The following is a 144,179-nucleotide window of genomic DNA, read 5'->3' as shown; positions in this document are numbered from 1 at the left end:
CTTTAATCCATTTTGAGCTTATTTTTGTGTATGGTGTTAGGGAGTGTTCTAATCTCATACTTTTACATGTACCTGTCCAGTTTTCCCAGCACTACTTATTGAAGATACTGTCTTTTCTCCACTGTATATTCTGGCCTCCTTTAACAAAGATAAGGTGACCATATGTGCATGGGTCTATCTCTGGGTTTTCTATCCTGTTCCATTGATCTATCTTTCTGTTTTTGTGCCAGTACCATACTGTCTTGATTACTGTAGTTTTGTAGTATAGTCTGAAGTCAGGGAGCCTGATTCTTCCAGCTCCATTTTCTGTTCTCAGGATTGCTTTGGATATTCGGGGTCTTTTGTGTTTCCATACAAATTGTGAATTTTTTTGTTCTAGTTCTGTGAAAAATGCCAGTGGTAGTTTGATAAGGATTGCATTTAATCTGTAGATTGCTTTTGGGTAGTAGAGCCATTTTCACAATGTTGATTATTCCAATCCAAAATTATGGTATATCTCTCCATCTATTTGTATCATCTTTAATTTCTTTCATCAGTGTCTTATAATTTTCTGCATACAGGTCTTTTGTCTCTTTAGGTAGGTTTATTCCGAGATATTTTATTCTTTTTGCTACAGTGGTATATGGGAGTGTTTTCTTGATTTCACTTTCAGATTTTTCATCATTAGTGTATAGGAATGCCAGAGATTTCTGTGCATTAATTTTGTATCCTGCTACTTTACCAAATTCATTGATTAGCTCTAGTAGTTTTCTGGTAACATCTTTAGGATTCTCTATGTATAGTATCATGTCATCTGCAAAGAGGGACAGCTTTACTTCTTCTTTTCCAATTTGGATTCCTTTTCTTTCCTTTTCTTCTCTGATTTCTGTAGCTAAAATTTCCAAAACTATGTTGAATAAGAGTGGTGAGAGTGGGCAACCTTGTCTTGTTCCTGATCTTACTGGAAATGCTTTCAGTTTTTCACCATTGAGGACAATGTTGGCTGTGGATTTGTCATATATGGCCTTTATTATGTTGAGGAAAGTTCCCTCTATGCCTACCTTCTGAAGGGTTTTTATCATAAGTGGGTGTTGAATTTTGTTGAAAGTTTTCTCTGCATCTATTGAGATGACCATATGGTTTTTCTCCTTCAATTTGTTAATATGGTGTATCACATTGATTGATTTGTGTATACTGAAGAATCCTTACATTCCTGGAATAAAGCCCACTTCAGCTTGGTGTATAATCCTTTTAATGTGCTGTTGGATTATGTTTGCTAGTATTTTGTTGAGGGTTTTTGCATCTATGTTCATCAGTGATATTGGCCTGTAGTTTTCTTTCTTTGTGACACCCTTGACTGGTTTTCATATCACGGTGATGATGGCCTCGTAGAATGAGTTTGGGAGTATGCCTCCTTCTGCTATATTTTGGAAGAGTTTGAGAAGGATAGGTGTTAGCTCTTCTCTAAATGTTTTATAGAATTCGCCTGTGAAGCCATCTGGTCCTGGGCTTTTGTTTGTTGGAAGATTTTTAGTCACAGTTTCAATTTCAGTGCTTGTGATTGGTCTGTTCATATTTTCTCTTTCTTCCTGATTCTGTCTTGGCAGGTTGTGCCTTTCTAAGAATTTGTCCATTTCTTCCAGGTTGTCCATTTAATTGGCATAGAGTTTCTCTCATGATCTTTTGTATTTCTGCAGTGTCAGTTGTTACTTCTCCTTTTTCATTTCTAATTCTATTGATTTGAGTCTTCTCCCTTTTTTTCTTGATGAGTTTGGCTAATGGTTTATCAATTTTGTTTATCTTCTCAAAGAACCAACTTTTAGTTTTATTGATCTTTGCTATCTTTTCCTTTATTTCTTTTTCATTTATTTCTGATCTGATTTTTATGATTTCTTTCGTTAACTCTGGGTCTTTTATGTTCTTCTTTCTCTAATTGCTTTAGGTGCAAGATTAGATTGTTTATTCGAGAGGTTTCTTGTTTCTTAAGGTAGGATTGTATTGCTATAAACTTCCCTCTTAGAAATGCTTTTGCGGCATCCCATAGATTTTGGGTCATCGTGTCTCCATTGTCATTTGTTTGTAGGTATTTTTTTATTTCCTCTTTGATTTCTTCAGTGATCACTTCGTTATTAAGTAGTGTATTGTTTATTCTCCATGTGTTTGTAGTTTTTACAGATCTTTTCCTGTAATTGATATCTAGTCTCATAGCGTTGTGTTCAGAAAAGATAGTTGATACAATTTCAATTTTCTTAAATTTATCAGGGCTTGATTTGTGACCCAAGATATGATCTGTCCTGGAGAGTGTTCCATGAGCACTTGAGAAAAATGTGTATTCTGTTGTTTTGGGTTGGAATGTTCCATAAATATTAATTAAGTTCATCTTGTTTAATGTATCATTTAATGCTTGTGTTTCCTTATTTATTTTCATTTTGGATGATCCTCCATTGGTGAAAGTGGGGTGTTAAAGTCCCCTAATATGAATGTGTTACTGTCAATTTCCCCTTTTATGGCTGTTAGTATTTGCCTTATGTATTTAGGTGCTCCTATGTTGGGTGCATAAATATTTACAAACGTTATATCTTTTTCTTGGATGGATCCCTTGATCATTATGTAGTGTCCTTCTTTGTCTTTTCTAATAGTCTTTATTTTAAAGTCTATTTTGTCTGATATGAGAATTGCTACTCCAGATTTCTTTTGGTTTCCATTTGCATGGAATATCTTTTTCCATCCCTTTAATTTCAGTCGGTATGTGTCTCTAGGTCTAAAGTGGGTCTCTTGTAGACAGCATATATATGGGTGTTGTTTTTGTATCCATTCAGCCAATCTGTGTCATTTGGTGGGAGCATTTAGTCCATTTACATTTAAGGTAATTATCGATATGTATGTTCCTATTCTCATTTTCTTAATTGTTTTGGGTTCATTATTATAGGTCTTTTCTTTATCTTGTGTTTCTTGCCTAGAAAAGTTGCTTTAGCATTTGTTGTAAAGCTGGTTTGGTGGTGTTGAATTCTCTCAGCTTTTAAGGTTTTAATTTCTCCATCAAATCTGAAAGAGATCCTTGCTGGGTAGAGGAATCTTGGTTGCAGTTTTATCTCCTTCATCACTTTTAATATGTCCTGCCAGTCCCTTCTGGCTTGCAGAGTTTCTGCTGAAAGATCAGCTGTTAATCTTATGGGGATTCCCTTGTGTGTTATTTGTTGTTTTTCCCTTGCTGCTTTTAATATGTTTTCTTTGTATTTAATTTTTGACAGTTTGATTAATATGTCTTGGCACATTTCTCCTTGGAATTATCCTGTATGGGACTCTCTGTGCTTCCTGGGCTTGATTAACTACTTCCTTTCCCATATTAGGGAAGTTTTCAACTATAATCTCTTCAAATAGTTTCTCAGTCTCTTTCTTTTTCTCTTCTTCTTCTGGGACTTCTATAATTCGAATGTTGGTGCATTTAATGTTGTCCCAGAGGTCTCTGAAACTGTCCTCAGTTCTTTTCATTATTTTTTCTTTATTCTGCTCTGCAGTAGTTATTTCCAATATTTTATCTTCCAGGTCACTTATCCGTTCTTCTGCCTCAGTTATTCTGCTATTGATCCCATCTAAAGTATTTTTAATTTCATTTATTGTGCTGTTCATTGTTGCTTGTTTCATCTTTAGTTCTTCTAGGTCCTTGTTAAATGTTTCTTGCATTTTGTCTATTTTATTTCCAGGATTTTGGATCATCTTTACTATCATTATTCTGAATTCTTTTTCAGGTATACTGCCTATGTCCTCTTCATTTGTTAGGTCTGGTGGGTTTTTATCTTGCTCCTTTATCTGCTGTGTGTTTTTCTGTCTTCTCATTTTGCTTACCTTACTGTGTTTGGGGTCTCCTTTTTGCAGGCTGCAGGTTCGTAGTTCCCATTGTTTTTGCTGTCTGTCTCCAGTGGCTAATGTTGGTTCAGTGGGTTGTGTAGGCTTCTTGGTGGAGGGGACTAGTGCTTGTGTTCTGGTGGATGAGGCTGGATCTTGTGTTTCTGGTGGGCATGTCCACATCTGGTGGTGTGTTTTGGGGTGTCTGTGGACTTATTATGATTTTAGGCAGCCTCTTTCCTAATGGGTGGGGTTGTGTTCCTGTCTTGAAAGTTGTTTGACATAGGGTATCCAGCACTGTAGCTTGCTGGTCGTTGAGCGAAGCTGGGTGTTGGTGTTGAGATGGAGATCTCTGGGAGATTTTTGCCATTTGATATTATGTGGAGCTGGGAGGTCTCTTGTGGACTAGTGCTTGAAGTTGGCTGTCCCACCTGAGAGGCACAGCACTGACTCCTGGCTGCAGAACCAAGAGCCTTTCATCTACACAGCTCAAAAAAAAAGGGGAAAAATTAGAAAGAAAGAAAGAAAGACAGGAAGGAAGGAAGAAAGAAAGGAGGGAGGGAGGGAGGGAAGGAGGAAGGAAGGAAGGAGGGAAGGAAAGAAAGAAAGAAGATAAAATAAAATAGAGATAAAATAAAGTTATTAAAATAAAAAATAATTATTAAGAAAAAAAATTAAAGAAAAAAGAAATGGACGGATAGACCCTCTAGGACAAATGGTGGAAGCAAAGCTATACAGACAAAATCTCATACTGAAGCATACACATACACACAAATAGAGGAAAAGGGGAAAAAATCATAAATCTTGGTCTCAAAGTCTACCTCCTCAATTTGGGATGATTCATTGTCTATTCATATATTCCCCAAATGCAGGGTACATCAAGTTGATTGTGGAGCTTTAATCCGCTGCTTCTGAGGCTGCTGGGAGAGATTTCCCTTGCTCTTCTTTGTTCTCACTGCTCCGGGGGCTCAGCTTTGGATTTGGCCCCACCTCTGCGTGTAGGTCACCGGAGGGCATCTGTTCTTCGCTCAGACAGGACGGAGTTAAAGGAGCCACTGATTCGGGGACTCTGGCTCACTCAGGCCGGGGAGAGGGAGGGGTACGGAGTGCGTTGTGAGCCTGCGGCGGCAGAGGCCGGCATGACGTTGCACCAGCCTGAGGCGCGCCGTGTGTTCTCCTGGCGAAGTTGTCCCTGGATCCCGGGACCCTCGCAGTGGCAAGCTGCACAGGCTCCCGGGAGGGGCGGTGTGGAGAGTGACCTGTGCTTGCACACAGGCTTCTTGGTGGCGGCAGCAGCAGCCTTAGTGTCTCATACCCGTCTCTGTGGTCCGCGCTTTTAGCCACGGCTCATGCCCATCTCTGTAGCTCCTTTAAGCAGCGCTCTTTTTCTGACGCACAGGCTCAGCGGCCATGGCTCACGGGCCCAGCCGCTCCGCGGCATGTGGGATCTTCCCGGACGGGGACACGAACCCGTGTCCCCTCCATCGGCAGGTGGACTCTCAACCACTGCGTCACCAGGGAATCCTTAAGCAGTGCTCTTAATCCCCTCTCCTCGTGCACCAGGAAGCAAAGAGGGAAGAAAAAGTCTCTTGCCTCTTCGGCAGGTCCAGAGTTTTCCCAGGACTCCCTCCCGGCTAGCCGTGGTGCACTAATCCCCTGCAGGCTGTGTTCATGCCGCCAACCCCCGTCCTCTCCCTGCACTCCGACCGAAGGCCGAGCCTCAGCTCGCAGCTCCGCCCGCCCCGGCGGGGGAGCAGACAAGCCCCTCGGGCTGGTGAGTTCCGGTCGGCACCAATCCTCTGTGCGGGAATCTCCCCGCTTTGCCCTCCGCACCCCTGTTGCTGTGCTCTCCTCCGCGGCCCCGAAGCTTCCCCCCTCCGCCACCCGCAGTCTCCACCCACGAAGGGGCTTCCTAGTGTGTCTAAATACAACTCTTCTGCTAGAAATTAGTTGTTGAAGTTCTAACATGTACCAGGTAGTGTATGGTAGTTATTGTAGATTATATCTTAATAGGTTTAATTATTTTCTATACCAATCAATGTTATATGTATTTTTACATCATCTCCTTCAATACTAACATTACTTGAATAAATGGGGGCCTTTCAAGTGACTTGGATTATTAATCGGAGTCTTTGCTCATTGTTTACAAGTATGCTTACCTTTAATTTTACAGGCATTTAAAACTGAAAAAAAAATGTCATAGTATCATTTCTCTATCAATGACAGTTTTAAAAGGATGTGAATATTTGGATTATTATTATTGATAATATGGATATGTTCTATGTAATATTGGAAGTAATTTGTATTTAATTCATAACTATATTTATTCGTCATTCAAAAACGAAAACTCAGTGGCTATCAAATTGCTTAATAGAACTCAAAATGAGTGTAAGACATAGTCCTTATGATGAAAGAGGCTAGGCAAAAGTAAAGAGAAATGGAAAGATGATATAGAAAGGATCATGTAAAAATTGGCATATAAACAGAACATTTCTGTCTCCACTGGGCGGTTTCAGCTCCCTTCTTCATTTAAACTTGCTTCTCATAAATCCTCACCCTCTTTCCTGCCATGAGTTAGGAATTACTTGGTTTAACAATCTTCCATCTGGATGTACTGGCATTTTGAGGAGGAGTTCCTCTTAGTCATCCCTTTAAAGATAACTTTATGCATGACAAAATTCATTTTTCTCTTTATCCATTTAATTCCACAAGACGTTTATCCACTTACCCATTATTTAAATCTACTTTCAAACAGGATTTGAGGAAGGATTACTTCAAAGAATGCTTTTTGAGACATTTAAAAATGCTAATTGATGACATGAGTATTTGCCTAGCTAGGCTGGTTCTTTGGCTTTGGAGAACATTCTGTTCCCAGGAGGTAATTTCAATATATAGCAAGTGCTTAAGAAAAAAGCGTGCGGGGGTGGGGGGTGGGGGACATTCAGAAAATTGCTAACCTTTTCTAACTTCCAGTCAACCATGGAATTTTGTGGCAAGATTCTAAGAGTTACAAACTGGATTTTGTTCTCATCCTTCACAATCTGAGGAATTTGAGTTTGTTAGAAGTTCACATCCAGGCAAAAGAAGCCTCGCTCTGAGCTCTGACCTCATAATAAATTGACAGCCTGAAACATAGCCATTAGTGCATCACTATAGTGTAGAGGCTTTTCCAAGGGGCACAAGTTCAAAGTCACGGTATCCCCACCTCCAAAATTACCCTGCCCCACTCACAGCCTGTGTGGGGCTGGATTTATTTAGTCCTTATTTTGTCACAACATGAGGAAAGAAAGCTTAAGAACTAGATATGTGGGTAAGAAACGATGAAGAAAGACTCTTGAAGGAAAAGACCTATAAAGTAGTCGCTTCTACTTGAGCTATATCATCCACCACTTTAATAATAAGTTCTCCCCTTAATGGGCTTAATGAGCTTAATATGCATCCCAAAATTTCTGATTTCAGATCCTAGGCTAATGGTAAAGAAATTGCATTGATTTTGGTAACTTTGATGTATCCTTCGCCATTCTTTTGCCATCATATATGCCCCTGGATCTTCAAAGGGACTGTAACTAAATCCTTTCTATACAAACATGCCCCACGTGTAGTTTGTAATGTTTCATAGTTTGGAAATAAAGAAAGTCCCATAAGAACTCTGTGTCTGCACAAAAGAGCTACATTTCCCATTTTATGAAATTTTCTATGTCTACCTAATCCATTGATTGATTGTTTTCACACACAAACAAGAATAGTTTCAGGCACTTGCAGCATGTTAACTCCTGAACCCCTTTTGTCAACAGTTCTGTTCCCTTTCCTTTTTGGTTTATATGACAAGTTTGTGCTGTATGCATGTGTTGCTGTTCTTATGTCTGTTGTTCTGTGTATGAGAGAGAGATTTTTGTGTTGAGAGTGGAGTATTCTAAGCCTGTAAAAAAAAAGTTTTAGTTACTACACACATCCATTAAAACAAAAAAAAAGATGTTATTTTCTGTGATGAAATCTGCATTTACAGAAAGATGGTGCTGAACACACTCCCTGCTATGTGTAGTAAGTAAAACTATCCATTCTGGTAACAATAATTGTTTTTATGGTCTTTACCTGGAAGTTATTCTATGTTATAACAATTATTTCTTACTGGATCATTGGAAAAAGAATATGTTAACATTTTGAAACCATATCTGGATTTTTGTTTCTATTGGGAAAAATGTACTCAGCGAATAGTGTCACACACACAGACACACACACAAACGAAAATCTGGTGCCACACACCATTTTACTACAGATTCCAACAGTTTTGCCACTCATGGTCAAGAATAAATTCATTTGCCATGAAATAAATAACTATGGGTGAAAACTGAAAGATAAGAACAGGGCATCTAATAAAAAAATATTAAAATATTAATAATTCACATTGTATACATACAGGGTATGAAATAAGTGTACTATAAATCACAGGGTTACAGCTACTAGCAAAAGGTGAAAAAAATTGCAGCAGTAATAATTTTACCTCCCAAAGTATTTCTGCTAAGTCTCTAAGTGCTGATGTACTCCAGTGCCCTGGTCTTTCTTTTCTATCTACACCCTCTCTGGATCTCATCTAGTCGCATGCCTTTGAATGCAATCTGCCAATGAGATCCACATTAATAATAACAATCTGTTCCTTTTGTCTGCACTTTAGAAGTGTACATCACCTTCTTATGTGACATTCTGACAATTCTAACAAGTAGATCAACTTCACCATATCAACCCTCATCCACTTACACTTGCTGTGATATATAGTATCATCTTTTGCCCAGTTGTTTATCCAAACTCTTAGGAGTCAGTCTTCATTCTCAGTTTTAATCTACAGGCAAATCTTCAAGCAATTTTACTAAATCTATCTGCTATCTGTTTACTACTCTCTGCTGTCATTGTTATACTCCAAGTCCAACCTTCTATATTGCATACTTGGACGGCCACCATGGACACTTACTGGACTTCTTGCTCTAAAATCCACTTGTTCAGAAGCAAACAGCATGACCTTCTGAAAATTCAAATTGCTATGCCTAAAACCACCCCATAGCTTTCCATTTCATTTATAATAAAATTTATACCTTTTACAATGACTAAAGTCTCTACAGGATCTGGCCGCTGCATAATTCTCTGGTTACATGTTGTACCAGTTATACTTTGCTCTCTGTAGGAAAGCTCATTGGTTTTCTTTCTAGGTTTGCAAGCACTCCAGGTTGGCTTCTATCTAAGGGTGTTTGAACTGGTTGCTTTCTCTCATGTTCTCCACATGGTTGGTTCCATCCTGATGTTAAAGTTTCTGTTTAAATGTGAGCCTCTCATTATAACCTGCTTTATTTGCATGATTTGAAGGAACTCCAATGGTTACTTTTAAATTCTGTAACCCCTTTTTATTTTTATCATATTGTTTCAGCACTTAAAAGTGTATTATTTATGTACTTATTGATATTCTATCTCCCCCTTGAATGGAATCATATATTGTTTTTTTTCTTTTTCTTTGCAAATCTAATTGTGCTAGAGTCTTTGCAATCTACAAATGTCAGATATGGAGGGTATTTCAAGAATCCATGCCTCGGTTTCCTCACAGAAGATCAGGAAAACACATTTACCTATTTCAGCAGATTGTTGTGTGAATCAAGTCAGGTAATAAAGATGAAAACAATGTTGAATAGAAAAACTGCTACACAATAAAAAATAGTATTATTTCATTAGATATGAACCTGGATAACATCACAGATTGCAAGAAGTCTTTTCCTATTGGAATATTATTAGTAAAATCTGAACTGTAGAATTCTATTATGTGCCCACCATCACTTAATATTTTATCTAAACTGCTACATATATTTCTATATGAAATATTTTTGTTACTCTGATAATCAGTTGACCCCAAGTCAATGCTTAGTATCACCACTCAAAAGATAACCCTTAAAGATGTTGGATTGATTAAAGATATTCCATAATGCATGATAACCCTGAAAAATAAGGCAGGAAAGAGCTTGTTCCTTTGTACTTTCTTCCTCAAATATGTCTTGACAATCAACCTCACACTGATCAGAAATACTCAGCTCCAAAAGAGCACATGGAGACATTACTGTGTCTGAATTCCATCATCTTCATTTACATAAATGGATAAAAACACAAACACAAATAATAAAACTATTGTGTCGGCAGCGGAAAGCTCTGGTGTACTGATTTCTAAAATAAAATCTAGACTGTTAAACTGTCAACTTTTATCAGATGTCTCCGATTCTAGTATAGATTGAATAATTTTGGGATGGGCTGGTTTGGTTCTTCATAGTGATCTTCATAAGTAGGAATTCCAAGAATGTTAAACAGCCGTCATTCATACAGACAAATCTAGAGTCTGTAAAGCTAAAAGATGTCAATGTCAAAAAAAATAGCTACTATTAGCAACAATATGAATACTGAAATGTATTAAATATGCTGAAGAATAAGACACAACGAATACAAATAGTTGCTGATCACTCAGCCTTGTGGCATAAGCAGTCTCAGAGATAGTCTACCTAATGACATCTGTGTACATTGATTAATATGCCCTTGACACATTATTTTGTAAGCACATTAGGTATCTTCTTGTTTAGATTATCTTATCTAACATACTTAGAAGTGGAGTGCCAAAATCTTTCCTTCCGTAGTCTTCATATTAGTTTCCAAAATTACATTAAGATTATTCTGAATTTTTAACTTCCTGCAATTCATTTTTTCTCCACTGCACAAATCACTTTAATATAAAGCTAATAACAAAAGAAAGTTGGCACCACAGTGCAGCTGAACTGAGCCCTTAGTATGTGACAAGTATAAATCAGTGGGGACACTAGGCAGAGCAACATTATAAACAAATATCATGTGCTGACCTTGCATACCCCGATCCTATTTCTGCTACTTCCATCTCCTGTTTGAAAGAATTGAAAATCCTGCAGTTGTGCCAGTATCTATTTTGGTGGTCAGAAAGCAAATGGAATTAACAAAAATGAATAGTGGGTTTTATATTAATGGCTAGATTGTTCAATCTTGCAAGGATTTACTGTGCTTTTTGAACAGCTTTGAATATTTTATTTTGTTTTCATTTTGACAAGTGGGATATAAATTCAGAAACCCTAAATATTAGTAAAGGTTTTATTTGGAAATCCAAAAGTTTAGAGCTGTGGAATATATAGGAAGAAACAAATGCCCAGTGGAAAACTTAATTTTATACTGTGGTAGATTAACTGTAAAAACATCCCCAATTATTCCCCTTCTGGTATCTATACCTCTTGCAAAGAGACTTTTCAAAATTCCTCCCATTAAGCAGTGAGGTCTATTTACCCAGCCCTTTAAAATGCACTGGCCTTGTCACTTGCTTTGTCCAAGATTGCAGCAGATGTGATCTTGTGCTAGTTTCAAGTTGAGGCCTCAACAGGCCTTATATAAGTCTGTTCACTCTTCTGAAACTCTGCCTACTCCATGTGTAAGAGTCCAGATTAGCGTGCTAGAGAATAAGAGATATAGTAGCAGGCAACCTTACTGTCCTAACCAATGTCATCTTAGACCAGCGTGCAGCCAGCCAACCTTCAAGCATGTAATACATCCTAGCCAAGATTAGCAGAGTTGCTCCCCAACCCACAGCTAATTATAGATGCATGAGTGCAGCTAAGATCAGAAATTCCCAATTGACTGAAAATTCATAAGCAAAAATTAATGCTTGGCAGTGAGTTTTATTGTGTAACATTATTATATCAATAGATAATGGATTCATATGAAAATAAAGAAGCAAATTATAGCATCCCTACAGTCTTTTGGCTCTTGTGTGATTCAGGCCCAGAAGTATTTCTGAGAATCAGTTTAAGTAGAGACTAAAAATTAATCTAATTAAGCTGATTAAATTGAAATACCTTCCTATATTGATAAAGATAATTGGAGACTGGTACAGGGTCTGATATAAAGTAAGTATCTTATAAATATCCATTGCATTTATTAACTGATAGCTTCTAAGCAAAGTCTGAATAACCTGAAGTGTATTCAAAGAGCTGGAATTAGCCAAATTCCTATCTAATTTAAGGAAAGAGACATGACAAGTCTGCATTTGCCAAACAGCTACTTTTAGACTACAAAAGGGAATCTCAAGTCCCTAAGAGATGAGGGAAGACAGAGCCTTGGTGCAAAGATGAGCTCTAAACCCAGGACAGCAAACAGCAATATTAGAGGTAGTTATATGAACAGTAGAGTTTCAAACCTAGGGGAAGAGAGAACTGGAGAAAAAAGGAGGGTACACGGAAACAAAGAGGCAAGATTCATGAGTGTCTTTTCCATAGATGAGCTTACATTTACAATTTTCCTTTAGGGTCCAACAATATGTGCTAAGTTTCAGCTCTTGGTTTTATTAAGGAGCAAGATGCAAAACAAACAATCATCGTATTGGATGCAGTGGTATGGTTCACAGATTTCTCTCTTTAAAACTGAAATGCTTAGTTCTCATATGCCCAGAGCTTTGTCTGCTGACAGTCTAAAGTTGAGGCCTTCTCAGGAATTGCCTTCAGCTAAGTGGAGCTGCCTTGCTCTCACTCATCCCAGAGAAAGCACACAGCCATCGACTGGTCAATGCAGGGTACAAAGGTCTGGTCCCTTTGCCTCCATTAAGAATATCTCTGAAAGGTCATCTCAAGGTTTAGAATTCCCTATGGATTAGCAAAGTCTTCTGCTGCAGTTGCATCATAGTTCAACACTCCCTAATCCTACCAACTACACCTCTTTTCAGGTATTGTTTCTAAAAGCACTGCACAATAAGCCAAGTGCATACAAATCTCCACCTCTGTATCTGGTTCCCAAAATAGGAGAAAGACAAACTTCAGTGCCAAGAGTGGACTTAGAAAACAGTCTAAATGGGAATTCTGTAGCTGTGTCATTGGCCAGATGGCTGGTAGTTTGGGTATAGACAACCCCTAGTAGGCAATAGTAGTGTAACTATTAACGTTTTCTTGGTAGAAGAAAATACACTGGTGAGTGCAATATATCATTCATTTTAGAGTTCATTGGAAGTAGTCTTTATAGTGTTCATTGAATTGGTTGGCTTTTGCTGGGGGCTCTCGGTTTTAGAAAATGACAATGAAAGGCTGAGGGTGATTGATCACTAATTTCAGGCTAAGTGTGAAAGTCAGAGAGCATCTTAGCAGCACGGAAAGAGCTTCTCATCTCCTACATCCATAAGGCAAAAAAAAAGTTGAATATCCAGTCTACAACCTGATTATAAAAATATAAGCAGACCTCTAGTGAAGGTTGAAACTTTCAAGATCAGCAAGTCTATTAAGGCATGTCAGCATTCTTATTCAAGGGGAGTGAAATTCTGCAACTTGATATGGGGATATGTGGGCAATGCCTTAAAAATATTGAATCCCAGATTATTCTGAACACTCTGGACCTGTTAAAGTCTAGCTTTAACACTTCCCAGTTAAAGTCTAGCTAACCCCCTTGCAATGGAACACAGCCATGGTCACTTGTTTATATATTGTCTATGGCTTCTTTCATACTACAACAGCAGAGCTGAGTAATTGAGAGAGAAACAGTATGACCCTTAAAGCCTAAAGTATTAGCTATGGGGTGCTTTAAGAAAAAGTCTGCCCACCCTTGATCTAGGGGACTTTGACATCCTCCTATACAATGAGGAATAATGAAGTCCAAGCCCATTAATGGTTCACCCAGTGGTGATTTCCCTGGTCTCAAAATTTGTAATTGAAATTCTCACATTGATAGTTGGCAGAATTCTACAGTGTTATTATATTTTTCCTGTAGGATAAGATCTACTATAGTGAGGGCACTCAAATGGAAACCTTTGAAACTGCCCTACTATCCCTGTCTGGCCAAGAGAGTAAATCAAAACAATATTGCTTCTTAGGGAGAACAGCAAATATCATTCAAGTGTTTTTCCTCAGTAAATCCATACCATCAGCTTATCCTCTACAAAATCTGGAAATATTCTTTAAAATATGAGTGGGCTATTGTAAATTGAAGGTGGTCACCATCCCTATTGCAACTGTGCTGCTGGATATATTTTCTTGGCCAGGGTAGATTTACATGGTCTCAGATATATTGTACCCATGAAGTATAGAGAGTGTTTTCTTTCGATTCCTATCAAGAAATAGAACAAGGCACAGTTACATTCATATGAGATGGGCTACAATATACATTTACAGTTTTCCTTCTTGAGCTCAATTTACAACCCCATCCTCTGTCATAATTGAATCTGAGAGCATTTGAAATGTCAGGACACTCCACTTGATCTACTATATTGGTGGCATCGTGTGAATCAGACTAGATAAGCAAGAAGCAGCAAGTTTATTGGAAGCCATGTTAAGATGCAAGTGCTCCAGAGGGTGGAAAATGTAAACTACGATGATAAAAGATCCTACCATGTCCGTGAATATTTAAGGGACCAGTGATATGGGGGATACTAGAATATACCCATCAAAATAATGGATTAACTACTGTATTTCTAACTTTCCACAATTAAGAAAATTGCCTGTTAGACCCCTTTGGGCTTTGAAGTAACATATTCCACACTTGAAAAAATAATCCAACCTATTTACTAAACAGCATGCAACCTTTCCAGCTTTGAATAGGGCCCAGTGAAAGAAATGGTCACCATCAGGTCCAGGTTATAATGAAAGCAGTCCTGACACTTGAGTCATATGTTGTAGACTTTATACATTAGAGGTATCTTTAGTGGACAGTTTTGTGACAAGTTCTAGTCTCAGAATTACAACAGAGAACACTGGAATTCTGGATCAAACCCACATCATATGAATCTACAGAGTCAAAAAGCAGCTCCTACTATGTCACTGAGCTAGAGACAGAACACCTGATCATGGGATATCAAGTGATCATGTGACCACAACTTCCCATCTTGCACTGAGTATGTTATAGTCACAAAACCAAAAGATCAGAGAGGATGTTAAAATGCAGCTGCACTTTAAGAGGGAAGCAATATATTATATTTGGGATTAGTCTCAGATGGCAAAATTAACGTACATTACAGGTGGCCCAGACTGCCATGTTATTCTTTACTGTTGAAATAGCATCTCTTTTTTGGCTCATGCTTATGGCCATAAAAGAGACCACTCATGACCATCTGACAGAGGAAGTCATGCTTGCTTCCCAGAGGCCTCAGCTTAGTAAGAGGGTTCAAACTTAAAATCAACTGTTATTTTACAGCAACCCCACTCAGAACCAGCCCAGAAAGACAGTGTTGCTGGTAAATTGATCCAATAGGTAGATTTTTTGATGTTGCACCTTATTACTTTGCATGGAAAGAGAAATGATACATGGTAAGAGTTTATACAGGCACACAGGCAATAGCCATTGGCTTGGCTGGTTTGATAGAAGTTTTGAAAGAAAAGTATTTTTTTAAATCTGGGACAAAGTGGTTGGAGGAAGAAGCATGTGATGAACATATAGTCCTTTTTATGACCTTTTAATGCCCATCAGAGAGCATTCACCAAAGAAGAAGTGTGAAACATTGTAGATTTAGTAATAACCCATTGACATCAGCCAGTATCTTTGTTCAGCCATCTCTTTGATGCACAATTGATTTAAGAGCAGAATATCTGTAGCAGCAGAGATGGAGCCATGCATGGGCCCAATAGCATGGAATTCCAGTCAATAATGTTGAGCTGGCTACTTCTTTAGTCAAACATCCAATCTTCTAGCTTCCAAGACCAACTTTAAGTCTGTGATATGGCATTATACTTCAAGGAAACTGACCAGGCGTTTAGAGGTAAATTGTTAACCTTGGACCTCTTCAATTCTAGAAGGGATATGATTCATCTTGACTATATTGGACATATATTCTAGCCAGTGGCTTCTCTCTCCTGATTGCAGGACCTCAGCCAAATATACAAACCAAAGGCTTGCAAAATGTTTGCCCCATCAACATAGGATTCTGTGTAGAACCTCATTGCATAAAGGGATCCATTTTACACAAATTGAGTTAAGGGAGTGGGAACACAACCTTGGAGTTCATTGATCTTATCATATACTGCATTATATGATATGCCAGAAGTTGTCAGCTGATAGAAAAATAGAATGACCTTCTTAAGGCATCATGCTGGAGATACACTCTGCAGGTATGAAGCACCATCTTCCAGAATGAAGTACATACCCTAAAGCAACAGCTATTATATGGTGCCATATCTCCAATGGTAGAGAACATGGGTCTGGAAACCAAAGGGTTGAAGTAGAAGCAGGCTCACTTACCCTTACTCTCAGTGATCCACTTAGGGAAATTGCACTTTAAGTCCCTGTCACTCTATGTTTTAAGAGTCTAGAAGTATGGATCTTCAGTGGGCAAAACAAGAATCCTATTAAATTTTAGACTTGTCTCTTTTTCATTCATAATCCTTGAGCCAAGAAATCTGCAAACTAGTAAAATAATTATCATCTTGGTACAATGAAGTCAGAGAAGAAAATATTTGGCACCCAGGTGATCCACAGGGGCTCCTCTTGTTACTCTTCTGCCCATATTTGATAGTAAATGAAGAATATCAGCAGCTACACTCACAGAAAGGCATGGTAATGTGAGTTGGGAACTTCTTAAGGTTAAGCATCTAGGCAGCCTGATTAGATAAACCATCTATACAAACGGAGGTATTAGATGAGGGTGTGGAAAATCTGGAATGGATAGTAGAGGGAGGGAATGATAAATATCAGTGTCTGATTCTGAGACCAGCTGTTGGAGGTGTCACAATCAGTAAAGGCTCTGAGATTTTATCATACATGCAAGCTCACAAGTCACCTTGATATAGCTTCATGGATGCTGACAGAAGACAAACACTGCTGACCAGAGACAAAATATTTTTTGCTGAAAGAAAAGTCATTACCCAGAGAATCAGCATATTTTTGTCCATTATTTGAGCTGCTGTCTCCACAGAACAAAGTGGAGGGCCAGGCGGCACTTGTAGATGTGGTGGGGCATATGAAGAAGATCCCTGATCTTGTTGGGGCATCTACCTTTTTTATAGTAAGCAGTAAGTAAACCTTATCTTTGCCTCAGAGAGACATCACCTGGTCCTTAAAAGTCCTTTGCTGAAAACCTAACCCTAGGTCTTGCTTAAATGTCACCCTGTCTTGCATTCCTGACATACATGGCAAGATGTATAGTAGCACAAGAGACCCATGCAGTATTGTCCTCCAACAAGGGGCAAGGTTGGTAGTTTGCTCCATTTTCTTTATTTTTATAAATTTCCCTAGGAAAAAGCCAATTGGAATCCTGAGATAGCTCTTCCCAGATGAGCTAAACTTATTATACAAATCAAGTATAACTTGGCAATAGGGTGGACTGAAGTGGGTACTTGAGGTGCCACCCAGATGTCCACTCACTCCACTTGAAGCGTTGCCTAATCATGGTTCATAGATAATTTTATCCCCAGGAATTTCATTTAGTCAAAGAGCTATCTCATCCAAGTTTCTTCCTCTGCCCAATTCTCCTTTCTTTACTTATTTATAGATAATGTTCCTGAGATAGATGTTTCTGAGAGAAGTATTCAATTCCTGCAAATCTCAGTCTCAGAATCTGTTTTCCAAAGAACTCATCTATATTATTTTTACATGTTTTACCTCTACAGGTGTTATAAACTCCTCACAACACACTATTAAATAATTTTGTTTTAAACAAATCAACTTTTAAGGAAACTATTTTTTGCAAGTGAAAAGTCTTTTCTATTTATCCACTTATTTACAATTTCTAGCTCTCTTTTGACTAATTTTTTTTTCAGTCTGAAGAACTTTAAGATTAATCTTCTAGAGGAATTTTCTTGGCAATAGATTGTTTTTTGGTTTTTAATTATTAAAGGATATGTTTGATGGAAATAGAAATTGAGGTCAAGAGTTTGTTTTGTTGTGTTTTCTCTCCTTACTGCACTTGAAAGATTTTGATCAATTCTCTTTTGGTTTATACAGCAGCTGTTTATCTGTGGACTATTATACATAATAAAAATGAAATCTTATCTTGTAAGGATTACTGTACTTTAGGGCCTATTATTGCGTAAATACAAAGAATACAAATAAAAATGGGAAAATGGAGACCATCTAGCTATATAGGAAATCAATGAGTTTGGAAATTAAGGAAAAATTCCCTATGCATCTTTTTTGATTTGATTAGACAAATTCATCTGTAAACCAGTTAGTTTATAAGAAGCTGTATTCTCTTCAGTGAGCATGAAAACTTATGTTTTTTAGTACTAAAAATTCTACTGGTCTCTGAATGTCTGCTTTGTCACTAGCAATTGATTTGACTCAAAGAGGTAAGAAGAAAACTCAAGTTCTTAAAAACTATATCCAATTACACATAATAAGGTGGTGACATTATTCTCAAAGACACTTAGTATTGAAAAATAGCAAAAAAACAAAAACAAACAAAAACAAAAAAGAAAAACACACATTGACCTGCTAAAAACTTAGTCTGATATAAAACATGAGCTGGATAGTAGCAAAATAGATGATACTTTCTTATAAAATTAAACATCCATTCACCACACAACCCAAAAATCCCACTTCTAGGTAGATCTGAAAGAAAAATGAAAACATATTTGTACAAATATCTATACACAGATGTTTATAGCAGTTTTATTCATAATCACCCAAAACTAAACCCAAATGTCTGTCCATCAGCTGGGAAAATGTATACAAATTATGACATATAATGGAATACAAAAATAATGCAACAGCATTGCAGAATTGCAAATCTATTATGCTTATTGAAATAAACTAAATTCAAATGGCTACATACAATATGATTCAATTTATATGACATGCTGGAAAAGGCAAAACTATATGGACAGAAAATGACTGTTAAGCGTTGGATATGAGAGAAAGGATTGACCACAAAGTGGCATGAGAGAATTTTTTAGGGTGAAGGAATTATTCTATATCTTGATTGTGGTGATGATTTCCCAATGGTATACATTTGTCAGAATTCATAGAACTGTATAACTTAAAGAGATGAAATTGACTGTGAGTATATTATATCTCAAAACCTAACTTAAGAAAAAAATAATTCAGTAACTCAAGCAGAACTTAGGACAATTTCTGGCACATAGTAAGCATACAGAAAATACTAGCTGCTATTGTTACTACTGACACCTATTGTTATTATTATTGAAATGACAAAAATATTTTCCAAAAAGTGAATAGCTACAAGTTTTATAATATAGGATGAAAAGGTGATGCAATTTCAATTAATTTCATTATCATATATTGAAACGGTCAAATAAATAGTTCTACAAAAGTGCAGGTAAGCTAAATAGTAAATTTGCATTTAGAAATAAGTCAAGCATTATACACTTTTGCTCTTACAACATCCTATCTAAATTTCTAAATCAGATTAAAAGTGTCCATGTATGCATTTATTCATGCAATATTTGCTGACCATTTACCATGCATCAGTTTTTTGCTATACATTGGGAATATTCTGGTTAAAAAAAATACCACTAATAATTGTTACCCTTGCATAATCTATTTCATTGCATATTCAAATCATGTAATAATAGTAAAATCAAAAATATTTAGGACTGAATAGTAATATATTTGTATAATCTTAAAACAATAATGTTTCTGTGCTACATGGTTGATAGAAGCCAAGTCAAGTAGAGCAATTGATGATGACATATATATGTAACACTATTACATAATTTTAGGGGAAAACTAACAAAAATCGTTTAATGGGGAGTTGTGATATAAAATTATGTTTGAATGAAGGATGGCCCAGCTACTCTTGTTGCATAATAAATTATCTCAAAACCTCTCTGTGTTAAACAGACACACATACAACTATTTCAGTAGTGTTGTAAACTCTGGGGTTCAGGATGGCTTTATCTCAACTCCACAATATCTAGGGCTACAACTGGGAAGACTTGCTAACTGGAGGCTTAAATCATCTGGTAGTGCTTTTACTCATACCACTGGTTGTTGATATTGCTTTTTGGCTGAGTCTAGAGGCTGGGTTGTTGGTTGGACACCTACAAAGTGCCTCTTCAGTTCTAATTAATGTCTAAGAAGGCTCATCTGCACTTCCTCCCAGCATGGTGATGGGGAGCAAATATCCCAAGAGAACAAGGTGAAAATGCATAACATTTTTATAATCAAACTTTGGGAATTTTATGACATCATTTCAGCCATACTGTTGAAACAGCCACAAAGGTCTACACAATTGTTATGTGGAGGGTGAGCAAGGCACATTCTACCACATCACCACATAAATGGAAGGAATATCAGAGACACATTAAGAAGAGCATGAAGGACGAGCCATTTTGGAAAATGCAATCTGCTACAAAAGGTGAAAGCTTGCCATAGAATTACATGAACATTGATATAATTAGCAATTAGCAATTTCCCATTTGGAAATACAATAATTGGCACCAGAGTTAGTGAACATCACATGTTTGGCCTTAAATATTTAGATTCTCAGTGCAATCGGGAATCATAAATTATTTCCCTTCTATAGGAAAGTTTTCTATTGATATTTAGGTCATAAAAGCAAAACTCGTTATTTATAACTAGCCAGAAATGCACTCTTTAGCAGAGATGTATTCACAACATTTATCAAATGTTTATTATGTGCTAAGCATTAGTAATACATCATGTTTTCCATATAAAACTATTATATTAAATACTCTGCCAATTTTAGGATTTTTTTCCTTTCAATGTCATGTATTTTACTTCTACAGAAAATTTTTCTCATCTTACAATTGTTAGTTGGATACTATTGATTACTATTAAGGAAGTTCAACTAAACTAATATGCCTTTTGGGGAATGGGCTGAGATGAAGAACTAAACGCATTTCTTACCATTTTTTTTTTTTTCCCTGACAATGTTGTTCTATGAGATTGAATTTAAAATCACAGGATATCAGTTTGTAATGACCAACAAATACAACCTCCAAAAACCTGAAGTTAAAAACCTCGCACAAGAGTATTATGTATCTCCAGGCATGATATTTTCTGATGTTTAGACAGCACAACTCTTCCCCAGCGTAGGCAAAATTCAACTAATCATGGCAATAACATAGGAATGCCAAAAGCCTTTTTTTGTTTTCCAGTATCCTTTCATGAGGTTGCTATGCATCCAGGCCCTTCCCTCTTTGAAAAGTCTAAGTAGAAGGTGGACTTAGTAAGAATGCTTGCTACTCACCAAATCTATTCTATATTCCAGAATGATGGAAGAGAAAAATATCTCTGACTGACAGAATGCAGATGAAAATAATGTAAGTCATTTCATTAAAGGACCTTCTTCTCTTGTTCAGTGTCCAGATGCAGAGGACTTTAAGACTCCAGAGGACCTTGAAACACTTGGTAACAATGGAGGGTACTAGAAAAAAAGAACCTTGACCCCTGAATCACCACAGGAAGAGCATTACAGAGGTTTTACAATGAATATCTGCATTGAGCTTGATGGAGCAAGGATAAATTTTATCCTCTGCTGAAATCTGGAAGATTGTATTTTACATCAATTAACCTATTCTGGATTTCCCTGGTGGCGCAGTGGTTGAGAGTCAGCCTGCCGATGCAGGGGACACGGGTTTGTGCCCCGGTCCGGGAAGATCCCACATGCCGTGAAGCGGCTGGGCCCGTGAGCCATGGCCGCTGAGCCTGCGCGTCTGGAGCCTGTGCTCCACAACGGGGGAGGCCACAACAGTGAGAAGCCCACGTACCGGAAAAAAATAAAAATTAACCTATCCTTTTCAATACTGATAGTATTGTGGGACAGACAGAGGTAAGGTTTGAGGTTTCCTATATGTAGTTTTAGCACAAGTAGCTGAAGAACAACATCATTAATTACATGTGAGGAAGTGTATGAAAATTTTTTTTTAAATAATAAAAATTGGTAGTGTAGCAGACCTAGTTCTTATACCCATGAGATCCTTTCAGGGCCGCCAGCTCATCTACACAGACATTCTCCAGACCTTGGGCCCTTGCCTGTTTCTTATGGAAGAGGCATAATGATATCTCATGGACTGCCCATGCCCAGATTACTCCATTGTTCTACCACCTCTAGAGATTGGAGCAACCCTCATTCTCTGCACTGACTGAAGAGGAAAACCTGCCCTACCTTTACATTGGCCAGACTGGACCTGGGGAATTTCTGGTTCTTCTTGTTACCCACAGGAGCCAAATTACACAGCCTGGAGGTGTGAGCAAAGCAATGCTTCATGGGGCACACCGTGACCCATGAAAAGCAGGATGTTGGATTTTCTTCTTCAGTAAGATCTTAGAAATGAAAATATGAAAAACAGTTCACTCAGATCAAGCAAATGTTTCCCTATAAAACACCTACATTTTCTTATGTATAAATAGGTTAATTTGGAGAAATGATGCTAACATACAAAATCAATTGCTCAGTAAATAAAGGCTGATTTTCTGGTGAATAAGCACTTTGGAACTTAAAATAATGTAAAAAGTTTTAAGCTGAAGTGGGCAGGTACAGTTTTATACTCTGGTAAATATTTGACTGCTGTGCTTTTAAATGACCATTGTAACTTTGAAACCACATTCTGATTTAACCCTGGAAGGTTTAAAAAACAAATCATGGCCTAGGAAAGTCATAATTATAGAGAAAGTCATAATTATATATAATTATATAGTTGTGTGTTAGGTTAATAAATGGAATGTTAAAAATTTTTGTATTGAACAAGAGTAAAGCATTCTGGATGTATAAATAAAACACAGTTGATTGATGATCAGTGTAGTCATGTATGTGTTCATATATCTTCAACCCCATCAGACCTGATAAATATTCACAAAAAATGTGCCCCAACCTCAGATTAACTTATCTGTTTAGAAGTTTGCTTTCACTATGAGATTGATCATAAGAACTTAGAGACTGTTATTTATACTTTTTTCAAATAGTAACATTATACGATGTATCTGATAAGTAGTAGGGGTCAATAAAAATGAGTGAAACTAATTTCAGAAGAAAGGTAAACATTTGAGGCTGAAAATAAATAACTCAAAAAGGAAGTGTTGTGGGACGTATCTTAAGAAATTTACATTTTCATTAATTCTTCAACATTTAAAAAATTTTATACTATCACGAAACTTTCAGAAAAATTCTGCAAGGATATCACACATTTATAAACATCATATAATGATTCCAGGAAATATTTTTTACTTTTAAAACGTTTTTCATCAGTGTTACATAAACTTTCATGGGAATAGGTTCACTTGAGGATAAAGAATATTGGATTGCCGCAGAGCCATAAATTACGAATTCCAACCAGTTGACAGATTCAGCATAAAAAGAGGAAAATGCAAACTCAAAAGTTTGAAATGTAAATATGTTGCCCAAAATCATTAAAAAATCAGTTTGCATGATACTTTCAAAGCTATTTCTCAAAAAAAAAAAAAATTGTTTAAGTAGACAGTATTGCTTACTTTGAAGCTAGCTCCCAAGAAAAAGGGGCTGCATTTATCCTATTCACCATGAGAATAAAAATACAAATAGGAGATTTATTTCACACATTGCTTAGCATTATCCCAGGTCTGCAGTTATAGTATATCTACTGTGTCATTCTAAACTTTTATATAAATTTATTGCTATAGGAGACCTTTTTACTTAAGACCTTTCTGACTGGTAATCATGCCATTATGGAAGCATTCATCTCTCATAACCATATTAATGGGATTTAATAAGCAAGTCAAGGAGACAGCAGGGGGTCAAAAGAATTGGAATTTTTCTGGCTGTGAGATAATCAGTGAGGCTCTATGAGCTGCTGGGTCTGATGTCATTTTGGAAATATTTTGCTCTGTGCTTGTTATTGAGTAATTTTATAATCTGATTTTAGGAGAAATCACTATGTACTATTTTCACTCATTTATTGTTGCAAGATTTAGTTATAGAGCCCTTGTTTTGTACAATGCCACATGCTAGTAGATTTGTGTGTTTGGTGAGGGGAGAAGAATAAGTTATAAACTGGACATGAAGGAAATTACAACCTCATAGCAGAGATGACACAGGAGTCCAAGTGTAAAGACATTGTAGGGAATGCTAAGAGCATTGATATCACTCAAGGCTTGCACTTGTCTCCTTCCTCTGTACGTTTGTCTCTTTCTTTCTTAGTTCAAGATTCTATCACCTGGATTATATCAGAAGTTTCAGACATGTACATCCCATTTCCACTACAACTTTCTATCTTTCAAGTCTCTGTGTTAATCTACCCCCATTTGAACTCTTTCTCAGCTTCCTTTGAATTTAAATTCCATTGAATCTCTCATTTTTATCTTTACCCAGCTGTACCTTTCCTCTTTATTTTACATCCTACCAAGCTTCATGATTTAGTTTTTCAATGAATTTTGTAGCAGTACTCAATCTCTTTGAATTGTCCTACTCCAACAAGTCTGGCAAAACCCCAACCCAGTTCAGACCAAAATAATCACTTTCACTTTGCTTGCATCTATAAATCTAAATGTTGCATATCTGTACCAGTGTGAGGTTGCCAACTTTAACCTTGATAAAGTTCAGACAGTCTGACAATACTACACTGTCTCTCTGCTTTGTAACCAAGAGCCTCCTCAATTTTATCTTGTTATCCAAAAGTAACACACTCCCTGGAATTGAATTTCCCTTTCTTTTCTCATTCCATTGTATGTCAACCACATCTATCTAATTATCAAAGCCAGAAATTTAGGTGTCACCCATGACTGCATTGTTCCCTTACTTGATAATTCCAATTAATCATGAGGTTAAGTCAATTCTGATATATATGTCCATCTATTTTTCTACAATTCCACTGTTAACTCCTGATCAACTCACCATTGTCTTTTTTATTTTAAATATTTATTTATTTATTTGGTTGCATGGAGTCTTAGCTGCAGCAGGCGGGCTCCTTAGTTGCAGCATGCGAACTCTTAGTTGCAGCATGCATGTGAGATCTGGTGTCACAGTGGATAAGACCACACTCCCAAAGCAGGGGGCCCAGGTTTGATCCCTGGTCGGGGAACTAGATCCCACATGCATACCATTGTCTTTTGAATAGATAATTAGAGCAGACTCTTAACTCACTGCCCTGCTTCCAATTTTGCTTCTTGCCAATACATCCTATACATTGAAGACTGACTTGAAAAATGCAAATTTGATCATTATTCTCTTTTGCTTAAAATACTTCAATAGGTTTCATTTCATTTAGGAAAATGTCACATCTCATGACTTACAGGCATCCTATCTCTTGGTCATACATACTTATCTAGCATCATATCTGTTTACTCTTTCTTTATTGCCATCTATATCTAGCAATACTGAATTTATTTTTGTTGAAGTATAGTTGATTTACAGTATTATATAAGTTTCAGGTGTATAGCATAGTCATTCAGTATTTTCACAGGTTATATTACATGAAAAATTATTACAAGATAATGGCTATAGTTGTCTCTGATGTATTCTCGTTGCTTGTCTGTTTTGTACATAGTAGTTTGTATCTCTTAATGCCTTACCCCCTTCCCTCTTTCCTCTGCTAACCACTGTTTTTTTTTTTTTCTATATCTGTGATTCTGTTTCTGTTTTGCTTTGTATCCATTTGTATTATTTTTTAGATTCCACATATAAGTGATATCATGCAGTATCTCTGTCTCTGTCTAACTTATTTCACTAAGCATAATCTTCTCTAGGTCCATCCACATTGCTGTAAATGGCAAAATTTCATTCTCTTTTATGGCTGAATTACATTCCATTGTATATGTATACCAAATCTTCTTTATCCATTTGTGTGTTGTTGGACACTTGGATTGCTTCCATATCATGACTATAGTGCTGCTATGAGCATTGGGGTGCATGTGACTTTTTGAATTAGTATTTTCTTTTCTTTTTTCTGCATATATATCCAGTAGTGGAATTGCTGGGTCATATGGTAGTTCTATTTTTAATTTTTTGAGGAACTTCCATACTGTTTTCCATCATGACTGCACCAATTTCCATTCCCATCAACAGTGTACAAGGGCTGCCATTTCTCCACATCCTCTCCAACATTTGTTATTCATAGTCTTTTTGATGATAGACATTCTGACAGGTGTGAGGAGATATCTCACTGTGGTTTTGATTTGCATTTCCCTAATGATTAGTGATGTTGAGCATCTTTTCATCCACCTGTTAACCATCTTTGGGAAAATGTATATTTAGTTTTCCTGCCCATTTTTTGATTGGCTTTGTTCTTAACATTAAGTTGTATGAGCTGTTTATATATTTTGGATATTAACCCCCTTATCAGTGACATTATCTGCAAATATTTTCTCCCATTCCATAAGTTGTCTTTTTGTTTTGTCAAATGGTTTCCTTTGCTTTGCAAATGCTTTTAAGTTTAATTAGGTCCCATTCGTTTATTTTTAATTTTATTTCTTTTGCCTTAAGAGAGAGATCCAAAAAATTATTGCTATGATTTATGTCAGAGTATTCTTCTCATGTTCCCTTCTAGGAGTCTTATGGTTTCAGGTCTTATATTTAAGCATTTAATCCATTTTGAGTTTATTTTTGTATATGGTGTCAGGAAATGCTCTACTCTCATTGTTTTGCATGCAGCAGTCCAGTTTTCCCAGCACCATTTTTTGAAAATAATATCTTTTCTCCACTGTATAATCTGCTTCATTGTTGTAGATTAATGACAATAGACGCATTGGTTTATTTCTGTACTATCTATTCTGTTCATTAATTTGTGTCTGTTTTTGTGCCAGTGCCTGATATTTCAGTTTTGTTCTTTTTTCTCAAGATTTTTTTTTTTTTTTGCAATTTGGGGTTTTGTGGTTCCATGTGAATTTTAGAATTATTTGTTTTAGTTCTGTGAAAACTGTCATGGGTATTTCGATACAGGTTGCATTCAATCTGTAGATATCTTTGGGTAGTATGGCCTTTTTAACAGTATTAATTCTTCCAATCCAAGAGCATGGGATATTTTTCCATTTCTTTGAATCATCTTCAATTGTTTTATAGTTTTCAGGGTATACAGCTTTCATCCCCTTTATTCCTAGGTATTTTATTCTTTATAATGCAATTTTAAATGGGTTTTTTTGTTGTTAGTTTTCATTTTGTTTTTACTTTCTTTTTCTGATAACTCTTTATTAGTGTACAGAAAAGCAATAGGTTTTCAAATGGCATGATACTTTATATAGAAAACTCTAAAGTCTCCACCCAAAACCTATTAGAACTATTTTTTAGTTAACTTCTTAGATGTACCTTATTATCTCTTGCATCTGCAATTTTGTTTAGCTTTTTCTTTGGTTAGAAGTGCTCCCCTTTTATTTTTGACTGAATTCTGTTTACCCTTCAGATTCATGAAGGCCTGCTTGAAGTATACTGTCCTCTTTTCCTTATACCAAACATGCTTGATTCTAAATTGTTGCTTAATAACCATATTCTCCACTGGACTATGTGTTCTTTGGAAGCAGAGAGTGTCTTTGTCTTGGCCTCTGTTTTCCAGCATGCACCTAGCACTCATAAGGTGTTTAGTAAATATGATAAAATAATACATGATGAACAAGTTCATAGGAGGGAAATATTATTCAGATGGTATCATGGCTGAAAAAATTGGTTAACAAGTTTCAATGATAATAATAAAATAAAAAGTGTTAGGGCAGAAAATATGAATAGTCCTGTACTTCATTAACGAAATTGAATTTGTTATTATGAAGAAAATGTAAGGCTTAGTTTTACTGGTTTATTCTAACACTGAAGAAATAAAATCAAAATAAACTCAAAATGGATTAAAGACCTAAATGTAAGGCCAGACACTATAAAACTCTTAGAGGAAAACACAGGCAGAACACATTTTGACATAAATCACAGCGAATATTTTTTGACCCACTTCTGAGAGTAAAGAAAATAAAAACAAAAATAAACAAATGGGACCTAATGAAACTTAAAAAAAAACTTTTGCACAGCAAAGGAAACCATAAACAAGATGAAAAGACAACCCTCAGAATGAAAGAAAATATTTGCAAATGAAGCAACTGACAAGGGATTAATCTCCAAAATATACAAACAGCTCATGCAACTCAATATCAAAAAAAACCAAACAACCCAATTAAAAAATGGGTGGAAAACCTAAATAGACTTTTCTCCAAAAAACATATAGAAGGCCAAGAGACACATGAAAAGATGCTCAACATCACTAATTATTAGAGAAATGCAAATCAAAACTACAATGAGGTATCATCTCACACCAGCCAGGATGGCCATCATAAAAAATCTACAAACAATAAATTCTGGAGAGGGTGTGGAGAAAAGGGAACCCTCTTACACTGTTGGTGGGAATGTAAATTGATACAGCCACTATGGAGAACAGTATGGAGGTTTCTTAAAAACTAAAAATAGAACTGCAATATGACCCAGCAATCCCACCCTTGGGCATATACCCAGAGAAAACCATAATTCCAAAAGGTAAGCACACCCCAATGTTCACTGCAACTCTATCTACAATAGATAGGACATGGAAGCAATCTAAATGCCCATCAACAGAAGAACAGAAAAAGAAGATGTGGTACAAATATATAATGGAATATTACTCAGCCATAAAAAAGAAAGCAATTGTGCCATTTGCTGAGTTGTGGATGGACCAAGAGACTGTCATACAGAGTGAAGTAAGTCAGAAGGAGAAAAACAAATATCATATTAGTGCATATATGTGGAATTTAGAAAAATGGTACAGATGAACCGATTTCCAAAGGAGAAATAGAGACACAGGCATAGAGAACACATGTATGGACACCAAGGGCTGACGGGATGGGTGGGATGGATTGGGAGATTGGGATTGACGTATGTACACTACTATGGATGAAGTAGATGGCTTGTGAGAGCCTATTGTATAGCACAGAGGGAAAAAAAGGAACAATCTGTTTGCAGGACATATATTATTAACCGTAAAAAAGCATTCCAATATTTGTTAGGTGCAGACAAATACTGTTTGATTCCACTTATAGGAGGTACTTAGAATAGTCAAATTCATAGAGTCAGAAAGTACATTTGTCGATGCCAGGGACCAGGGGGTGAGAGGGCATGGGGAGGGGGAATGGGGAGTTAGTGTTTAATGGGGACAGAATTTCAGTTTAGGAAGGTGAAAAATTTGGGAGATGGGTGATGGTGAGAGTTGCACAACAATGTGAATGTACTTAGTGCCACTGAACAGTACAGTTAAATATGGTTAAAATAGTGTGTTTTATATTATGTGACTTTTATCACAATTAAAAAAAAATTAAAATCAAAGTTACACTCACTTTTTCAGAAAACAGAGGAAGAAAGCTGATATTTAAATCACTATATGAGTCCAGACAAATACTCATAACAAAAGCTGAAAAAGATCTTGCAAAAAAAAAAACAACAAAAATAAAATTATAGATCATTATTAGCCATGATCAACATTATGGGTTGAATCACCCTCAAAAGGTATGTTGGAGTTGTAATCCATAGTACTTAAATGGACCTCAAAGGCAGTATTCTGAATGAAAAAAAAAAGTCTCAAAATATCACATACTGAATGATTCCATTCATACCACATTCTTGAAATGACAAAATCATAGAAATGAATAATACATTTTTGGTGTCCAAGGGGTAGGGATGTTGGAGGTGGAGGAGAATGGGTGCGTTGATAAAGAGGTAGCACCAGGCAGATCTTTGTGGTATTTTGATTGTTGTGGTTACTACACTAGCATAACATAAATGATAAAATGATGGAACTAAGTACACATTCCGTATTAACATCAATTTTCTGTTTTTGATATTGCATCATAGTTGTGTAAGGTTTAATCTTTGAGAGAAATATGGTGAAAGGTACATGGGACTTCTCTGTACTATCTTTGCAATTTCTTATGATTCTGTAGTTATTTCAAAACTAAAAAGTTAAATGTACTATTTATAGTGAAGAAACAGGTTTTTTAAAAATTTATTGTGGAAGAATACTTTGGAAAAATACAATAAGATTGCTAGAAAACAAATAAAACAAAGATACACAAAATATAAACACATTCATTTTTAGAATCAGGAATATCTTCCAGTTTTATAAATGTAATTGGAACAAATGTAATATATAAAAAAATAAAATAATTTCAAAAATAGTATACTTTGCTTATTAAAAGAATGTGCATAGGCCATTTATATAGAGAATTTTTATTACACTATTTTCTTTCTACAATCACAACTAAACAAAATTTCTAAGTGAAATGTGATTTCATATAATAAACACAAACACACACTTTGAAAATACTCTGTATATAAGTATTTACAGATGTTGGATGTGATAAATGCAAACAATTTTTTTCTTCCTTGTTAACATGGCTAATCTAAATTTTACTGACAACAATGCATGACATGATGACTGTCTGTACTATTTCTAGATTTTGTTTTGATGACACTCACTGTATAGAAGCCAATCTCACAGATGTAAAGGGGGATGGAACAAGAGCCTTTAAAATAAGTTCAGCAAGCTAAGCTTATTTGTTTTTAACTTACATTCAAAAATAAAGCAAGTGATCGCATACTTTCAAAATTTATCTTCAGTGTTTCATCAGTAGCTAGTTCTATCAATGTATACTTCCAATATGTTTGGAGCCTTTGGCAGGCTACGTAGAAGCACTTCTAATGGCTTCTACTTGGCCTTTCCCAACATAAAAGCCTGCACTGCACAGGTCAAAGAACAAATATGTGGGGACTGTGGCAGCTATTAATTATGTCTATTCCAACTATGCATTCGGGAACTGGGGAAATCAAAGAATGGGTTTGGGACTCACTCAACTTACTGTGAGAAGGACCTGAGTAAAACTCCATTGATCATGTGACTTCTGTAAACCCCTACTCTGACTGGCAGATAGTGACATTCTGGGTCTCCTGAAATTGGTGTTAGTTTAGAGTTAGAAGACTCTTAAGTGTCTGATGATTTCCATTTTCCCAATGCAATTGTTACCCTGGTAAAAGGCCAGAGGTCTTTGGAGAAAAGTCTGGAAGAATGATAAATAACATAAATTTTCAGTATTTTAGAGGGATCCTTCCTCAAGAGGACCTGACCTCTTCATTCAAAGAGTTCTGGGTTTATGCATTGGTTCAATTCTGGAAATTGACTGACTCTTGACTCCATTTTTATGATTCAAGTACACTTGACCTAGAACTTTTCTGTTTGTACACATCAAGTAAGAATTTAATAGACTTCCTATTTATGTCACTTCTAGGAACTCCACGATTAACTAACCAATGCCATAAATCTGCATGAGTCAGACTAGTTTGATTGCTGCTTTGACTCTGCTGTCCATTATGATAACCACACCCACCTTGCCTTTGGTGGTGGAATGCTGCCAATTGACCCCTGCCACCTCTGGATCCAATTCCTTTCATTGCTTTTAGCTTTTCCAACTCAGTGGCCACTGTTCCTACTGTAAGGTCTGAACTATAGGGAAGAGTAGATATGGAGTTTTTCAGGGATGCTGGGGCTCCCCTTACAAATTTATTTCTCAAAATATTGGTGAAAGTTATGTCTTCTGGACATGTCTTCATGTGTCTTACGTCTTCAGTGTGAGTAACTAGGTATTAACCTACAAATCCATTCTAATAGTCCATTCTCCCTAAACCTTTCAATCCCTTCCTCTACATGAAACTAAGGCAGGTGGAAAATTTCCACTTCACTAAGGTGGGTCATCTTTTGGTCCATATTTCAACAACTCAATCAAAAACAACTGTTAGAGCCCTTTATAATCCCTCAAACTGCAACATTAAATGCAGAATCTCTGCTTAGTGGACCCATATCAATAAATTTGTCCTGATCCACATTTATGCTCCTCCCCCCCATTATCTAACACCAACTTTAGTATCCATTCCCACCCAAGTTCCCTGGACTTCTGCTTGTATAAGTGAGAAAGGTCAAATAGTTCTTTTGAAGTGTAGCACATCTCCTCATGTGTCACACTTTTTACCTCATCTTTAGGGACCTCTTGGGAGTTGAGTCCTTTTATAGGTACTGAAGCAAAGAGGAGTGGTGGGGTGGATCCTGGAGGAGAATCAGAATTGTCTTACATGACAACTGCCTCAAGGGAGGCCATTGCTGTTTTCTCAGGCAATACAGAGTTAAGCCCTTCAATCTGAAGTAGAAGGGCTGCTACCACTGAGTGTGAATATGCTGCTGCCACTGAAGGTGGGGAGGCCAATCCACTGGAGGTGGGGAGACCTCTGCTACTGGCAAAAGGACTCATCAGAATTTAGAAGTCCAACATCCCCAGCTTCATCTGGTCTTCCCACAAGTCCTCTTCCCAACTTACAGAATCCCACTTATTCCTAATCAAGGTCCTCATTTTAACAGTAGACACCCTGCGAGGCTGGGAGTTCAACATGTAATTCAGCCAATTGCAGGATAAGCTTCTGTATTTGATTTCCTGCAATTTAGTCGCTGTGGCTACAGGAGATAAGGGTCTCCTTCAGAACACACACAGAAGCTCTTAGCTCACTTATACAGCACTTCAGCTGGGAATTCAAATCCCTGAGTTCATGTTTTTCTTTCACCACTTTGTCCAGCAACATTAGGAGCAACCAACCATTTCCTTCATATTCCTTAGTTTTCCAAAAATGTTCCAAAATATCAGATACAGAGTAACCTACCTTCTTGCTTCTGATGAGTGGTTGTTTAAATACCCAATGCAGTATTTTGTGTATCTCTATAAACAGTTCACACCATGTAATATCAGTGCTGTCTTTATTACTGGAAATAAAGCCTTTGGCATCTTTAAAACTAATTAGATTAGAGAGCCAATTCTAGAAACCTCAGAAACAATTCAGCAAACTCATTCTTAAAATCCTTCCCCTCTAAAACCACTCCAGTATCAAAATCCGTATTAGAGTTAGTCAGAGAAACAGAAAAAATAGGATTCATATAGATATATAGAAGGATATTTATAATAAAGTATTGGCTGTCATGATTAAGGAGGCTGAGAGGACCCACAGTCTGCTACCTGCAGGCTGGAGGCCCAGGAAAGCTGGTTTCAGGTTAGAGAACCAGGCAAACCAATGTCAAAGTCCCGGTCCAAGTCCAAATTCCAGAATCAGGAGTGCTGATGTCAAAGGCTAGGAGAAAATGGTTGTTCCCACTCAACCAGAGAGAGTGAAATTACCCTCCTTCCTTCTTTTGTTCTCTTCAGACCCTCAATGGATTAGATGATACCCACCCACATTGGTAAAGGCGACCTTCTTTACTGAGTTGATGAATTCAAATGCTGATCTTTTAGAACCGTCCTCACAGACATTCCCATAAATAACACTTCGCCCACTGTCTGAGCATCCCTTAGCCCAGTCAAGTTGACACATAAAAAACATCACACCTTCAATTATATTTTTGGTGATAAATTTTTGCAAGTGTGAAACAGTAACATTAACATCTACCTAATTCATAATTGTTGTTATTAATTTCATAAAATCTGTAAAAACTAGTTTTTACAAAGCTCCTAAATTTGATTTTTGCCCTCCAATTTTATCTGCCATTGAAAAACATTTCATTCCTACCGTTTCTAGAAGTACTAATATTAAATGTACATAAAGCATCATATAAACAAGTAATCCTGGCTATCATTGGATATGTTTAAAAAGTTGGAACCAAACTGGTTTCTTATTTTACTAAAATATTAAGAGATTTCTTTTTAAGTAATTAAAACATTTAACAGAATTTTTCTTCTACATAACCATCATTCCTCTTCATGTAACCATGTGAATTTATAATCAGCTTCCATATTATCATTTGATTTAAAAAAATATCAAATTCAATTTATTAGTGTTTACTTAATTCACAAACTATTATGCTATTAAGCACTCTATTTAAGCTGACATTTTTTTCAGAGCAAGACTTTTTTGATAAACAAAGCAGTGTGTTGATCTGCATTTTGGTGCAAGCTCAACTTTATATCTAAGAAATTACCCAAATGTTTTCTGTCATAAATATTATACTATCATAACATACTCCTACACAAAACTTAATTTCCAAAATATACTGGTTAACCATTCATAGTTTTATGGTGTTCAGATCTAGTCATTTTAAGTCACTGATGAAGAAAAAAAGTTCCACCCATCAAACTGAAAATGCAGTATGATAATTGTTATGTTAGCAGTATCTGTGCATTAGTCTATTTTCAATTAAAAGCACTCTGTTAGCTTTAATTATTCTATGAGTTGGTCTTCTATATCATCATTCTGTTCCTTAATACACAGTATCATTGGAAAGTGATATTTGATTAAACTCATACCACAGATTCTTCCAAGCAAATATCTTTTTCTCCAAACAAATATCTTTAATAACATATTTTGCTAGAGTCAGCAATTGTATATATGTTTTATTTAGTCTCAGCAACCCAAAATGTTACATTATAAGAAGCCCACATAGCACCAGTATTTATATGTGAAATGTTGAACATCTGTTTCTGTCAGATTTTTAATGCAATAGTCTTTTTTACAAAGAACTCTTGGTTTTGAACATATTTATTTACATACTTCATGTAAATATCACTTAAATTTTGATCCCTTAATTATCCAATATATCTCCACAAATAATACACTGTGGTTTTAGCACATTATCTTCAATTATGGTTTAAAAGAATGATTGCAATATACTATGAATTGTATTTCTAAGTCAAATGAGTATGAACTCTTGGTCTTCAGCTCTTCATAATGACTTCCATCACTTGGCTAATACTGCTGTAGCATTCACAGAATGTATATCTCCTCTTAACAAGCCCAATGCAGTAAATTCTCCCTATGTAAATTTAGGTTGAAAATAAGGCAAATTGAAAATTTTCTTACGATCACTAATATTGTTAAACTATAATTTGAAAGGCAGGTATCAATAAAAATATACATGCTTCTAAAAATAACAAATTATAAAAATATACAAAAACTTACATTTTCTCAAAATTGTACATATACTTGAGTTACAGGGCACAAACTAATCTGAAAATGTCACATGTTGCAATGTGGTCCCACTGCATGTGATTAGAATACAGCTTACACCATATGTGACTCACAACACCCTGTTTTATATGCTGGCCAGAAACATCTCCCTGATTAGAAACTTGAGTGGCTTGGCCACGTCAAATTGCAGCAAACTTTCTGAATGCTTATCCTTATCTCAAGGCTAATCCCTATCTCAATGCTTATCCTTATCTCAGTGTTTATACTTATCTTGCACAAACTAGTACCAAGGAGTTCTCCACTGGCTCCAGTCCACAGGATCACACTTTGAGTACCCAAGTCTAAAAGGCAAAAGATACATCAAAAAATAATAATAATGCTGCAAATATATTATAAGTACAGATCGTGATATGGTTATAATGGAAAAATACAGGGTGATATAAGCAAAGAAAATAGGATGCTATTTACATTAAAGAATCAGGAAAGTCCTTTCAAGAAGTATGAATGGATGAGGGGCACCTCCTGGGTACAAAAAGAGAAAACATCAAATTGCATAGAATCTTGGAACTGAAAAGAGGGCAGAGTGGCCATAGGTTGTGAGATGGCAATGAATCCTAGGAAATGAGCAAAGTGAGGGAGGAAAGCCCAGAGCGCACAGGACACTATAAATTGTATTAATAAGTCTGAATTTTTCCTAAAGGCTATGAAATGCCATTGAAAAGAACAAGATAGGTTGTGGTTGTGGGGAATGATATATATTCAGATTTGCAGCACATGGACCAGCTTTGGAACAACTCTGTTGGAGGAAGCCTGGAATCCAGTATTAGTCTGGGTGTAGAGGGTAGGGTTGAGAAAGAGGCCAAAGATGAGGCATTTTCATCTTTGACAATCTGTTTGCTGTGATTGTGTATCTCACTTATTTTTGTAGCATATTGTAGAAACTCAAAAAACATCTTTTAATGAATTAATAAATGAATTTATTCTGTATGCTGTACAAAAAGTATAACTTCTTTTCTTAATACAAAATTTCCCAGTAGAAATAAGAATATAAGGTATATTGATAATTCATACTGTTCCTGAGAAAGGATAAAAATAACTGTATTTTAAAAATTATAAACCAAAGTTCTTATGGTAATGCTCATCCTCAAGTCACTTTTAAAAATCACTAGCAATGTGACAGCATTATTGTTGATATTTAAAAACTGAGCCAGCTTTTCTAGATATTTGTAGGATGACTTTGTAGATAAAATACAAGAGTAAATATTTGTGCTAGATTGTTTTACTGCACACAGTTTTTCATTCTTCCTTTCCTATAAGGGAATTGTAAATTGATGCTTATTGCCATAGAGTTCAATGGGCCCTTTATGAAAGGACAATGTATTTCCTGGTCTACTGACATTAGACTTGACTGTGTGATATCCCTTGACCAATAGGATATGAATAGGCATGATGTATAATGGACTGGAGAAGAATATTTAAGAGGTACTAATACATTTTGCTAGACCATTTGTTTCTACTTTCTGTCTGGGTCCTGGAATGGAAATTTACAAATAAGGATTGCATGTGACCACACCCTACATGTAACATGAACAAGAAATAAATGTTGTTTTATTGTTGTAAGTCACCGAGATTTTATGGTTGTTTTGTCCCCAAAGCAAATCTGTTAAAACAACCTCTACTGTTACAGCTTGGCTACCTGAATTTACTGTGTATGACAGAGACCCCATCATTATTTGTTCAGTGATGAGTTTTTAATGTTTGGACAATACAAACATAAAATTAGAACTCAATAAATAACTTTGGATGAATTAATGGAATAGTGAAATGAGTGAATTAAGTAAGAAGATGGTCATCTTCATCATTGGCATATTTTGAAAGTCAAGAAGAAATAGAGAAGGAGACCTTCAAGATTGTGAAGGAGTAAGACATGGAGATCACCTTCCTCCCCACAAATATATCAGAAATACATGTACACGTGGAACAACTCCTACAGAACACCTACTGAATGCTAGCAGAAGACCTCAGCACTCACCAGCCCAAGAGGCTTGTCTGCTCACCCGCCAGGGCGGGCGGGGGCTGGGAGCTGAGGCTTGGGCTTCGGTCAGAGCACAGGGAGAGGACTGGGGTGGCTAGTGCACCACAGCTAGCTGGGAGGGAGTCCGGGAAAAGGTCTGGAGCTGCCGAAGAGGGAAGAGACTTTTTCTTGCCTCTTTGTTTCCTGGTGTGCGAGGAGAGGGGATTCAGAGCGCTGCTTAAAGGAGCTCCAGAGACAGGCACGAGCCGCGGCTATCAGCATGGACCCCAGAGACGGGCATGGGACACTAAGGCTGCTGCTGCTGCCACCAAGAAGCCTGTGTGCAAGCACAGGTCACTATCCACACCTCCCCTCCCAGGAGCCTGTGCAGCCCACCACTGCTAGGGTCCCGTGATCCAGGGAAAACTTCCCCGGGAGAAAAAACGGTGTGCCTCAGGCTGGTGCAATGTCATGCTGGGCTCTGCAGCCGCAGGCTCACCCCACATTCTGTACCTCTACCTCTGCCCAGCCTGAGTGAGCCAGAGCCCCCGAATCAGCTACTACTTTAACCCCATCCTGTCTGGGTGGGGAAAAGTCACCGTCAGGCGACCCACACAAGTGGCGGGTCCAAATTCAAAGCTGAACCCCAGGAGCTGTGAGAACAAAGAAGAGAAAGAGAAATTTCTCCCAGAAGCCTCAGGAGCAGTGGATTAAACTTCCACAATCAACTTGATGTACCTTGGAATATCTGAATAGACAACGAATCATCCCTAAATTGAGGCAGTGGACTTTGTGTGATTTTGTAGGTATAGCTTTGTTTTTACCATTTCTCCTAGGGTCCTATCTGCCCGTTTTTATTTTTTGGGTTTTTTTTTAGTATAGTTTTTAACGCTTGTTATCATCGGTGGATTTGTTTTATGATCAGGTTACTCTCTTCTTTCTTTTTTTTTTTAATTACTTTTATTTTTTTTATTATTTATAATATTACTTTAATTTTTTATTTTAATAACTTTCTTTTTTTCTCCCTTTACTTCTGAGCCATGGGGTTAACAGAGTCTTGATGCTCTGGCCAGGTGTCAGGCCTGTGCCTCTGAGGTGGGAAAGCTGAGTTCAAGACATTGGTCTGCCAGAGATTTCCAGGCTCCACATAATATCAAACAGCAAAAGATCTCCCAGAGATCTCCATCTCAATGTTAAGACCCAGCTCCACTCAACAACCAGCAAGCTACAGTGCTGGACACCCTATGACAAATAACTAGCAAGACAGGAACACAACCTTACCCATTACAGAGAGACTGCTTAAAATCATAATAAGGTCACAGAAACCCCAAAAGACAACACCAGACACAGTCCTGCACACCAGAAAGAAAAGATCCAGCCTCATCCACCATAACACAGGCACCAGTCCCCTCCACCAGGAAGTGTAAATACCTGCTGAACCAACCTTAGCCACTGGGGGCAGACACCAGAAACAACGTGAACTACGAACCTGCAGCCTGTGAAAAGGAGACCAAAAACACAATAAGTTAAGCAAAATGGGGAGACAGAGAAACACACAGCAGATGAAGGAACAACGTAAAAACCCACCAGACCAAACAAATGAAGGGGAAATATGCAGGCTACCTGAAAAAGAATTCAGAGTAATAATAGTAAAGATGATCGAAAATCTTGGAAATAGAATAGAGAAAATACACAAAACCTTTAACAAGGACCTAGAAGAACTAAAGAGCAAACAAACGATGAACAACACAATAAACAAAATTAAAAATTCTCTAGAAGGAATCAATAGCAGAATAACTGAGGCAGAAGAATGGATAAGTGACATGGAAGATAAAAGAGTGGAAATAATTACTGCAGAGCAGAATAAAGAAAAAAGAAAGAAAAGTCTTGAAGACAGTCTCAGAGATTTCTGGCACAACATTAAATGCACTAACATTCGAATTATAGGGGTCCCAGAAGAAGAAGAGAAAAAAAAAAAAAAAGAGACTGAGAAAATACTTGAAGAGATTACAGTTGAAAACATCCCTAATATGGGGAATGAAAAGGTCAATCAAGTCCAGGAAGTGCAGAGTCCCACACAGGATAAATCCAAACAGAAACACGCAAAGACACATATTAATCAAACTATCAAAAATTAAATACAATGAAAAAATATTAAAAGCAACAAGGGAAAAACAACAAGTAACATACAAGGGAATCCCCATACGGTCAACAGCTGATCTTTCAGCTGAAACTCTGCAAGACAGAAGGGAGTGGCAGGACAGATTGAACTGATGAAAGGGAAAAACCTACAACCAAGATTACTCTACCCATCAAGGATCTCATTCAGATTCGACAGAGAAATTAAGACATTTACAGGCAAGCAAAAGGTAAGAGAACTCAGCACCACCAAACCAGCTTTACAACAAATGCTAAGAGAATTTCTCTAGGCATGAAACACAAGAGAAGGAAAAGACCTACAATAACAAACCGAAAACAATTAAGAAAATAATAGGAACATACATATCGATAACTACCTTAAATGTAATTGGATTAAAAGTGCCAATCAAAAAACATAGACTGGCTGAATGGATACAAAAACAAGACCCATATATATGCTGTCTACAAGAGACCTACTTCAGACCTAGGGACACATACAGAATGAAAGTGAGGGGATGGAAAAAGATATTCCATGCAAATGGAAATCAAAAGAAAGCTGGAGTAGCAATCCTCAAATCAGACAAAATAGACTTTAAAATAAAGAAGAACACTCCATAATGATCAAGGGACCAATCCAAGAAGAAGACATAACAATTTTAATATTTATGCACCCAACATAGGAGCACCTCAATACATGAGGCAAATGCTAACAGCCATAAAAGCAGAAATCGACAGTAACACAGTAATAGTACGGGAATTTAACACCCCATTTTCACCAATGGACAGATCAACCAAAATGAAAATCAATAAGGAAACACAGCTTTAAATGACACATTAAACAAGATGGACTTAATTGATATTTATAGGGCATTCCATCCAAAAACAACAGAATGCACTTTCTTCCCAAGTGCTCATGGAACACTTTTGAGGATAGATCATATCTTGGGTCACAAATCAAGCCTTGGTAAATTTAAGAAAATTGAAATTGTATCAAGTATCTTTTCCAACCACAAAGCTATGAGACTAGATATCAATTATAGGAAAAAAAATCTGTAAAAAATACAAACACATGGAAGCTAAACAATACACTACTAAATAACCAAAAGACCACTGAAGAATCAAAAAGGAAATCAAAAAATACCTAGAAACAAATGACAATGCAAACACGATGATCCAAAACCTATGGAACACAGCAAAAGCAGTTCTAAGAGGGAAGTTTATAGCAATACAATCCTACCTCAAGAAACAAGAAACATCTCAAATAAACAACCTAACCTTACACAGAAAGCAATTAGTGAAAGAAGAACAAAAAAACCCTAAAGTTAGCAGAAGGAAAGAAATCATAAATATCAAATCAGAAATAAATGAAAAAGAAATGAAGAAAACAATAGCAAAGATCAATAAAATGAAAAGCTGGTTCTTTGAGAAGATAAACACAATTGATAAACCATTAGGCAGAGTCATCAGGAAAAAAAGGGAGAAGACTCAAATCAATAGAATTAGAAATGAGAAAGGAGAAGTAACAACTAACACTGAAGAAATACAAAGGATTATGAGAGATTACTACAAGAAACTAAATGCCAATAAAATGGACAACCTGGATGAAATGGACCAATTCTTAGAAAAGCACAATTTTCTGAGACTGAACAAGGACGAAATAGAAAATATAAACAGACCAATCACAAGCACTGAAATTGGGATTGTGATTAAAAATTTTCCAACAAACAAAAACCCAGGACCAGATGGCTTCATAGACAAATTCTATCAAACATTTACAGAAGAGCTAACACTTATCCTTCACAAACTCTTCCAAAATATAGTGGAGGGAGGAACCCTACCAAACTCATTCTACGAGGCCACCATCACCCTGATACAAAAATCAGCCAAAGATGTCACAAAGAAAGAAAACTACAGGTCAATATCGCTGATGAGCCTATATGCAAAAATCCTCAACAAAATACCAGCAGACAGAATCCAACAGCACATTAAAAGGATCATACACAATGATCAATTGGGGTTTAACCCAGGAATGAAAGGTATCTTCAATATATTAAATCAATCAATGTGACAAACCGTATTAACAAATTGAAGGAGAAAAATAATTTGATCTTCTCAATAGATGCAGATAAAGCTTTTGACAAAATTAAACACCAATTTATGATAAAAACCCTCCAGAAAGTAGGAACAGAGGGAAATTACCTCAACATAATAAGGGCCATATATGACAAACCCACAGCCAACATTGTTCTCAATGGTGAAAAATTGAAACCCTTTCCCCTAAGATCAGGAACAAGACAAGGGTGTCCACTCTCACCACTATTATTCAACATAGTTTTGGAAGTTCTAGCTACAGCAATCAGAGAAGCAAAAGAAATAAAAGGAATCCAAATCAGAAAAGAAGAAGTAAAGCTGACTCTGTTTGCAGATGACATGATACTACACGTAGAGAATCCTAAAGATGCTACCAGAAAACTGCTAGAGCTAATCATTGAATATGGTAAAATAGCAGGATACAAAATTAATGCAAGACATCTCTTTCATTCCTATACACTAATGATGAAAAATCTGAAATAGAAATTAAGGAAAGACTCCCACTTACCATTGCAACAAAAAGAATAAAATACCTAGGAATAAAGCGACCTAAGGAGACAAAAGACCTGTATGCAGAAAACTATAAGACACTGATGAAAGAATTTAAAGATGATACAAACAGATGGGGAGATATACCATGTTCTTGGATTGGAAGAATCAACATTGTGAAAATGACTATACTACTCAAAGCAATCTACAGATTCCATTCCATCCCTATCAAAATACCAATGGCATTTTTCACAGAACTAGAACAAAAAATTGCACAATTTGTATTGAAATACAAAAGACCCCATATAGCCAAAGCAATCTTGAGAAAGAAAAGTGAAGCTGGAGGGATCAGGTTCCCTGACTTCAGACTATACTACAGAGCTACAGTAATCAAGACAGATGGTACTGGAAGAAAAACAGAAATATAGATCAATGGAACAGGATAGAAAGCACAGAGACAAACCCACACACATATGATCACCTTATTTTTGATAAAGGAGACAAGAATACACAATGGAGAAAAGGCAGCCTCTTCAATAGTGGTACTGGGAAAACTGGACAGCCACATGTAAAGTGTGAAATTAGAACACTCCCTAACACCATACACAAAAATAAACTCAAAATGGATTAAAGACCTAAATATAAGGCCAGACACTATAAAACTCTTAGAGGAAAACATGCAGAACACTCTATGACATAAATCACAGCAAGATCCTTTTTGACCCACCTCCTAGAGAAATGGAAATAAAACCAAAAATAAGCAAATGGGACCTAATGAAACTTAAAAACTTTTGCACAGCAAAGGAAACCATAAACAAGACCAAAAGATAACCCTCAGAATGGGAGAAAATATTTGCAAATGAAGCAACTGACAAAGGATTAATCTCCAAAATTTACAAGCAGCTCATGTAGCTCAATAACAAAAAAAAAACAAACAACCCAATCCAAAAATGGGCAGAAGACCTAAATAGACATTTCTCCAAAGAAGATATACAGACTGCCAACACACACATGAAAGAATGCTCAACATCATTAATCATTAGAGAAATACAAATCAAAACTACAATGAGGTATCACTTCACACAGAATGGCAATCATCAAAAAATCTACAAACAATAAATGCTAGAGAGGGTGTGGAGAAAAGGGAAGCCTCTTGCACTGTTGGTGGGAATGTAAATTGATACAACCACTATGGAGAACAGTTTGGAGATTCCTTAAAATACTAAAAATAGAGCTACCATATGACTCAGCAATCCCACTACTGGTCATATACCCTGAGAAAATCATATTTCAAAAAGAGTCATGTACCACCATAGCCAGGAGGACATGGAAAAAGGCTAAGTGACCATTGACAGATGAATGGATAAAGAAGATGTGGCATCACACCACTGTAAAGCAATTATACTCCAATAAAAATGTTTAAAGAAAAAAGATATGGCACATATATATAATGGAATATTTTTCAGCCATAAAAAGAAACAAAATTGAGTTATTTGTAGTAAGGTAAATGGACCTAAAGTCTGTCATACAGAGTGAAGTAAGTCAGAAAGAGAAAAACAAATACCGTATGCTAACACATATATATGCAATCTAAAAAAAAAAAAAGTCGTTCTGAAAAACCTAGGGTCAGGACAGGAATAAAGACCCAGATGTAGAGAATGGACTTGAGGACACGGGGAGTGGGAAGGGTAAGCTAGGACGAAGTGAGAAAGTGGCATGGACATATATACACTACCAAATGTAAAATAGCTAGTGAGAAGCAGCCACATAGCACAGGGATATGAGCTTGGTGCTTTGTGACCACCTAGGGGGGTGGGATAAGGAGGGTGGAAGGAAGAACAAGAGGGAAGAGATATGGGGATACATGTATATGTATATCTGATTTACTTTGTTGTAAAGCAGAAACTAACACACCATCTTAAAGCAATTATACTCCAATAAAGATGTTTATATATATAAAGAAAAAAAGAAGAAATAGAAAAGTTTAGATGTAAAATGGGATCATATCAAGAAAAGCCAGGAATAGCAAATAGGTCATTTTTTATGCGTTAAAATAGAATGAACAATTTGAGAGTTTTAATTATTCCTTAAGTCATTCTAATTTGTCGTTTCCTTCTACTAGCCCCCCACGTGTCCTCCCAACACAAGTATTTAAGGTTTCATCTTGATGTTTCATCAGTTTTCAAATATGCTTACCAATCACATTTTTTGAAACACCTTCTCCCTTCTAAAACGCCACACTCTAGTGGTTTTCTACTTACTTCCCTGCCTTTTACAGACATTAAGTGCTGACATTAGTCACAGCTTCATCCTAAGCCCTCTTTCTTCACACTCCACACTTAACTTGCTGAATTACTTCATCCATAATCACAGCTTCAGTTACTTACCTATTCAAGGATAACTGACACAATTACATCTCTAATATTCACCTCTAAGTGGAACTTTAGCTTTATATGGCCAACCCTGTTTTTAACATACACAACTAGATTTTTCCAAGACAGGGAGCAAGGTCAGAGTTATGGAGTGCTTCTGAAAGGTTTCCTAAAATGAGAACTAAAACCTGCCCATTGAGTTTAGCTACCTAAAATTATCAGGATTTGTTTTGGTGAAATGATAGAGGTAAAATCCAAATAGGATTAAGATGAGGAATTAACAATTGATGAGGAAATTGAGAGAGTTAACATGGACAACCTTGCTGAAGTTTATGATGAGATAAAGAGACAGGTTGTCAGCTTTAGGAGGAAGTGAGTATATTTAGATTCATACAGATTTCACATTTGTTTGATCGGTAACAGAAAGTAAAGCTGTAATATATCTTTTGTAAGAGATAATTATTATGTTAGAGGAATAAATACTATAATATTGGCATGCACTTTGGATATTTTCTTCCCCAAGTTGATACTGAAAACAAGGTCTTCCAATTTATATAAATAAATATTCTATAGACATTCAAGTATTATTTATGGGTTTACCATATGGACTGCCATTCTGTAAGGCAGTTAGACATGCAGCTAGTGCCTCAATTTAAAAAGCATAATTAAAACAGGGGGTATAGTATAATAGTTTATTCCATATATCTCCCATTGTCAGGAAGTAAACACCCAAATTAATACACTTGAGATTTTTTTCTGGGTGTGATGGTTTAATTTATGTGTGTCATCTTGAATTAGGCTGTGGTACCAGTCTAGATGTTGCTGTGAAGTAATTTTTAGAGGTGATTAACATTTAAATCAGTAAACTTTGAGTATGTTGCCCTTCATAATGTGAGTGGACCTCATTCATTCTTTTGAAGGCTTTTAAAAGAAAAAACTGAGGTCCCATGAGAAACTGTAACAGCAACTGTTCCTTGGATTTCCAGTCTATTGGATGGTCTTGCAGATTTCAGATTTGCCAGTCCCCACATTGAGAAGGCCAATTCCTTAAAATAATGTTTAAGAATAAATATAAAATTCCTTAATATACACACATACATCCTATATCTTTTATCCTATTGTTTTTTAGGAGAATCCTGACTAATACAGTAGAATCATCTTGGTTTGCAGATAGAAGTGGGAGGCAATTTGGAAGGGACTTACAGGGCTTTTAAGCCACAGACAATTTTCAATTTTTTAACCTGGGTGGTAGTTACATAGACATTTATTTTACTAATATTCTTTAACATATATTCTTCATATATATTCTTTGTAGTATTCATGTATTTCACAATTGAAAAATAAAATTATAATGAAAATTGCAATTTGAATTTTCAGAATGACTATATAGTATATAATATATAAGCTAATATCTAATTATTTCATTTATGAGATGATATCACTTCTAATTAACCCTGTGTATAAAACAGATGAGGTCCTAAAGAATCTCAGATATGACGTTCTGGTCATGTGTCTCCTACTTTTTTTTTTCTTTTTTTTTTTAATCTAGCAGGACGTTTTAGAGATAATCTTTAAGATACTATGACATATGAAATAAAAATAGCTTGACTTTAAATATTCATCAATGACTTTAAATTGTGACTGAATAGCCTCTTACTATATTATCTTTACCCCTTTTCCATCAAAACATACTTAACTCTGCTTATTAGTTCCTTGAAATCTTGCTTAGAGATAGATGGTAAGGTGTTTTAATTTAATAAACTCTTTTATATGAACTAAACCTTGTTTTTTAGCTTCCAGATACCAGTCTCTTAAGCCAGCTCAAGTGGAGCCCTTAATGCATGTCTAATTCAGACAAGTTGAGAAGCATTGCAATTAACTGGGAAAAGGTCATTTGACATGTTTGTCATTCCTGGTGTCACACCATGTAAGTAGATCCCTCCTACACAGGGCTGGCAAAGAACCTGTTATATAAACACAGAGTTGGCTGGGGCCCTGGTATAAATCTTTCCATCTTTAGCCATGAACTGCCTAATATTATTAAAGAAAAGGAGAAAAATGCGGAATGGATTCCATTCTTATTCTTCATTAACCTCTTTTCCAAAATGAATGAGAAAGCCAATTAATGAGAGCCACACTTATTGAATTTGCACCCCAAAAATGGGTGCAAAGTTTGAGAATTTCTCTCATCTCCTGGAAGTATCTGATTTAGATTTCTTATCTGTAGAGCAGGTGATTTTTAAATGACACTATTCCACCTGCAAATATGGTGATCCATTTGATTCAGTTTGCTTTATAACTACCAGTGACTTTCATTTGCAATAGGAAATTTGTCATATCCAACTCTGATCTTTGAAATGATGTCAAGAACTGATTAAAATTGAAATATTAATGGTTCACTACTACAAATATACATGTACATCTGTAGTTATTCTGCAATAATAGGCAAACTCTTTATATTTTGAGAAAAATATATTTCCACTAAGTAGTCGCATGCTTTGATTCTTTTCTGTGAAATTCAAAATGAGTCAAAAAGATGAAATTGCTGAACATTTGGTTTCTTTCTTTATGGAAGATTTAAGAACTGAGACTGTCTCCCAGTAACAGTTTACATATCACCATTTATAATAAAATGTCAAATTCACTTAAAAGAAAAAAAAAAAGACCTGAGGCTGTATGATGACCAAAACATAACATTCTTGACTTTGTCTAATATGAATGTGGTTTTGAATTCATTAAAATGAATTTCCTTTAGACACTTTACTAATTGGGAGATCTATTTACTAATTGGGCTGTTTGGTCAATGATGAGACATCAAGGAATGGATGAGAGAACTGTTTTCATTTGCTCCAGTGAGAATTCAGCCACATTCTTTGTAAGGGGTTGAGCTGTTTTCCACTTCTATTTTCCAGCTACTCCTCATTGATCTTAGAAAGAAAGACATTTATTAATGACAATATAACTATTTTATAAAAAGTAACATATCTTTCCAGATTGTCATTATTGATTCTGAACATTTTTTTTGGTAAATCTTTGAATATCTTGTATTTTTTTCCCAAAAGCCTATATAGTAGGAAATCAATTCAACCAATTTGAATGAAGTTTTGTTTTTAATTGAGATATAGTTGACATAATATATTCATTTCAGATGTATGATGTAATGTTTTGATATTTGTATGTATTGCAAAATGATCACCATGATAAGTCTGGTTAACATCATTCACCATGTACACTTACAAAAGTTTTTTCTTTCCTGTCATGAGTATTTTTAAAATCTACTCTCTTAGCAACTTTCAAATATGCAGTTTGATATTATTAACTATAGTCACCATGCTGAGCATTACTTCCCCATGACTATTTATTTTATAACTGGAAATCTGGAATAAAAGTAACTTTTTAATCCAGGTATACAATGTGTTTGAATAAGCTGAATCTTCAGTGATTTTTATGTTGAATATTCGGGTGTTTTGTCTGTTTTGCTGAGTTGTTTTTTTTTTTTTTTCTGGTGAGCATTAGAGCTCAGTTGCTCCCTAATTTTTGATCTAGAGGAAATCCAAGGATATCAGGAAAGGGGGTGATGACTGGTAACTTTGTTTCTCAAGTTTAAGTATAATACTAACATGAAGAATAGATAAGATTAGAAGTTTTAGGTCGGTACTTTTCACCAGTCACTGGTCCAAGTACATTATAATTCGAACAACCCTACAAGGTAATTATGATTATTCTCCTAACTTTACAAATGAAGAAACCAAGTCATAGAGAAGTAAAGTAACTTTCATTTTAAAAGCAATGCGCAAGAGCTGGCTTATATAATGGTCCATTTCAAATATTTGAACATTTTAAAGAATAGGAATAACAAAAAAACTTTGCAGGTTATTTATTCAGGAAATAAATGTGTACTTCTCCTACTGTAGCTTAACTGCTGAAGTACCTATAACAAGAGAAAAAAAAATTTTTTTGACACTGAGATAGTTTTATTCTACCTTTGTAATTCCATGTCTAAAATATATTCACTTGTATATAATCAATGATGTGATCTCAAAAAAACATTTCTTATAGTTTCTATTTCCTTCTTAATAAACTGATGTCACTCTGAAGATAAAATTACACATATGAAACAGCTAACACACATCAATGGTAGTTGCTTAATAAATCAATGGTATCCTTCATTATTTTGTCTTTCCTCATTATCTGCAATGTTTCAGACATATCTAGAATTCTCCCTTGTACTTCTCTTATATGTTTAATGAATGAATATTGTCCAAGCCCTCTGCTATACTTCTGGCACCTTTTGTGAGTAACACTGAGGCATACTTGATTGCTGATGGAAGCGTTTAATTGAGTTACTCTAGCTAGGAGACAGACAACTGAACCTAGCCATTCTTTAATAAAAATTGACCCTAAAAGATACATTATTTGGCTCTAAGATTGGGGTAAAACTATAAATCATTGGAGATTTAGAACAGAGAGGTTAAAAGTTAAGTGTGCTAGCATTGACTACTTGGACCACCAATTCTCACCCACATTGCACAGTTTGCATCATTCTCAATTTTCTTATGTGGAAATAATAGGAAAAATTAACCTTATAGGGTTGTCAACAGGATTAACTGTTTTTTTTTTTTTAAAGAAATATTTATCAGCAGCCTTGTATGTGTCAAGCCCATAACAGAAAACAAAACAGATGAAATCCTTTGTTTCTATTTTTCTAGAAGCAAGGGTGTGATAATTAATTGCCTTAATTTTATGTGTCCACTTGGCTAGGCCAAATTGCCTAGATATTTGACCAGACATTATTCTGAATGTTTCTGTAAGGATATATTTGGGTAATAAAGCATTTAAATCAGTGAATTTTGAGTGACACAGATTGCCCTCCATAATCTGGGTGGGTTTCATCTAATCAATTGTAGGCCTTAATAGAGCAAAAGTTAACCTCCTTCTAGCAAGAAGAAATTTTGTCAGCCGACAGTCATTGGACTTGAAGGGCAACATCAACTCTTTCCTGGGTTTCCAGATTATTGGCCTACCCTATAAATTTTGGACTTGCCAGCCTCTGTAATCATATAAACCACCTTAAAATCAATCTCTCTCTCTCTCTCTCTCTCTCTCTTTCACTACCTATCTCTCAATAAAAGAATATAAATAAGGAAATATATGTTATATAATGATTTATAATGATAAATTTTGTGGATTGAAATAAAGCAGGAATAGAAATAAGGTTTTCCAGGAATTGGGATTTCAATTTGAAATAGAGGGTAAAGAGTAGATGACATTTGAGTTAAGATATAAAGGAAAAGATGGAATAAACTTTGCAGATAATGTTAAGAGAGTCCCAGGCTGAGAAAAAGCAAGTTGAAAAGCCCTGAGATAGGAGTAAGTCTGGTATTTTCAAGAAAGAGCCAGGTGGCCGGTGTGTCTAGACAAGAGTGAGAAAGAGGGAGAGTGATAGGAAAATAAATCACAAAGGCAATGAGGGACAAAATCATGGAAAATTATGTCAGAGCTTGTTAGGATTTTAGCTTTTACTCTGAATGAGATGGAAAGACTTTGGAAAGTTTGAGCAGAGGAATGACATGTTCTAACTTGTGTTCTCACAGATTATTCTGGCTATTAGATTGAGGATCACCTAAAGGTGTGTGCCTGTCAAGAATCAATTTCATAATAAGGGATTACTTAGAAGGAATAAGTTTATACAATGTGGGGAGCAACTAAGAATATGTGAAGTTCATAGGGCAGGCAGTAAGGAAGAGAAGACCATGAGAGGTTTACAGCCCATGGGCACAGGCTAAAGCTTGTCCAGAGGCAGTTAGGAAGGGAAGACCTGGAAAGGCTAGAACCCCACAAGTGTGAGCCAGAAATCTTCCACAGGTGGAGTCTTTCTCTCCCACAGAAGACCTAAGCCCTTTTTTAAAGGCTTTCCAAATGATTAAGTTAGATGCTCCAAAGATTATCTTCCCAATTTAAATCAGTTGATTATGGACTTCAATTAATTTGCTAAATATCTTCCCAACATCACCAAGATTAGTGTTTTATTGAATAGCTGGGAAGAACTGTGTTTATGCTATAAGATGCCTGCTGTTTGCCTTTTTTTACTTTCCACCTCCCATAAGAGAATATGTCTTGTAGCCCACGCTCTCCAGAAGCATTCTAGAAAGAGAATTCTAGGGAATACAGTTTAGTCTAACCAAGTTGCTAAATCATAAATACATTGTAGAGAGAAGGAAGAGTAGCAGAGACACCTGTTAGACAATATCACAATAATCAAGACAAGAGATTATGGTGGCAGGATGGAAAAAATTTAGTAGAGAGGGAAGGTTCAGGGATTGACTGAAATAGTTTGATGATCTCAAGGCCCACATGGTGGTGAGGCCAGGAGCAATAGAAGGTACGGATCTTCCCAGGAGCCCAGAGAGTTCTGTTGCCCTATTTCTATTGAACACTTGGAGGCTCGGACAAGGATAGTTATTATTTTTTCTGTTTTCTTATAGCAGAAAGCTTCTGCTATAAGGGGTTTCCTAGCCTCACTGCAACAAAACTTTCAGCATTAATTCCTGGTTCTCAGGAATTTAGGGGGATTAACACAATACCTTTTACATGGTTAGTTCTCAGTAAATACCAGTTATCATTACTGCCTTCAAGTCATCAAATGGTTATACTCAGGCTTCCCTTGCTAAGTAAGTTATTATTGGATCAGGTTTCATGGAAGAAGTCATATTTTTGTTTCCCTTTAACTTGAAATGTTAAAACTTTTTAAATTATTGAGGATCTAGAATATGTTAAAGTCATAGTTTTTGAGCCAATATAATTGAGTCTGAATCACAAGGCTACAGTCTTTTATGGCTGGGCAATCTTGGGGGACTCACTTATCCATTTGCATATTTCATTATCTGTCACAGGACTCTTTTGAGGTGAAAGAAAATATTTACAAGACTTTGGTTCACTGTCAGCTCCCCAATAATGCCATTTTCTTTTTTCTCTGAGGTTAGGTAAGGAGAGATGGCTTCTGGAGGCTCATTTTCTCCACTTCTTTGGTAGTACTGAAGAACTGGCTCAGCGGAGCTGAGATCCTCAGCAGAAAAAAGACTGGTCCAGCTCTTGAAGTTCCTTGTTCTAGCAAAGGACTTTCCCCAACTAGGGAGCTTCCCTTTGATATACAATCTACTAAGTTTCCATAACCCCCCACCTTATGGATGCAGAGACTTAGAGGGTCTAGCTTCCTCTAACGGGCTTTTTCCTGGTGTGTTTCATCCAATTATGCCCTAAGAACATGTGGGACATTGCAAATCAGCAGCTTTTGTGAGCCTTGGTACATCTCTGCTCATAGTTTTTCCTAGATAAACTCATTTTGATGTTGAGCTATGTGGCTCTAGTATCTTCTGTGTGTGCATGAAACTATGTGTTTGTTTTCCTGCCTCTTTGCACAACATACTCCATCATTTCTATTACTGTGATGACTATTGCTTCTTTGCATTTTCAGCTAATTAGCTAATACCTAGTGAATCTTCTTTTTCTGAAAATGTTAAGCTATTTTATTTAAATAAGGGATAAGTGAATATATTCTGCCTGTTAAATTACTAAAGTTTTAAATTCATGCCAACTATCTACATTTTTAAATAGACTTTATTTTTAGAGAAGTTTTAGGTTCACAGCAAAATTGGGTGGGAAGTACAGAGAATTCCTGTATCCCCTGTTCCCATACATGCACAGCATTCCCCATTATCAACATCCCACAACATAGTGGTATATTTGTTAAATTGATGAACCTGCATGGACACATCATTATCACCCAAAGTCCACAGGTTACATTAGGGTTCACTCTTGGTATTGTATATTCTATGGGTTTGGACAAATGTAAAATCACATGTATCCACCACTGTAGCATGATACAGAATAGTTTCACTGCCCTAAAAATTCCCTGTGTTCTTCCCATTCATCCTTCACTCTCCCTAAAATTTTGGCAACTACTGATCATTTTACTGTCTTCATAGTTTTACCTTTTTGAGAATGCCATATTGTTGGAATCATATAGTATGTAACCTTTTCAGACCTATTTTTTTCACTTGGTAACATGCCTGTTAAGTTTCCTTTGTATCTTTCCATGTCCTGATAGCTCCTTTCTTTTCACTGCTGAATAATATTCCATTGTTTGTATGTACTACAGTTTATTTATCCATTCACCTATTGAAGGACATGTTGATTGGTTTCAAGTTTTGGCAATTATGAATAAAGCTGCTATAAGCATTCATGTGCAGAATTTTGTGTGGATATAAGTTTTCAACTCATTCAGATAAATGTCAAGGAGCACAATTTTTGGATCACAATCTATATATATTATGTTGTTGTTGTTGTTGTTTTTGCGGTACGCGGGCCTCTCACTGCTGTGGCCTCTCCCGTTGTGGAGCACAGGCTCTGGACGCACAGGCTCAGCAGCCATGGCTCACGGGTCCAGCTGCTCCGCGACATGTGGGATCCTCCCAGACAGGGGCATGAACCCGTGTCCCCTGCATCGGCAGGCAGAGTCTCAACCACTGTGCCACCAGGGAAGCCCACAATCTATATTTTAATATCAATTCAATAAAGTCTTAGTATTCTCTTAATTTTCTTACATAAAGAACTTTAGTTTGGCTTATAAACTCTTTTGGTAATTACTTGAATCTTCTAATAAACAGTGACTTCTTATCAAATTATCAAATCAGAAATGTAATATTACAGGATGTTGCATATGGCCTTTATTTTACTTTGATTTTAATTAAACTTTTGTAAAAATAGAATAATGAATTAAAGTGACATTTCATATATGTTGGTATGATTGGAAGGGAAATGAAAACAGGTATAACCAGTATTGCATGCCTACTATTTTCTAATTATTTTCATACAAAGATACATAAAAGTTCAGTAGTCTGATTTTTCTTTTAGAAATGGAGAGAGTAAAAACTGTTGAATAATTTGTCCAAGTGGAAACACTGCAACTCCATATGTCTAACCAGGTCTATCCTCTTTCTAGGACACAATATTCACAATTATGAGGGAAAGAGATTTGTGTTTTATTAGTCCATCTGAGCTTATTTTCCAGAAGAAGCTTTTAAACTATAATGCCCATGGGTCTATCCCATCTGTGAGATTTTTCTCTGTGGAAATTCAGGGTAGGGCTGCAAATGATTTCATAATACGCAATTCCAGAATCTAAACCATATGGCTGTATTCTATGTTTGCACAAACAGATCATGCTATCTCCATACAACAGTAGCAGTACATATGTAATTACATACTCACTCGGTTATTACAGCAAGCATCCTCTGTCCTCCACAAAGAAAACCATAACAATGTAGTTACTTAGAAATCATACGTGAAAAAGTTCTACATTTTTTGCTTATAATAATAAAAGAAGTAGAATTATAAAAATGTAGTTTTCTTGGGAATTAAAAATTGTTTCAAATGCAAGGTATATTCATAATAATAAACTTTATACCAATGTTTTTATACAAGTGAATAAACACACTATATTTAAGAATGTTTCCTTAACAATACCCTGTAATTTATATTTTATTAAATGCTCAGCCAAATTTCTCTACTGCTGCTCTTTAGGAAAAACAAATACTGCTACGCTCTTTCAATTCATAATTTACTGCAGCATTCAAATTTAACATTGTTTGGATAAATAATCTCTAATGTCAAAAATATTTGTTAAAATCCTTTCAATCCTAGCTAAGTAAAGGGAAGCCTTTTCTAAGAAGAAGTAAAAGGAAGTTCAATACCCACAAGTGTACTTAAGAAAGGACTCTCTGGAAAGACCCAACCCATGGTATGACTCACTCAGTAAATGATGCTTAACTGACCTCACCTGCGAAAGAGAAATGATAACTCATACACAGCAGTGTCCATGATGAATGTAAATTACAGAGTGCCTCTTCCAACAATATATTTTGTTTTTTGAAATATCCTGTTTAATGCCAGAAACAAGTCATGGATATGGGAATAGATGCTCTTTACCAATGAAAAAGAAAAATCAACTTTTCTCTAAAATATTTTTTGTGACAGTGTGAAATATTATACTTCTGAGTCAAATGTGATGGAATGAAGAATTTATCCAATAGCCATTTTAATGAAGACCGGAAAGGAAACGCTCATATTATTTAGCTGAAAAAGTTTATTTTTTCCAAGGATATAAGCAGAATAGTAATGGATTTGAGTGCATTTAAAACTTTTTTACCCCTGATTGGATCTGTTTGCAGAAATGTTTACATGTTTGGGTAATGAATTGGTGATAGATACATGAACTGAACAAAAGTGTCTTTAATCGTATATTTTACTTGATAATCTTTAAATAGTACAATACTACTAACATCACAGAATCATGTATTTGAGTAATATGCCATTCAATGGTAAAGTGAAAATAAATATTTGGAAATGAAATATTTAAACAAAAGTAATTCTGAGAATTTTGCATTATTTTCTTATGTGGGTATATGTATATATAATAAAAAGAAGTTGTATTTTAAATGGTGAAAACAGTTTGAACAGTAATTTGATGATTTAATTGTAAAAGGTTCCAAGACATATGGACTACATTTCCCAGTTCCATTACAATCCCATTGGGTTTTTAAATAATGGGAAAAAACTCTTAAAAAAAAAAAAGACACGAAACATGTGAAAAATAACTTGAGCATTTAGACAAACTCCAAACTCAACAAGACTTGCCCCTCCTGAGTGTATATTTGACCTAAATCATAGGATTTCTGTACAAGTACATATTTTCTTTTTGTCATTCTTTTAAATATGATCTATTAGACATAATAACACCAGTAATTTTCTCCCTCCCCCCAACCATACTTTATTTTACATAACTGAATAGTGAGTTGAAGTAAAGAATGATATTCTAGAAGCATTTAAGAAATTGAGGAAGCAGAGACCCACACTCAGTATACTCAGTCAATTAAGTGTTTGTTTTCTTGGTTTTTGTTTCTTAATATATATTAAAGGGAGGGATGAACTAGATAAGAATTAAGACTTATTTTTTATCCTTTAATCTTTGTTCCTGGATTTAGTCACATGAACTGGAAGTATTTTCAGGAAGTAACAATTATGCAGAATTTAAATTTTAGATTCATGCTATTTGAAATTATAATATTCAAAACTTGTTAACTTTTACTTGATTTGCAAAAGTAAACCTTAGGATTCAAATCATATTTTCCATGTAATATTCTCTACAGTTAAGAAAAGAGTGACAAATTCACCCAAGCTGCAAAAATTTTCAACTCAGTAACATGTTGAAAATAGTGTTATTTTTCATAATTTTGTGGAAAATGTGCTTATTTTACTTTGAAGCTAAGAGATGAGCAATTTTCCTTTACCTCCAAAACGTTTCATAAGAGACAACTGTCAGCTAGCCACATAATATCCAAGTTGCTGTGGTTTGCTTTCTTAAAGCTTAAACTAATACCTTCTTACATTCCCTATAATCTTTGTGATATTCTTATTCTTCACTTTCCAAGTTAATTTCTTGTCATGTTCAATCCATCACTTTGTGTGTGTGGTATCAGTTATTTATTTATTTATTTATTTATTTGCTGTGCTGAGTCTTTGTTGCTGTGCACAGGCTTTCCTTAGTTGGGGGCGAGCGAGCTTCTCATTGCAGTGGCTTCTTTTGTTGTGGAGCATGAGCTAGGCACGTGGGCTTCAGTAGTTGCAGGACATGGGCTCAGTAGCTGTGGCTTGTGGGCTCTAGAGCACAGGCTCGGTAGTTGTGGCACACGGGCTTAGTTGCTCCGCGGCATGTAAGATCTTCTGGGACCAGGGATCAAACCTGTATGCCCTACATTGGCAGGCGGATTCTTAATCACTGGACCACAAGCAAAGTCCCAATCTATCACTTTTCTTTATTTCCCCACATCCAAGCAGACTTCAAGTCCTGTCAGTGTTCAGATATGAGGGTTCATTTCTTCTGCATTCCCTTTATTATTACTCTAAGCCTAGATTCTCATCATTTTATACCCTGATTACCTCCTTAGAGCACACCTGAAATGTCATGATTTACTCCCATTTTACCTTTTTCCATGATGTTTTTTGTCACCTGAAATCTCATGTTTTACCTCTCAAATAATTCAAATCTAAATCATCCTTTAAGGGCAAACTTATATCACTTAACTACAAGCCTATTGATTAAGGGAAACTGGAGTGAAACACTGTCATTTCACTTATTTTGAAAGACCTAAAAGCATTTTATTTGTTTTATGATCCTTCTTTAAATTTTAATATCATTCTGACTGTAGTGAATATACATTTAGAATTTAACATTCAATTTTGTTTTGATATTTTTAGAACTTCCCTGTTTAATTTGGCATAGAATTCTGCCATTTAGATTTTTTGTTTTTAGCATACAAATGGAAATATATGAAATAGTCCTTATCTAAAGGACTTCAAAGTAAGCTTAATCACAACCCAACAAAGTAAGAGCTTTGGCTGGCTGAGGTCAATGTAAAGCTGCTACTACTCTCTGAGAAACACTTTGATTTTGTTCTGCCTATATTATGATAACCTAAATCAAGGGTTAATCAAAGCTACTAGTGAAAAAATATCTAATTAATTGATTAATTTATGTCATCTTAATCTAAAGAATAAAAGAGAAAGAAAGGTTAAATATAATATCCCTAGGATTTCTAAATTTTTGAGAAAACCTGAAATGTTTTTAAAAATGATTTCATAAAATTTAGCAGCTATGAAAATTATTCTCTACCATTCTTCTGAAACTTAGGACCCAGAACTCTGAAATTCAGTGTATGTATTATTAGGAATACTAACTGCTATATATGTATGTCTTTGAGCAATAAACTCAACTTTGGGTACACAGATTTCTAGCATTCTGTGGTCACGTCTTCAAAATTTCATTTTCTTTATTTCAAATTGGAAAACTACTGCACTATTTCAATTCACTCATAACACTCTGGCAGGTTTATTATTATTTATTTTTAAAGCAGAGCCACCAGTCAATATGATGACAATCATAGAAGAACAAGGCAAGCCTGGCATTCTGTTTAACAACATCAGCAAAGACAGACTAACAAATGGCAATTTCCATCTGTCAAATATGTTTTGGTGTTTGTTTTGTTTTGTTTACAACATCTGTGCAAGAACTGATGATGTGTGGCTCAATTATTTGGACAGTAAGTTTCTTCTACCTCTAGATTCTTTGGTTTTCTGATTATGCCAACATTCTTTTTCAAATTATAGCAATGCCAAAGGACCAAACACACACACATACACATATACTGCATAAAACTAAAAAGCATGCATATTCTTCATCTATATGCTACTACAATAGAAGTAAGGTTCTTTCCATAAAACAAAACAGAAAAAATACTAGAATTCTTTCAAACAAATCCAAAATAAAAATTTTAAAAATTGAAAACAAGAGAGTCTGTTAAGAAATCAGGGTAATTCAGAACAAAAATCTTTAAAATAACCTGTACATATTGTACACTTACATACAACATACTCTCATGCCAAAAGGCCTCAGGGGTCATACTGTAGCCAGTGTGTGTAGTCGTCCCTGTCTTAAAGTTTCATCACTTATAAATATACTCTGTTATAGAATGAAGGCTATAATTAGGATTATTGATGGAACTGAATAATGGATGTGCCAATCTAAAATGCATCATCAAATGCATCTGAGCAGAAAGATGCTTGTTAATAGAAAGAAAAGTGATACAACTTCTTTCTTACTGAATCCTAATGAAACATGTAAGACACACAGTATTTTTGGAGGATTTATTATAAGTTAATTAGAATATGTTGAGTAGGAATTAATAAGTAACTGAAAGGGATTTGTAGTCACAGCTCTGAGACTAGCTGTGAATATTGAAGTTCAGCAACACCAATCCCAAATGAGACAGTAGCAGAAGGAATATAAATTATCACTATGATGAAATAGAATAGTTGCAATTGCAGATGGATTGTTAACTAATATTGACTCTTGCTCTAAAAGTTGTCAGAGCTTTGCTATGCAGCATGGAAACAGCTGGGAATGTTCTGTCGAGAAGGCACTGGGAGAAACGTTTTACTTGGGTTGACATACAAAAGTTAGATATCTGCTAAAAACATAAGAGCTATATGTTTGCTCGTGAGTCAGACAAAACCAAATGTCTTTTTTTATTGTATTCTAAAATGTGTGTTTATTCATCAAACATCAATTAAGCAATTGCAAAGTGACAAACTCTACAGGTTCTAGTGCATAAGTGACATACCAATCCTGTTGCTATAGAAACTGAAATCCAGGAAACACTGAATCGATCATTTAAAGTTTTCTATAAGTATGGCCAAGAAAAAAAAAAAAAAAGAGGCCTCATTGGTTAAGGGAAGCTAACTGTTGTAAAAAGAGTCTAAAGTGATAGGGACTCACCTTAATGGAAGTTTAGATCCCATTCATATTTCCATTTTGGGCAAGGTGTCTGAATTGAGGGATTTGCTTTTATACATGCTGCAGTTCACATACCTAGGCCCATTTTATTCTGTTATTCCACCTTCTCATAGGGTCTCATTGTCATCAAGAAGTAATAAGAAGAGGGGGATAGACCACACAGAAGGCACATTCATGTCTTGAAAGCCTTGGTCCCAAAGTGGCATATACCACTTCTACTCAAATTCAATTGGGTGATGACTAGTACGATGGCTCGTACAGGTAGTAATAAAGGCATGGGTAATGGGGAGCAGGATGTAGAGTCAGAGAATGTGATAATTAGTTTGGCAGCTACCGTCCAGATACAACTTTATAGTATGAATGAGAAGACCATATATATTATTTAACATGTTTATTGGAGTATAATTGCTTTACAATGGTGTGTTAGTTTCTGCTTTATAACAAAGTGAATCAGTTATATTATACATATGTTCCCATACCTCTTCCCTCTTGCATCTCCCTCCCTCCCACCCTCCCTATCCCACCTCTCTAGGTGGTCACAAAGCACCGAGCTGATCTCCCTGTGCTATGCGGCTGCTTTCCACTAGTTATCTATTTTACATTTGATAGTGTATATATGTCGATGCCACTCTCTTACTTTGTCACAGCTTACCTATATTTTGATGAACAGTTAGCCTGCAGTAAGAGCAAAGCAGAAAACATCACTTATAAGCAAATCTATCACATCTAGTCTCTTAATTAATCATAAAGTTTTAATGAAAAAAATGTTAGCTTAAAACCTTAAAAATATTTGATATACAAAAATATTGGGCTTCCCTGGTGGTGCAGTGGTTGTGAATCTGCCTGCCAATGCAGGTGACACCGGTTCAAGTCCTGGTCCAGGAAGATCCCACATGCCACGGAGCAACTAGGCCCATGAGCCACAACTACTGAGCCTGCGTGTCTGGAGCCTGTGCTCCACAACAAGAGTGGCCATGATAGTGAGAGGCCCGCACACCACGATGAAGAGTGGCCCCCATTTGCCGTAACTAGAGAAAGGCATCACACAGAAACGAAGACCCAACACATCCAAAAATAAATAAATAAACAAAAATATTGTTCAGTGTTTCATATAGCAAATTCTCTTCCAACCAGGTTTTGACATATACACACTACTGTATATAAAATAGATAACTAATAAGGACCTACTGTATAGCACAAGGAATCTTCTCAATACTCTGTAATGAACTATTTGGTAAAATAATCTAAAAAAGAGTGGATATATGTATATGTATGATTGATTCACTTTGCGATATAGCAGAAATTAGCACAACATTGTAAATCAACTATACTCCAAAAAAAAATTTTTTTTAAATAGACTTATCATAAAGAATATTTTCTTTGGTAAATATCTCATTTGGAAACTGAGATAATAAGTTGCCTTCTTCGGAGGTAATTTCAGCATTGGAATAACTGACTATTCAAGAAATGAATTTTGGTTGGGGAAGATGGCAGAAGAGTAAGGCGTGGAGATCACCTTCCTCCCCACAGATACAAGAGAAATACATCTAAACGTGGAACAACTCCTACAGAACATCTACTGAACGCTGGCAGAAGACCTCAGACCTCAGACCTCCCAAAAAGCAAGAAACTCCCCATGTACCTGGGTAGGACAAAAGAAAAAAGATTAAACAGAGACAAAAGAATAGGGATGGGCCTGAACCAGTGGGAGGGAGGTGTGAAGGAGGAAAGGTTTCCAAACACTAGGAAGTCCCTTTGAGGGCGGAGACTGCGGGTGGTGGAGGGGGAAAGTTTCGGGGCCACGGAGGACAGCAAAGCAATAGGGGTGCGGAGGGCAAAGCGGGGAGATTCCCGCACAGAGGATACGTGCCGACCAGCACAAACCAGCCCGAGAGGCTTGTCTGCCCACCCGCCGGGGCGGGCAGGGCTGGGAGCTGAGGTTCGGGCTTCAGTCGGAGCGCAGGGAGAAGACTGGGGTTGGTGGCGTGAACACAGCCTGCAGGGGGTTAGTGCACCACGGCTAGCCAGGAGGGAGTCCGGGGAAAAGACTGGACCTGCCAAAGAGGCAAGAGACTTTTTCTTCCCTCTTTGTTTCCTGGTGCGCGAGGAGAGGGGATTAAGAGCGTTGCTTAAAGGAGCTCCAGAAATGGGCGCGAGCCGCGGCTAACAGCGCAGACCCCAGAGACGGGCATGAGACGCTAAGGCTGCTGCTGCCGCCACCAAGAAGCCTGTGTGCGAGCACAGGTCACTCTCCACACCTCCCTTCCGGTGAGCCTGTGCAGCCCTCCACTGCCGGGGTCACGGGATCCAGGGACAACTTCCCCGGGAGAACGCACGGTGTGCCTCAGGCTGGTGCAACATTCTGCTGGCCTCTGCTGCCGCAGGCCGACCCCAATCAGCAACCCTCCCTCCCCACCCCCACCCCCCCGGCCTGAGTGAGCCAGAGTCCCCGAAGCAGCTGCTCCTTTAACCCCACCCTGTCGGAGTGAAGAACAGATGCCCTCCAGCGACCTACACGCAGAGACGGGGCCAAATCCAAAGCTGAGCCCAGAGAGCTGTGAGAACAAAGAAGAGAAAGGGAAATCTCTCCCAGCAGCTTCAGAATCAGCAGATTAAAGCTTCAAAATCAACTTGATGTACCCTGCATCTGGGAATATATGAATAGACAATGAACCATCCCAAATTGAGGAGGTGGACTTTGAGAGCAAGATTTATGAATTTTTCCCCTTTTCCTCTTTTTCCGTCTGGATGAAAGGCTCTTGGTGCTGCAGCCAGGAGTCAGTGCTGTGCCTCTGAGGTGGGAGAGCCAACATCAGGACACAGGTCCACAAGAGACCTCCCAGCTCCACATAATATCAAACGGTGAAAATCTCCCAGAGATCTCCACCTCAACACCAGCACCCAGCTTCACTCAACGACCAGCAAGCTACAGTGCTGTACACCCTATGCCAAACAACTAGCAAGACAGGAAGACAACCCCACCTATTAGCGGAGAGGCTGCATAAAATCATAATAAGTCCACAGACACCCCCAAAACACACCAACAGACGTGGACTTGCCCACCAGAAAGACAAGATCCAGCCTCATCCACCAGAACACAGGCACTAGTCCCCTTCACCAGGAAGCCTACACAACACACTGAACCAACCTTAGCCACTGGGGACAGACACCAAAAAAAAAGGGAACTACGAACCTGCAGCCTGCTAAAAGGAGACCCCAAACACAGTAAGATAAGCAAAATGAGAAGACAGAAAAACACACAGTAGTTGAAGGAACAAGATAAAAACCCACCAGACCTAACAAATGAAGAGGAAATAGGCAGTCTACCTGAGAAATAATTCAGAATAATGATAGTAAAGATGATCCAAAATCTTGGAAATAGAATAGAGAAAATGCAAAAAAAAAAAAAAAAAAAAAAACATTTAACAAGGACCTAGAAGAAATAAAGATGAAACAAGCAACGATGAACAACAAAATAAATGAAATTTAAAATACTCTCAATGGGATCAATAGCAGAATAACTGAGGTAGAAGAACCTATAAGTGACCTGGAAGATAAAATAGTGGAAATAACTACTGCAGAGCAGAATGAAGAAAAAAGAATGAAAAGAACTGAGGACAGTCTCAGAGACCTCTGGGACAACATTAAACACACCAACATTCGAATTATAGGTGCTCCAGAGGAAGAAGACAAAAAGAAAGGGACTGAGAAAATATTTGAAGAGACTATAGTTGTAAACTTCCCTAATATGGGAAAGGAAATAGTTAATCAAGTCCAGGAAACATCAGAGAGTCCCATACAGGATAAATCCAAGGAGAAATATGCCAAGACACATATTAATCAAACTGTCAAAAATTAAATACAAAGAAAACATATTAAAAGCAGCAAGGGAAAAACAACAAATAACACAAAAGGGAATCCCCATAAGGTTAATAGCTGATCTTTCAGCAGAAACTCTGCAAGCCAGAAAGGACTGGCAGGACATATTTAAACTGATGAAGGACAAAAACCTGCAACCATGATTACTCTACCCGGCAAGGATCTCATTCAGATTTGATGGAGAAATTAAAAATTTTACAGACAAGCAAAAGCTGAGAGAGTTCAGCATCACCAAACCAACTTTACAACAAATACTAAAGGAACTTCTCTAGGCAAGAAACACAAGACAAGGAAAAGACCTACAATAACGAACCCCAAACAATTAAGAAAATGGGAAAAGGAACCTACATATCGATAATTACCATAAATGTAAATGAAATAAATGCTCCCACCAAATGATACAGATTGGCTGAATGGATACAAAAACAAGACCTATATATATGCTGTCTACAAGAGACCCACTTCAGACCTAAAGACACATACAGACTGCAAGTAAAGGGATAGAGAAAGATATTCCATGCAAATGGAAACCAAAAGAAAGGTGGAGTAACAATTCTCATATCCGAAAAAATAGACTGTAAAATAAAGACTATTAGAAGAGGCAAAGAAGGACACTACATATTGATCAAGGGATCAATCCAAGAAGAAGATATAACAATTGTAAATATTTATGCACCCAACATAGGAGCACCTCAGTGCATAAGGCAAGTACTAACAGCCACAAAAGGGGAAATCGACAGAAACATATTCATAGTAGGGGACTTTAACACCCCACTTTCACCAACGGACAGATCATGCAAAATGAAGATAAATAAGGAAACACAAGCTTAAAATGATACATTAAACACGTTGGACTTAATTAATATTTATAGGACATTCCATCCAAAAAAACAGAATACACATTTTTCTCAAGTGCTCATGTAACATTCTCCAGGATAGATCATATTTTGGGTCACAAATCAAGCCTTGGTAAATTTAAGAAAATTGAAATTGTATCAACTATCTTTTCTGACCACAATGCTATGAGACTAGATATCAATTATAAGAAATGATCTGTAAAAAATACAAACACAAAGAGACTAAACAATACACTACTTAATGATGAAGTGATCACTGAAGAAATCAAAGAGGAAATAAAAAAATACCTAGAAACAAATGACAATGGAGACACGACGACCCAAAATCTACGGGATGCAGCAAAAGCAGTTCTAAGAGGGAAGTTTATAGCAATACAATCCTACCTTAAGAAACAGGAAACATCTCGAATAAACAACCTAACTTTGCACCTAAAGCAATTAGAGAAGGAAGAACAAAAAAAACCCAATGTTAGCAGAAGGAAAGAAATCATAAGATCAGATCAGAAATAAATGAAAAAGAAATGAAGGAAATGATAGCAAAGATCAATAAAACTACAAGCTGGTTCTTTGAGAAGATAAACAAAATTGATAAACCATTAGACAGACTCATCAAGGAAAAAAGGGAGAAGACTCAAATCAATACAATTAGAAATGAAAAAGGAGAAGTAACAAGGAACACTGCAGAAATGCAGAGGATCATGAGGGATCACTACAAGGAACTCTATGCCAATAAAATGGACAACATGGAAGAAATGGACAAATTCTTAGAAATGCACAACCTGCGAAGACTGAATCAGGAAGAAATAGAAAATATGAACAGACCAATCAGAAGCACTGAAATTGAAACTGTGATTAAAAATCTTCCAACAAACAAAAGCCCAGGACCAGATAGCTTCGCAGGAGAATTCTATCAAACATTTAGAGAAGAGCTAACACTTATCTTTCTCAAACTCTTCCAAAATATAGCAAAGGGAGGAACACTCCCAAACTCATTCTACGAGGCCACCATCACCTTGATACCAAAACCAGACAAGGATATCACAAAGAAAGAACACTACAGGCCAATATCACTGATGAACATAGATGCAAAAATCCTCAACAGATTACTAGGAAAGAGAATCCAACAGTGCATTAAAAGGATAATACACCATGATCAAGTTGGGTTTATTCTAGTAATGCAAGGATTCTTCAATATACGCAAATCAAACAACGTGATACACCATATTAACAAATTGAAGGAGAAAAATCATATGATCATCTCAATAGATGCAGAGAAAACTTTTGACAAAATTCAACACTCATTTATGATAAAAACCCTGCAGAAAGTAGGCATAGAGGGAATTTTCCTCAAAATAATAAAGGTGATATATGACAAACCCAGAGCCAACATCATCCTTAATGGTGAAAAACTGAAAGCATTTCCACTAAGATCAGGAATAAGACAAGTTTGCCCACTCTCACCACTGTTATTCAACATAATTTTGGAAGTTTTAGCCACAGCAATCAGAGAAGAACAGGAAATAAAAGGAATCCAAATTGGAAAAGAAGAAATAAAACTGTCACTGTTTGCAGATGACATGATACTATACATAGAGAATCCTAAAGATGCTACCAGAAAACTACTAGAGCTAATCAATGACTTTGGTAAAGTTGCAGGATACAAAATTAATGCACAGACATCTCTTGCATTCCTATACACTAATGATGAAAAATCTGAAAGTGAAATTATGAAAATACTCCCATTTACCATTACAGCAAAAAGAATAAAATATCTTGGAATAAAGCAACCTAAGGAGACAAAAGACCTATATGCAGAAAATTATAAGACACTGGTGAAAGAAATTAAAGATGATACAAATAGATGGAGAGATATACCATGTTTTTGGATTGGAAGAATCAACATTGTGCAAATAACTCTACTACACAAAGCAATCTACAGATTCAATGCAATCCCTATCAAACTACCACTGGCATTTTTCATAGAACTAGAACAAAAAAATTCACAATTTGTATGGAAACACAAAAGACCCCGAATAGCCAAAGCACTCTTGAGAATGAAAAACGGAGCTGGAGGAATCAGGCTCCCTGACTTCAGACTATACTACAAAGCAGCAGTAATCAAGACAGTATGGTACGGGCACAAAAACAGACAGATAGATCAATGGAACAGGATAGAAAGCCCAGAGATAAACCCACGCACATATGGTCACCTTATCTTTGATACAGGAGGCAAGAATGTACAGTGGAGAAAGGACAGCGTCTTTAATAAGTGGTGCTGGGAAAACTGGACAGGTACATGTAAAAGTGTGAGATTAGATCACTCTCTAACACCATACACAAAAGTAAGCTCATAATTGATTAAAGACCTAAATGTAAGGCCAGAAACTCTCAAACTCTTAGAAGAATACATAGGCAGAACACTCTATGACATAAATCACAGCAAGATCCTTTTTGACCCACTTCCTAGAGAAATGGAAATGAAAATAAACAAATGGGACCTAATGAAACTTCAAAGCTTTTGCACAGCAAAGGAAACCATAAACAAGACCAAAAGACAATCCTCAGAATGGGAGAAAATATTTGCAAATGAAGCAACTGACAAAGGGTTAATCTCCAAAATTTATAAGCAGCTCATGCAGCTCAATAACAAAAAAGCAAACAACCCAATCCAAAAATGGGCAGAAGACCTAAATAGACATTTCTCCAAAGAAGATATACAGAGGGCCAACAAACACATGAAAAAATGCTCAACATCATTAATCATTAGAGAAATACAAATCAAAACTACAATGTGATATCTTCTCACACCAGTCAGAATGGCCATCATCAAAAACTCTAGAAACAATAAATGCTGGAGAGGGTGTGGAGAAAAGGGAACCCTCTTGCACTGCTGATGGGAATGTTAATTGTTTCAGCCACTATGGAGAACAGTATGGAGTTTCCTTAAAAATCTACAAACAGAACTACCATATGACCCAGCAATCCCACTACTGGGCATATACCCTGAGAAAACCATAATTCAAAAAGAGTCATGTACCAAAATGTTCTTTGCAGCTCTATTTACAATAGCCCAGAGATGGAAACAACCTAAGTGTCCATCATTGGATGAATGGATAAAGAAGATGTGGCACATATATACAATGGAATATTACTCAGCCATAAAAAGAAATGAAATTGAGCTATTTGTGATGAGGTGGATAGACCTAGAGTTTGTCACACAGAGTGAAGTAAGTCAGAAAGAGAACGACAAATACCATATGCTAACACATATATATGGAATTTAAGAAAAAAAAAAGTCATGAAGAACATAGTGGTAAGACAGGAATAAAGACACAGACCTACTAGAGAATGGACTTGAGGATATGGGGAGGGGGAAGGGTAAGCTGTGACAAATCGAGAGAGAGGCATGGACATATTAACACTACCAAACATAAGGTAGATAGCTAATGGGAAGCAGCTGCATAGCACAGGGATATCAGCTCTGTCCTTTTTGACCGCCTGGAGGGGTGGAATAGGGAAGGTGGGAGGGAGGGCGGTGCAAGAGGGAAGAGATATGGGAACATATGTGTATGTATAACTGATTCACTTTGTTATGAAGCAGAAACTAACACACCATTGTACAGCAATTATACTGCAATAAAGATGTAAAAAAATGAATTTTGAAATGACATTATTATATTAACATGAGCAGAAATCAAGCAATTATAAAAATTTGCAATGCCAATCTTAATCTTTATTGTAATTTTAGAATTCTCTAATTTGTTGAAGGCAAGAGTATGTTTAAAATCCCAAGTACTTGGTATTAGATGTGTCTAGATTATCATTGTCATACTGTATTGTACAAATGAACTTATTTACAAAACAGGAGCAGACTCACAGACATAGAAAACAAACATGGTTACCAAAAGGCACAGCAGGGCAGGGACGGATGAGATAAGTTATGAGTTTGGGATTAACATATACACACTACTAAGTATAAATAAGTAAACAAGGACTTACTGTATAGCATGGGGAACTATATTCAATATCTTATAATAAATCATAATAGAAAGAATCTGAAAAATAATATACATGTATATGTGTGTGTGTGTATATATATATATATATATATATATGTATGTATAACTGAATCACTTTGCTGTACACCTGAAACTAACACAGCATTGAAAATTAACTATACTTCAATTAAAAAAATGGTTACAAAATCAAAAGTAATTGGTATTAGATGTCTCTACATTATCATTGTCATACTACATTTTAATCCAATGATTTACAAAAAAAACAAAACAAAACTGTGAGATAAGTGTGTAAAATGCTTGGGAAGACCAAATTACTGGGGGTAAATAATACATCTGGAATTATGTCATAGTTGACTTACTCCAAGTTCCCTGAAGCGTATAGTAAATGCACCTCTTTGGCATCCCATCTTCTCTTTTGAACTTACACACCTTTTTAAATTACATTCTTTTTCATAAATATAGCTAGCTAAACTATTATAGAAGAGCTAGAAATCTACATGAAATGAATGTATGTATAAGTAGTAAAATAAATTAAATCTCTATTTTGGTAGACACTGCTATCATTCCATTTCATAAGTGCTAATACAACACTGTTTTTTTCAAGGACACAATGCCCCTAGACTGATTAACTTAAAAATTGAAAAGACAGGGCTTCCCTGGTGGCGCAGTGGTTGAGAGTCCGCCTGCCGATGCAGGGGACACGGGTTCGTGCCCCGGTCCGGGAAGATCCCACATGCCGCGGAGCAGCTGGGCCCGTGAGCCATGGCTGCTGAGCCTGCACATCCGGAGACTGTGCTTCACAACGGGAGAGACCACAACAGTGAGAGGCCCACGTACCGCAAAAAAAAAAAAAAAAAAAAAAAAATTGAAAAGACATAAATCATAATGGATTGGCTATCAATTCCTGCCCTCTCTTCCTGCCCCTCATTTGCAGCTTAGAGTGGTCACTTAACCTTATCCAGGACAATGAGACCTGAATAGAAGTCACCTGGGAGTTTTCTAGAACAGTACTTTCTTGATAAAAAAACACAGGTACAGCTGATAAAACCAAGAGTACTCCACTTTTTCCTATCTTTTAGCTTTGTATATATACCAGCTTGCTAGGGCTGCCATAACAAAGTATCACAAACAGTGTGGCTTGAGCAATAGAAATTGTCTCACAGTTCTGATTGCATAGAATTCGAGTAGTGACAGAGTGGGTTTTGTCTGAAGTTCGTGAGGGAAGGATTTGTTCCAAGCCTCTCTTCTTGGCTTGTAGATAGCTGTCTTCTTCTCCCTGTGTCTCTTCACATTATCTTCCCTCCATGCATATCTGTCTGCATGTCCATATTGCCCCTTAGTATAAGAATACCTGTTGCATTGGATTAGTCCCTAATCTGTAAAGACCCTGTCTCCAAAATGTCACATTCAGAAGTGGTAGGGGTTAGGACTCTAACATACATATTTTTGGAGGACACAATTCAACCCCTGACAGAACTCAAACATGATGTGGAGGTAAAGTAAACATGTTGCCACCAGTATGAGAATGAAATCCTACAATGCAATAAGATATTAATGGTGGACAGAAAATGCGAGACTCACTGATGGCATTAGAAAGTAACAGACTCCCTTCTGCTTACTTCAGAATAACAGTTTCTCTAAATTGTATTTCCAAAGTGAGAAAACAAACCAATACTTTTTTAATAATTTAAAAATTCAGTATTTATTTCACAAATTGTTGAAAGATTTAAAAGAATCTAAGACAAGTGTTTTAAGGTATGTTTTACCTTATGTTTATTATATGTAAGTACGCTAATCTGCAAATGAATGAATCTTCTTATACTTGATTATAAGTGATTTACATTTACCTAGTTCCAAAAATGCTTTATAAAAGAAACCATTATTTGAAGACATTTGTAAATTTTATTTGATTGCTGAAGAATCTGAACAAAGCATACAAAACAGCAATAGATACCCTAATTTCTTTATTTACAAGTGAAACAAAACTATTTTGCATTTACATAATTGACTCTGGAAATATGACTCCCAGTGGTTTGTAAAGAATTTAATTTGACACATCAGATTAGAGTATGTCTCCAAATGCTTTCACTCCTATTTATATTTTTCAATGTTCTACTCCTTGATGATCTTATTTATTTTTCTCCACATCAGTATTTAGCTTGGTCCACATAACTATGATAGACAAAACAATGTTACAGCCCAGTGATGTTGGGGTAAAGATTTTAATTTCCACAGCCTATCTAATGTTTTGACATTGTTATTTATGACATTTGTGATGCTTCTATTGTAATCGCTGGTGTTAATATTTTGCATTAAAGCCCTGCAATATACACTCAATAATCTGTTCCATCAGTTCTAAGACAGAACACTTGCTGTCTGTTGTTTGAATTTCCAGCTGTGTGCAGGCAACTGGCCACATTCTTTTCCTGTTCATATAAACAGACTATTACAATTATGTAAACAGCTTAACTTTTAAATGCTCATTATATTCCATTAGATCTATTTACTAGACTCACATAATCTTAAAGACATCAAAATTTGAAAGACAGAATATTAGATTAGGGAACTATTCTAAGACTGGCCAAAAATATATAGGCCTAGTTTTATACAAGGAAAGGAAACACAAATCATTTTTCAATAAGGAAAACCTGAGGAAGTGTAGCAATGAAAGGTTACATTTACAGTTGGAGTCATGGTTTGATAGATCAAATTAAAATTGATATAAACTAAGGTAAATGTTTAAGGAATCATGATAGAATTTACATGAATGTATCAGTTGTCTGATTTTCCAAGTTTAAACAATATCTAAACAAAGCAGTAAGAGGACATTTAGATTTTTTACTTTGGGAAGAAGTAGAAAATTCCTCTTCGCTCTCACACTTGGCTTTGTTTTACAAAGGAACAGTGCTTTCTTTACTCATTCACTTGACTAAACTTGGGATTGATATGAAAATAATGGGATGTTTGCGGGACAGAACAGTCAGTCCAATGAATGGAATCAAGGTGAAAGTGCTTTAGAGGAAGCAAAAGGTTTTCCTAACTTTCTATTAGTTACTAGTAATGTGTGCTCAAATTCTTGATGCAGGAATAATACCTTAGAATAAGTCCTTTTTAATTCAAATGGTTAATCTATGTTATGTATATTTACTTATATTCAAATACTTAGAAATCATCATATATTTACAGTATAAAAAAATTCAAATAAGAAATTCCCTCACAATAATTGTATAATCATACTACCATATGGTTGGAAAGAATATTAGATACCATGCAAACACCTTTTCCCTCAACTCAGGAATCTATTATGTTGCATCTTCAATACAGTATCATGTAGGTCCCTTTCAAAACTCCATCCAGGAAGGATTTCACTGTGATGGCAAGGTGACAAAATCTATTTCTGAACAATTCTGTTTGCAATATAGATTTGCTTAATGAAATCTGCTCTTCCTCAATTATTACTAGATCTACCTTGTTGTATCTTCCAAGAGTTTACAGACTAAATTTAATCAATCTAATAAATAGAGCTTTTTTTTTTTTTTGCAGTACACGGGCCTCTCACTGTTGTGGCCTCTCCCGTTGCGGAGCACAGGCTCCGGACGCGCAGGCCCAGCAGCCATGGCCCACGGGCCCAGCCGCTCCGAGGCATGTGGGATCCTCCTGGATCAGGGCATGAACCCGTGTCCCCTACATCTGCAGGCCGACTCTCAACCACTGTGCCACCAGGGAAGCCCAATAGAACATGTTTTTATCACCTACCTAATGCCTTCATTCCTTATTTGACTTTATGTCTCTAGAGGACAGAACCACTGCTTATTTACCTTTCTACTGCCATGACCAAGCAGACGATAAATTTTCAATTATTTGCAGAATTAAAATGAAACCTAGGTCTTTACATATACTCTAAAGTTATCATAGCCACATAACTACATACTGTTATAATGCATGAGAGCAATTCATTGTCATTAACTGTGTTTTTCAAAATTCTGTTTTGAAGTTAGATTAAACCTCCCTCTCTTGTTCTCTCCTTTTAATTTGATGCCATTAATCTTATTTGTATTAATTTGTCTTTCTTGTTGCAAAACTTTTTAAAATATTTTAGAAGTTCTTAATTTTATCTTTTATTTAACTAAAATTAAATTATCTTTGAGACATAGAGCTGAATTCAATGTCAATAGGCATGCTGGCTGACAGAGTAACCACTAGACACGTGGGAATACTGAGCATTTGAAATGCAGTTATTTCAAGTTGATATGTGTTGTAGGAATAAAATGCTCACCGATTGTGAAGACTTAGAACACACACACACAAATGCATAATATCTCAGTAATAATTTTGACATTGACTACATGTTCAAAATGAAAATTTCTTGGACATATTACATAAATTAAGTATATTATTGAAATTATTTGCTTCTTTACTTTTTTAATGTGCCATTTAGAAAAAATAAAATTAAATATTACATTATAATTAAATAATCCTATTCTGGAAGAATTATTAACAATGCTTTACACAAAGAAATGAGCATGATTTGCATACATGATTTTTGTTGGCTTACTATAAATAGCACTGTTAAGAAGTATTAGAGAACTTCCATTATATGTTAACTCAAAGAGTCTCTTTCCTCTGATAATTTAAGGTGGCTTACCAGTAGTGCTAGGATCTCTGTTAATCTTTTTCGTTGAATACTGGGCTTTCCAATTTCCTCACGGATTTTAAGCAGTCTGTTATTAAAGAAGTAGATAGCCTTTTGCAAGCCTCTTTTTCCTTCTGTTGCATTCAGCATTTTCATCAATCATTTGTTTCTCTGAGTGATATTCATGACTACATTATCTGATAGCATTGCTTTTTAAATAAAAAATACATTGTCCCTAGGATATGTCTTAATTTCTTAATGTGAGTATAATAAGTATCTTTTATTAGGACATGATCAGTAGGAAATAAAATATTGCCACTAGGAAGAAAATGAACATCTTTCCTGTTTTAATAGTTGCCATTTCAATAACTATGTTGAAGGTCAATATTAAATCTGTTATTAATATAAAGGCAATGTGAAAACAGAACTGTACTAATTTTCCAATATTCTATCAGGGTTCTATTAAATGTGATTTTAAATGACTTTGCTGTGTCAACCATTTCCAGAAAATAGGCAGAATTTTTTTTAATGCATTTAATATTTAGCTTCCAGCTATCATTTTAAAAGTACCATATACTCAGTTCTGAGTTTTCTGGCTCCCAAGTTAAGTGAGAGTAATAAAATATTGCTGCTAAACTGAATTCTTTCAAATTTCAACAACAGAACAAGCATTTTCTTTTAGGGAATCATGATCTGCAAGAATAAGCAAAGCCTTAAGACTTGACTCAATCATGCCATTACTGCCTGGGACAGAATTACGTTTTGGCTAATTCATGAAGTTCTTTCTAACTCAACATAAACTATTAGATAAATACCTTCAGCAAATATTTAAACAAAATATATTGTGAACATGTACCAAGGCTATATTTATTCTAGCAAGAAACTATAATAGTTGTCAATATATTCCCCTTTAATAATGAGAACTTAGTACATTCAGATCAAAGAAAAAGTCTTCATGTGATGACATTTTATGGCATACATTCAACCTACAACATTAGCAAAGTTGAGACATATCAGATGTTTGAAGAAAAGGTTGTTTATACTTGGTGCTAACAGCAGTAGACACTTTAAATAAGATTTCTCTCTTTTTTCTCTCTTTATTCTTACTATTTCCAAAGTAAATTTTTATTTTATTAATTATTGTGTGTCCTTGTTATTTCTCATTCCCATTACTCTTTTACTTTATTTTACTTTTCAAGAGATTTAACTTTCAATAAGTCAAGGCTACACCATATTTCCCTTCACACTTAATTTACCTATTGGTGTCCACCACATCCACACACTTTTATTCCTAGAATGTTTTTCTTTTCCTAGAAATCAGTATATAATTTCATATAACTTGAAATATTGCTACAGGACTCTAAAATATAGCAGCTGAAAACAATGAAGCTTAAAAATATTGCCAGAAACCACATAGTAAAAAAATGTGTTTATATATTTACACACACACACACACACACACACACACACACACAAAGCCACTGAGCACCCTTTCAATCTCTTTTCTACCAAGTGTGAGATGTACGGATTTGGGGGTAAATAAGGTTATGAAAATATGGAGTGATTTACATGAATAGATGAATTTTCAAAATTGAAAATATAGCAATAGTGGAACAAGTGTTATGTGAACATTCATAGGGAAGTTCAACTTTAAATATATTTCTCCCACATAATAGTATTAATTTCAATATGGGAATCAACTCCTTAAAAAGATAAAAAAAAGAGGGCTTACCTGGTGGTGCAGTGGTTGAGAGTCCTCCTGCTGATGCAGGGGACACAGGTTCGTGCCCCAGTCCAGGAAGATTCCACATGCCGTGGAACAGCTGGGCCCGTGAGCCATGGTCGCTGAGCCTGCGCATCTGGAGCCTGTGCTCTGCAATGGGAAAGGCCACAACAGTGAGAGGCCCACGTACTGTAAAAAAGAAAAAAAAAAAAAAGAAAAAAGAAAAAACCTAAGACTACTAGAGCTCATCAATGAATTCAGTAAAGTTGTAAGATACAAAAATAATACACAGAAACCTTTTGCTTTCTATACACAAACAATGAATTATCAGAAAGAGAAATCAAGAAAACAATTCCATTTATAATCACATAAAAAAGATTAAAATACTCAGGAATAAACCTACCTGTGGAGATTAAAAAAAACTATACTCAAAACTAAAAGACACTGATGAAAGAAAGTGAAAATGACACAAACAGATGGAAAGATACACTGTGTTCTTGGATTGGAAGAATTAATATTTTTAAAATGACCATCCTACTCAAGTCAATCTACAGATTCAATGCAATTCCTATCAAAATACCAATGGCATTTTTCACAGAAGCAGAAAAATAATTTAAAAATTTGCATGGAAATGCAAAATACACCAAATAGCCAAAACAATCTTGAGAAAGAAGAACAGAGCTGGAAGAATCACACTTCCTGACTTCAGACTATACTGCAAAGTTACAGTAATCAAAAGAGTATGGTACTGGAACAAAAACACACACATAGATCAATGCAACAGAATAGAGAGCCCAGAAATAAACCCACACACTTATGGTCAATTAATCTGACAAAGGAGGCAAGACTATACATTGGAGAAAAGGCAGTCTCTTCAATAGTGGTGCTGGGAAAACAAGGCATCTGCATGTAAAAGAATGAAATTAGAACATTCTCTAACACTATATACAAAAATAAACTCAAAATTGTTTGAAGACTTAAATGTAAGACCGAATACTACAAAACTCCTAGAGAAAAACATAGACAGAACACTCTTTAACATAAATTGCAGCAATATTTTTTTTCTGATCTGTCTCCTCAGACAAGGAAAACAGAAGCAAAAATAAACAAATGGGACCTAGTCAGACTTAAAAGCATTTGCACAGCATAGGAAACCAATGACAAAACAAAAAGACAACCTACTAAATGGGAGAAAATATTTGCATATGAAATGACTGACCAGGGGTTAATATCCAAAATTTATAAACATCTCATATGACTAAAAAAAAGAACCCCCCCACACATACAAAACAAACAACTTGATTAAAAAATAGGCAGAAGACCTGAATAAACATTTTCCCAAAGAAGACATATAGATGGCCAACAGGCACAGGATAAGATGCTCAACATCATTAATCAGAGAAACACAGTTTAAAACTACAATGAGATATTACCTCACACCTGTCAGAATGGCTATTTTCAAAACAAAAAACCAAAACAAAACAAAAAACACAGACAACAAACATTGGCAAGAACATGGAGAAAAGGGAACCCTTGTACACTGTTGGGGGGAATGTAAATTGGTACAGCCACTGTGGAAAACAGTATGGCAGTTTCTCAAAAATAAATAAATAAATAAAAATAGAAATACCATATGACTCAGCAATTCCACTCCTGGGTATAGATCCAGGGGGAAAAAAAAAAGAGAAAACACTAATTCAAAAAGATACATGCACCCAATATTCATAGCAGCATTATTTACAATTGCCACCATATGAAAGCAACCTAAGTTTCCATCAACAGATGAATGGGTAAAGAAGACATGGTATATATATATATATATATATATATACAATGGAATATTACTCAACCATAAGAATGAAATTTTGCCATTTGCAACAAGGATGGACTTGGAGGGCGTGATGCTAAATGAAGTATGTCAGACAGAGAAAGACAAATATCATATGATATCACTTATATTAGGAATTGAAAAAATAAAACAAACTAGGGAATATTAAAAAAAAAAAAGAAAGAAACAGACTCACAGATATAGAGAACAAACTAGTGGTTACCAGTGAGGAGAGGAAAGGTGTTGGTGGGGGGAGCAAGATAGGAGTAAGGGTTTGAGAGATACAAACTATTACTATGTAGAAAATAAACTACAGTGGCATATTGTACAACACAGGGATTATGGCCAATATTTCATAATAACTATAAATAGAATATAACCTTTGAAAATTGTGACTCACTTTGCTGTATACCTGAAACATACATTATTGTACGTCAACTATACCTCAATTAAAAAACTAAAACTTATGTATATTGTCCTCAAGATAACTATTTCATGTGTCTGCCAGAAGTATAGTTGCCTATGTCTTGGATGTTTCTCCATGATGTCCATATAACAATTTTTGGTCAAACTTTCTAGCATTATGTATGAAAAATAACTTTTACTTTTTTTCATTGTCCAACAAACTATTGCATTATTCCAATGTTGTTTTGTTATGTTTAGAGAGCTAAAATGTAACAAAACATTTCTAAACTTTCCCCCCTTAATCTCATGTTTGACTTTCCATCACCCCATTGTTTTATAAATACTTTTCACCACACTATGAGTTGCATTTCATATCATTATCTTATAAATGCAGATGAGCAAAAAGAAAAAATCCACCATGTTGTAAGTTCTGTTTATAATAACAAATGAAAAGCAGAAGTGACTTTCTTCCAAGCCCAAAAGGCAAGCTCTTGTAAAAACTGGAGCCTTGTCCTAGGGAAAGTAGGTCACCTGCTTGAAAGAATATTTTTGGAACCTGAGGATTCAACATCATTTTTTGATGCTTCCTTCATTAAAGACAACTTTAGTAGCATGGAACGTTATCCTCTAATCTTTAATTATTTTATGGGCTTCAGACATTCATTTGCAAACCATTATATAAGCACTATTAGATATATTTAATCAAAGACAGATTCTCTAATGGAAAAGAACTTTGGTTTATATTTTTCCTGAGTTTCAACTTCTCGAGGAATTTTATAATTTTTTTTTTTTTTTTGGTAGACAGTGGCTTTTTCTAATATGGAAGATATTCAGTCACTGGGCATGGCTTTTTAAAAATTTGTCTAGCCTTTGCATTAAATGAGGTTTCCAGTAACTACTATATTTAACAAAGTTTTTTCCCAATTTAAATCAATTACTAAGAAAGAAATAAAGGCACATCCAGTATCTTTTTATTAACAGAGACTTTCTCTCTGGAAACAGGAAAATGCTACTATATTGTAAATTAAGATGAAAGATCAGGATAGACAGATAGATAGGTAGAAAAATATATGTGAAACAGATATTTTTAAATTTTATTCTTAAGGAATTCTCTCAGGATATAAGTAACAATTATATAGAAGGTAAACAGCAATCACAACTTACAACTAGCATATTTTGTAAAATATTGGAATTTAGATGAGTCAATAGAGAAAAACAGGACTTCTTTTAGTTCACTAATTGAGTTCCTAGCTCATAGCCAATACTCAATCAACATTTGCTAAACTGAATTAATAATAAGTGAAACTATGTCATGTGAGATCTAGAAAGAGGTCTGTCTTTCCTTTGTGAAATCAGTCTTATTTCCACTATATCACGATCGCTTTCTCTTTCTTCTTCTAAAAAGAACATCAGGATTGTTTGTTTCAATCAGAAACACACTGCAATTTTTTTTTTAAATAATAGCCTACAATACATCTGACACAATGCTACAGACTGAATGTTTGTGTCCTCCCAAAATTCATGTGGCGAAACCTAATTCCTAACATGATGGTATTCAAAGGTGGGGGTTTGGGGAAGTCATAAGGTCATGAGGGCAGAGACCTCACAGATGGGATTAGTGCCCTTATAAAGGAGACTCCAAAGAGCTCCCTCAACCCTGTTCCTCCAGAAATGTGAGAAACAAACTTCTGTTGCTTATAAGTCACGCAGTTTATGGTAGTTTCTTATAGCAGCTGGAATTGACTAACACATACAATGTTGGCACAATACTTTCACATGAATGCCAGGATCTTATTGCTAATAGAGATCAAACCCTCAAACCAAAGTTAATTGTGTTTGGCTTGTTCACTGGAATTGGACTATTGGAGAAGATTTTAGCAACAGAAATAATTCAACTTTGGCTTTATCTTGCTTTAGTTTTCTCTTTCTGCAACATGTGGTTTTATAAAGTAAATACATTTTCTACAATAAACATGTTTTATGTTTATAAAAATATTTTTTTAACTAGACTAAATGGTTGATTATATTTAAAGTTAACCATTACCAAGAGAGGCAGCAGTAGAGTAGAAATACATTTCAGGTCCTCTGAGAAATAATTAGGGAAGGATAAATAAATGAGATCTTAAATCTGTAACTAATTATTTCCTAATGCACTTCTATTAATTTAACATGTTGAAATGATTAAATTTAAAAAGTATTATATTGAAAAATCTATTCCTAAACTTGAATACAAATTGATCCTATATTTTTCCAATTTTTTTTCTTGAAATTGAGGTTTGCAGTTTTCCTTGTACTTATATATGCTTACTTGGTCAAATTACTTCCTTTTACTAACATATTCCTCTAATCTACCGTCTAGGTGATCCAAACATCCATTCATCATTGCTTCATTCCTTCATTTGTTTGGTTGTTGGGGCAACTAATATTTATTGGGCTCTCAGTGTGTGCCATACTATGTACTGTTGTATATCAGGTACTTGAGATAAAGCTTCTCACCCAATTACCTCTTCCTAAACCCAGCTGTCTTTATTTTTCTAAAAAAATTGAATGGCCACTATTTTAATCAATATCCAAATCTTTTATGACTGACCATTGTAAATGGCAATCCCTAGATTTGTATGGGTCCATCTTACACAGCATCTGACTAACCAGGATCCTCAAGGTATTATAGACATGTTTCACTACAGCTGTAAGAAACCATACAGTAAGTTATCCACCTTTTCCCACTTACTAGGGCCTGTTTCACTTGTTTGTTTTCTATTATATTAGGGACTGGTTTCAATTCTTTCTCCGAGATGTTGGAGAGAGATCCTGCAAGTGGGGGAGCTTATGTCTTACCAACTACTCCCCTTTCCAGACACAATCTTTTCTGAAAAACTTTGTGTTTCCCAGGTAATCTGTTTTCTTTGGTCAAAGTTGAATTTTGCCCTCTAGGATGCATTTGCATTTTTTTTAGAGACCTCTTCACCAATTTATTGGTTTTTCACAAAGAAATTTTGAAGTTATTGGCAAAATTCACAAAGAAGCACAAGTTGATATGCATTTTTATGGGAAAATATATGAAAACTTAATAAAACAATTATACAGACCAGGTGGCAACAGGACATGATCTCTCCTGAGATATGCCTCAACCTTGCCCCAATTTCCAAGACTCACTCATTATGTAAAACCCTTGATGAACCTACCTCTGGTAAGATTTGAATAGAGTTAGAAACAGTTCTTCCATTCTAAGTTCCTCACCTCCTACCCTACTGTGCAAATATTTTGGTTACTCTGGTTCTGAATTAACCTGTTGGTTAAGTTTAAGAACTTGTGTTTAGATCTGTTCTGTATACATCCTGATTGATTTTTATTCCAGATCTTTAGCCAATGCCTCTCAGGATACAAACATTTACAAAATTGCTTCTTGTGTGTTTAACTTATTGCACTGTGAATACTTCACAAGTTGCAAGTCAAAAATTATAATCTTGGGCTTCCCTGGTGGCACAGTGGTTGAGAGTCCGCCTGCCGATGCAGGGGACGCGGGTTCATGCCCTGGTCCGGGAAGATCCCACATGCCACAGAGCGGCTGGGCCCGTGAGTCATAGCCACTGAGCCTGCGCTTCCAGAGCCTGTGCTCTGCAACGGGAGAGGCCACAACAGCGAGGCCCGCGTACCGCAAAAAAAAAAAAAAAAAAATTATAATCTTTTCCCCCAAACAAGTTTCTTCTCATTTATATAGAAGATGAATCTCTTACTCACAAGGCTCAAAACATACTAGCTTTTACTCTTCAAACCCCTGCTTCTTGTTAACTGACACTATAGGTAAAATGGTAAAGTTCTTTTTTATTCGTTGATTGTACTTTTTATTCCATTACCAGGGTCTTATTTCTTTGACCTTGAAAGATTTTATAATTGTGGTTAAATGTATATGCTCTAGAGCTAGACTCCTTGGTTTTGAACTCAAGGAGTCTGTTTGTGATCTTGGTCTAATCTTTTAACCTCTCTGCACCTGTGACGATGCTTCTAAAATGTTGATGGTAATAGTACCAATATCATATGTTTCTTGGGAGGATTAAATATGTTAATATATAAATAAATCTTTTAAACTAATGCACAAAGTAGAGTAAGACTCAAAAGAATTAGTTGTTATCATGGCATCTTAAGAGATTTTCTCAGTTTTAGTTTTGTGTTTGTTGTTCATTTTGAATGCAACACAAACTTTTCCAAATCAAATTCCTAAAACATTTCTCTAATTATATATATTTTCTTTAAAAATTTTTCACAATTTTCACATTGACTACTGATATGACTACAAATTCCTTAATCTGAGTTTGCAAAGATTAGCCATATTCATCCTTCCAAGTCTCCTGGGGTCAAGTATATATGGCAGATGTAAAATAAGTATTTGTTTAATAAATTAATACATCATTGTAAGCTTCTCTGTGTTTTTAATGATATGGTTCATAAATAAATTAACTCATACATATATGCATACACACTTTTAAATTGTAGTGATCAAAAATGCCTTCCTGAATGTAAATTTAAAGTATTTTAGAAGAAAACAGCGATGAATGGTTAATTCAAGAAGCCAATAACAATAACAATTTAAAACTTATATAGCTCTTTGTAGTTTTCATTGTAATTGCATACATTGAAGATAACTGCTTACAACAAATGCAAGTATATTTGGTCGATTTTTATAACACCATGAATGGATGGTCTCCATCTAACTGCGGTGGCTTTGGTGATATAAATAAATATATGCAAATGAAGCCTCTGTAAATAATAGAATTAATGTATAAGTGATTATAGATTATATATTATTAATTTTATAAAATTAACTAAGAAAAACAATTTATGACAATTCTGTAAAAGCTTATGTCATCAAAATTAACCAAATATTATTAATATTTTAAAAGTTTTAACATTATGTGCATGCTGAAGCATTTAGGGGTAAAGTATGGCTCCCTTTTTTTCCTTTTCTCTTTTGTTGATTTATTATTTATTTATTCATTTATTTAATTTATTTATTTTTGGCTGCATTGGGTCTTAGTTGCAGCATGTGGGATTTTTGTTTAAGCATGTGGGATCTTTTGTTGTAGCAGACGTGCTCTTCATTTCAGTGCGCGGGCTTCCCTCTAGTTGTGGCATGCGGGTCTTCTCTAGTTGTGGCACTTGGGTTCCAGAGCACGTGGGCTCTGTAGTTTGTGGCACACTGGCTCTAGTTGAGGTTCCTGAGCCCAGTAGATGTGGCGCATGGGCCTGGTTGCCCTGAGGCATGTCGGATCTTAGTTCCCTGAACAGGGATCGAACCCATGTCCCCTGCATTGGAAGGCAGATTCTTAAGCACTGGACCACAAGGGAAATCCTCTCATTTTTTCTTTATGCATTTCAAAGTAAGACAGTTTGATGGATATAAAGAAAGATGGATGCATGAATAATTATACAATAAAGCAAATACAGTAAAAAATTAATTGTAGAATCTAGGTTACATACTGTTACCTGTGAGTTTACTACAAATTTCTTCCAACTTTTCTACATTTGAACATTTTCATAATAAGACATTAGAAAAAGCAGTACTTCTGTTATCTCTAGAACATATGAATGATTGTAATTCAGTTGTTTCAAAGAAAGAAAAACCTTCATATACACAAGAATCCATGAGACAGAAAATTTTTAGGAAAAGTTGGATTTATATGAAATTTATCTGAAACTGGCTGTGAGTTTTAAATCTTCATCATCAGGAACAATAATGTGAGTTCTGTCTGTAGGTTTTTGGACCAGGACTACACCCTTTAACTCAGGAATAGTCAATTCATAGGCCAATCATGAAGCTTGGATGACGATGGAAGAGAAGAGGCAGCAGTCCACCTCTCTCTGGTGAACTTCATTGGAAACCCCAACAAAACAGCAGAAGAGAATGGCTTAGCATGGGGGTAGATTTAAGGTAAAGAAAAAGCCAAAGACAATCTATGGCAGTGAACAGCTAGCCCCGCCATGTGGAGCTTGCTGTTTCAACATGGAAGGTGAATCATTAAACATAATAACAAACTATAAATATAGCAACAGGTAGTGTTCAGTGAGATGAGGGAAAATTGCAGGTTTTATATGAGAGTAAAATAAAGAACGTCAAATTAGATTGGGACTTCAAAAGAGGTCTCAATGTGAAAGTGATTTGCCCCTAGACTCTGATAGTGGGTAATTTAGGGCATTGAATTTCTGCAGCTGCTCATTTGTGCCAAAAGCAGTGGACAATTCCAAGCCTCTTCCTCTCCGCCTCCCTATCACCACCTTGTATTTTTCTCACTGGACAAAGTTTTCAACAGCTAGTCCAAGTCTCAGAGTTACTTAAACATGTGCTGTACAATAAATTTACAAAGCAACTAGGCAGAAAACTATTTAACAAATTGCTTTTTCTAATGCAGCCAAGAGTTTTCAACCCTTTCTGCATACAAGTTTTGCTTAAGTTCCTGTGTCCACATAGTATGAATTAATAAGAATATTGAGAAAGAAGTGTTAGTTAAAGCTAAGGAATGGGGCTGAAGCATTTTTCTGTTGACAAAGTTTTTAAAAGTTCCAAACATCTAACTACCTAAATGGCACAACTTTAAGTGTTTGAAATGTTTTCTTTTGAGGAGTGGACATTCATCACAGATGCTGAGATTGAGACCTTTGCATTTGCATAATGTGCTCAAAAAAACACTCCTAAAACCACATTCACCCAAACATCATGTAATATATGCTTTGTACACAACTTTTTACAGACGCATTTAGTTTTTGTTACACCCTTTGGGGAGTTAACTGAAAAAGCATTCCTGTAACACGCTCAGATATTTGGGATGCATTTTTTAGAAATTAATATCCTATTGGCATATGTGTTCTATTACCTCATATGCTTTTTTGCCTAAAACTTCATGACATTTTCGGGGAAAAAAACAGGAAAGAGTAGCCTATCGGCTATGTAATATCAAACTACTTAGTGTTATGAATCTAGGCAAGAAGTCTCACACATGTCTTAAGAGTGAATTACAAGCCAAAGGAACAAAATACTTGCAGGATTCAATCAAACAAACTTGGGGGGGGGGAGGGCAGATTGGTGGATAAAAACCAATGATTTTGTCATATTGCAAACATTGAATAAAAGTCAGAAATATAAAGACAACAAGGCAAAGGGTTTCTTGAGCTTTTTCTGTCTGTGAAATTTATGCATTCCAACTTTTTTTTTTCTGACAGCAAATATTTTTGCACTACACATTACAGAGCCAGAGTAGAAGATAACTAAGGCTTTATATCTGCAAATTCATAAAACATGGACCAAGTCCAGTCCTTCTTTGTGAGGCTTTTGTTATCATGAAAGGATTTCAACTCACTTGTATTCCTCTTGCAACAAAAGTCACTCTGTCAACTCTCTTTCCTCTCCTCTGGAGGAATGTGCACAGTTTCGTACATCTTGCAAAATCACATGTGTGTATTGATAGATATATTTCCCTTTAAATTTGATGTATGTTCATAGCTTGCTCCCTTGGCATCAAATAAAAATAAAAACAGATTTCAATCTCAACTTTAGTATAGTTGGCTAAAAAACTGAAGAACAACTGAATTGAATTAAGCACAAAGGCAATGATTGGAAGACATTTTAGACATGGAGTTTGAATAAATCCAACTATTTTATAATTCTCAGCTCATGTGAACAATATCTATTTCAATTAATAGCTGTAAACTCAGGGACATGAATGATTCACGTTACTTTCTCTAAACATACAGTGCATGGAACCAAAATTTAGCAATTGGAATTTTAGCAATCTCTGATGGGTAATTGATTATTAGCAAAAGACAGACAAAACAGAGATCTAGACTTTCACAAAGACAATCAAAGAGAATCGAGACTACAGAGAAAGAATAAAAATTAATGATGCTCTTCCCATTTACTGTTTACAAAGAATTTTTACAAGCAGAGTCTCAATTTGGGAGTGGGAATAAGAATTCATATAGTTCACTATTCCAAATACTAAAATAGGATAGTTGTTAAATGTGTCAAGAGGTAAACAGCAAATTCACTCTCAGATGCTGAACTTCACCAAGTCTTGGTGACTGGATCTGGTAACAGTTCCCATGGCAGGATGGAGATGGGGACCCCCAAATGAAACCAGCATTATGATTTTTACTATATGATGTTTCAACTCTGGGAGGAAAGTGGGGCTATTAGTTAGTTTTTATGCCCTAGTTTTTATGTCCAAGGGCATGTTTATGTAGATTCTTTATTCCAAATGGAGTCAGAAAACCAAAGAGAAACTGGAGGGGTGTGGCAATGGCTTTTGACAGTGCTCAGCCACTGATGACTTCCTGACTTGGAATGAAGGACAGCTTGTAATCCTGGGACCACTCTTAGGACCCCTGCCCAGGCCAGTGATATGTTCTAACAGTCTCAAATGGTTTATGAAAGTTGGTTGTTAAATGTTGAGGAATTTTTCAAGTCAGTAGATTGAAATAAGCCATGGTAGGTGTATTTATACCATAGAAATTGTGAAATGTTACAAATCAGGGTCTTTTTTCTTTTCAGAGATCCAGTTTTGTTAGCACACCACTGTCTGTGCTTGAAGAGTAGTCTGGGCACCTCCATTATTAACTCAGGCCTAAACTATTGCAATCTACTTTTTGTGATGAGGGTGAAACTTTCTAGCAATGGCTAGTGAGCACCCCCATTGGGTTGTCAGTCACTATTTAAGAACTCTACATAATCAATCAGCAATGAGGTTGGTTGGAGGAAACATGTTTCATACAGATGATGGGGTATTCATTTAAGATTAAGTTCTCAAAAGTGGGGGAATGGAAAACTACAAAGGTAAGAGCTCACCTAGGTAGGTAGTCATCCTAGGGATAAAGGGTGGTTTGTTTACCCTTACTTGACAAAGTTCAGTTCCTAGAGCTTTGGTTGCTTGCTGCCGGTTTAAAAGGAAAGATAATCTTGTCAAAATATGCATTTCCTTTAAATCTCATAATTCAAAGAATTCATTCTAAGGAAATGATCAAATACTTGACAAAGAGAAACCTTCACAAGCATTCATTCCAGGGAAAGTAAAACAGGAATCTCTTAAACAAATTATGATACTTTTTAAATGGAATATTATACAGATATTGAAATGCTGATGCATATTTATTTTCCTTTGACATAGAAAGTTTTTAACATAATGTTAGATGAGTAAAAAAAAAAGGTAAAAAAATGACATCTTTATACTATGATCCTTTAAAAAATACATATATAATTAAGAAAAGTTCTAGGAAAATATACACCAAAATGTTAGCAGTGGTTATTCAGAGTGATGAAAATTAGATTAAGTTTTGTTTTTAAATTTAGATTTCTATTTTTCATGCGTTTTCTCAACTTTTTTCTGGAGTGATTATATACATATTTTATACATATATAAAACACTTTTAATACATAAATAGAAGAATATTTTGAAAATATTAAATCAATCAAACTTTCATTTCTCCCTCTGAAACTTGTTGGCCTATAGCCAGTTTTTTAGTATGGTCACAGGGAAAAGAGACTGATTTAAACACCCAGAAGGAGAAGGACATGACAAAAATTTCCTGTTAGACAAGAGAGAAAGGAAAAGAAAGTCCTTATAATTCACAGCAGATTCTATAAGTGAGAGAAAAGTAGAAAGATGGGAAGAAAGTTCCCTTAATTCATATATACCCATCCCATGCTCAGATCCAAATCCCTAACTGTTAAAGGTTATAGTATAGTGGCTGTTGCCCTATTTCCTGTTTTGGACCATGACTACATCATTGCAAAACATAAAGGCATGTGATGTCTGTCTAACGTCAATACCAGACACATATGCTGGTCTCAGGGCTAATCCTGCATGAAGTTATCTTTCCTTCTTTCTGTGCTTGTTTTATGATGGGTATTCTTGGCATTCTTTGTTTTAAATTTATCTTATCTAGTTGTAAATGGAATCATTCTTAGGCAATGAATTATATTTTATGCCCTGTTGAAGCTGAAATAATCATCTAAGTTATATAGCTTGGGATTTTTTTTTTTAATTAAAGAGAAAATCTACTATGTGTCACTCCAGATATTAACCTTCAGCCTTAGAGGCAAACTATTGCCTCTAATAATGATAATACATAAAATTTTTCATACAATGATAGAGAATGTGACACAATTTAATTAATCAATTCATTAGTTAAAGGATAATTTAATATGGGGTTTGAGAGCCTTTTAAAAAAGAATTAATTGCTTTGGCTTGACTTTCATCTCTTTATAGAGTGCAATTCTTTCTAATGGGAATAAAAACAATCTATATCATGCTTTACACACTTAGTTAGAGCTACTTAGGGCTGAGAAAAATATGTTTTAGCCATTAAAAAAATATTCACAAGCAATGATTTTTCAAAGCAATCTCCTTCCCAGAAGTTTGGGATTATTTGGTGATTACTATGGAAGTCCTGTAGAGATGGGAATATTTTTTTACAAATTAAATAAATGTGTTCAGGGAAATATGGGGAAAAAATAAGTTACATGAGAGGGCAGTGGACAAAAATCAGATCACTGTCACTATTCATGTAAAAGTGTCTGATATGATAGCATTATAGTGACATAATTTATTTGACATTAAATTCAATGAAAGATAGAGCGTGAGCTTAATTTTTCTATTTAATTCTATCAGCAAATGATACTTTAGGAATGTTATTTAGATTTAAATATGTAGACATGAGTTTTCATTTAATTATTTCCGTATTAATCAGGATAGATCAGGCTATGCTTTAACCACAAAATCTCAGTGGCTCAAAATACACAGTTTTATATCTCATGTTTGTAAATTCCACCGTGGGTTTGGGTGACTTATCTACTCAATACACCAGGCTGCTTCACCCTTTTGATATTGTCACCTTAACAATGGCCTCTACATTTAGTATCTTGGAGGATATGGCAGACAGAAGAATTGCTACCTGGGATTATCACTGCTGTAGCCCAGGAGTGATACACATCACTTCTTTCACTTTTTCTAGCCATCATCCTATGGCCTGCTAGGAGATGTAATTGCTCACGTTCCCCTGAAAGAAAGGATAATCAGATCTTGTTGAGTACTATTATTTTCTATTACTCTACTCAGTAAATGCTTCTTGCCTGCCTGTCCTCATATCTGCTCATTGAGTTTTACAATATTTTTCTTATTTAGTATTCAAAAGTTTTTGATATAGAACATTATAAGTAATCTGGGCATTGCACTGTCAAGTCCCCATACTCATGGCAGGAATGGTAACTAACTACTTTACTCCTTGTTTCTTAGGAAAGTTTTCTTCATATTGGATTGTAGCTATCTTTACAAAACAAACGGAGTTGGAAAGTGAACTAAAACTGATGAGTTATGCCTTTTGGCAAAATAATCCCACTTTGACGTAAGAAGAGAACATTATTAAGAGTTAAGTAACCTGACTGATGATCACACATGTAGTAAATGGTAGTTCTAAAACACAAAATCAGAGCCACCTGAATGTAAATTTAAATCATTTCCAGAAAAGCTCATGAGAAGTCTTGCCTTATGGATTTTGACAAATCCATACCAAAAATGCTTTAACGGTACATTTAGATTTGCAATGTGAAGCACTGACTTTTAAAATATTGAATTTTGATAAATGTTCCCATGGACATCAATAGTCATTCAGGTTCATGCTATCCTTGCTACACTGTAATCTGAATAAACATTATTCAGTGAATGAGTTTGATGTGATATGACTTATTTTATTCAAAAGCAACATTTTCAACTTGTAAGGTATGTTATTCCTAAACCTTACCTTTCTGCCTTGACCCCATTATCCCCAAATAAATGGCACAGTTTACATGGAAATAACTTTTATGAGCCTGAAGTCCAATCTCTAGCTTAAAAAGTTACATGGGAAAATACTCAGTTACTGAGGTTTGACTCATTTGGGAAGTCTTGGTTTTCTCACACTAAAATCTACTGAGAAAAAAATTGATAGCTTCCTACAACTTCTGGATGAAGAATGTATTAAGTTTCTCATGCTGCTGAAACTCTCTTGGCACAGACAGCTTTTTGTTCCCTACACTGCTTGATGCATGGAAGCCAGTGCTCGAAGCCAAACGATTTCTAAGACAAAGCTCAGCATTTTTTTTTAATAAACTGGGAGGTAGTACCTGGCATCACTGTTATAGACTGTTCAATTCAGCCTTTACTGGAGCTTCATTTTGATATATTCCTCCCTCTCTGCATACACTTCTTACCCCGAAGTTATAGGTAGTTACATTTTTAAAGATAAAAAGGGGGGTAAAGTTATGGTACATAAAGAGCATTATTAACATTTCCCAACATTGGAAGGGACTTTTAGGCTTATCTAGACTTTTTTGTTTGTTTGTTTGTTTTTGTTTGTTTGTTTGTTTGTGGTACACGGGCCTCTCACTGTTGTGGCCTCTCCTGTTGCGGAGCACAGGCTCTGGACGCACAGGCTCCGCGGCCATGGCTCACAGGCCCAAACGCTCCGCGGCATGTGGGATCCTCCTGGACCGGGGCACGAACCCACGTCCCCTGCATCAGCAGGCGGACTCTCAACGACTGAGCCACCAGGGAAACCCTAGGCTTATCTAGTTTTTAAATAACATGCATCAAGGCCCTTACTTACCTGGATGTAAATTATGAATTTATCAGTTGTAGTCTTTTTTTTCAACTACAAAGGAGATAGGGCCCTAGAAATATATATATTGGTATAAATAAATTTTGGTTCAATTGTTCTGCTAATATTATCATAGCAATAGCCTTACTTTGCTTAGGAAATGCAGTTGAGACTGTGAAACTCTGCATATATGAATCAAGAAAATATCAAAGCTAAGCCAATGAAACCAAACACATAGGTTAGAAAGACCTGTGAATGAAAGACACAGGAGGCATGAGGCACACCTAAAAGTGTGGGGAAAGAAAAGAATAAGACAGAATCAGAAAGTACATCATGATGAAGTGAAATTGCCACACATCTAGAAGTTTGGAAAAGGCCTCTTATCCATTTCTTAGCTGGAAAATACAAACCTCTTCTCGCAAAGAAGAGGGTTAATGAGTTAATTTTTGTATCCAATAGCCAAAGACACTGGATGGCTATTTCCTTTCCTCACTGACTTTTGCTCTTTTGCTTTTTGTAAATTCTGCATTCAGACTAGAGCAGATCTGTAAAATCCAACCCCAATGAGCTTAATAGGTAGGTAGAAACTGCAGGATTTGATATTTCTGTTGTAGTCATAATTGTAAATAAATTTTCAGTTTTAAAGTGACTTAGAGGTCTCTGATTATTCTTTGCAAATACAGTGATGGGTTCAATTAGCATATCTTAAGCTAATTTACTGGAAAGTTCCTTGTACTCCTTGCAACCACTGGGTACACTAACATATGGAAATAGTGTGAGTGGAGTCAATGATGCCACCCAGAAGAGGAAAACAAACCCAGTGCCAGATGTTGGAAGAAGAATAGAGCATGTAAGATGTAGAGATGCCAGGGAAATAAAGAAAAGAAAGAAAAAGAAAAGCAAATGCAAATAGACCATGGCCAAAACAGAATTCCAATACTGAAAAGTGAAGAAAGGGGGATATGTCACACCCACGGTGCCCTTCCAAAAGTTTCAAACTCAGAATCTTGCTGAGGAAATTGGAAAAAACTGATATCACATTTCTAAGTCCCGCAACTGATCGGTAATTGGGCCAGGGATGAACTGAACATCTAATCTAGAACTGACGAACTCTGAGTAGATCAGAATTCTGTGAGATAGATTGATATGAAAGCTTGTTCTCACAAGTTAGATGAGCCTGACTGAATTTCATCAAATTTTTCACAAATATTTTAAATGTCAGATACTGAGATTCCTAGCAGTTTGTAGGAGAACTCAATAAACAAGTAAAAGGTGACAAATAATACGTGAACAGAAACAATGACTAAACAGACATCAGGAAGCAAATAAAGATGGAATAGAATACAAGAGTGAGTCCCTTCAGAAATACCAGATGTTGAGACTGGGAGGATATGGACACCATATCTGGGGAGCAGAGAAGTTCACATGACCAGCTCCTTCTGCTGAGATGTGTAAAGTCTATGCCTTAGATCAGGTTCTATGGAAGAAAAATATGTGTTAGGTCAGGTTGTTTTCTGTAGAAAACAAACTCTGACACACAGATTTAACTACAGTTAGATTTAACTACAGTTAGCTTGCAGTTAGTATACTGTGATCTTTGAAACAGCTCCTTCGGAGGAGTCAAGGCTATGGGATTAAATGAAGGGAAGGGTTGAAATTTGATTTAGTCACAGCAGTCCCAACAAAATTTCTGGAACCACGTGAACATTTGAAAGTTGTCCCTTCTTGATGCAAGAGGCTAATCTTTTGGTTCAAGCCAAGATGGAATAGCCACAGTACATTCAAGTTTCTCCTTCTTACAACTTAAAAATCTTGGAAGCAAAACAACAAACAAGCATAAGAAGAGTCCTAAAGATTAAGAAGTAGGTGGACTGCCTAGGGACCTTGGGACCTGTGGAACACCATGGCTGTGAGTTCCCTGGGTTTTATTATTACCTTACGTATATCCCAGAGAGGGTGGTGCAAGAGCCTCTGTTGGAACCACCAAACACCCCCCACTCAAAAAAAAAAAGGTCAAAGAAAAGTCTATTTCCCTTAGACAAAAGAAAAGGGTAGCCTAATAACAGAAAAAACATTTTGGCAATTGCTGCCCTACTCCCACCAAATCCCAACAGAGAAAAACTGCAGCATACCCTCTTCCCACCCACATGTTAAGCAGTCTTGAGTGAGGAGTTGACGTAAATCCTAACTTCCTATCTTGCAAAAGCAGGTAGCAGGGCTCCAATTTTCCCATTCATTGGTGTCAGCAGGACCGAGCAACAACTAATCTTCCATTCCTGGCTTTGTAGAAACAGGAGAAATTCCATATCCCAGCTGGATGTTATCAATGGGGCAGAGCAGGGAGCTGATCTTTCAACCCTTTCCTGATAGCACATGACAGCAATCTGATTTGCCCACTGGCAAAGAGTAAGAGAGACCAAACAAGACACTGAAAAATAAATACAAATTACAAAATAATGTATACAGAATTTTCCAAGGAACTGATGTCCGATTATCTTATCTGCAATTTACTGACATCAAGAAATCAAAGGGCCAGGACTATTAATGGCTGTGTTCTAATAGATATTTGGAAAAGGCATGGAAAATATAACCTTACTTAATGGATTTGCTTGCTTATTTGAAAACTGTTTTACCACTTTCTACTTGTCCAAAAACTATCTTGCCACTAAATCAATGACATTTGTCAAATGTCAGGAGAGTCAATTAGCAATAGGTTTTTATATTTGATTTTAGAGGCTTGACAAGATGCAAGATTTCAGTGCATTGTGTAACTGTGTAAAAAAGATACTCATTTAGTTCCTTGTATAATAAGCTTAACATATGTTTCTTCATTGATATTACAGTTGTAGGAAATATGACATCTACATTTATCAAATACTTTTTCAGTAGTTATTAAGTTATAATGTACATCTATGTCCATATTGTAAGTGTATAGTATATATCCATATACATATTGCAAATGTTCAGCTGTTTGAATTTTCACAGACTAAGCACATCCTTGTAACCAGTGTGCAGATCAAAATCAGAGCATCGCCAGCCAGCCCCACACCTCCCACTCCTCATGAGCTCCATTGTACTTTGTCTCTTCCCAGTATTTCACTGCTATCCTGGATTCTAACCACAAAGATTAGTTTTGCCTGTTTCTCTAATTTATGTAAATCATATAATATCTCTCTTCTTCTTCTAACTTCTTTTAGCTCACCATTATGTTTGTGGGATTCCGCCATATCATCATGTGTATTTCCTTCAACAAATCTTAATTGACCACTTACTATGTGCCTGATATAGCTCTAGCTGCTCATCATTCACCTGTGACCTATGTCCCCATTAACTAGTGATCTTTAATGACTATTCATAATTCATACTAAATGAAAAATTGAAAGCCAGTACGAAAAGTTGATAAGATCCCTGGAATAATACAATTTGGTAAATAAAGTTATATTTTGGCTGATCACTTCAGCCAGAGCTCATTTTACACTTGGCTACATTTGAATCTATTCACCACGAAATGGAGAACAATGCACGTGGACTCTGCCAAGCTGAAAACAGCAAATATATACTTTTTTTCTAATAGTAAAGAAAATATTCCTTCCAGAAAATAGTTACTAGCAAGATTTATTGTGAAAGTCAACAGACTTTGGAAACTCATTTGGAAACTCTAACACAATGTCTGCTGAGTCTTGAAGACAGTGCTGAGATTCAACAAAACAGGGAATTGTACTATGGAACACAAAACCGTGCATAAATTCATTCCATTCCAATAGCCGTTTGAAATAGGTAGCCAATCAAAGTGGTTGTTTATAGGGTGGAAAAGTTTTCAGTAGGTACTATAACTACAGTATCTATTAAAAACAGTGTATTTATCAAGTTTTTCAGTACTTTAAAAATTATTTAGAATGCAAGTTACTAGGGTGACTATATCAGCTTAAGTAAAGGAAAGGGTAAAGAAATGGGGTAGCTCATTCTCTGACAAAACAAAAGTGTGTCACTGCACCCTACAAGGGGTATATGTGTGAAGAATCTCCTGTAACCTGCATTCAATTATATTTCATGAAGATAGAGACTGGTAGGAAGCAGGGGAGGCTAGGGCATGGACCAAAACTCAAAGTGATTAAATATGAGAAGGCAATTAGATGATGTCATCTCTTCAAAATCACTTTGTAGAAACAATAAGCCAAGTAGTGATTTTCATGGGTACAGAAGGACACCTACTCTAGGACTTCTAGGGATATAATGGAAATTTCAGAGGTGCAGGGAAGTGATTAACTGGAGAGCTGAAAGAAGTCAGAAAGACAGTGTTGGGAATGTGAAAATGGGAGAGATAGCTTTCTAGAAAATGTGACCTCAATATTGGAAATCCTTGTGGTAGAATGTCGACAATCTGAATAAAAGCCAATGTGACTAAAGTATAGACAACACTGAGAAAAGTGAAATGAGGTTGGTCTGGTAGGCAGGGAAAAATACTGCAGTAACTTATGGGCCATGTAAATGACAGGCCTTGATCTTGAGAGTAATGGGAACCCAAAGACCGGCTGTAAACAGCAGTTACATGATCAGATTTGCATTGTTAAAGACTGAGTACAGAGACTAGATTGAAAAAAGACAAGAAGAGACAAACTAAAGTAGACATACTTGCTGTGTCTCTATGAAGTGGTGAAACTGTGGTAGAATATAGAAGAAATGCTAAATAGGAATTGTGAGATATGGGTTCCAGGCTTTTCCCTCTAGTGAATATTTCCATAGGCATTGAAAATTAATTTATCTGAGATTTAGGTTCTTCAAATGTAAAATGATACTAATACTAATAATAAATAAAACTTTAAAAAAATCACACAAGTAAATGGAATGATATGAAGACCTTAATAAAAACCAAAGAACATGTATAGTTGTTATTTAATGATTATAAATTTAAACAAGTAAAATGAATAAAAACTTTCTAAGAGGGCTTCCCTGGTGACACAGTGGTTGAGAGTCCGCCTGCCAATGCAGGGGACACGGGTTCATGTCCCGGTCTGGAAGGATCCCACACGCTGCGGAGCGGCTGGGCCCATGAGCCATGGCCACTGAGCCTGCGTGTCCAGAGCCTGTGCTCCACAACGGGAGAGGCCACAGCAGTGAGAGGCCCGCGTACCGCAAAAACAAAACAAAACAAACAAAAAAAAAACTTTCTAAGAATATGCAAAAGTTTACCATGAAGAGTACAACTATAGTTAGATCAGAAAGTTAAAGACTGTCAATTTTCCTAAAGAAATATTTAAGCAATTCATTTTAAAATAATCAAGGAAAGTTAGCTTAAGCCTAAAAATGCCTATAGATCCTTAACTGGTGACACATGACAAGAACTGCACACTGATATACACACACACTTACACACACATACACTTTCCAGGTGTTAGAAGAGTTTAAGGTTTTGTTTTGTTATTTTCAAAGTAATAAATTAATTTACCACATTTAGGAATACTTCACATTTTCTTCAACCATAGCATAGATAATGGATGGTGTGTAGTTTGTCACATTGACTGGATGCTTAAAGAATCATGTTAAAGAAAAAAAAAAATCCAAATTCCATTAGGTTCAAGCGATGACAGCACCTCATTTTAGCCATTTTCTTTGGATAAATAAAATCTCTCAAGCATAAGTGTTGGCATTCCATGGAGTAAAATATGTTATTTGAACAGAATCTTAAGAAAATTATTTTCCTCTCAGGATGAAATGGTGATTAATCAGTGAGAACACAAGAGAAAGTCAAAAAAAAAGAAAAAAAGAAAAAAACTGTTGTTCAATTTTTTTTTTTTTTAAATAGGATGACTAGGGCACTACTGATCTAGCAGAACAAGTGTAGTTTTAGATCCTGTCAAAAAGGGTAATATTTTCCTATTGTTGTCCTGTAGAAAAATATTTTAGGTATATTTAAATAGCAAAGGAATATTTTTGGTTGTTGTCAGAGATGTGTATTTGTTCATTTAAAGTGTAAACCAAAATCAGCCTTTGATTGCATAGAAGGATATGTTTATTAACACTATATTTTTTAAAAGACCGAATGAATGAATGGAAGAGATAGGCAGAAGAGGGGAAATAGGAAGGTAGAAGAGAAAGAAAGAAGAAATGAAGAATGAAGGAAAGGAGAGAGGGAGGGAGGGAGGGAAGGAGGGAGGGAGGAAGGAAGACAGGCAGGAAAGATGGAAGGAAGGAGAAAAGAAACAATTTTTTAAAAAAAACACATAAACACGGATCATATTTCACAACTCTAGTTTTCAGTTCTTAAGTTATAAGGATAATCTGGGTTTTCTGCTTTGATTCAAATGAATAAGTGAACACATAAGAGATGTATACTAAAAAAATATATAATTAGTTATACTATTGTCCACTGCTATTTAGTCACCTAGGGGTAACCTAAGTAAAACTCAAAAATCTAAATATATCTGTACATATTTTAAAGCAGAGGCGTGTTATTTTTTTGTTTTGTTTTTATTTTGAAAGTAATATATAAAGGTTCACTGAATATTTTAATTTTCTTTACAACAGATTTTTGGGGATTATCTCTGTTCTATATATGTTGATAAAATATTAATATTGAAATTCTATATAGGACAGCAGTCACCCCTTGCAAAAATCTAGATACCAATGCCATTGTAGTCTCAGTTCTTTTTTTTTTTTTAATTGAGGTATAATTGACATACATTATATTAGTTTCAGGTGTATGACATAATGATTCAATATTTGTATATATTGCAAAATAATCACCACAATAGAACTAGTTAACATCTGTCCCCACACATAGTCTTTTAGCCTCAATTCTTCATAAATATCATTCAATTTATAATTTTGCTATAGAGGGGAAAAATTCATATTTCAGACATGCATATAAAGCAATTTCTCATATAATTAGAGTATGCAAGAAAGTTAAAGTATTTCTCTTAAAGTTTACCATTGTTAGTAGCTATGATAGCAAGAATACATGTTTTCCAATAATACACTGCACATTCTTAGTGGCAGACAAGGAAATTCCTAAAATAGTTTTTACTGTAACATAACTTGAGACATATATAACACCTTCTATATAGTGTTTGATCCCAGCCCAAACAAATAAAATAAGAATAGGAGCACTGATAGTTTAGTTTCAAAATTGGCTTAACTTGTACTTTTAGGACATTGTAGGACATTATAAAGCTGACTTCTGGATTCACTGTCTCTTGCAGAATTCTGCAAGATTGGTATTCTTGTAAAGATTGATTCAGACAGATCAGAGAGGTGTCAGGATTTGAAAAGTCCTCCAGGGAGATGTAAGTTATGTCACGTGATATTACCTTTAATTACGAAGAAATGAAAAATAAAATAAAAATGAAAACTGAGACTCTTCCATCACCTTACAAATGTGGTGAAACACAAATTTCCAAAAGTATTAAAAGTTGAGTTAAGTAACTCTATTAAACTGGTAGGAATAAATCCCTTTATTTTATGAGAGGTAGCAAAAATATAAAAGTAATCATGAGGAACAAGTAGTTTTAGCCAGACATGGTCCTTTAAAGTATATTTCCATTAGTTATATTAGCAGAGAAACAGCAAACTACAATGTATTTCTTAACATTATTTTCAGCCTGTTCATTCTGATTTTTATACAACTGGGCTTTTTCCTGCTAGAATTACCCACATATAGCCCTTTAACTTTCTTCACTCAGAATTACATCATTACTCATAAAAATTCCAGAACAAAAATTGAGCCACATAATTAAATTGTTGTTATGTTTTAGGTAAATTTTTTTACATGTGGTCTTATGTTATGGATAATATATTTTTGAAATAAAGTGAACATTCACTCTACTTTCTATGAGCATGCTAAAGGGACTATGTCACAGGGTAAATATGTTTTGATGAATTTTTATAAAAATTCTACTTCCAATGTGACACATTTCTTAGGAATACGTACATATATGATATGATAACAATTCTTTATAAACTGTTGAAATGTGATTTTGAAACTTGTAGCAGCATTAAGTTGTGTAAAGTTGATCTTTTCTCATCACTTAGCTCAATTATTTACAATCTAAGAGTTAAGTTAAAAACGAAGTACTGCAAACCTTCAATCATAAAAAAATTAGTCCACTCACCTAAAAATCTGTAGGCATCTTGGGACTATCAAACATATTTGTCCTGGATTCGGGAAACATTGTAACAATTAGTATTGAATATCCATAAAAATTAGATAGCAAAAATGTGAAAGAAAAGTTTAAATATATGATATAAAATATAACCAAATAGGAGTCCTTGGTTTACTTTTAAGTGGAAGAGGAAATCAGGAAGGGATGAAAGCTCAGCTGGAAGGTGAAAGAAATAAACACAGGCCATTCATACCTCCACAAAACACACATGTGCACATACAGTGGAGAGAGAAAAGAAAAAAGGAAGAGAATAGACATTTGTTGAGCATGCGTAGTGTGCCTATGGACATATATATATATATATGCTACACATTTTATATTTTCATGAACCTTCATAAACTGGTTCTTTTTAATGCCCATTTTCAGATAAGGAAATGTAAATCAGAAAGGTTAACTAATTTATCCAAGATCATATAATTGGTAAGCAAATTCAGGTATATCTGACTCAAAATGAGATAATTCTTCTACTACATGAGTCTCTGATTGATATACCTCCCTTTTTAAAGTCTCTGAATTTTTTTTTTTTACTTTATTTGACTTGGTATAGAGAAGGCATGTGGTTAATTCCACATGCATAATATTTTATCAGAAAATGGCTATAGTCTTTGACAACTGGATAAACAATTGTTTAGTGAAGAATCAAAACAATACTGATAACTCCATGTCTCTTCCTTCCTTTCTTTCTCCCTTCCTTTACTTTCTTTTTTCTTTTGTTTTTTAGACTTCAAAATACATAGAATATCCCAATAATGACTTTTCAGTGAATTCTTATAATTGAATACTAGTCTCCCTTTTTAACTTTTAAAACAAAAGTGAACACTAATTGTTATTTATTTTTCCAGTTGATGTACACATATATTGGTCCTTATGAACTCTGAAACAAACTTAAATAAGCAAACCAATCTGGATATATTCTCTCTCCAAACCTGGTAATCTGGCCTGGGGAAATAGAGACATAAGGAAAGTGCCTCTATTCTGGGGGTGGAGAATAGAGAGAACAGATGTAGAAAAATGGAGTGGAAAGGCTGGTACCATTTTGCTAGATGTTTTTCACCTCTTCTAAACCATTCCAATATATATTTTGAAGGACTGTAGAAACTCAGTTCAAATTTGGTTCTGCTTTCCTAAAAACATCTGCAGGTTGGTATAAAATTAGCCCTGCCTCTGTCTTGCTGGAGGGAGACTTCTGGCTAGCTCAACTGGTAGAACACATGTCCATGGTTTGCATCTCGTCTTGGGCTGTATCCAAGGTGGGCATTATGTCTAGCCTGGCAGGTTGATAAAATGTTCCATTATTGGTATAAGTCTGTTCTACTGGTCACAAACTGGAAGAAAAATACTTTGTCACAACTAGGACAATCAAAGAACAAGGAAGAAGTGTGCAGGAAAATAGACTATCAAAAGCAAAGAGAAACTCCATGTGAACCCAACACTCTCACAGCCAATATGGCCCAGATAAACATTGTTACAAGAAGATGGGCAGCCAGTAAGACAGAAGTACAGGCTACAGCAATTATAAACCTGTGACTCTGTCAGGAGTGAATTATGAGTTCATCCTGCAAAAGAGAAGATTCAAATTGAGTGATGGTAGGAACATGGAATTAGATGAACATGGAATTAGTGAACTAGAATTGCTAGCTTACAGGAATTGTTTGATTTTTGTTTGTTTGTATATTTGACAAACAAATATGTGTAGGTTCTTAAGTGTAGGTACACTTAGTGTAGGTACCTACATTTAAGTGTAGGTACTTAAATGAGAATGTAATACATGTCTAGCTTACCCTCTTGCACAGAGAGCAATGTTGTGAAAATAAACATTATTTCTCTGCTACTTGACACAGCCTCCTATTACTTTTTTTATTAGTCCCTTCAAATTACTTCAGTAATAGTTAATTTCCAAGTAGTCAAGTTTACCCTTTCAACCCAAAGACACATTCAATTTTAAAGGGTAGCCTTGGAATCTCTTTAAAATACATTGCACATTGCATATTGTTCTTCATGGTTTGGGATACTACCATGGACATCAATTATTACTTTTTTAAGCCTATAGTTATGACATTAGAGGTATTATTCAGGACAATTTGCTCCTTTCTAAAATAACTACAGTTAACAGAGCTTTCTGAGTTTTCAGTTCTAATTTGGTTGCATTTTTTGTCCCCCTCTTCCTTCTAAGCTATATCCTACACATTCAATATACCTCCATCTTTTAGTCCTCTTACTATCTGATTTCCTAATGTAAGAATTACTATCATCAAGATAGTGTGTAGTTGGAGAGTTGAAAGGCACTGAGTGCCTAGTAACTCTCAAATAATAACATGGCTTTGATAGCTCAAATTGCTAATTAAAGAAGGCCCTTGACAAGCAGGACATTCAAAAGCATACATCCTAGGGGGTTTCCCTGGTGGTGCAGTGGTTGAGAGTCCTCCTGCCGATGCAGGGAACATGGGTTCGTGCCCCGGTCCGGGAAGATCCCACATGTCATGGAGCGGCTGGGCCCGTGAGCCATGGCTACTGAGCCTGCGTGTCCGGAGCCTGTGTTCCACAACAGGAGAGGCCACAACAGTGAGAGGCCCACGTACCACAAAATAATAATAATAATAATAAATAAATAATAAATAAATAAATAAATAAGAACATACACTTTAGAGTAAGACAGCTCCAAGTTCAAGTCTCAGCTCTGTCATTTCTAACCATGATGCTTTAGGCAGGTTATTAAACTCCCTAAGATTTGCCCTACTTGCATGTAAAACAGGGATAATAACAGTGTTTAACTCATGGGATTAGTGGGAGGTTTAAACAAAATAATACACATAGAGCTCTGAGTAAAATATCTGACAAAATAAGTCCCCCAAAATAATTCTAGTCCTGGAAGTAGTGGCATATAATGAGGACATGTGATTTTTTAAATCCTCTTTAATGTGAAGATGTTATCTAATTACAAGTTTATTGAAGTCTGATTATTTTACTAACCATGGAAATCACGTTGGGGAAACTGCTCTATAATTATTTTCCCTTTTAGTATTTAAATAATTAAATCAAGGTAAATGTATCCATGACAATTTTACTTAATATTGAGTTTCAGTATATTCTAATAGTTGTAGAACAATCCCTATCCCATTTATTCTTTTTGAAGTTCTTTTACTTATTCCATATAGAGACAAATATTTCTTAACTATATTTACAAATGTATTTAAATGTAGCATATTGAAATGTAAACAATTTAAACCCATGTATTGCTTAACAATGATATAACTATGAAAACCTACATATGTTTTATACATTTATTCAAATAATACATGAAGATTGAGAACATACATTGTACTGGGGTTTGGGATTGCAAAGGAGGAAAACCGTGAAAAAAATCCTTCTTGGAGCTTACCATTTAGAAAAGAAAAAAAAATCATAATAGAACAGATAATAAATAACTAGACATTGTTTAAATTTTGAAGAAAAAAATAAAAACAAAGATTTCTTTTGAGGTAGAACCTAATGTAAATAACATTATCAGAGAAAACTTTTCAGAAGAGGTAAAATGTAAGCTTATATCTGAAGAATAAGAATGAGCAAAAGGGAAGTAAGTGTAGAAGTGTTCTGAGCAAAGAGGGCAGTCTGTACAAAGGCCCTGTGATGAGAGAGCTTGGCAAGTACAAGGACTGAAAGAAGGAGCTTGCAAAGAGGAGATAATTCTGAAAGGAAGGCAGGAGCTCAGTTATATTAAACTACAGAAAGAATGTCTTAGCTTTTAAAACAAATGTATTGAAAAGGTGTGGGAGAATTTTACTAAGGAAACTAACCTGATCCAATATTCAAGTTCTATTTGATTATTCTGTCTGCTAATGAACAATTGACTGGACAGGTTTTGTTGAGAGTGAAATGCTGAGCCTAGTTGACCGTCTCTACTATCATCATCCAAGTAAGAGAAGAGAGTTGCTCAGGTTAGATTAGAAATATATTTTGAAGAAATATATTTAGAGGATATAATCACAAGTAACTGTGAAAATAAAAAAGGCCAGCAATACCAAATTAGCAAACAATGTGAATCAATGGGAATTCACCTATACTCCTGAAGAATGCAAATTGTCACCATTACTATGGAAATTAATTTGATATCATCTTGCAAAATTGTATAAGCTCACACTTTTGATTTAGGGATTCCTCTTCTGTGTTGTTCCCTGAAGAAACTCTTACATATGAGTTTGGAGAGATATATACATTTTTAACAGTGTTGTTATAATAAGTAAAATAAAATAAGCAATCCAAATTTCTACCAAGAGAATAATACATAACAATTTTGTGATATATTTATATAATGGAAAAATCACACAGAAGTGAAAAATAAATGAAGCTAAGCAACATGCATTAATATAGATTGATTGTATAGTTATAATAATATGAGGTAAAAAGTCAAATTATAGATGAATCATAGAGTCAGAAACCATTTATATAAAATGCAGTTCTTTAAAGTGTGATCCAAGTATATAAAATATATTTTTATGATAATACCAAGATAGAAGGGAAAATCAGAGAGATTCAAAGTATAAAAGGAATTAGACCCATGTTACTAAGGACATTAGCTGGATTGCATGAGAAGGAATGATGGCAACCTCTAGAAGCAAAGGCTGGTCCCCAGATGACAGCAAGTAAAGAAGTAGGAAACTCAGTCCTACAACCACAAGGAACTGAATTTGGTCATCAACCTGAAGGAGTTTAGAAGCAGGTTCTTTCCCATAGCCTACAGTAAGGGATGCAACCCTGCCAACAACTTGATTTGGTCTTGGAAGACCCTAAGCAGAAGACCCAGTAAAGCCTACCCAGGGTTCTGGACTATAGAATTTATGAGGCAATTCATTTTTGTTGTTTTAACCTGCTATGTTTGTGGTAACTTGTCATGATTATACTAGAAAAGTAACAGACTTATCTGTATTTAATTATCAATATAATTCAGTCCTCTACAGGTTATTGATAAACCCCCTAAGTATGGAAGTATGGTCCTGAAGGTCTTCAATGATTTACACTGAAACAGATTAATATGTGATATATAATGAGCCCTCTACCTAATATTTGGTTATTTGGGAGAATATTTATTCTGAAGAAGGTAGCCCACAGACAGATCAAAATTTCCATTTCACCTGATAGCCACAACCAATGCTATATTTTCTTGGTCTCCAAGATTTAGGTTCATTCATTTTTGTGAAAGAGAAGGAAAATAAAGCTATGAGACATGATACAAAAGTAAAATTGTATTATAACTCCAAGATGTCAGCTCTAGGGTTACCACAACAATGGGGATGCCTAGCTGCCACACCCAAGGTGCTTATCCAACGATTCTCCAAGGACACTGTAAAATGAGACTGTTACACAAGTCTTCTTTTGTTGAAGGTTCTTATACTCATTTTAATGTATATATATGATAAATTCCCCCACATTGAAATGTCACTTTTTACTCTGAAAGATGAAAAACAGGATTGTTACATCTAGCCAAATAGTTTGCAGAAAGATGTCAGGAATGCAGGCTTTTTTTTTTTTTTTGATGTTTTTTTTGGTGTGTGGGAGATGGTACTGGCTTTTATAGCACCAACTTATCACCAAGACTTCAATTACTCTGCAACCATTCCTGAATAGTAATATTTATAATTATTTAGATACAAAAACTATTTAAATTTTGAGCATTACATATTTGAGGTCTTGTTCTGAAGGAAGGTGAAAACATTGATTTATTTTAGATTGTTAAGAAAGCATGTTAAAATGTCAGTAACCTCTTAAAATTAAGGAAAAAACATGTTTCATTTTTCAAACAAAGAGAGTAATAGAGGTAATTTAAAACAGGGTGAAATAAATAGAAATCACAAAATATGCAGGTGGGAATAAATACAATTATGTCATTGATTAAAATAAAGTAGAATAAACTCACCAGTTATATGACAGAGGAAGCCAGATCAGTAGAAAAGTTTACACTATTCAATAAATGGTGCTGGGACAGTTTTTCATACAATAAACTGGATACATATCTTCAAGATACATGCACAAAAATCTAATTCAAAACACGTTAAACCTAAAAGTATATATAAAAACTTTAAAACATTTTTATAAGAAAAACTTTTAGATTTAAAACTTGTTATTAGTGAGATAACAAAATACACTTGTATTTTCATATACCAACAATAAAAAGAAGATTTTAAGACTTTTAAAATAATGTGTAAAGAATAGCTCTGCTTTCTTGGGGAAGGGAAATGTTTATTAAACAAGATATAAGTAGATAAAACAAGAGAGATGGAGATAAAAATATTAGACATGTTTAAAATGTTTGCTCATAAAAACAAGCAATATGTAAGTAAAAACAAAAGCCAAATCCTGGGAAAAAATATATATGTAAAACATAATATGCAAGAGTTCTTATCCAAAATTTGTAAAGAACACCTGTGAATCAATAAGATGAAAAATAAGCTACCACAAATAGAGGTAAAGGTTTTGTAAAGACAATTCCTAAAGAAGGGAATCCAAATGATGCACATGTGTCTGTGTATTTATTTGAAAACATGTTCAACTTTAACAATAATCAGAGACAGGTAAATAAAAACCATCATAAGAAGAAATCATTTCATACCCCCTTAAAATTGGCCAAGTTAAAAATCCCCCCCCACACACACATACACACATTGTTAAGTGTGGCTGACAACAAAGAACAACAGACTATCTTAGGCATGCCTGATGAGAAAGCAACTTGGTGCATCACACACAATTGAAAATGTGCCTACTCTTTGGAATTCTACTCTCTCTATACACACTCAAATTAAAATATAGGGAAAAAAGTGCTTATTGCAGCATTGATATAAGAGCAAAATATCCAATAAAAGATGAAGGAATAAATACATTGTAGAAGATCATGTTGAGCCCATAATTGTTTCCATGATGTTTTCTTCCTTGAGATGGGTACTGAGTATGGGGCTGTTCACTGTATGTTCTTTATCCCTTCTAGACTACTTATAATCATTAAAAAAAAAAAAAAAATGAAAACCAGAATACTAGTGTAAGATTAAAAGGAAAAGAAGTTTTAAATTTGAATCCATTTCCCCAACTTAGAGCTGATAGGAACTTGACAAAAATCACCTAACCTCTGTATGCCTGTCTTTTCCCATTGATACACTATGATAATACTCACACCTGCAGAATTTTCAACAAGATCAATGAAATAATGCATATAAAATCCTCTGTAAGTTGGAAAAAATCAAACAAATGTTAGTTTTCTTATAATCATAGTGTTGCTATTATAATTGCAATAAAAATAATTACTCTTATAACTTGAACAAATAATTTACACTGCCTGGTATCTTTGAAAATGAGAGTTTGAAGCAAAATACTTTTAAGGAACCTCCACACCTAATATTCTAAATTGATTTATGGCTAGAATTAAATATAGAGAAAGAAGAATGATGTTTACTAAGTTGGATAATGCAACAATAAGTGACGATCATAATAGTTTTGAGTTACGATGAAAGTTGAAACAAGTAAAAGTAATACATTTAATACAATGTTGGGATAAAAGCATTTATTTCAATAGCTACTGTTATAAATTTAAATCACTTCATGTTGAAAAATGAATCTAGAAAGCTTGGAATGAACTGGCCAAGTGCTTTGAAGTGAATATGAGGGAAGATATTTACAGATAATACTAAATGACATGTAAGAAGATGAACAGATTCTAACAGAACTGCTTATTTACTGATGCCAGAACTTCTGGGACTATTAAACTACTGGGTGAGACAGTATCCTGTATCCCACCATTAATAACTGAAAAATTAACTAGATTTTCTGTCATGATCAGAAATGGAAAATATCAGCACAGAGAAAAAACCTTTTGACCCACTCGTGAGAGAAACAACATTCACCTTCAATGAGTTCTGGATCCTACATATAAAACTCCATGGAAATGTGATATCTCTGAGCAATCCATCAAAGCTACTCTATAAGAAAGCCCTGCTTTGCCAAATTTGTTCAAAGCTGAGCAACTATGGTTCTATTCACTTATGTATGATAATCATGAAATACAAACACAACAAACAAGGAATCATAGACAGTGCTTAAAAGTAAGGGCTCTGGAGTAAGCCTGTCTGGATTCAAATCCTGTCTCCACCACTTCCTGGCTGTATGACTTCAGTTACTTCGTCTGTAAAACATCAATAATAATAGAAAAATCCTCATATGAAGTTTTGCACAATTGGATGAGTGAATGCATGTAATGTGCTTGGACATAGTATCTCTTCAACCTCTCAGGAATGTTTAACTGCTATAATCGTGTTAGAAAAATGTATGTGGGTAACTGAGAATATTACTATTAATGACCTTAAAAAGTCAGAATTTTCTATTATCTGTTTACATACCTTAAACTTGCCTTCTGAGGACTTTGAATCACAGAGGTTATTGGTTATAAAATCTGACAAGTTTATTAGCTAGCTCTCTCTCTGGCCTAAAATCACAGTAACTTTGTCTTAGAATATTTGACTACAATTCATAAGTGACCTATTCTTTCTTTTTACTTTTATGTTCCTATATCCAATAATGTTTTCCAGAACTTTTTCTATGATCTGGTTTGGATTATTAATTTTGTTCTTTAGATGCACAAAATTTTATTTATCTCTCTTGAATAGCCAAGAGAGATGTTTCTTCTCCTAATTTCAAAGTCCTTTAGCTAATTTCTCAGTGCTTATGCCAGCATTTTAAAAGTATCATTTATCAGTAATGTTTATGTTCACAAATAAATTATGTTTTCCCTATTAAGATGTTAATGAAAATGAAACACTCTGATACAGTGTGGGAGATGCCAAATGTAACATTATCCAACCACACCCAACCAAATTCCCCGAATTTTTGTTTATCATCATCATATGATTTCAGAGTCAGAGGCTTTAAAACTCAAAGGGGCCATAACAGTCATTTACTGCAACCTCCTCATTTTTACATAAAAATTTCAAAGCCAGCATTAGTTAGATAAATTAAAAAGTGAACTGGGATTATACAGCAAATCCATTGACTGCATCTTGAGTCATTTTCTGATAAAACACACCAGTAATTTAATCATGTGAGTAAAATGCGGCAAATAATTTAATAAATAGGAAACAGTTTAATAACAAACATATAACACATTATTCTATAGGTTTAATATTAATATTTCTAATGTTTTGGTAAGAGTATACAAATCAGGTTGAATATTGGACTGACAAACATGTAGAGAAGATAAGCTGCTTCAATTGTTTACTAAATGCAAAGTTGAGAGATGTTTTAGAGTCACGTTTCTAGATGAGGAAAATAAGAAATGAAAAATTCCAAAGGGAAAAAAATATTCTGAAGTCCTAATGAAGGAGCATCCTACTGCTGGCATAAATTTTCCTTTAGAGGATCAAATACATCAATATCAGATTCCAAGATTTTAATCTCTCCTTTTCAATTTTAATAATTCATTGATATAGCATTTGAAATATCTTGCCATTCCTTTCTCAAAAAAAGCCCCCCAAAACCAGATTGTTTGAAAGTCTATGAATAGTGACAGTTACTGTAATGAATAAAAGTTCCTAGCTAATTTTTTTTATTTAAACACTTTTCATATTCCTCAGGTTAGATCATTTTATTAAAAAATTCAATATGATCTTAAATATTTCTTTATTCTGTCTATTCATACATTTTGACCTATGTATTATATGTGTTTATACTTAAATTTAAAAAAAATAATACTAAAAAGTTTATTTTCAAATAACTTTAGATCCGATTGAGACTAAAGTTTTTTTTATATAGTACCAACTAAAACTCTGATCTGAAAGCCATACACAACTCATCTGTGAGAGCTGACATGCATAAGTCACAAACAAGATAATAAATAATCATTTCTATCAGAAATCTTTGTCTTGGCTCTAAGGTCTTTGGTTACAATTTAGCTTTTTGTTTACATTTAACTGCAGGAAAAAATTCTGGTCATGGTGATATGCTCTGAGCATAACACAAATATTCCCATAAAACTTTGGCATATTTGTCATGTAGGTTATTCTCTCTGAGCTGAAAACAAAAGTCTATATTTGAGAACCTGTGAAGTTGGAACATGGCTTCTGTATTTCCATGACCTTCCAGGAGTAAGTAGTAATTCCTCTCCCTATCTATTTTCATGTTTAATAGCACCATGAAACTAATTTTCTTAATAGAAAATTCAGGTCAACCTAAGCCTTATGTCTGATTCTCTCCCTGCTTGATATCCCCTCAGGCTGAAGGTGACTTTCATTCACTTACCCCTTTTCTTTCCAGATTTCTTTGGTTACTCTGGGTTCAATAGCTCTTATTTTGCTTGGCTTGACAACATATTGTCTATTTTCACTTCTTTCATTATAATTCTCTGACTTTCCATTGTACCTTTGTACGTCTTACATTGATGAGAATGACAATCACCTTAGTTTCTATTTTATTTTAGTATAAAGTTTGCATTCTGGCAGACAAGCAACCAAGAAGGACCCCTCATTTAGAAATTTAAAAATGAGCTGGAAAAATACATTGTAAGCTAATATGAAGATTATCTGCTCAAATTGTTACAAATCAGTAGTATGATCATAACATGAGCTCCACTCTCTCTTACTAGAAATTCAAATATCCACCAGGCAAAATGTAACAAGTCTGGTTTGGACTTGGAACATGGCTATACTCTATCTAAAGGACATACTAGATCCTGGCTACATTCTACAATATAGACCTGTATAACACATCAACAGGAATGCCTTGTTTTACAGACAAGTCTTAGCAGCTTGATTAGGGAAAAACAAACAAACAAACGAACATTTACTCTGCTGAGTAAGGAATTTTGGGAAAAAAATACAAAATAATTATTTTTCAAACTCTTATAAAGATTCCATAAATGCTAATCTCACATTTTGCTTATAAATGGCGCTTGAACTATGTTACCAGACACAAAGAGAGCCAATGCTCCTGCAAGAGTAGCTCATAAGTCTCATGACATTAAAGGGATATGTTTTCCTAGGAGAGGTAGTGCAATGTAAAGGAAAGGGCCAAGTTTGTGATTGGAAATTAGACATTCTTGGGTTCCCAGTTTGTGTCTGTTACTTTCTAACCATGTAGTCTTGGGCACATTATGTAACCACTGTAGAATTTTTTTAGCTACAAATGGAGACAACAAAGTTGGTGTTCATGTGAAAGAGGAATAAAAGGTGGGAGATACATAATAGAACTTAAAAAGTGGTAATATTTTTAAGATTATACCCCCTGTAGTTGAAAAACATGATGGTGTTAAAATATCATGACAGCTATTGAAGAGGTGGATTGACTTTAACAACCTAACATGCATTTTAGAGTTTTAACTTCTATTTCAGGCTATTAGCTGATAAATCTTAGCATGACAGAGGGACACGTCAGTGTAATACGTTGGCTCATGTCAATTCTGTCCTGGACTGAGGCATCTCTATTATCTCATGGGAAACCCTTGATCAACAAATCAAATTAAAAACTCCCTTTTAACTTGGCCCATGACCACATGGATGGTGTTTCTAGAACTCTGAGGAGATTAGGTAGAAGTAGAACAGTATAAGTGGATAATACCTTGTAGTGTAAACACTGACAGTTTTTTTTTTTTCCTTTTTATAATTTAAGTGCCTGACTTGAGCTTTGACTGCTGAGGCATGCACTTCAAAGATGGTTATCTCAAATAAACATATTTCCAGGCATTTGACTAGATAAAGAGCCAGGCTGTCCCCACTCCCACCCACCAGCCAACCCTCCTCCACTGAGACTTTGTTTTACAGATCTAGGTTGATTTCAGTAACTGACCATTTGGGCTACTTGTGTTTTCCTCTTCCCGCATTTTATTCCAGCTCTTATGTTCTAAATTCACCAATAAAGAGTGAGCTTGAGAAAGTCTAAGGCCCCCCCCCTTCGACCCCCACAAAAAGCAGAACCTCTTTTTTCTCTACCCGGGACCTCCCTTTGTGACCCCAGGTGTGCTGTGTAATTTCATGGTCCTGTGAGTAATAAAACTTTATCTTTTCAAAGTTTCCTGATGGTTAGTGCTGAAAGGGGTCCTGCCATCATAATAAGAACCACAGGACCAGTCCAGCTACAACACTGGTTATTGATAAGCTGCAACTGGCACAAAACATATCTGCCCTTTATCTTAGTTTACTTTTTCCCTGGCACATTGTGATGTGATTTATGTCCAATCATTTCTCTCCCTAGCAAAGGGAAAAAAAAGTGCTATTAATAGAGAAAAAGACTAATAGGCCAAATCCACATGTTTTTGCTTTGCATGGTTTCATTACCCTTCAAATAATAATGGGACATGTCTCATCAATGGAAAATAAATACATTTCTATGTAGTTTGTTTCATCTGCCAGAGCCACTAGGCAGGATTCCGCATATGCCTCCTACCAAAACATTTGTGTACTTTACAGGGATTGATTGTGCAAAAGTCTTTCTTCCCTTCTAGGTAGTGACTTCTACAAAGTTCTCAGCACTTATACAATACTGGATATGATAATCAATTCATAATAAAGCCAGGGATTAACAAATAAATGAACAGATACACAGCAGTGGGAGGTTGGACAGAATCATCCACATTTTCACGTTTTGAAGGCTTACTAGTGAAAGCAAGAGTATCATAAACCCTGAGAGCAGAAGAGAATCTCTAACTGAAATACCATTGTAATAGAGATAACACATGATGAACATAGCTGTTGAAGGATGAATATGCTGTGGGAAAGTACATTTAAGGGAAAGGATGCTCATGAAGAAGGATTCTGTGAAGAAGTGTCCCTAGGTGAAGTCAGCCATCAGGTGGATGGAAAGTCAGCAGCCCCAAGAAACTGGAGTTCAGGGGACCCAAGGGAAGGAGAAGAAAGTGAAAAAGTCTGGAAAAGTGAATTAGTGAAAGGAGAGGATGCTGCTTCACATTCAAAATTTGCATAAGAAAAGAAAAAATCACAAAAAGATGTTTCACTCCAGAGGAAATATAATTTATAAACAAACTAGAAAATGGCTTAAATTTCCAAGAACCCACATGAGTGCTAGTGGAGGAAGCAAGTTTTTAAAATTAATGTGTTTTTTTTTAATTTTTAAAAAAAATTTTTTTTGGCCGTGTTGGGTCTTCGTTTCTGTGCATGGGCTTTCTCTAGTTGCGGCGAGCGGGGGCCACTCTTCATCGTGGTGTGTGGACCTCTCACTGTCGCGGCCTCTCTTGTTGTGGAACAAAGGCTCCAGACGCGCAGGCTCAGTAGTTGTGGCTCACTGGCCTAGTTGCTCCGCGGCATGTGGGATCTTCCCAGACCAGGGCTTGAACCCGTGTCCCCTGCATTGGCAGGCAGATTCTCAACCACTGTGCCACCAGGGAAGCCCAAAATTATGTTTTTTTTCAAAACCTAAAAAAAATCTTTCCATGCTACTGACAGATTTATATTGATATTTTTTTCAAAGAGAAGATTGGGCTTATTTGATAAAAGAACATATAAAATGTAGAGATGTGTAGTGGGAACAGTAATGAAAAGACAGACAATGGGGTAAGTGGTAAATTTAAAATGCAATTAGCAGGGTTTGAGGCTATTAAGCACATGCAGAAGTAAACTGTTTTGCATCACTGTTATATTTGAGCTTCACATACAAAAGTATTTGAAAGGACTTCCCTGGTGGTGCAGTGGTTAAGAATCTGCCTGCCAATGCAGGGGACACAAGTTTGAGCCCTGGTCCTGGAAGATGCCACATGCTGAAGATCAATTAAACCCCTGCACCACAACTACTGAGCCTGCACTCCAGAGCCCGCCAGCCACAACTACTGAGCCCGCATGCCTAGAGCCTGTGCTCTGAAACAAGAGAAGCCACTGCAATGAGAAGCCCGCACACCACAAGGAAGAGTAGCCCCCACTCGCCACAACTAGAGAAAACCTGTGTGCAGCAATGAAGACCCAACACAGCCAAAAATAAATAAATTTATTTTTTAAAAAGTATTTGCAAATCTAGGAGAACCACACTTTAAGAATTTTTTAAATTTGTTGGTGTCCATAATGCAGTTGCCAGTGGACAAAAGACAGCTTGAGGAAGCAAGGATTCAGTTAGATTTCCGAGTATATTATTCATCGCAAATAGCAAAATTTTCCCCTATTTAAAAAGGGACCCACTTTATAATAAACTCTGCCATTTTTTCCACTGTAAAAATCATGATTTCTTGCTTGTCACCACTTGCTGTAAAGCAGCTGCTTTTCTAAGTAGTGATAAAACTCCCTTTGGAATGGAGACATTGTAAATTGTGATGTACCATTGCTGACAAGAGAGATTTTTATAAAGCCCAGTCATTGTACATACACAAAACAATATCAGGGCATGAGAGAGACTTGTAAGCTCAAAGCTCTATTCATTTCCATGGGATCTGTGTCATATTTATGCTAATTAAAAATTCTTTCCATTTGGAGAGAAAAAAATAACTCAAGGAATGTGATTTCTGAACAAAGAATAAAATAAAAAATAATTACTGCCACAGTTTATCAATTTCTTTTCTCTGTTGATAGAGGATTCACTGTTACTTTTAGCAAGCATTTAAAAGTGAATCGAGGCTTGAGTTGTCTGAAAAGGTAAATTCCACAACCTTAGACAAAGCTAAGTAATAAAAATGAGTCCATGAACTTGCTTGACAAATGAAGGGTCTAAAGCAAAAGCAAGACAAAAGCAAGATGGCAACAAATCTTCCTCTATACCACCCATCACAAGAACTATTTCACTGGCCAGTTAAAATGAATCCTTAGTAAAGGAAAAAAAAATCATAGAATAGCCCAAGACTCATCACTGAATGATCAGAAAGGGCTATGGTGCAGGTAGGAAGCAGAATGCTAGAAGAATTTTCAGATGTTATTGTTTTTGTTGTTTTCAAAGCATTGTTAAAACAATATTTCAGCTATAGCTTTATTTATAAACAAAAATTTATTTTCAAAAAGTAGCATTTCAAAGTTCTTACTATGTAAATGAAACTTGGTGTGATGCTATATGAAAATAAACTTACAAAGTTAGACTTCATAAGAAGAATCAAAATTCAGCAGACTTTCATTTTGGGGGGTTTGAACTTTTAAAAGATAGATTTAAACCCAGGTAGGAGAGAATTACTTTTATTGTAGAATCAGAATATATGACAAAAGTCTTACTACGGAAAGGGACAATAGCTTGCATAGCTCAACTGTCTACTCAATGCAGGAATGTCCTCTAATGCTTTACTGTACACAGCGGTCATCTGAAGATGTTGTTAAAATGTACATAGGGAAAATTCAGGTTTGGGGTGGGGCCTGAGAGTCTGCAATTCTAATAAGCTCCCAGGCCATACAAATTATGCTCTTCTGTGGACCTCAGTATATGCAAGAATTGTCTAGTCCATTGTGAATATGTTCCATAGCATGGACTGATTACTTCAAGAAGAAGCAATTTCCATTTGGGGGCCATCAAACACTTTTACCTTTCTTTAAGATTTGACTTTCAATATCTTCCATCCATTGACCCTGGTTCCAGCCACCAGAATCACAATTACTAAATCTAATTTCTCTTTTACATGAATATTAAACTCAAGAAATATATCCCCCTTGAGTCTTTTCTTTCTAGAATATTACATCTCTGATACAATAATGGTTTTGAGTCCTTTCTGCCATTTTGTTTGCTCTATACTGGATATGTTTCAAGGTATCACGTCCATCTAAAATTGAGGTCCCAAGCCACCACCACAAGACTCCAGTCCATATTGGACTGGTGGTCATTATGCTTCTATTTATGATCTTATGTTTCCATAAGACATATTGTCTATGTCTACGTTTCTATAAAACTCTGGGGCTCTGCCCAAAACTGACACTGCACATGGTTAATAATTCCCCACAAAACAGCCCCCACTTAAATGAAAATAATGAAATAGCTAACCTAATAATTAACTAACCTCCTCATTTTTTTTTTTTTTTTTTTTTTTGGCATGGTGACTTCTCATGACATTTTTTCACTGACTTCATCACCTGGTTCACAGCGTCATTCTCTCCCTTCCCCTGTCATTACTCATCCTGTGGCTTCACATGTCTTAAAACTATTGAACTCCAGTGACCTCCATCTCCACTCCAACGCAACATTTATTGGCATGTACACACCCTAGTTGTGTCATCCCTTTAATTGTTTCTCTTCCAGTTTTCAGATTCTGACCACTGCTTTAATCTGAATACCACATGCTCCCCTAATGCACACAGAACCTAATTTATATCTTTATTGTGATCCTCATGCCTTTGATCTCTCCATGCTGTAGTAGTTCATCATGCCCCTCTGATTTCACTTTTCTTTCAACCCAGTTTGCAACTTCTTGTTAAAACAAGTTGAGAAGGTTCTTGCAATGTTATCTGTAATGCTTCCTGCAAGCTCCACATTTATTTTTCCCTGATTCTAGCCCTGGGAAATCCTCATTATCTGTTTTCTTCACTCCTGTGTGTACAAAAGTGTCTGGCTAAGGGGAAAATAAAGTCTTTCAACTTACTGATTTCATTAGAAATGCAAGTGATTCAAACTGCTTTTGACTCTGTATTTCACTCCCTATAGCAACAGATCCAAACCTGTTCAACTTCTTGAAGTCCCCAACCCTCCCTGGAATCATAAATTTTAACAGATGAACAGATGATCTCACTGACAATTCACTGAAATTATCAAGACCACCTGGCATATGACCGCTCAACTTCCTTGCTCTCCTAAGAGTGTCTTTATACTTTTGCATGTCTTTCCTTCCTTCACTCTAACTTCCTCAGAGGAAGACTCTCCCTTTTATAAATGTTGAGGTTAAAATAACTACACATTTCTATTTAACACTTTCCTGCCTAGAGCAATGTGTTGTTTTATCTGTTATATGTTCTGCCAGTCTCCCTGCTAGATTTATATTCTACCTATTAACATGCTCAAATTTTCATATCCTTCTTTTAACTAGCTTTCTCTTAAGCCTTACATCTTTTTCACTTTCACATATAAGCTTGGTGAAATAAACCAGTACTCTCTGCTTCAACTTTAACCAAATCCTCTCTTTGTAAGCCCTTGCAATTTGATTCTCCTTTACCATATTTCTCACTACCATCTCACCCACTGAAAGTAATGAATTGAAAGTCACCTCCCATCAAGTTTAATAACATTTTCTCAGTTATAGTCCTTTCTGCCCTCTCTATAGCATTTTATGTTACTGATTTCCTGTTTTTTCTTAAAACTTTATTTTTTTTCTGAATTACATTATACTGTTTGATTCTGGCCTTTCTATCCCTCTACTCATGAGCCCAATTAATTAAAAAACGTACCACATAGCAGATTTTTTTTTTCCTATCTCTGCTACTTCTTATTTAGGACTACATTTCCAGCCACCTTATCTCTATGACTGTCTATTAGTGACCTACTACCCAGGTGGTATGATGATGACAACCACATTTATATTTTTAGCCTGTATTTCTCTCTATAATTTCAGAGACATAAAGGAATAAATCCACTACAATAATTGTATGTGAAAATTCTACAGGTACCTCAACATATCCAATTTTTTTTTCTAATAGACTTTCTCCTTGAATCTACCTTTCCTCTTATATTTTCTATCTTGATTGTGAACATCACCAACAATCTAGTACCCTAAGTCATCTTAGATGTGACTTAGATTTGACACATAATCATTGCTATTCTAGTTCCTCACTGTCTTTCAAATCCATTATTCTATTTACTCTCCACTTCTCTTTTCACTGCTTTAGTTCAGGTTTTTTTTTATCAGTTCTTGGAAGGTATATCACAATAACCTCTTAACAGACTTCTGACCTTCCATCCTTTGATCCATCTTTAACATTGCTACCACTGTTATCTTCCTGAAATCTACCTCATTCCCAGATAGATTCTACAGCACTGAATGTGGCACACATGATCTTTCCTGGCCTGACACCTACCATTCAAACAGATGCTTATCTAACATTAATTGACTTTCCAAATACTATAGGTTTCAATTCACACTCTTCTCTTTGACTAAAAGTATTCCCTCCTTCATATTTGTTGAAATAGTAAATGTTCTTCATTTAGTACCCATCTCAAATTGCAGCACGTAAAAGACTAATCATTTTCTGATTTCCACTACTGGGAATAATACCAACTTTCTATAAATACTCATGAGGCCTATTTTGGCACTCAGTTATAGTATTTATTATTGCATGTGCTCTTACTTTTTGTCTTCAGTTAGACTGTAATCACCCTGAGAATGACGGTACATCTTTCCATCTTGAATACTGCCAACAGCATGACCTTTCATGCTTGCTTGGTAAACTAAATTGTCTTTTAGTGACATTTTATGCCCTGCATGTAAAAGCCTTAATGTAAAAAATATCCAGAAATAAAAAGTATGATTACCATTCCACTAAAAGAAAGACAGAAAGAAGGAAAAAAAGAAGGAAGGAAGTAGAAATAAAGGAAAGTCCAGATTAAGAGTTTTGCTTGTGAAATTTTCTTCTTTGAATCATTCATTGAGAAACTCCAAATATCAGGTATCATACTGATAAATTTTACACCACTAAAATAAGGAAGTTGTAGAATACAGAGTAACTTTAGGTAAGATATAAACAGAGGCCCAAAGTTGACTATTTTTTTAGCTTCTCCTACATAATTTCAAATCAGGCTGCTGTGAATCCCAGAAGACATAAAAGAAGCAGCTCTTTTAAAGTGTGATTGTTTTTCTCCAATGCAACATCATGGGAGTTGAGTCAGTTTTTCAGGTGGCACATGGTAGAAATGGTACTGCTTCTACTTTTCACATTGAAACATAACCCTCTCTGACATTTAGGACAATTTCCATGCTTTTTCTTCTAGTGCTATTAAGAGAATAGCCATAGCTTGTTATTTTCCTGCTTAGATCACTTTCTGTTAGTCTTCTCCATAGGAGGCCTTAAAAATCACACATCTGATGCTGCCCTTATATAGTGGACATGGCAGTTGTCTACTTCTACACACTTCCCCCTAGAATATGGTGGACACATATTCTGGTGAGCAGAAGACTGCTTGAATATTCTGAGAATTTTCTACTTTTATCACATTAAGCGATGTGTGTATGTGCATGCATGTTCACATGGTTGAATGCATGTCAGTAGGTAGACAGTAATGGGTGAAGTCTAGCCATTTCTGTGCTCACTAAGGTAGAGATATAGAGCTTTCCTACATGCTGAAGAATGCTTACCCTCCTTCTGAACTATTCACCTTGGTGGGAGCTCAGAAGAAATCAGACAGACTAAGTTATGAATGCTTAATGGACCTTGACCTAGCCTAACCTCCGAAGTGACATCTCACCACTTTTGTTACATCCTAATCATTATAAACGAGTCTCTGGGTCCAGTTCACACTCAAGGGGCATAAACACCAGGAGGCAGGGACCACTGAGAGCCCATCTCAGAAGTTGCCTGTCACACACATCATCCACTTCCTCACCAGCTCTGTTTCCACAGATTCTATGAACACCTTTGCATCTTTCCTTTGCAGGCTCCCTAAGAAGTCCAATTCAGTGTCATATTTCCCCCAAGAAAGGAACGGTACTAAGTGACCTGACAGAGCGAACACATTCTGAATCCCATTCTAGTGAGCCCTTTAAAGCTGTGTGTGGACTATTAAGCACTTATTAATTAATAGAACTTTGACAACAAATTCTCTAGAAAGGCCTATCTTCTGCCTGCCCAGACAGAGGCTCAAGGATATAGACACATGCATCCGTCTGCTCAATATTGCAATGAGAAACTATAAGTACATTTGTATTTTGATGGTGTCATCAGTAATGAATTATTCTAGAGTTCTAATGAAATAACTCTTTAAGTCCCAACCTCCTCATTGAGGATATTATTCTCAAATTTATAGGCTGTTATGAAAATATCTTGTGTGTTATGAACTGAAAGTGTGTCCATCCCCAGAATTCATATGTTGAAACCCTACCACCAATGTGATAATATTTGGAGATGAGGTATTTGGGTTGGATGTAATTAGAGTTGGACATAATTAGAGTTGGACGTTGGGCTTCATGGTGTAATGTCCTTATAAAGACAGACCCTAGAGAGTTTGTTCACTCTTTCTCCCTGTGCATGCACACAAAGAAGAGGTCATGGGAGCTTGATAGTGAAATGGAAGCCACCTACAGGTCAAAAGAAGAGGCCTCAGAATGAACTTTGCCTTGCTGGCACCTTTATCTTGGACTTCCCAGCCTCCAGAATGGTGAGAAATAAAATTCTGTTGTTTAAGCCACCCAGATTATGGTATTTTGTTATGGTGGCCCAAGATGACTAATACACAACACGTAAACAGAAATAAAAAACAATGACAGACTTAGTAGGGAAATCTATACCACACCTGTCATCTTGATCTAAACAATCAAGGTAACTGTCAAAAGATTAAAGTTAATTTTTCATAAATATTCCACTAGGTACATGTTCAGTTTCACTTATTCAACTTCATTCACATAGCCATTGATATTATTTCAAATGTATGCATTTTTATTTAAAATGGCTTTTTTTATTCAAATTATGAGCTATTGAAAATATGTTTATAGTACATATGTTTGACATCTTCTATATATACCTTAATATAATAAATCCCCCTAAACTAAAAAAGATACAAAAGAGAATTGATTAAAAAGAGTAATTATGAATGTTTACATTTTTCACCTAGGGGTGTGTATGTGTGTGTGTGTGTGTGTGTGTGTGTAATTTTAATCATGAAAGCATGTAATTAAAAGCTGTGGCATGTAAATATGATAGCCATTCATTACTTCAAAATATTAGAAGTGTAATTATCCTACCCAAACTAACCCAGCACTCACTGCCCGTGCCACCTTCCCAAATAAAAACACAAGGGTGAGCTGCACACAGTAACTTGAGTTTAGTGAGAACTGCAGGAAGAAGGATGAAGACAGGAAAGCCCTAAAAGCCCAACACCTCCAGAAGTTAAAATAAACTCCAGAGGGCAGCAATTCCAGTCTGGTTTGTTCACCACTATCTGCCCAGTGCCTAGAATAGTGCCTGGTATGCAGTCGGGGCTCAGTAAATATTTAAGTTGAATTGAAAGAATCCCTCAGCACTTATACCCAATAATTAGTCTGGGAGTTAAACCTGAAAGGGAAGCATAACAGTAAACTAACATTTAAGCACACATTATGTTTTAAATACTGATATGCAGAACCAAACTAGATAGAAGTCTAGTCTTAGAAATATGTTTTAACCATAAAACTATCCAAACATTAGTCTATATAGTTATTTATATTTTAACTATCAATATATCTTGGTGAAACCATTGTTTTTAATGTGGCTCATACCAGGATTCATAAAGTGTACTCTTTATAACAGAATGCTTCAGTGAGTGAACATGTTAAGAAAAAAAGAAAGAGAGAGAGAAGGAGGGAGGGAGGGAGGAAGGGAGAGAGAGAGGGAGGAAAGAAGGAAGGAAAGAAAGAAAAAAGAAGGAAAGGAAGAATTTTGAATGACTAGAGTTTAATTAATCTTTAAGGACTCTTAGATCTACAGATGACACACAAACCTAATCTGTTTATGACTTCTTTTTAAACTTACCTTAATTAAAAATGAGTTTTCTATCCCTTTCTCATTTCCCCATATCAGGTTCATCTCTGCCTGCTGTGGTTATTTTTTCTCCTAGAAAAATTTGATTTTCTAACAAATTGAGGTTTAGATGCTTTCCATAACATAATCTCGAATTCACATGGAATAGCCAAAGCTTCTTTAATAAACCAAGAGTCAACTCACAGCTTCAAAGTACCCCTTAGAAGGGGATTTGGAAGGCATTCATTCTGACTGGCCAGTTAGTACAGTTTCTGTAGCATGAGGCTATTTAAACACAAAGAGCCAATGACAGGGCAGGAGAGAGAAATGGTAAGCTTTCATCAGACATGATGGAAAAATGGAATTACATAATTTCAAATTATGTAACCTTTACTCTGCAGAGACAGTAAATGTAAGAAACAAATCCTGGTCAAAGATTGGTGGTATGTGGTCTTCCTCAATTTCCTCCCTTTTAACATTTAGTCCCCATCAATACTTAGAATCAAGATAATTGTTTTGCTGTGGTGCTGACACTAGATACAATGGGACAATTCAATGAAAATAAAATTGCAAAACATGGCAGCTTATGTTTAGACTTCAGGGTCTTGCCACTCGTCTCTCCACACATTTATTATAAGTTCTCAACATGTGTAACCCTGACCCAGAGACCCTGCTCCAAGGAGCCCGGCTACTTTTCCTGCCCCACCCACTGCTATGTTTCCTTGCCTCATGGCCATCCAAACACACTTCCTGGCACTTTATCTGTCATTGGACTCATGATTATTTGCTTACGCTTTTTTTGTGTGATCACATCCACTACAGTGGAAGCTCCTTGAAAAAATCATATCTGTTTTCCTCACTACTGTAATTAATAGACTCTACAGTAGTGTCTAGTATACAGCAAATGTTCAAAAACTGTATGCATGTAAACAAATAAATTGATTCATGTATCTTTCTGTCAATCAATAATCAAAATAATCAAATAATCAAAATAATTCTCTGGAAACATTTATATTATGTTACATTATGTTCTATTATGTAATATTTGACATTCTAAAAGTATATTTTAAGAATAGGCAACTAAAATTAATTTTATTCTTAAGTAACCAGTATGTCATATTTTGTTTTAGAGGTTTCACATCTTTTCCAGATAGAAACAGAACTTAGTGAATGGGACCTACACATAGAATTCTCTATTCCCTGGTCTCTTGAATTATCTAAATACCTTTTAACAGGCTTTTTTCTTACTTTTTTTTTTTTCATATCACATATCAAAAACTTTTAAAAACATTTTGGCTAGAAGTCAACGAATTAAACTATTGGCTTAGCACTTAAGAACTTAAAATTGTAATACTTTAAAATTGAAATTTTTATTGGCAGAGAAAGCAATTTTTGCTCAAATTGTTTTTATTCGATGTAAAAAATAGTCTTCTCTCTAAATAAAATACTTGCCAATGAGTTCATGTCAATCCTACATACTGTTGATCAGGCAAACGTTTTTAATAATTCAATAAAATACCACTGATAAGTCAACTTTCTAAAAACTGTCTAGTTCACAGAAAGACTTATCCAAAAGTGGAAACATGATATGCATAATTTTGTTGCTATCAAATGTATGAAAGTAGCCGCACTGTATTGTAAAACTCAAAAATTGCCACTTAAAACAGCCCTCTGAATTTTCTTATTTTCAAATATACACTTTAAGTACAGAGATTTTTGCCTGGAAAAATAAAAGTATTTGCAATAAAATTCCTTGAATCTAAACTTGAATTGTTGAAGTAAAATGTACAAAATAGATTAATTATTTACAGCCAAAAGAGTCTTTCTTTTTCCCCCTGAAGAACTGCTAAAGATCAGAACTGTTCTATTTTCTACATATGCACTTCCCTTAAACACCACCAGCATTGGTCCCTCACCCATTTTCAGCCACCCTCTTTAATATAACTTAAGTCTCTATCTTCTAAAATGGGTATATTTCTAAAATACACAGGTAAAATCCTCACTTTTTATTAAATATAGCTCTTGGAAAAGAATTTAAGAATCAGAGGTTGAGATCATACCATTTCAGGCCTTTTATTAGTTTCCTGAGGCTGCTGTAGCAAATTACCCCAAACTAAGTGGCTTAAAACCACAGAAATTTAAATTTAGCAGTTCTGGAGGACATAAGTCTAAAATCAAGGTGTTGACAGGGACATAAGCCCTCTGGGGGGCTATAGGGAAGCCTGTTTCAAATTCCAGCTGCTGACTTTCCTGGACTCATGACCACATCACTCCAAATTATACTCTTTTCTTCACATCTACTCCTCTGTGTGTGTGTCTTCTCTATATGTCTCTTATAAGGATTCTTGTCAGTGAATTTAGGGTCTAACCAGATAATGCAGGATAATCTCATATCAAAATCCTTAACTTAATTACATCCGCCAAACCCCCTTTTCCAAATGAGGTAACTGTCACAAGTTCCAGGGATTGAGATGTATATATGTAAGCAGCTTCTGGCAGGAAAGACCTCTTTGTAGGAAAGAGTTCTCTGCAGGAGGCCTCTTTTCTCTTGACATTGACCTTAAACCAGGCAACAACCCCAGACTCTACTCATCCCTTGCCCTAGCACACTTTTCAAATCTTTTGATCACACAATACTTGGCCTAACTTGTTGGTCCTTTCCATAGATTAAAGAAGTAGAAATGAAGCATAAGTAATTAACAGATGACCAGATCTCTTCCCTAGCTACCCCTTTAGTAATCTCATGAACAAAGTGTGTGAACAAGAGAGCATCTAAAAAAACCACAAGAAGTTGACAAGCCTACACACAAGCCTGCACACAGTGGGGGATGGCAATGACTCTGACCCCTTATCTTAATCATTAACTGAGATTACTTCCCTGTTTCCCTTTAAAAGCTTTCATAGCCAAGCAGAATCTTGAATTCAGCGTCAGCATTTACTCATAGGGGGCCCTTGGACAAGTCAGTCAGACCCTCAAATCCTCATTTCCTAATCTGAAAATTGGGAGGAACTAAATCAAGAGAAAATGATGCTTACAGCCTTTAAAAGAGGATGTGGATCTTAGGGTGCCCTCCACCTAGGTTTTATGTTCTTTTGGACAGAAAACACTTTATTTAATATGATTTTCTCATTCAGAACTAGATGTCTTCCCCCATTTCTAACATAAGAGGGTGTATTTTAAATATATACATAATGATATTTATAATAAATACTTGCTCATACTCTGAACATTTTCCTCCCCCCAACCCCAACTTCACCCTTCCCCATAAGACTCCTTTTCAAACAAGAACACACAAGAGGGACTTCCCTGGTAGTGCAGTGGTTAGGAATCCTCCTGCCAGTACAGAGGACATGGGTTTGAGCCCTGGTCCGGGAAGATCCCACTTGCCACGGAAAAACTAAGCCAGTGCACCACAACTACTGAGCATGTGCTCTAGAGCCCGTGAGCCATAGCTACTGAGCCCATGTGCCTAGATCCAGTGCTCCGCAACAAGAGAAGCCACTGCAATGAGAAACCCATGCACCGCAGTGAAGGGAAGTCCCCACTCGCTGCAACTAGAGAAAGCCCATGCGCAGCAACGAAGACCCAATGCAGCCAAAATATAAATAAAAATAAATAAATAAATTTAAACAAACAAACAAAAAGAATCTATAGCATCAGGAGCAAAAAGGTTGACTTCACCTGTGAGTTTTAAAAAAAAAAGAACACATAAGAAAAGTAATTTTGGACAATGTTCTTTGGAACCAAGGAATGGCTAACAATACTGTCCTTAGGACACAGCAAAGGTGCTCTTCACCCTAGAATAAATGCCCCTTCCAAATCAAGAGTAACTAGACCTATGCAAAAACACTTCCATAAAAATCTCCTGCCTCAACACATCACAACGCCCCATGCACTGGGGAAAGCCAAGTCTTTGCAAACAATTCTCTACCATTAACAAGGACTGCCAAGACTTGTTCTCAAAGGTTCTGTTGAGTGTGCATGTTGTCCTGCAGTTATTGTCCATTTGGAAAGAACCCTTAAGAACTAAGACTTTTCATATCCAAGTGCCACCTCCCAGAAAAAGCAAAAAAAAAAAAAAGAACAAAGATTTTATGATGTCTAAATAGAAAACCCACTTAACTAGCTCTCTTTTGTTGATTACTTCAGGAACAAATGTTTAAAATTTTTCAGTTGGTTTGCTGTTAACATATTTTGCAAATGAAAAGAAAGGGGAAAAGTAACTCATGATAATGGCAGAGTGCAGAACTGTGAGGAAGTCTCCCAGAAGACCCAGAAAAGGTCAGCAGCAGAGTTTTATTTCACATAATGTCTTCACCCATGACCATGAAAGGGGAACAAACAGCTCACTAATTACCCTCATCAGGGGCATGATGCAAACACCACTAGGCAGACGATAATATAAAGGGGAATATAAGTGCTCAAATCCCAGATGAAAAATAGAGTGAAATGGACCTAAGTATATATGAGCTAATAAATCTAGAGAAAAAATTCAAGCTCAAATATGTGTGAAAAATTAGAGTCTGGAAAGTAGGAAAAAAATGATCTTAACATTAAGTGATTTTGTGACCGAAAGGAAAGAGTATTCATGGTTTTAAGTCAGAGCTAAAAGTAGTGCGATAAAATTGTACAAGGAAACTTCGGTCAGACTATCAGAAAAACATTTCCTAGCAGCAAAATTTATTAAGGCCTGAAATAATTTCCCCAGAGAATAGAAGTCCCTTCATCTGATTATTTTTAAATTAGACTAGACAAACCACTGGGAAACAACTGGTCCGAGGTTTACTCCATCCTGAGATGGCCGGGAAAAGCAGGTGAGATGATCTAATACTTTGATTCACTACATAGCCCTAAACTGGTATTAAACATGACTAACCACTTGATTTGTTCATATCCCTGTTTGCCTCCCAGAAACTGAAACTGGAAAATGTAAATTTGTAAAACTATTTAACACATGGAATGCGTTAAGTACGTGCTCCTGGAAGAGCACTTTATCAGACACTGAGGCACAGACATCCTCCCCCTGTCATGGCAAAGACAACCAAATAATAAAAGATGTAGCAAAGGAAAGCCAGAATTCCCTCCTACAACCACTGTCATAGCTCTTTGAGTCAGGTCCAAACAACTTAACGCAGTTAACAGAGGTGCTACATTGGCTAAAGTTCACATACTTCAAAAGCTCCCACCTCCACTTTTCTTTGACATTTACCATTGACATTCTCGTCTTTTTTTTTTAGCCCCTCAAGTATTCAGTGCCCGCTGATCGCTCATCCTGTTAATTTTGCTTGGAGTACATTTCACTTCTCCATACACTTTTTGCAAAACAAACTTCTACTGTTTACATAGTCAGCACTTCCTATAGAGAGTTTACACCAAATCCTCAAGTATCAATGAGGCACCAGTCTCATGTGTTTCCACAGCACCAATCTCTTATCAAAACACTTCCCATTTTATATTGCGATTATCCATTTACTTGTCTCACTTTGTAGATTGTAGTTTATAAGATCATGTATCACTGTTCTCGTCTACTATTTTATCACCTTCTAGCTCAGGATCTGACATATGAGTCCTAAATGCATTTCCTGAATGCATGTAAATAAGCCATCTATTGCCACAATAATGCTATGTAACAAACTATCCTAAAAATTAGTGACTTGTAACAATCATGTACCCACACTGTTGTGCCTGCTGGTCAGCTGGAAGTTGGCTGACTAAACAGCTGGATGTGGTTAAACTTGGAACCAAGCTGCAGATTGGAACTCTGTCCCATGTGTTTCTAATTCTCCTTGGATCAATGGGTCAGCCAGGGTATGTTCTTCTAATTGCAATGGCAGAAATGAAAGAGGAGGCATAAATGTGTAATGCTGCTAAAGCCTAGATTTGGAACAGCTGCAGTCATTTTTACTCATATTCTTATAACCAAAGCAAATCACAGGGCAGAATCCAACATAAGGGGGCAGAAAAATATATGCCACCACTCTTGAGAGGAAGTGTGAGGTCACATGGCAAAGAGAATTATAGTGGGAAGACTGAAGGATTGGAAACAACAGTCAGATCTTCTACAGTATGAATACATAGCTGTCGTACAATGAAAATTCTAATTATAATCTTGGTTGAATAGCAGCTTCTTATTCTTGACTTTAATAAACAAGACAGTTTACCCAATAAAAATATAAATATTGTCTGATATATTTTATGAATATCAATAGATTTATTATCTATATGTAGTAAATGGCTAATAATTGTTACCTACAGTGCAAGATAGTTTTAAGTGCTAATAACGTGATAAAAATCAATTAATAATCATTGCATGGTTTTAGTTCTTTTGTGGCATAAAACTCATGTATCATTTGAATTATACTTTTGCAGAGGCCACGTTATATCTAAGGATTTGTTTTTATATCATCCAGAGGAATAGAAAAAGAAATAAATTTAGCTAATCAGTTTACTTTTTTTAGAAAGTTGAACCACTAATTACCAAATTGAATATTTATAATGTATTTGTTAATAGGATGATTCTGGGGCTTTATAAGGTAACATTAAAAAAAATCTGGAGATTATGTTTATGATTGCTCTGTAGAAGAGACTAGATGGGAATATGGTTCAATGGAAAGACCACTGGTCCTCACTGGATTCATTCTAGAATAAAGTTATATCTTGAATTAGAGTTGCCAGAGTAGCATAGAGGTTAAAGGCATGGTTTCTGAAGATACACGCTTAAGATCATCTTCTACTTACTAAGTGTGTAGCCAAGGTCAAGTTATTCAACCTCTCTAAGTCTCATAAGATAATATCACAATCAACCTCTTATCATAGTGAGGGTTTAATGATAATGAGAGCAAAGAGGAAGGCTCATGTCCTCCGCATCATTTCTCTTCCTGCACTTAGTAGAGTACTTGGATAACAGTATACCCTTAGCTAATAGTATAAGGATGGATGACTACAGAGTCAGCAATTTTCCAGATTTATGGAGAGCATAGACTTGACTATTTTCCTCAGATTTATGTTAAAGATCCATTGAAGTTTCCAATTAGGTTGATCTCATAATTTATCTTCTAAATAAGGACATTTTTTAGACCAAAAGAGGACATGATTAATAATTATAATGGGACAATAGTCATAAAGCAGACCATTCCAGGCAATCAAACCACTTTGGAAACCCTAGTTCTAGAAAATATAGAGTATTTTCTGTAAGCTGTAGTTATTTCATGCTCAGGTGTCAACTCTCGAATTCAAATTTTGCTTGTTCTGCTCTCTTAAAATATTTTATAATAAACTTGTATCTTTATCATTCACATATTAATTTTATTATTCCAAGGCTTAAATCCTAGAAACTTCTACAGAAACATTATAATTTTCTGTATAACATGATTGTTATGGACTGAATCATGTCCTCTCAACATTCATATGTGAAGTCCTAATTCCCAGTACCTCAGAATGTATCTATATTTGGAAATGGAACCTTTAAAGACGTAACTCATGTACAGCAAAGTCTTATGTGTGGGCCCTAATGCAACATGACTGGTCTCCTTGTAAGAGGAAATTAAGACACAGACACACAGAGGGAAGACCATGTGAAGACAGAGGGAGAAGACAGCCATCTACAAACCAAGGTAAGAGACCTGAGATGAAACCAAACCTGCAGACACCTTGATCTTGGACTTCTAGCCTCCAGAACTATGACAAAATAAATTTGTTTAAGCCACTCAGTCTGTAGTACTTCATTATGGCAGCACTGACAAATTAATATAATGATACATATTCATTTTTTGTCTATATTTCTTTCCCAGACACAAAATGATGGCTACAACAGATCATTCTTCATTACTGCAAACTTTTTCAATAGTCTTAATTTATTGTTTTCTTTTCTATGATATATGCCTTATAATACCCCACTTTATTCTTTCCAAAAACACTCCACACCACCACCTCTGAAATAACTTCCCCAAGATCAACTTTGAACTCTTCAGGCAAAACTTCAAAGATTCTGGTAGACAATCCAATTTTACATACTCAACAGCATTCTTTTTTATGCTTTATGAGACAATATTTATGTCATTTAGCACAACAAGCATATCATGCTTGGACCGCTTGTATTTTCTGGCTCTGCCACTTACTTCTGGTACACCTACTTAGCATTTCATTTTACCCATTTTCTTAGAATATTTTGGTATTCTGTACCATATACTGTAAAAGTATGAAAAAAAGGGGTTTGATTGGGGAAAAAATAGTACTCATATTTTCATTGCCTCAAAAAGATGAAGAAATATGCCCATATAACTTTTGTTACCTATAGTTACCTAGAGTAACTTTCAGAATGTTTAGTAAGAGGAACATTATATGAGAGTCAGAAATTAAGGGCTGAGAATTCTTCTAGAAATGTTTGCTAAATGGTGTTCAGAGGACTATAAGATGTCAGTTTAAAATTTCTTCTGGAAGCCCAAAGTAATTTGGATTGTATGCAAAAGGATATGAAAGTTCTCATAAAATCAGAGCAATATTGAGACAGACATATTTAGCCCATAGTTTTTCTAACCTGGTATAAGCAGGGTTTAATGGCCCGTGATAAAGATGCAAAACATTAGTTGAAAAATAAAGAGATAACTTGTTACTCTTCTTAGATATTATTGTATGTAGAAAACCCATAAAGCTATCATAAATTGTTAGAATTATTGAGTTTATTAAATTTTGTAGATACAAAGTTAATATACCAAAGTTGAATGCATCCCTATACAACAATACTAATGTATTACCAGAATTTTAAAGTTCCATTAATAATAACATGAATACAAAGTGCTTAGAAATAAATCAAATAAAAGGTGTACAATACATTTATGGAGGAAATGAAATAATTAATTAGACTATAATAAAATAAACCTAAATAAATGGAGAGTTAGACTTTTCATGAAAGAAAAATCCACTATTGCAATCAATGGATTCAATGGCATGCCAAAGTGCAAGAGTTAGAAGGGGCTATTGTTAGAAATTAACTTGAAATTTATATTGAAGGAAAAAGGGTCAAGAATAGCCAAGGCTTTTGAAGAAGTGTGAATTGAGAAAGCTTAATACACCAGATAGATAAATGAACAGATATAGAAAAATGGAAAGTAGAGATTCCAGAAATAAACTCATGTATATAGAATATTTTAATTTGTGACAGAGGAAGCAGTTTATATCACAGGGGGAAGGGTAAACTTTTCTACAAATGATGTTTGGACAACTGTCTGTCTATGTGGAAAAAATGTCTATCTATATCTGTCTATAAATATTCATATCTAAATCTATACTTATGTTTGATCCCTCCCCCATGACATACAGTAAAATCAATTCCAAGTTTATGAAAGGCATATATATATATATATATATATATATATATATATATAAAACAAGAAAGAAAGTCTTAAAGGAAATTTTAGCAAAGTCATTTTTTGACCTAAGAACAGAGGCATTTCTAAACAAGGCACAGAAAGCATACCATAAAATAAAAGACTAATTAATTCAACTACATACATTTTACCAACAGTTACCATAAAATGTGAAATACAGTTAAAAGGGAAAGGAGTTATTTGCAAAACATAACAATTGAGAGCACATAAAGAATATATAAAGAATAAAACGTATATAGTGTCCCTAAGAGAACAAGAGGAATATTTAAAATGACTGAAAGGAAAGCTAGCAAAAGACTTGAACAGATAGTTAACAGAAGAAGAAATGGAATTGGCCCAGAAACATATGAAAAGACAATCAAATTCACTTGTCATGAGGTGAATACAAATTAATATCACAATGAGTAGGATTTCACCTTACCAGACACTAAATATTTTGCCAAAGTAAGTATATATGGCAATGTGGCAAGACCAGGATAATTATAAACTTCTGATGGGAAAGTAAATCAGTATAATCATCTGGAAAACAATTTAGTACTGTTAGTAGTGTTGAGGAAACACATACCCTCTGTGGCAAAGATAGTGGCAGTCACCAAATATTCTTCGGCACCACCAAATTTCTTGCTAGTTTTTTCTAGTGAACTGTGGGCAAAAGAAACATAACTCATAGAAAATGCATAACCCATTATCTCTCTCTTCTTTAGGAAGAGGTCTTGGCAAGTCTAGGTCTTTGACTAAGTGGACCTGAACACTATTACTTTCCTACAGCAGAGTTTACATGAGTGAGATGTAAAACTTACTAGTGTTGACTCTGGTATGTTGGGGTAATAGTTTTACCACAGTATAAGTCCATTTGGCCTTGCCTAAAATATCCTAAGCTTACTAATTTCACACCTTAATATACCTTAGAGCTTGAAACTGAAAGTTTCAATTTGGTATATGGTCAAAGATCTATTGGGTCAAAATGAGCATTTTTTTAAATTAAAGAGAATAGAAGTAGAAGATATAGAATGGATTTTTTTAGCGTTACATTTTATGATTTTTTGTTTTAGTTTTACAAACAATCATAAATGCAAGCTTATATACACTACAAGATATGTTTATATAGTATTGCTGAATCAAACACAATTTCTAGAGTCAAAAATATGAAAACCAATATCCTGGAGACTCTCTACCCCTGTGCACTGAAAAACATGTATGAAATCTTTATAACATTGTTTGTAAAAGTAAAATCTTGAGGAAGAAATCCACAAATACATCCACAATACAATGGATAAATATCTTGATGCATATGGATGGAATGGAATATAATTTAAGCTGGAAAAATTAATGAAGTATATGCAAAATTACATCAGTGAATCACAGGATCATAACACTAAAATAATATCCCCACAGAATAATACATATAAAGTTCTACCTATATAAAATACAAGTCTTTGAAAACCTAAATAATATGTAGTTTGAGGAATCTAAGATATGTGATCAAAGCAAATACAAAGGGAAAGAAATGACAAACACAGTATTTAGAATTATGTTTACCTCTGAAATTTTCTGAATAAAATGGAAAGAGAATGGGATAAGGCAGGGGCCTCCAGAGGGTTTCAAGATTAACGGTAATCAATTATAGTATACTCAATGTGTCCTTTGTAAACACTCAATATGCAATAACTATAATTTTTAAAAGAATACAAATGGTTTGAATCTCAGTTTTAAAACTTATAACCATAGAACTTTAATTATCTTTGCCTTAATCTCTTCAACTGTATAATGGAATTAATATTATCAACATTACATTGAGTTTTATAAAATAACTAGCATACAGTACCTTTTAAGTATATGAAAGAACAGATGTTATATTCATTGTTTGATAGTAAACTAAACCCACATTTTATTAAAGAATTTTCAAGAAGTTTGTGTCTTCCCATCAGTTAAGCATTTTGGGGGTGTTTGCATGGTGTTGTTTCTCTGATGGTGCCTGAGAAGTGGTCAGAAGAAATGAATAAGAAGGAAAGAAGAAATCTCAATCCTAAACATTCCTTGAAGGGCAAAACACACAATATCACAGATTAAATGGAACTACAAATTAGGTCTTCTGGTTTATAAAAGTTTTTAAACTAAAGAGCAAAAATCAAAAGACTATGCAGATAAACTTGCCACATTATACAACACTAAGTTGAAAAAAGAAATATTAAACTGCAATACTATTTCTTTTAAATAAAGAATTAATGAATGTGAAGAACACTATCTTTTGATTTGAAACTTACATAAATTTTTATAGTCCACAAGGATTTATTTATATTTTTTTTATTTATTTGGCTGTGCCAGGTCTTAGCTGTGGCACACGGGATCTTTGTTGCAGCACCCGGGATCTTCGTTGCAGCATGGGAGATCTTTTTACTTGCGGCATATAAACTCTTAGTTGTGGCCTGTGGGATCTAGTTTCCTGACCAGGGATTGAACCCGGGCCCCCCTGCATTGGGACCGCAGGGTCTTAGCCACAGGACCACCAGGGAAGTCCCCACAAGGATTTTTCTAATAACTTTCAGAACTCAGGATTTTTCTAACAATCTTCAGAACTCAGTTTTATTTCAGTCAGGCAGGATCTCTTTTCTTTGACAACTGAAGTTTATTTTCTGCAACTCTCTTATCAGACTGGCTCATGAAGCAGAGAACAATATTTGAACCACAAACATAACTATATTTATCCATTCTAAAATGCAAGGTTACATTTTCATGGTGGAGGTAGGGGTAGACATCATTATGTCTTAACATTCTTATTTGCTACATGAAATTCAAACCCTAAAGTGAGCACTAGATTTTGGCATATTATTAAAATGTTGTGAAACTACTCAGTAACACATTTAATATTTTATTGCCAACTCTATAAGCAATGCTTCCACACTCAGTATTCATGTACAGATTGATATATAAACAAACAACCTGCTCAGCTATCGCAAATGATTGCTCATTTGTTTTCAAAAAGTGACTGTCTCCACTATTGAAAATCACTTTTTTCAGCACTTTTTTTCTTTGGGATGAGGAGAGATTCCCCAAAACACAATGTTTTCAAATTTTACATGCCAAATACTATCCTAAATATGATAGATATTTAGATATGGTATCTTTGCCCACGATTCTTGTCCATGTTTAAAGAATACGTAGGGTGCCATCTTTTAATTATTTTATCTTTTATCTTTTAGATCAGTTTAACAGTTTAGAGAAGTTTTAGAACAGTTTAAGATTTACTTTAAGCAGCTTAAGATTTTACAGCAAAATTGAGCAGAAGGTACAGAGATTTCCTATGTACCTCTATCCCCAACACACGTACTGCCTCATCAGTATCCCCCACCAGAGTGATACATTTGTTACAATTGATGAACCTACATTGATACATTGTAATCACTAGAAGTCCATAGTTTACATTAGGGTTCACTCTTGGTGTTGTGCAGTCTATGGGTTTGGACAAATGTATAATATAATAACATGTATCCATCATTGTGATATCTGTATGATTTATTGCAGTAGGTAGGGATGGAAAAGAAGAACACATAAATACAATTAGTGAAGTAAAATTTCAATATTACTACATCAATGTATGTTTCTCATTTCCCTAAAAGTCTTTCAGTTTCTGGTCCTGCAATGACCTTTTATATCTTACAAAAAGGCAATGAATTCTCCAATGAGATCCTCTGACTACTAGTATTTCTTGTTTCAATATTCCTTACATAGCTCCTCCTCTCAGCAGGAGTGACATTTCAATTTGTGTTCTGGAAATAAAGGAATTCCAATTTCCTTTCTTTTTCAAGGTACTGTATTAAAGTAGCCAATTAGTGTAAGGAGAATAATATTACCTCTTTTAAAATAAAAATGGAAAATATAGCAATAAAAAAATAACTCATATTGTTTAGTCTTGAGATTAAAAAGTCCTCCTTCCCCAGTTTTAGATTGAGTGTAAATATATCCAACTTGGCTGAGATAAGAATGGTCTTGGAATACAATTGTCTATACAGTTTGTTTCCTACTAATAATAAATAAACAAAATTAACAAAAAGACTAACTAGGGATGGATGAAGAGAAACCCACTTAGGAGTCGAAAAGAGAATGTGATACTCTGACAGAAAATATATGAATTTGTAGGAAAAGGAAACAGTAATGAGAGTTGGGGGTTAAGAAGTCATATGATGAGGAACCTGGGTGAGAGTCCCAGCCACAGTGTGGTGCATGTTTTGATATGAATTCCTTCCTCCAAATGTCAGTGCCCCTTAAGGTTAAGTCTCTGTTTACTTGCTCTTCTCTGAATCTACCTGGGAAATTCAAATCACTTTCAAGCTTTTTGAGAATAAGGTTTATTAGTTTTATTTTAGAGACTCATTCATCAACATTCTCCAAGGCTAATCAGACCACAATTATGTTTCCTCTACCTTTTTGTTGGATTTTGCAATTTTGATATTCTTCTACTAAGTGCATCTCAACTAATTATTTACTGATTCGTTCTTCTTATCTGGCCTTTCCTCTGAAGATTTTGATTTAGACAAACTAGGAGGGTAAGGCACAGGGAGCTTTTTATTTTTAAAAGCTCTCCATTTAAGACATCTCTTTTATATAATCTGTAATACACACCACCACATATGGATCCACATTCTTTGTCCTATTATATTTCTATTGTTCATAAATATTTAGTAGTCTCTCTTTCTGTAGGATAGGACAGAATCAGGGTTTCATCCACAGCACTCTGTCCTTTACCTCCCTTTTCATCTTACATTTTATTACACTGTAGAACATTTTTTATTTCAGTCTTCCTGATCATAAACATTCCTTACACACTCTAGCATCCACACTTTATTCACATTTATCACCAGCCCTGAAATGTCCTTCTCCTACTTCTCCAATTACCTAAATTTTATCCAGGCTTTGGATTTTAGATAAAACCTGTCCTCTCTGATAAATCATTCTCAGACAGTCATAGACCTCACTGATTCCTTCCTCCCTTCTCTGAACTATTAATGTTCCTGTATATTCTACTTCTTATTTGTCACTTTCCATACATTGAGATGGACTGTCTGTTTTTTATTCCCCAAAACATGTTTTTGATCTACTGAAATGACCTGTAAAAAATGCTTTTGTATTTCTCCAAATGCCTTGTATAGTACTTTGCACATAATACATTTCTAATAAGAAGATTTCCACCTGTATATCTAGTCCTAAATACGAAGCAATTGATGTCCCAGAAAACTATAAATAAGAGAATCACCAAGCTGTCCTGGGTGTCAGAAAATGTCCTTTTTGCCTTTAAGTTGCCAGTGAGTTGATCCTACCAACTTTTACGGGAGTTAATTTCTGCCTTTACAGAACTGCAATATTCCCCACCAAAAGCTTAGACTGCCCATGCTCCTTAATTTAATTCTCTTGTCCACCTCTCATGGTCATAGACTCCTTGTTCTGGATTCTTTTTTGAATTTCTAGCTCCTTGTTAATTCTTTGATACTGTGCTCTTCTGATTCTCATACGCCAATATGATTTTGACCAGTGGCTTAGAACTGCCATCTTATGAGGGCAAGAGGTAGTGTTTGAGGTGGGGAAAGATTTTATATTAAAAAAAAATTTGGAAATTTCTGGTATAAACAAATTAAAGGAGTGTCCATTAACTCACTGTCTTTAATAGAGGAATTGCATATCTTATAGAAGACAATAAAGATGGTAACATTTCTCAGAATTCTGCACAGCCTCTTGTAAACGCTTGCTGATTATCATCTTAGAAAAATCCCAATCCTGGCCACTTCTTGCCTTCCCAACAGAGTGACTGATGATAAAGTGAAAATTCATGTCTCGTCTAAACTACATCAAATGTAATTCTATAATCTGCTGATTCCCTCCCTACATATAATTGAACCCTTAAATCACATGGAAGTTTTTTCCATCTAAACAGCCTATTAAGTGTTATAATTGATTCAATGACTCACCATGGAAAATTAGGTCAACATCACATTTTGAGGATCTGCTATGTGAAAAACACTATGAGATGTGCCAGTAATATAAGAGTAAATTGGAATCAATTCTTGCTCTTGAGATGTTCACAAATTGCTTGGAGTAACAATCTGATAAAAAGATGAAAGCATAATACATGTGATTAATGCTGTGACCAAAGCAGTAACAAAAACATGTTACTGTGGGAACCTAACAGTCAAAATCTGGCCTATTGAGTATCTCATTGATGGTCAGTAGATAGAAAATGTGATATATGATGGATTTCTTTTGGGGTTCCTACTCAAACTATGCTTACCTCTAAAAATTGTCCCCGGCCCTGAGGGCTTCATTCCTTCAGCCACATGTACCATGAGATCAAACCTTGTGATGGTTAATGGGTTAAGCATGTGATCTAACTGAGGAAATCAGCTTTGAACAGAGAGCCTGTAGTACTTTATTTGTGAGTAGTAGATCCTTTTAGTTCAGTCATGCTAAATCATCTGTAGATGAACCCAAAATCTGGGTCAAGGAGAACATAATTAAATGTTACTGAGCCATAGAGGGAAGCAGCACCAAGAGACTAAATAGTCTCAAAGAGTTAAAGACAAACAGGTTGCTGCTATGGACTAACTGCTCATGCCCTCCCAAAGTTCATGAGTTGAAATCCTAATTCTGACTGTGATGGTATCTGAAGGTGAGCCCTTTGGGAGGTAATTAGGTTATAAAGGTGTAGTCCTCATAAATGAGATTAGTGCTCTTATAAAAAGAGACACAAGAAGATAATTGCTTTCTCCACCATGTGAGAATACAGAAAGAAGGGAGTCATCTGCAAAAATCTGCAAACCAGGAAGAGGGCTCTCAGGAAACGAGGAATTTGATGGCACCTTGATCTTGGACTTGCCAGCCTTCAGAACTGTGAGAAATAAAAGTTTGTTGTTTAAGTCACCAGTTGATGGCAATGTGTTATTTACCAAACTGACCAATACAGCTGCACTGAATTGTGATGGCTTTTAAGTTCTCAGTACCATTTCTCACGAGCCCTGACAATACATTCACCACTTAGATTCTATGAAATGACCCAGAATGGAACTCCCTTTCCTTGAGTATTTCTGTTCTTTGTAATTGAAGAATCATTAACAAAGAAAGGCTATATTGACTAAAATGCTACAGAAAAAAAGTTGAGATGAATTTGGGTTGCAATGGGGAGAAGGAACAGGAGGGTGGTTCAGGCCAAGAAAGAGTCTAGGCTGACACCAATTTGTTAGCTGTTGGATGGACATGAATTATCATTCTCTTGTCCTTCCCCAATTTCTCCAAGTATCTCCTCCGAAAGGACCTGCCCTATAACAATGTGGTACTGAGATAGAATAATTAAAGAACTCTCATCCCCTATCTGCACTCCCACCCTAAACTAGTAGAGTTCAATATAGTATCATTTGATTCAAAACTATGTATAGGACTAGATGACAATATTGTTCTCTCTTCTGAAGACTGTTTTGGTTTTCCCCTTTGCAAACCCAACCATAGTTATAGGATTGAATACCTCTTTTGTTTTCTCTCTTCTTGGACCTAAACACCTGTCTAGCTCCTTTGGAATATGTGGATTCGAAGTTTTCATTAATTTACCATCTTTTTTTCCAGGGATTGGAACCTATTTAACCAGAATTGTGTGCATTCAACCCTATTTCATGTGATAGAGTATTAAGATACAGTCTCAAACTTCAAAGTAGACCTCAACTCCAACCCCTTATTCTCCTTATAGTTCCAACATTTTTATTCCTCAGTACATCTTAAAACCCAAGCATTTATTATATTAGGCTCTTTTGATAAAAAGTGAGTTTCTTCTTTTAGCTTTGTGATTAAATAGGTATTTAATAATAGAAAATGATGTAAGGTTTTTTTGTAACTCAGTTCCCAAATTGATAAAATCTGTGGGTAACTCATATCATCCAAAGATTGCCTTGACAGTAGATTTTTCTATCCTTATCAAAATCAATTATAACAGACTATTCTTTTTCCTTCCTCTCCCAATATTTTTTTCATTCTACAGAGTACTTCTAATACCATATTTAAAAGCTAACATTAATTGATCACTTACTGAGAATTAACACTGTTCTAAGCACTAAATATTAAATTATTTAGCTTTGTAATAACCCCTTTATCATCATTATCCACATTTTATCCTAGAGGAAGCAGAGGGACAGGGAGATTATATGACTTTCATGGTTGTCACGTAGTTAGGAACTAGACAGTCAGAATTCAGATCTTAACTGTTGGGCAGTAGGGTGTATGTTTATAGCCATTATATCACACTGCCTCTCACATCAGCTGTTATGTTTCTATCTGATCTGTCTTGTTGCAAAGACATGACTTGTTAAATTGAAGACTCCTGAGAGAGCAAAGGAAAGTTATGGAAGATTATAGAGGTAGAAAATAAATGCTTGGTTGTGTTACAATTGTGTGTGTGTGTGTGTGTGTGTGTGTGTGTAGAGTTTCTCTAATTATTAACAAAACAGTAACAAGTATCTGAAGGTATTCATCACCTTTTCATAAGTTCATTATTTTGATGTACTCACAAGTGTAAAAGTGCACTTTAATGCAACTTCTCACTTACATAGAAAATGTGTTGTTGTAATTTTATTCTTTAAATTCTAATTTCATTCTTTTACCCACAAAGTATAAATAGAAGTGAGATAATAATTCCCCTCCCCACCTTGTAAGCAAAAATATATTTTTGCAAGCAAAATATTCAGACACTCAAGCTCCACACGTTGTATGCATAATGGGCTTGGAAATGGCATCATCTTCTGGTTGATGTAACTGTACATTTCTGCCTGTATTTGTACATTTCTCTATGTTTACTCAAATAAAAATCAGCTGTTGCAGATTTAAGAAGTCTCTAGCTCTGAAAGTTTAGGTTTCTTAAATTGCTTTGAATGGTACCATATGCAGATTTATATACATATATGGTATCATATATATACATGATATACATATATATACTAAGTAAATATTATTGGGTTATAATGTCGGTTTAAAACATTTATGTGAAATTGTCAGAAATGAAATTCATATGTAGAAGAGACTTTACAATTTAACTATGGGAAATAAGAGAGTTGCTCTTCAAGGTGTATAAATTTGCTTTTATGCAAGATGAAAAAATTTTAGAGATTTACTCTGCTTATAGTTGTACTTACAGTACAGTACTGTACTGTATACTTAAAAATTCTTTAAGAGAGTAAATCTCATGTTATTTTTTAAACATAATTAAAAATATAATGAACTGTGTTACCATTACATTTTGTAAATTTGGGAACTAAGACCCAGAAAAGTTAAGTGACTTTTCCAATATATTTAATGGATCATGAACGCAAGATAACAACAGCACACAATACATTATTAACCTTGCATGATGTAAAGCCTGGGGCATAGTAAGAAAGCAATACATTATAAGTGCATTATTATTTCCTTGTCCAGTAAATTTCTTTCTGCACTTTTTTCTTAACTAGAAACTAACTCAAGCTTTCAAAATAAGGCCAGAAACTGTCTGCTGCCTGCATAGAAGCAGGCTAAAAGTCATGTCAAGAACAGATGTGCAGAGGGTGATAAGAATGCAGACAATGTGCTTGACTGATGACATCTTTACTGCAGCAAACAGCTGGATAAAACCTGGATCAAGGGAAAAAACAATTGAGTCAAATGTCCAGATGTTTGTTACAGATGCCCAAAAGATTAATGTCTACACAGCCAAAACAATTGAAAAATAATTTGTCAAGTTGTAATCAATTTAGATATTCAAAGAAAATGCTAATTAAGAAATGATATTTTGTTGATATTATATCATTTTCTTCTCAAAAAAATACTATATAACCTTACATAGAAATATGACAATATATGTGTACATGAATCAGCTTCTGTATTTACTGGGAAAAAAATGTGATTTAGAAGAACCAAATGTCCCAGAGTCCCAATTTTGAAATATGTTGTTTCATTCAGTGGGAGAAAAAGGCATGGAGAACCACCATTTCACATAATTTTGATTACTAATAACCAGGAGAAAATTAGTCATTACCCAAGAGATGGGACCTTTGAAAACAAAATAATTTGAGAGTAGAGTCATCTTAAGAAAACTTAAATTTATACTTTATACCAAATACTTACATACACCACTCCATAAAATATCTTGATGAAGGGATTTCTCTAATAAACTAAAGACATTTTCTTGAATCCCTGTGAAAATCAGTATATATAAAAATCAAAATATTATTTTTGATTTTTAAAAACTAAATTTTATTGTTAACATCCAGCAACTGAAAGCAGTCACTCCTTAATCAACTAGAGGTAATGATAGTATTTCTTTCCTTCAGTAGAATGATCTGGTCTTTAGGAACAGCAGTGACTTACACTCTTGATGGTAAGTCCAGTGGGAAACTTTGTGCAGCCAGTTAAAGTCTGGCCTTTGGGTGATTTTGGTTAAAACAGCCCTAAATCCAGTAGCAGTCATTTGATAATTCCACCGATTAAATTAGCAGCCTCTGTAAGCTACAGCTTGCCTTTACTGTCCATGTGTCATAGCCTCTGTAAAGAATTAGATGTTTACATTGGAAAGTTACTTGGGATGCTAAAAATAAAAATTAACTTAGTTGAGTCAAGAAGCACTGGTGCTAAAACAACTTATTTAAACCAGGTTTTGCTTACTTGCTTTCTTTTGTTTTGTAAGATAAAATAAATGTAATAACTTTAAGAGTCTTTGAAATATAGGTAGCCTATTCTCTTAGGCCTTTATTATTATCATTATCTTTATTATAGATCAGAAACAATCAACTCTTTATTCTTTCTCAGGAAACAAGGTAAAGGTTTAAATATTATTAAATAAAATTTTACAAGTTAATATGATAAAAGAGAGCTAATGAAAATATGCAACATAACAGCAAACTCATCTTTCTTAAATGCATATATGAACATGTGTAAACATTCAGTTTTAAAGCTAAACAATAACAACAACAAAAATTAAAATATATTAGGGACAAGGAAGTACAGTCATTTATAAGATAGTTACTTTAATAAGCTGGACAATTGATGTAAGCAGCCAAATTGATAAGACGATGCATTTTCAATTTTATTTAAAGATAAATCACATCTTGTCTTGGAAGTAAAAGTAGTAGGATACCCTAACAACAGCTGTAGACTTAATAGTTTACTTGGTTGTTTTTCTTTTGTCCAATATTTTTCAGGGTTAGTATATTTTAGCATCAACTGTTATTTTAGTAAAATGTAACTAAAAGCCCAAAATTCACTTGTGAGTCTACAGCAAGATGGAGTTCAATTCTTTTGAACCAAACATTTTACTAAGCATTATATATATATATATTATATATATATATAATATATATATATAATATATATATTTTTTAATGGTGTTTTCATCAGATTTATTTATTTCTTCAGAGATCTCCCAAATGCCTAAAGTCCATCAGTTTCATCACAAATTATCCAATGAATACTGACTGGGAGAAGCAGGGATTCTGGCAACATATATATTGAAAAAGAAAATAATCATATCGACTGGATTTAAAAATTTTTTTTTTATCCTCATATAAAACAGTTCTTGAGTGCATTGAAACAAATTAGCTCTCTTAATATTGATCAGTTATTCTGGAAATAACATTGTTTTCTGAAGTCTAAATGTACCTTGAATTTTCCAAGGATGAAGACTTGCCCAGCTTTCCAATCTTTGTTTTGAGATTTACCAATCACATCTGAATAATGGTAATAAGGGTAAGCTGCATTTTGGCCCTGCTTCTAGATCTTTCAAACTTGTTGAAAGTTCACCTTATCTCTGTGAACAAATGTATTTATGTCTTCAGCAACCATTTCTTAAAGAACCACTAGGCTACAGGATAGGAAGAGAGAACATTAAATAAAAAGTAGAAGTGATTTGAGTCTCATTGGCCTAAATAACTTCCTCCATACACCAAAAATCATGTCTGAAAAAATATATAACCACATTTTCTTTTCTTTTTTTCTTTTCTTTCTCTTTCTTTCTTTCCCTTTCTTTCTTTTTCTTTTCTTTCTCTTTCTTTCTTTCTTTCTTTCTTTCTTTCTTTCTTTCTTTCTTTCTTTCTTTCTTTCTTTCTTTCTTTCTTTTTCTTTCTTTCTTTCCTGTTTTTTGTCTTTTTTAAGGTTAAGTGTTTGGTTTTTCTAGGACCTTCTCTGTTGAATAGTTGAAGATACTACCAGATATATCACTGCAAGTCAGTATCCAGAATGCATTCCTTTATTTTATTAAATTGTTTTACAAAGACCAATAGAAGAACTTGAGAGAAAAGCTTCAGGAGACAGGTGATTTTTATCAGGAAGAAAGATTTTTTATCAGGAAGAAGAAGTGTCTCCAGAGTCTGTTGTAGTTGTTGTTTAGAATTTAAAAAAGGGGGGGGAGAAAAAAAGGTAAAAGAAAGATGTTCCATGAGCTTTGTTGGATAAGACATAATAGAGCACAAGAGGGTAGTAGGTACGGGGAGTTGGGTTGTGGACAAGGAGAAGGCTGTTGCCTTTCATTGCATCTCCTCTTGCTGGTGGACTAGTGAACTAGTAGCTGAGGCCACAGTCCCCTCTTCCAGAGAGCAAGCAGGTGACTTTGGCAAGGGGTCAGGGCACAACTGGGGTTACTTCACCTGGGCTTTGTAATTGGCTCCCCCATTCTTTTTAGCTTACTCTTGGAGAAATCTTCCTCCAGCTCCTTCCAATCACTGATCACAAGCTGTTTAGCAAAATTCTTGGCAAAACTCATCCCTACAAGCCTCAGTTTCCTCATCTGTATATTGGGTGTTATAACAGCATCTGGTTCATGATGAATAAGCCTGGCCCTCCTCACATGATCCCTAACACCACCGTTCACAGGCTGCTTGTGAATCTGGAGAAAATAGGTCCTAACACACTGAAAGATTAGCTCACACCCTGAATTTGAAGACTTTTGTTACTTCATAAGGATTGGATGCAGACATACTGTTCTGAGCATTTATGAAGAACATTCTGTCCAATTTATTTACTGATAAATACACACACACATAACACCCACATCTATTAAATTTTATAAAACTTAGATAAAATAAATGAGAGCTATATAAACTCTATTTTCCAGGAATTCACGATTCCAGTTTGGGGAAAGATATGCAAACAATTTAAAGATAATTGGTAACAGAAACTCAAACAATGGAAACATATACGAAGAATAATTAATTTTGATTTGTGGAAAAAAGAAATATTTTATAGACAAAGTAGCATTTGAATTAGATTTTAGAACAAGGATGTAATCACGGCTGCAAGAAAAAAAGAACAATATTTGAAAACAGAACAAAGTATTTTGTAACTATGAATGATTCAGAGACTGAGTGAAAGACATGTGAGAAGAGTGGGCAGAGATGCAATCCAAGGTTGGGCTTGGATTCTGAAAGGGATAGTCCACTGTGTTGAACCTGGACTTTATTGAATAGAATGAGCAAGACAAAAATTATCATAGACTTTATGATCTGATAAGAGTAGGATATAACATAATGAGCTGCTGAGTCCAAAACAATTATTCTGTGGGAAATGGATACATATCTGGGGAGAAGTGGATGAGGATTGGAAAAAACAGAAGATATTGAAAACATGGAGATGAGTCAAAAGATTTCTATAATAGTCCAGGTAAGGAAAGACAGCCCCCGAACTGGGCAATGAATCAGGAGGAAGACATAAAAAGAAATAGTTCAAAAGAAGATCAATCAGAAGCATGGAATCAAGGGAAAGACTATTAACACTTTCTTACTGTTTACTTGTTTACTGAACTAACTTAGGTAAACATTTTGTTAAAATATACGCGGTTTTCCTTTCATTCCTAACAATAAGTTGTAAAGTTTTTGCTTGTGATTCTGACAAGCATCAACAATTATAAACCCAGAAAACTACCTAAGGAAATGAGCACTTCTCTTTCTCGGTTTACCGTTATTCAGATATGTGACAATTGTGTTTAACAAACCTAATTTTGGATCAGCTGTGCTTTTGCAAGGAAAACATAAATAATGAGCTTGGAATATAGAATATATTTTCTCATGCATGGAATTATTTCACAACTGATAATCCAGTATAAAGTTCTCAGGGACAACATACAAGAACAAAAATATTTTCATGCCAAATCGACAGAGGACATAGTAATGGAACTAACAGAAGCATCTAATCCTAATAATACAAACACAAAAGTATGATTTTCAAAGTAACATTCTTTAATCTTCCTTTTATTGGTGGTTCCCTTTTCAAATTCAATTAACCTCCATACTGAACTTAAGCTATATTTACTTGTTCATTCAGTCAGCAAGAACTTATCGAATGCCTACAGTATTTATTGCAGGTATGCCAGGTACTCTGTTCCATCAGAGACACCAACAAGAAGACAGACACATTCTGATGAGTCAGTCAGACAATGTAAACTAATATTTGCAATGACCAGTGAGATGTGCAGTGTATAACGGAGAGCATATGAGAATATTGGTAGGTAAGAGACAGAAGTGTCCAGGGCTGGGCAGAAAGATTATTGTTTTATAGAGGAAGAAATGCATTCATCCTTGAGCTGAGCCTTAAATGATATTTAGGAGTAATTCAAGAAGAAAGCAGAAGGAGAACTACTTTCCTAGGTAGAGAGTGATGAGAAGGTCTGATGAGTTCAGAGTAAGAGCAGGGAGTTCTCTCTAGGTGGAATTAAGGGAATCAGGGAGGGAGAAGTGGAGAGAGATAAGCCTGGAGGTAAGAGCAAGGATTTTATTTTGAAAGTAATGACTTTATGGGAGAATTGTAGGGAAAGAGTAGGAGAAATGAATTATGATGTGATGTGTGTGTCTGTACGTGTGAGATATATATATATATATATATATATATATATATATATCACTTCCTATATATAATCCCATACAATCCTCATAATGTGTGATCAGCATGATGTGCTCCTTTTGCAGAGGAGAAACCATAGCTCAGAATGATCAGCAAATTGGCCAATGCCATACAGATCATAATTACCAGCGGTAGGATTTGAACCTAGATATGTATGCTCTGAAGTAAGATGAAAAGACAGGGAAAAGCCAAAGGACAAAAGGGAATGGAGCCAATGTCAGAATTGTCAGAGTACATAGGGTAAGGGGGTGACAGATGAGAATGATAGGCTGAAGTCCCAGCCCTTTCCTTCGCAATTTTTCCCAGTATTCCACCATTTTGGAGTAAAATGGTTTTCTGAGATCATGGGTATTGAGGTCTTCTCTTGGTATTAAACATTTTTAATCAGAATGTTTGAAAACTTCAGGAGACATTTTTATTCATGATATATTGTCAAAGCATAGAACTGTTATGTCAACATTACCACTTACACTACTATTACTGATATTACTATAACCACTATTACTATTTCCATTACTACTACTAATACCGCAATTATGATTACAAGTAGGATTACAATTATAATTACTATTGCATGGTGTCTAGCTTCATACCAGATACTTAGAGAATATACCTGACTTCATAGTAATTTGTCATCATTGAAGAGATTACATTGTAAAAAACAAACTTTAAAAAATGTGTCTTAAAACAAAAATGCAGGAGTGATGGAAAATTGTATAATCTTTATCTGTAGCCACTTTGAAGTGAACAATGTTTACATTCACATACCTATTTTGGTGAGTTATTTTTAAAACAATCCATTTCTTAAGAGTTAACAAAGAGAGAGTAATTTGATATTAGACATCATTGTAGTAACATCAGCCTTTGGATTCTGCTTCTCTAGATATTTGTTTAATTATTTTGAATACTTTCTTTGTATGGTTGTTTTAAAGAAATTAGGTTTTCTAAAGATTAGTTCAATAACATGTATTTTAAATAGTTCAATAATGTCTGTCATTTTAAAGTAAGAATAATACAAAATAAAGTCTGTAAAAGAGAATCCCCTAAAGATTGTTAATATCCAAATAATGCATATGCATTTTTAATTAAGTTTGGGTGATATTATAAATAAGACTTTATTTCACTTGAAATGAATATTTTCTTAGGTTTCTTAAGTTTGCATAAGTTTTTCTTCAAAAGCTTATTTTTTTATTGGTGTATAGTTGATTTACAATGTTGTGTCAAATTCAGATGTATAGCAAAGTGATTCAGTTATACATGTACATACATTCATTCTTTTTTAGCCTCTTTTCTCATATAGGTTATCACAGAATATTGAGTAGAATTCCCTGTGCTATACAGTAGGTCCTTGTTGGTTATCTTATATATAGTAGTGTGTGTATGCTCATCCTAGGCTTCTGATTTACCCCTCCCCCCTCCACTTTTCCCCTTTGGTAACCATAAGTTTGTTTTCAATACCTGTAAGTCCATTTCTGTATTGTAAATAAGTTCATTTGTTTATTTTCTTTTTTTAAAAATTAGATTCCATATATGAGTGATATCATACGATATTTGTATTTCTCTGTCTGACTAACCTCACTTAGTATGATAATCTTCAGGTCTATCCATGTTGCTGCAAATGGCATTGTTTCATTCTTTTTATGGCTGAGTAATTTTCCATTGTATATATGTACCACCTCTTCTTTATCCATTCCTCTGTCAATGGACATTTAGGTTGATTCCATAGATTGGCTGTTACAAATAGTGCTGCAATGAATACCAGGGCACATGTATCCTTTTGGATTATGGTTTTCTCCGGATATATGTCCAGGAGTGGGGTTGTTGGATCATGTGGTAGCTCTATTTTTACCTTTTTAAGGAACCTCCATACTGTTCTCCATAGTGGTTGTACAAATTTACATTCCCACCAACAGTGTAGGAGGGTTCCTTTTTCTCCACACCCTCTCCAGCTTTATCGTTTGTAGATTTTTTGATGATG

Source organism: Orcinus orca, chromosome 5 (genome assembly GCF_937001465.1).
Source record: "Orcinus orca chromosome 5, mOrcOrc1.1, whole genome shotgun sequence".
Lineage (NCBI taxonomy): Eukaryota > Metazoa > Chordata > Mammalia > Artiodactyla > Delphinidae > Orcinus > Orcinus orca.
This window is presented reverse-complemented; position numbering follows the sequence as displayed.